The 130,754-nt window shown below is 48.0% G+C and overlaps 2 protein-coding genes across 3 annotated transcripts; one reads left to right on the top strand and one right to left on the bottom strand.

The window, feature by feature from the left end:
- The first annotated feature begins 15,067 nt into the window (after positions 1 to 15,067).
- Positions 15,068 to 34,844, top strand: USP35 (ubiquitin specific peptidase 35). 2 transcript variants are annotated; one of them, XM_026063928.1, is made up of 11 exons: positions 15,068 to 15,749; positions 16,885 to 17,020; positions 21,831 to 21,960; positions 23,525 to 23,626; positions 26,555 to 26,713; positions 27,155 to 27,348; positions 27,467 to 27,560; positions 29,749 to 29,855; positions 31,047 to 31,788; positions 31,837 to 32,268; positions 33,722 to 34,844. In XM_026063928.1, exons 1-11 carry the CDS (start codon positions 15,068 to 15,070, stop codon positions 33,890 to 33,892), a joined length of 2,949 nt encoding a protein of 982 aa, XP_025919713.1. In that variant the 3' UTR covers positions 33,893 to 34,844. The 2 variants fall into 2 exon arrangements, with proteins under 2 accessions (XP_025919713.1, XP_025919703.1); XM_026063918.1 differs by having other exon boundaries at positions 31,047 to 32,268.
- Positions 34,845 to 46,475: 11,631 nt separating this feature from the next.
- Positions 46,476 to 98,165, bottom strand: GAB2 (GRB2 associated binding protein 2). Its single transcript, XM_026063853.1, has 10 exons — positions 98,098 to 98,165; positions 95,601 to 95,901; positions 61,574 to 61,814; positions 56,269 to 56,855; positions 54,902 to 54,996; positions 53,388 to 53,670; positions 52,098 to 52,188; positions 50,094 to 50,196; positions 49,061 to 49,186; positions 46,476 to 47,207 (listed from the first exon to the last, which is right to left on the bottom strand). Exons 2-10 carry the CDS (start codon positions 95,860 to 95,862, stop codon positions 47,064 to 47,066), a joined length of 1,932 nt encoding a protein of 643 aa, XP_025919638.1. The 5' UTR covers positions 95,863 to 95,901; positions 98,098 to 98,165; the 3' UTR covers positions 46,476 to 47,063.
- Between the last annotated feature and the right edge of the window lie 32,589 nt (positions 98,166 to 130,754).

Here is a 130,754-nt window from a genome sequence, read left to right as displayed (position 1 = left end):
GGGGTGCTCGGGGATGGGGATGCAAGAGGGGTGGTCGGGGGCTGGGATGCAGGCAGGACACTTGCAGGGAGGGACGCAGGAGGGATGCTTGGTGGTTGGGGATCAGGATCTGGGAGGGGTGCTCAGGGGTCGGGATGCAGGAGGAATGCTCGGAGGGAGGGGTGCAGGAGGGGTTTCAGGATAAGGGATGCTCTGAGGGGTGATGCAGGAGGGATGGTTGGGCTTCGGGGTGCTCGGGGATTGGGGTGCGGGAGGGGTGTGTAGAGGTCGGGATGTAGCAGGGATGCTTGGGAGTTGGGATGCAGAAGGGAGGCTTGAAGGGAGGATGCAAGAGGGTGCTCAGGGTAAGGGATGCTCAAGGGTTGGGATGCAGGAGGTGTGCTCAGGGGAGGGATGCAGAAGGGATGCTTGGGGATCGGGGTGTTCAGGGATTAGGATTTAGGAGGGGTGCTTAGGGGTTGGGATGTAGGAGAGATACTTGGGGATCGGGATGCAGAAGGGATGCTCGAGGGAGGGATGCAGGGAGGGTTCGGGCTAAGGGATGCTTGAGGGTCGGGATGCAGATGGAAGGCTTGGAGGGAGGGATGCAGGAGGGGTGGTCAGGAGTCGGGATGCAGGAGAGATGCTTGGGGGTTGGGATGCAGAAGGGATGCTCAGGCTTGGGATGTGGGAAGGATGCTTGGGGATCGGGGGCTAGGGGATTGGGATTTAGGAGGGGTGCTAAGGGGTTGGGTTGTAGGAGAGATGCTTGAGGGATGGATGCTTGGGGCTGAGATGCAGAGGGGATGCTCGGGGATCAGGATGCAGGTGGGATGCTTTGGGATCGGGGTGCTCAGGGATTGGGATCTAGGAGGGGTGCTCATCGGCTGGAAGGCAGGAAAGATGCTCGAGGGAGGGATGCTTTGGGGCTGGGATGCTTGGGGATTGGATGCAGGGGGGATGCTTGGGGTTCAGGGTGCTTGGGGATCGGGATGCAGGAGGGGTGCTTGGGGGTCGGGATGCAGGGGGAATGCTTGGGGATCGGGGTGTTTGGGGATCAGGATGCAGGGGGGATGCTTGGGGACTGGGGTACTTAGTGATCGGGATGCAGGAGACATTCTCGAAGGCAGGGATGAGGCAGAGATGCTCAGAGTGAGGGATGCTTGGGGGTCAATGCAGGAGAGGTGTTTGGGAACTGGGATGCTTGGAGGGAGGGAGAGAGGCAGGAGGGGGGCTCAAGGGACAGGAGGCAGGAGGGATGCTTGGAGATCAGGATGCTGGATGAGTGGGAGTGTGTGCATTCCTCCAGCGCCTGCAGGACTCTGCAAACCCCAGTTTCTAAGGCAGCATCTTGCTCTGAGAAACTGGCCAAGCTGGGTTCAGGTTTTCCGCCAGGGAAGCTGACCCAGGGAGAGACGCCCAGGGATCCTCCCATCCCGTAGGCAACCCAAAGGCCTTAAAGTGAAGGTCAGATTCAGAACAGTCTGGCTCCAAATCTGTTCAGGTTAAATTTGCCCTGGCTTGGACTTTGGGGATATTGCTGAAGAATAAAAGCAGGGCTTGGCATCTCATATATTTGCCACTTTTGAAAGGTTCTCAAAATGCTTTGGGAACTTAATGCCTAAGAAAAAAAGGACGTAGCAAAGGGCTGGCTTTTCACCTGGGGAGGGGGTTCAAAATGCTTCGGACGGTTTGCGATGTAGTCAGTAAAGTTTGCCATGGTCTGAGATCGCCTTCCTGATTTCTGTGTTGGCCGATGCCAAGCCAAATATGTGTGGGATGAAGGGAAATTGAGGTCTAAAATGAGTGACGTATCCCATTGTTCCGAAGGCACTGTCAAAACACCGGAGATCTCTGCATCTCCAAGCGGTTAGGCAGCGTCGGATGAATCCCAGCCAGTGTCGGTTAGCGTCGGTTCTCGGTCTGGTATGCTTTGGTAAATAGCACTTGGTTTCTGATTGAGCTATATCCAGGGTTTTTGTTTCTATACGCAGATAAAAGCAGACAGAAATCAGAAGAAAGAAGAGTGATGTTTATGCTATAAATATCTCCGAGAAAGCAACAAGCCTTCCGGCGTAAACGTATTTACGGTCTCAGGGGATGATAATAGAAAGGACGTTGGTCTGAAGGTCAGAGCGGGATCCAGGCGCTCCTAGTATCAACCCCTGGGGCAGTAACGTAGCACAACCCTGGCTGAGACCTCTGGCCAAGGAGAAAAGCGGAAYGCTGCTGAGGAGCAAAAGGAAGATGTGCTCATCTGGGGGGGTGTGAGGAGGAGAGACCGTCCCGGGAAAACCTTGTCTAGTGCAGGCAGGACAAAACTTTTGGTCATCTCATGCCAAACATATTAAAGGAATTAAAAAGCAACTGGGATGGTTCATCGGCATTCGTGGCTGGTGCTGGTGTTAGCCATAAAGCCGGGGTTTGTCTCTGATGGCTTAACGATTAGAGCAGTTCTGCTTTACATGCCTTTCTTCGCCGCTGGTTTTCAAGGCGGCAGGGTATAGAAATTAACTTCCTCGTGCTTTGGTTTCTGCATCCACAGCAGCGAATGATGTCTGATGATATATGATATTCTAGCAAGGGTTTTGAGGAGCTTTGTTAGAAAATGATACTGATACATATTAGAGAGAGATGTACGACTGGAGGCAAGGAACTGAACTGGGAGGGGGAGTCTGTCCAGAGAAGGAAAGACGGTAAAATGTTAGGGCCTTGGGCTTTATTTGGCATCATTGCACTGATCGTTTTGACATCTAGCCAAAGCCTTTTTTCCTTTGATATCAAAGTTCCTGATAGCAAGAAACATAAAGGAGGAGATGAGGCTCCTAGGATTTGTGTGCACCAAGGCTTCAAAGAAATATGAGAGCAGATTAGCTGAGATAACTGTGTTCAGGTAGGGCAGTCAGYCTCACACTGTTGTCCACGAATCAAGGCCACGGTAAGTCACCTGCAGATGGCTGATAGATTTGTATTATGCAGTGAAAAGTATAAGTAGTATTTTRGAGAAAAGAGGAATAATGAAATGCACGGTATTGCACGAGGAAGGAGAAGGATTCATAGTGGTCTGCAAGTCTAAAATGTCAATGGATTTTCGTAAAGCTAGGGACTCCTGTATAGTAAATTTAGGCTGATTGCRATTAGGTATAATTTGGTTAGTTACTTTTTAGTTAGTATTTTGAGGTAGCTCAGAAAAGTGCGCAGGCCACGGGAGAGAAACRTGCTGTTCAGCGAGTGGAACTCCTGACGTAGAGAAAAGCCCTGCCAAATGCTGACGGACCAACTGGGTGATAATGCTAGAACAAATCCTTCATCTCTGCAGCGGCCAGAAAGCGGCCCAGCAGGGCAGATGGTCCTGTGGGCAGTGGGGACAACCTCCTGCTCCAGATCTGCTACTCCCCGGTGGCTAAAGCAGCATCTCCATCAACTCCTGGCTGTAGGGAGCAACTCAGGAGTTTCTGATTCAGTGCAGCAGAGGGCAGGAAGACACGGGAGAGCCTTACGAGCCCAAATTAATTAAAACTAGTGAGTAGGAGTCATGCAGCATAAGTGCAATCTGTCCCTGAAAAGTAGTTTAGGACGGGAAGTGAAGAATATGTTATCTCGTTGAAAATAGAAGGTGAATTTAGAAAGGCAGACTGTAATTACGTGAGAGAATTTGGCCAGGACTGTGCGCTGGCAATCTTTCCCTTTTATGGCTGCAGAGGGGTAGAGTCGCGCTTCTATTTCTTGCTGCAAGGGTTACTTGGCTGGATTTTTCTGCAATTATTAGCTCTCGGTTTCTGCTCGGATCTCCTAATAACGGACCTGATCCTCCGCTCTGCTGTGGCACTTTGTTTGGGTGCAGCTCCGCTAAATCTAGCGCTGCAAGTAAGCGCAGCAAGGCGGGGTATTGCAGTTAATACATCTGTGGGCACGGAGACTGAGACAAGAGTTGCGATATGTGTTCGGTTGCTGGGTCTGCCTCAACCTATTGTGTCTCCTTGAGCAAACGGCTTGAGCTAGATGTGCCTTGATAGACTAATACTGAAAAGGTATCAATGTTATCCCTTTTCTGCATTTACTCTTGAGTGAGATATACTCCTATGTGTATATTCCTAGTGGGTCCTATTTTGGTTGAAACCCGCAGGCATTATTACAGTGTAAATAATAAATAAGGGAGATTAAGACTTCAGATAATAATGAGAAACTGGATGTGAAATAATTAAGAAAGAAGAGAGAAGCAGCAGTTGTGTCATTGAAAGGACTAGAGAAAGGATCTGCAGCATGTCTGTGGAAGTGCTTGAGGTATATACAGAAGATCATTGAACTGGAATTGCATTGCTTACATTAATTAAGGTGACAATCAGAATAACTAGACTGCAGCCAAATTAAGAGTRTAACTGGACCTGTAAATTACTACAGATGATAGGGAGACAGAAGGAGATACAGCAGCATTGATGAGAACCRAGCAGTGGCTTTTATTTGATGATTTGTAGCTCTATAGGGAAATTCTAATTTCCTCACAGTTGTTCTGAGATTATTATTATTATTATTTTTTAGCCATTAAAAAAAAAGTAGGRATGTTATAAGAATGACTTTTTGTGACTGTCCAATACTGTCTGGTCAGGCTGCGTCTATTGGATGTGGTAAATCAGATGAGTCGCCTGCTGTTGTTTCCCCTCCTTGGCTGGATAAACAGGCAGGTACTTTGGACCAAATTTAAAATACCCTTTGCACTTACATTTTTCCCTTGCAAGAATGCATTAGGACACGCTCAAGTACTATGATGTTCCTGAAAAACAGATCTAGAAAAGTATGGGACCAACAGGGGCTGCTTCTTTTAAGAAGTTGTATACCGAGTCATGGGAAATTTTATACAAGGAAGACTGTTGTGCAGTATTTTGTGTTCTAGCAAGGTGCTGTGCACTCTCAGTTCCACCCTGCAGCAGCTCAGCATCTTGCAGGATTGAGCCCTAATTGCCTGGCTATCTGGAGTATGCAGCAAGAGTAACAGTAATGTCTTGGCTGACATAAAAGAAAGAATTTGAGCAGGAGTAAAGGACAATAAAAGGTGAGTCTTGTTTCTGTACTTCCAGACCTCCAGGGAATTCAGGGAAGTAGATCATGATTTCTTCTTTTTTTCTTTTTTTCTCTCTTTTTTTTTTTTTAATGAGAAGGACACCACTTTATTTATCAGTCTATCTTTATATAGTGGGATTTTTTTCCTTCACTAGTGATATTTATCAAACTATCGCATGAAGCAGTCTGGATGCCATTCTAGGAAATGTGCTGAGTTTATTACCAAGATTTCCTAAAGATAAGGGACATCTCAGATCTGTCTTTTCACAGCTCTGTAAGATCTGGGGTGTGGGAGCTGATACTCAATTCTGCAAAATGTACTAAGGAGCCTTTATTGGAAATCTGCTGCTGGCGGGGACAGTGGAATGAATTGATTTAAAAGTAATTGGATAGATTTCAATTGAAATGAATCCTTATTAAAGGAAAACCATAATCATAAGAGAAATATATTAAAAGGACACCTCTGATCAGTTCAGATTATTCAGGTTAGACTCAGAGCCCAAGGTGACTTTTCATCCTAAGGTCTTTTGTTTATTATTTGCACTTCGCTCAGTTTGGAGACTGAAGCCAAGCTGGTTGATGTCACTCTTTGCTTATGTGCCATTTCAGTCTGTGGTTATTAGAGCATGACTGCATATCTGTGACTTGCAGGGACGCATCTTATGGTAAGCAATGCCTGTTACAAATGTTGGTGACATACTTCATTTTCCTTGTGACTTTAGATGGAATTTAAGTTTGGAGCTAGGACTGTTCTCCTTTACAGTGGTCTTTTTATTTTAAGGGATAAAGCATGGGATAAAGCACAGTGAACCCCTGTGTGTATTTGTGAATGCAAGACTGAGATAYGTGGTATTGAATGCCATTAATGCTCACTGATCTCCCAGGTGGAATGGAGAGTGTCCTCAGGAACTTTTGTAGGTCTGAGCATATTACTGCATGACAAATGTGAGATTTGAAGAGAAACATCCCTCTTCCAAAGCACATCGTTTTTTCTAGCACATCTTCAAAAGATCCAGAAAGATGATCTGGGGAATTACAGTCTTGTCAGCCTCACTTTGGGAAAATCATGTAGCACATCCCCTTGGAAGCTGTTTTTGGGCACGTGAAAGAGAAGAAGGTGATTGGGAATAGCCAGGGTAGATCAAAAGTAAATCATGCTTGACCTACCTTATTGCCTTCAGTGATGGAATGATAGATCTGTGGAAGAGGGGAGAGTAGGGGATGTTGTCTACTTTGACTTTAGTAAGGCTTTTCATACAGTGTCCCACAGCATCCTTGTAGGAAAGATGGGATTTGTGGTCTAGATGGGTGCGCTACAAGAAAACTGGCTGGATTGTTGGGCCCAAAGAGCAATGGTTAGCGGTTTGTGCTCTATCTGGGAGCTAGTTACAAGTGGAGTTCCTCAGGGATCTATCCTGGGACCTCTCCTATTTAGTATCTTCATCAATGATGTGAAGGAGGAGATGAAGTACATCTCATCAAGTTTGTGGGTGAAACCAGACTTGGAGCAACAGTTGATATGCCTGAGGGTAGGGCTGTCATACAGGGGGAACCGGACAGGTTGGGGCTGACAAGAACCTCATGGAATTCAACAAGGACAAATGCAAAGTCCTGCACCTAGAATGGACTTACCTAGGATGTACTCACCCCTTGCATATGTAAAGGCTGGGGACCGACTGGCTGGAGAGCATCTCTGCTGAAAAGGGCCTGGATCCTGGAGAGCAGCAGGCTAAACACGAGCCAGCAGTGTGCCCTGGCAGTGAAGAAGGCCAAGAGCATCCTGGGCTGCATAAAGAGGAACAGAACCAATAGACAGAGGGGAAGTGTTTTTTCCCCTCATCGTTCATCGCTTGTCAGACAACATCTAGAAAAGTGTCCAGTTTCGGGCCCCCCCAGTACAAGAAAGACGTTGATCAGCAAGAGGAAGTTCAGCAGAGGGCCACCAAGATGGCCAGGGGCCTGGAGCACTTGCCCTGTGAGATGAGGCTGAGGGTATGGGGCTTGTTCAGCCTGGGGAAAAGAAGGCAAAGAGGGAACTTATAGCAGCCCCCCAGTGTCTATGAGGAGTTTATCAAGAAGGTGGAGCCAGGCTCTTCACAGCATTGCATAGCAGGAGAACGAGAGAAAACAGACATAAATTGAAACAAGAGCTTCYGGATGGGTATAAGGAAAAACTTCCCACTATGAGATAATTAAGCTGAAACAGCTTGCCCAGAGCATCTATGCAGTCTCCATCCTGGGACATTCTCAAGACCTGAATGGACAAAGCCCTGAGCAGCTTGAGTTGATTTCAGTGTTGACCCTAGTTTGTTCAGGGTTTGGACTAGAAACCTCCTGAGGCCCCTTCCCTCCTGATTCTGTGATTTTATCCATGTTACTTCTGCCATTTGGTCACCCAGGGAGCAGAACAGCTTTGCCATTTMATGGGATTTTTTTTCCCCACTGCAGAGCTCATTGTATGTACTTTCTCTTTTGGATGAGCCACATAACAGATGGAAATCTCAAAGCTGCTCTTTAACAATTAACACTTTGAACTTCTACAGCATCTTCCTGTGCTCCAGGAACTCAGGTCTCTTTGCAAGCAGGAATAAGCTTACCAGGGACCCCAAGTTGAAGTGACACCGACTAGCTTGGATTTATACTGCCAGGATTAGCCTCCTCCTTTTGGAGGCTATCTTGGAGAGAGGTAGGTGGAGTGGTTCAAACAGTCGGGAGGTGAACCAGTAGTTACTCAGTTCCCTTGGATGATCAGGGATCCCTAGACCTCTTGTGCTGATAGTAATGGAGACCCATTCATTGCATACAAATTTGCATCCTGTGCATGGGAGTTCAGACTAAAGCCATAGGCAGCACAAGTTGGGCATCCAGAATTTAACAACCTGAGAACCAGGAGCTGCTTTGCCCTAAAAATCTTGAATGCTCAGCATTTTTGCAAACTGGGCCTCCAGGTCTCCAAGAAAAAGAAGGGCCAACAGCAAACAGCCACCCGTGAAAAGGTTTTTATTTCTGTGACTTGTCCTGAAGCTCACAGAGCTTTGTGGCAGAGGCAGGGGCAGAATCTAGTTCTCCAGGGCAGCATTCAGCTGCCCAGGACTGAAACTGTCCTTCCCTCTCCTGCAKTTCCCTGGGTTATTTATGACAAATGAGACAGCGATCTCACAGACAACAGTCTCCYTCGTTGCAAACCCTGATTCATTCTCCAGGCAGGTTCTGGAAAAGATGTGATATGTGATCATTTAAAAAATATCTCTCTGAAAGCATCTGGAGCTGTGCTGAGACTGAATTAACCATCTTGCTTCCTAACCTTTTGCAACCTAAGTGCTCTTTTAATATTTTRAAATTGGAATGTGTATTATACATGCATCATACATGCATCCTTTTTAGAGTTTCCCTGGCTTCCGCAAAGCCCTGTTCAGTTAAGCCCTTGAGAACTGGAGTGGTGTTGTCTAAGCTGACAAAGGGAAGAACTGAGAAGTCAGCTAGGTGGGCTCCTGGCCAGAAACGCTGCTTTTTTTGAACTATTTTGTCTGGACTGGATCAACAGSCATCAGTGCCCTTTTCCTCCCTGGATTTCACAGCCTCTTGGTCGGTGCGTCATCCCTGCCATTTTGTTGTTTGTCTCTTCCAGCCATTCCTGCTCCGTCTTTGCCTCCTCTGCTCCCTGTGTCCTGTCTGAGAGCTGTCATCCTCCATCCTGGCTTTGTCTGGCCCTGGCTTGGACGTCAGCATGGCRTACCCTCATTCACAGTGCGAACCTGGGCTTGTTTATCCCCTCCTGCTAATTAATACCAGGGTAGTTAGCGAGGGGAGGGTCAGTCGCAAGGTCAACTCAGCAGGTTCTCCTTGCTCATCTTTAAGGTGCTTGTGTCAATATGCTCATGAGAAAGCTGGTCTCCCTCTGCAGTCACTAGATACTCTCCACTGGGGCTCGTCTGCCTCTGTCAGCTATCGAGGGAGCCTTGTTTCAGCCTTGTCCTTCTCCGCAGTACCTCAGACCAGTCCTAGCTGCACTCTGAACAGCAAGGCTGGGGTGACCCATCCTGTTCCCTTCTGGGATCAGCTTGAGAAATGATCAAGCCATTTTAGGAGCTGCAGCTTTCTCTCAAAGTTCAGCCTGAAGCACAGTCTTTGCATTGAAAATTTGGGTGAAGTCTGGCAAAGTTATAACCAGTTAAAGGTCCAGTCGCAGAGTGGACAGCACTGGGCAGCTATCAGCCCCCCAGAAGGGTGGCAAGGCTGCCTAGCACTGTGCGTATCAGTGGTCTGTGGACAACGGTGATTTGTGGGGTTAGGTTTAAAAGATCTGTAGCTGTTTTTTGACCAGCCTGCCTGTGCAGTGTTCCCACATCGCTGTGCCAGGCTCGGCATGGAGTGCTCCGGGGAAGTAACCACGTAAAGGCTAGACATAAGCGGACACAACGGCTCCTCCTGCCTCCTCCCTGTCCCTTATTTGTCTGCCAGATGTCCAGGGCAGCAGGGGCTCAGGCTGTGAAGCTGGAGAGAGGAGAGACACAGGGTACGGGCTCAGTGCCAGTCTCGCTCAGTATGGCCCAAGTGACCAGTGAGCTGCAGCTGGGACAACTGCTCCTTCCAATTTCCAGTCCTGCAAGTCTGGTCTGTTCTCTAAACCAGGTTTTAACCTTTACTGTCTCTCTGTCACTGTGGTACTTTCTATTTGACGTGAAAAGACACTACCTGTGAACTTATTTTATTCTGTCCTCTTACCTTGTCCTCATCTGTTACCAATCTAATGCAGGCTGGTCCCTTGAAAGTCCTCACTGTGTTTTAAATCCAATTAAAGCAATGTTAGCTCTGCCATGTCTTGGTTACCATGCAGGGARGGCAGGAATGGTGTTTGTAGGAGACAAATAAATCCAGCGTGTTAGCAGAGGACCATATGAGTCAGCAGATATGGGACRGAAAGGTCAGGATGGTGCCTGGAGAACCACTGCACTGTAGGCTGCTGTCATTGCCCGACAGGGCTTTGAGCATGTGTATATTGTGTTGTCTTCATCCTGTGAGACCACGGGGGAAGCAACGATGGGGAGAGGTAAGGTTTGGCTGAGTGGAAGGGCTTGCTAGCCAAGAAGCTGGGAGCCAGAATTTTATGTTTGTATTTGGCATGGGATTTTTCCCACCAGCAGGCAGCTCTGTACCCTTAGAGAAGATGCCCTCTCGCTCTGATACAGGCTCCAGGGATGGATTGGTCCCTGGATGGCATCCTCTGAGGTCCCTTCTGGATGTCATCTGTGAAAACCACAGGTCGGTGCAGAGAGGTAACCGTGATCATACATGTCTTCATCAGCAGGATTGGGAACGGTCACATCTGTTGGTCTGTGGCCTTTTTCCTTGGGGTGAGCAGCTTAGAGATGGAAATGATGTGTAATAACACCTAACTCTGCTCTTGCTGAGCTCTCTCCCACCGTACTTGGGGTATATATCATGCGTATTTTTTTCCTCAATACAACACTACATACTTGAGCATGGATGAATCTGTCCTACCTTAGGTAGTCAAGATGATACCTGTCTTCCTTTTCCCTCTCCCACGGATTGTTTCAGACTATAGACAGCAAGTGACAGTCTCCTACTATGTATTTGCGCAGCACCTAGCTTGGGGAGGACCTGTTGTGGGTGAGCCTTTATACGTTCATTCTCTGCAATAAGGTTTAAGAAATCCTGGCTGGCTGAGTTTATCACTCTTTATAAAGAGGTTTCTTGTTCAATAGTCCATCCAGCACGTGGCTATAAATGTGACATAAATGTTGTTCTGAGCTGTTCCAGGGAAATCCTCTTTTTTTTTTTTTTTTTCCCCCTTTTTTTCAGCAGTCTCTCTTCTAACCCTGGACTGCCGGCGAATTCGAGCAGTGACGAATGGCAAGCTTTGCCTGACTCTGCAGTCTCTCTCTCCCCTCTCGGTACGATGGTATAGCATACTAATGCGGCAGGTCCCTGGGGAGCAGCCAAGACTGCGTCACTCCCTCCAGGCAAGCCAGGGTGGTGGCAGCACGGTGTAAATGTCAAACACACACCCCCTGCCGCGTGCGAGACCGGGAGCCTGGGGAACCGGGGAAGGAAGGAGCCAAAGAACTGAAACGGAGGCAGAGCTGAATATTTATAGATACCCAAGCAGTTCTTTTCCCAGTAGTGGGGAAGGGATACATTTCTAAATGAGTTTATTGCTCACGGAGGAGATAAACATCCTTCCTCTCCAGATATCAGCGCGCAGMCTTGGTTGGTTGTTCGCATAGTGCTTCACTGGATTCAGGAGGACCAGACCACGAGTCAAGGCAGAATTTTTGCGACTGATCGTGGTTGTTCACATTCCAGACTTCTTTCGCTCATGTGATTCCCTATTTATGTGATGTGCTCTGACTTATCCTGCTTGCTCTGGTATCCCTGTTACATTTGCTGCATGCTTGGACAGCCTGGATATGCAAGCATCAAATTACTGGCTCTTCTTTTAAAGACTTTTTTCTTTCTTATCCATCTTTCTTTCTTATCCGTCTTTTATTTCACATTCCAGCAGGAATTCCACCTCCATCTCTTCCCTGTTATCACAGGTGTGATTTTTCTTCAAGGCTTTTAAGCTCTCGAGTGGCCCTCCTAGCGGGAGGGAGTGATGTCTCCTATAACCCCTACGCCTCCGTCAGCCTGAGACGCTCTCTTTTCATCTGAACCGCTTACACCGCCATCGCCCCTTGCTGCACGCGGGGGCAGACTGGCGCGGCCTCGCGTCGTGGGCGCAAGACTCCCAGCTCCTGCGAGGGAGGTTGCGTGTTCGCGCAGTCCTAGTGCGGTGCGGTGTTCTCCTTCCCTCTCCAAGGACCTCTGACCCTGTACCAGACAACCTTTTATCTGCTGACCAGATGGCTTTTGTGCGCTAAGCTCCGGGGGGGTGAACTAGCCACATCCCTGCGTGACAGCTAGGAGGGCCTTGCGACTCAGACGGGYTCCCCAAGGAGACTTAGCCCTGGGGCTGTGACCCAGCGCGCCTGACATTTCTSCCCGGTGCACGGCCTGACATGGCGCTCTCTGATCCTCCGGGGAACAGGAGACCCCAAAGTTCGCAGGGGAGCTCCTTGGCCTTGTGTGGGTTGGACCCAGGGTCCACATATTCGCCCCTGACTGGCTGAGAGCGGACATGGAGCTAGCAAAACACTTTACCCTCAGTGGGAGCCTCCTGGTCAGCCTCACAGGCAGCTGCAAATCTGTCGACTTCCACCCGCCTTGCCAGGCCCTTAGCAAGGACATCTGAGGGAGGAGAACAGGTGTTCGTCATGGACGGAGCTCCACAGCATGGTACCAAGAGAGCGTGTGGCTTCCCTCTGCTGGAGACCAGTCCTCACCAAACTGGGACACGACCTACCAGACTGTGTTAGGGGCAGGACTGGCAAGAGCCCTGGGAAGCGCGTGTCCCTTTGCGTACGTGGGATGCTGCACGTGCAAGGGAAAGGGGCAGAAGCCTTGTCCTATCACTGCGTCTCTGCCCTTTTAGGCTTTGGATCCTTTTAAGTAGGTGCTTCCCCTGCCTTATGTGCTATTGCCCAGAGAGAGGCTGCAGTCCCATGTCTGCTTCCCGGGGCTTTTCTCTTGTTCCCCGAATATGAAGACCATCATTGGAAACATCTTTGCCCCTGGAGGAGAATGGAGCCAGTAGACACCAATGGAACACCTCGACTCCACTGTCTGTCCCATACTTCCCCGCTGAGCCTCTCTGTGGGTCTGTGGGAGGCTGTCTCTTGTGGGGATTGGATTTTAGGAAATTTTAGGAGCACCATCTTGAGCTGCTGAAGCCCTGGATCTGAGGGAGCTCATCCCTTCTTCGGATCAAGTGTAAGGTTTTGGTTAGCTGTTTGCAAGACAAAAATACCCAAATACGTGATTAATCTGAAGAAGTTCTGTATTTTTATGCATTCATTTCAGTTTTGGGCCTTTAATCTCAGTTGAGCATCACCAGAGGACATTTTCTGCATCCATCCATGAATACCACCATGAAAAGGGCACAAGGATTGTCATTTTTATACTGGCCCCAGCAAGCTCTCCAGCTCTGCTTCTTTGGCTTCTCTTGCTGTGCTCATTCTTGTACTGTGCTGAGCTCTCACACAGGATGGCTCATCATCTCAGACCTCCGAGAACCAGAATGGACTTCCTGGCTTTCCACCCCTTCATCCTTGCAACTGGTAACAGCATTGCTCCTTCCATCTCCTCAATGTGTCATGTTGGGGCTCTCTTCTTTCCTTCAAATGTTCTACAGCTTCTTCTGTCATGTCTGTGTTCATATCAAACTCCATGAACATTGCAGTCTCCTACTCTAGTCCACCTGGCACTTGCTGGCATCCGCCCTGAGTCCATTCAAAATGCAGGTGACTCAAAATCAGTTTTCCCATGTCATTTCAACGTGGCTCCACTTTCTAGCCCCTGTCCCAACATGAGCCCTCTCCTTCTTTTCAATGCTTTCCATTAGTAGAGATGTGAGGGCATGATTTTGGTCAGTTTGGGGAAGAGACACATCAGAACCACACCATGGAGGCACCTGCTAAATCCTCCACTAGGACAGACTGAGGCTAGGAAGAGAGTTGGTGGACTCTGTGCAGAGAAGCGGCAGTGTTGATCTATCATGGAAGGTTTCTAAGCAAGAACAAAGAAATGCCACTGACTGTAAGCAGTGGGAGATGCTGGGTATGTAGTAAAGGGCATTTCTGGAACAGAGACAGTTTGTCTCTGTCAGCCCATGCCAGGCTTTAAAATTATGATCTCATAATTTAAAATTCATGAAATCATAGAATAATATAGATGGAAGGGACCTCCAGAAGTCATCTTGTCCAACATCCTGCTTGAATCACATCCAATTAGAACAGACTTCTGAGGGTCTTCTGCGGTCCAGTTTTTAATATCTCCAAGGACAGAGATTCTGCCTTTCCCACCCTGGGCCCCTGTTCCAGTGTCTGACCACTCTCATGGTAAAAAAGTTTTTCCCAATATTTAAACAGAACAAAGAGAGACTTCTAAGCACATTAGAAACTTTTGACCCTAGGGGCTAGAGCCTGGCAGTCCTCGCTGGAGGAAATGGCTCTGGTAGTTCTGGAGGCTTGTTCTGCAGAGCTCTCCAGGCCCTGGGTCTGGCAGAGATGGAGATGACTTCAGGGTACTCATGAAGCATCCTGATGCCACGTTCAGCTTGGCTTCCACCACAGCTCTGAACACACAGCTTTGGTGGCACTGGGCTTGTTCATGAGCCAAAGGGGCCAGGCATTACCCAGGGATTGCTTAGAAATTCATTGGAGCTCCAATCATTTCATTTCCTTATATCCATACATGCTTCCCTCTGGAAAATGACAGTATGTTATGAAGAGCTTGCTTTATACCATGTGGGGGAGGTCCTGGGCAGCAGGTTAAGCCAGTTAAATCTAAGTGTAAGCCATGTTAAGTCTAAGAATCATTGTCCCATCTCTTACAAAGCATCAAAATACATCTCTGTTGCCTGATCATCACTCTTTCCAGATTACATAGGACAGCAGCTCACACTGATGAGGAGGGGTGTTTAAGATGTGGACTTACAGACTATATCCTTTTTACTAAACTACACAGGTTGGGCTTGTTCTTTGTCCAAGGGCAAGTGTCCCTGTGTGGTCCACATCCATCAGGTTAAACTTTCATCTCCTCCCTTTCCCAGAACAAGACAGCCTCATCCATGCTGTCTTCTTTGACCAGACTGTGGCCTGGACTGGCCTTGCAGCTATGCCAGTTCATTGCCTGGAGAGTCCTAGTTTCCTAAACCATTCCAGGGAATCCAGTCTGGAGAGTCATGGGACTGGGTTTGAGCTCATACTTTTGCTCTGTTGTAAGGTCTGACTTATCGCTCTCCCAACAGCATCCTCTTTTCCCTGTCCTTCTCTCTGCCTTAACTCTGTGGTCCAATTGCTGTCAAGTGGGAAGCCCAGGTAGTCATCATCTCTGGGCTGTAAAGCACAACAGAGCCCACCTGAACTAACCTGGCACTCTTCCTCTCTTTCAGCACCTGCGAGCAGAGATGGATAAGATACTGGAAGCTGTGGTGATGTCTTCATACCCCAACAACGTGAAGCAAGGGCTTGTGAGGCGCGTCATTGAGGCAGCAAAGCAGCCCATGGACAGCGAACAATGCTGGTCCATGCTCGAGCTGTCAACCAAGCTTTATCTTACTGGGGACACCAAGTATAAAAGAGAGATCGGGAAAGAGGTTTTGGAGGTCTATGGCCACTACCACCCAGAGGAGTTTGAGGAGTTCTTCAATGTCCGCTTCCTATTGAGTCTCCTCCAGGAAGGCTATGGGCCTCTGGGAAAAAGAAGCCATTATGTACTAGATTATATCCAGTTAGGACTGCAGTTTGTCTTGGAAAGCCCATCAGCAAATAGCATTTTCAACTTACTGAGGATCGAAGTGCTCCGGAAAGTCTGCGAGAGGCCCAGCCCCAAACAGTGTGCTAAAATCAGTAAACTCTTAACCCAGCATCCTCAGTGCATTCCCACTGGCAAACACCAGATCTTGTTTTGCCAGCAGCTGATACGGTGCATCGGGCAGTTCCAGTGCATCTCCGAAGGGGAAGAGGACATAATGGAGTTTTTGGAGCAGGTGAACAAAGTGAGCGGTCTGCTGCAGAGGATCTGGAGGACTCAGACTTCAGCCATCCTGCCCTCTTTGAAGGAGCTGTTCACTATCATTTCATCGACAGGTAAAAAATAAATAACAGGCACAAATGTAAATGCTGGCTTTGATGAGGAAAGAAATAGGTTGACATTTTACATGGTCCTGACATGTCAGAGCTGCAATAATTCCATAAGCTATAATAAACTAGAGTTCTCTAACCCATATCAGAAATGCAGCCACTGCTGAAATATAATAAACAAGGGTCCCCAAACTGTCCAGGGTTTTAGGCTAAGAAGACAATATCCCTGCGAAACCAYGCAGAGTTTGCAAGCAGGAGTTATTAACTGTGCTGAAATATGTGCAGCACAGAAGTTTGTGTCCTCAGCACTTTTCCGCACCAGCTGGGCTTAATGCAAAGCATCCTTTTATCTGCAGTAGGGTTAGAGTAGGACTTGAAAGCATTTGGAAATGTCACTCTCTAATGGCTAACTTCCCTGGGCCTCTCAGCCTACTCCGTAGCTAAGGCTATACTTAGAAGCTAAGCACAAAGCTAAGGACTTACTTCTCACTGGATCTAGGGGTAGGAAGCCCTATGTTCCATGGCCAGTATTTCTCTGGAGGGTGGTTATATCTTAGGATGGAACAGAGGATGTTTATCTAAGTTTTAGGGCCTTCAGATTATTATAAAGGGTCTCAGAAGATTTTTAGAGGTACCAGTGCCGTAAAAGGCTGGACTCTCTGTAGGCAGGTGAGCTCCTGTTTCAGCTCTTCCTAACCCCATGAGGAGATGGGCRTTTCAGTGCCCTCTTTTTGAGAACCTCATCCTTTGGGTGTGCTCCAGGCAGGCAAATGTGCAGCCTCATCCCATTGCTATTATTTACAGTAGTCAGTATAAAGTGAGCACACAGAGGCAATTTGGGCAGGGGACCCAGGCAGCAATGTTCTTGTGTTTGTGATCCCTGCCTCCCTTTGCGCTGTGCATGACTTGATGCAACACCCTGTCTGCTATGACCCAACCTTGTTATGCGCCACACTGCGATTCTGGGAATTGTCCTCCTAGCACAGCTAAGTGTGGACTCCACATTGCACTGATCATTTGTGCTCTGCTCCATTAATGGAGCCAGAAATGATTCAGCTTTTAGAGCCGAGAAATGACCATATGTGCCTGGTTTCCCTGGYGACTAACATCTTTATTGCTGGCTCTTGTCCATATCTTACAGAGGAGCAGGAAGCACCATCAAATGCCTTGGCCAGCGTGGTCCAGTTTGTCCCTCTGGAGCTTATGGATGGTGTCATAAGAAACCTAACCAATGATGACAGCATCACTGACGTGCAAATGATGACAGCCATCAGTAGGTAGGAGAGACTGCATGAGTGAACATCCTGGGAAGGTTCTCACATCGTCTTTTTCAGTCCAGAGGAAAAGCTGCCCAAAAGCTGCATTCAATTCCCCATAGCAATTTTATCTCAGTACTGCAGTTGTGCAGCAAAAGCAAGTTTGGCTGGTGCTGTCTTGTGAAGTGTGGAGAAAAGGGAATTCCTAGACCCTTCCTTCCAATCCTTAGGGCCTAGAGAACTAGATTAAAGATGTTTTGTGTTATTTTATTTGTTTGGTTTAATTTGATTTCTTTTTTTCTTAGAAATGAATAGTGCTAGGGGATGCCGAACATAAGACATTTTAAAGAGGTTTGATTTTTTCCCAGAAACTGTTGAGGGCCTTTTCCTCACAAAATCTCCTTTAAAGAGTTTCAGGTGGATCCCCTGTCTCCCTTCAGAGGGACTTATCCTAAATGACCCGTCACAGCTAAAAATCTTGGCCTGTGCCAACTGCTGGGAGTTTCCCAGTGGAGAAGGAGGTATGCCCAACTGCTTAAATGATCCCACCTTGACCCTTGTCAGGTGAATGCGGTGCTGCCGGTCCAGATCTCAGTGCCATCCAGTGTTTATCCCTGCCCTCTGCGCAGGCAGAGTCAATAGAGACATCAAGGCATGATGAGGGGGTAGTGGATGAAATACTGTCTGACATGCTAGACTTAGTCCTCCCAGGGCCAGTGCCCTCTTTGGGATCAGCAGATCTTCCTTGCACAGCTGTGTCCAAGTCCTACAGCTCCTCTGTGCTCCAGGTGCCTTGGTCAGATTTGCTTAAGGATATCTTCATCCTATGCTTTCCTCGGAGGTCTCCTGTTTAAATGGGTGATGTTCACAGGTACTTAACCCAAGGGAGTGGGTCCTCCTTGCTCTCACTGTGAAAATCTCCTTTCTCCTCTTCCTATTCCAGGGTTTGTCTCCCTCACATAAGGTTACATGATGGATATGCATATAATTCTTCATGGGAACTTTATGCCTACAGGAAGGGTGCCTTCTCTTTCTGGAGAGAGCCATGGTTTTCCCAGAGTCCAGAGCAGCCCAAGATGAAGGATTATGTTGTCAGTTCAGTTTTTAACCTTCTTCATTTTTTTCCTCCTTCTGGGATGCGGTTCCCAGATGCTGCTGTAAGCTCCAGTCAATAAATTCACTAAGAACAGCAGTGCCTAAAAATAGCAGTTGCAAAATCAATTGCTTCATTCCTTTAAAAATTCTTTGTTACACAGAAAGATGAGTAAATGATTACTCAGTGTTAGCCAAACATTAAGCAGAGCCTGCAAAATGTAATTAAGTTCACTTAGGAGAAATGAGGAAGTTTTGGTGGAGTGTTTATGGCAGACATCTGTCCCAGAAAACTACATTAACGTGGGCCTTTTGTTGAATGCGTGCTCAATAAATCACAAATAAAAGAAAAATGCACAGGGGTAAACAGGGCCTCTCATCTTAGGATCCCTGACAAGCTGATTGCATACCGAAATTTCTTTCTCCAGAGTTCAAAGTTTGGGTTGGGGAGGCATTAGCAGGAGAGTAAACTGAAGCAGGGCGCAACTTTTGATTAAGCATTTAAGAGCAAACAGTGCTAATAAAAGCAAGCCTGGCACCTGCTGGTATAAGTGTACAGCACAAGCTGAAGGAACGTGTCTCTCTTGCCCATAAGGTGGATGCATTTCAGATAAGCTATATTTATGTGCATCCAGGACTTCAGAAGTGCTTGCTGATGTTCTTTTTTTCAGTGAATATCTGTTTCAAAGAGACAAGTTCTGGAAGTAAGGAGCATCTGCCTTCCCACAGAGACGCAGGCACCTGCTGTCTCTGGAAATCGGGACCTGACCTTTTAAAAGCTTAGCATGCAAAAATCAACGACTCCTTTGGAAAACTGGCTTGCAAAATGTTTGTGGATCTTTCAGTGTGGAAAGTGAATATAAAATATAACTGTTTCTACTGTAGCAACACAGGCAGCAAGTGGGCCAGGATTATAATTTAGCCACAAATGTCAGTAAACAATAGTTTATTGTGGCCTAGGTTATTTTATGCCTGTGTAAAAGAACATAGGGTAAAGAGGGGCCTCTGGATCCCTGAGTCCATCTTGCTGCTCTGCGTTGTCCTGCAGGCAACGACCTTGTGGACCCCTTTCATGAATGTTCAACTACAATCTTAAAAGCAGAAAGGGCTTTTGCTCTCACTGTTCTTCTTTCATAGCTGCTACAGGATTTGATTGCTTTAATGGCTAGGATCCCTCTTCTAATTGCCAGTCTATATTTRTCTCTGGCCATCTTATAGCTCATTTGATCTTATGTCAACATAAATAGCTGAATTAGGTCTTTTCCCTCCCTGGTGTTTATTCCTTCAACGTATACGCAGAGAGCAGACACATCCCCTCTCTGCATTCCTTTGACTAGCCTAAACAGACTATTTTAAGCTCTTGTAAGAGTTCTCCATTTCTCTGATCATCTCAACAGGTGTTTTCAACACCTGCTCCTGCTTCAATTCACTGTTTTTGGACATGGATAGTCAGATCTGTACTTTGGACATGGATAATGAGATTTGTACACAGTGTTCTAGATGAGGTTCATCCTGGCCTTAGACCATGGCATTAAAGGTCATTGTTTTGGTAGTGAAGATGCCTTTCCTACTGCACCCTAGCATGGTGCTTGCCTTCTTCGTGGCTACTGTCACACTGGGAACTTGTGGTCATCGTCGTCTCGCTAATCTTCTTCAAGCAGGTCAGTTCCCATCATGTAGCAGCCATTTTTGTTATTTGTTCCCCATCACCACTGCATGTGTTTTGAATGAATATATTTAATCCTGGTTCTGTATCTCTAATCCTCAAGGTCACGCAGTTCTTCCTTGTGATAGCCTGATCCTCCTCCTCTGTTGATGATGCCTCCCAGCTTCGCGTCATCACAAATTTCACAGCCATATTCCTGATATTTCTGTCAATGCCATTAGACCCTGAAGAACATTACTTGTAACATCCCTGCAGCCTGAGACTTCCTGTATTTCATTTCCAGCTCTCCTGGAAGCAGCTTCTTACCTAATTTGCCATTCTTTTGCTAAGCCAAATTTTCTGTTTTAACTAACTGCTCCCACATGCACGAATATGCATCAGGACCTTTGCTGGAACCCAGTGAGATATGATCTACTGCATGTCCTGGGACTAGAAACTCAGGCATCTTGACAAACCTAGTTTGGCACAGTATGCCTGTGGTAGACCTCTGTGGCATGGTACCCCTTCTTTCCAGGCATTCCCTCATTGCCTGTCTTCCTTATAGGAACTGTCTTGCTGTTCTTCAGGAATATGGCACCATGCCAAAGTTAACAGTCATTAAAAAAGTCATTAAAACACACTAGAATTGAATTTTACATTTCCAGTGTTTGCGTTTTCTGGGATGGAGGTTACTGACTCCACTTGACTGCAGTGCATGAGCTCTTCGTGTTTTGTTTTCATATCAGCTGTCATTGTTTCTGCTTCCATTCTCATACCCATTATCTGCCTTCTCTTTTGTCTCCCCGATCAATTCCTTCCTCTTGCTGAAAACTGAGGCCGAGGATGTGTTTAGCTTGGAAGTCACATCTAGAAGCCGTATCATATCTTTAATCGCCATCACATCCTGCACATGTAATGATTGCATGTCTGTCCTTATTCTCTTCTGAGGCAAATGGCTGCAGAAGCTTTTTTGACATTTACTTTACTATCTGACTCAGCTTGACTTTTGGCATTTCTCAGCATCCCAAAATATTCTGCCCTTTAAGTTTTCTTTACTGGCTAGCCTTTTTTTTCCCCAGGGCTTTGTAGACTTCACTTATCCCTGATCTTCTCCCTGTTGTGGTTATTCATCTCAGTTCCTTTTATATATTTTGCACAAGATACAGATTGATAAACAAAGGACACTGGTTGGTAAAGATAGCTGGACTGAGGTGGGAGACTAGAACGTGAAGGAGGACTGAGATGATACCTTCAAATCAAAGGTACTGAAGTGATCAGCGAAGTTTGACCCTTGGAGAGCCCAAACCTTAGTTACCTCCCATTTTTGTTTAACTTCCCACTTAAGTTAAAAAGAAACAACCTGTCATCACTCTGAGATTATTTTTAATGACTGTCTTTTCTATAAATTCAATGTTACTTGCAAAAAAAGGTATTAAATATTGTGACATCTTGTTGGTTGCATGGATATAGGTGAAGAAATTTGTTAGCTATAAAATTCAGTAATATCTGGCTGCTATCAGGGTTATCAGTATATATATATATATTTTAATATATATTTGGGAATAAATGTCTCCCATACAGAGAAGACAAAAATCGAAAACCTAGTGGTATTTTCTTGCCAGTAACAATCCAGGGATCATACCAGTATCGTGTTCTGTAACGGTAGCAATGCAGAGACCTTGATCCATAACTAACGCTAGGGGTCTAGAACAGACATCCATCACCACCCCATTAGACCTACCTTATCTTTCTTTAAAAACAGAAGTTCTCTTTTCATGGACTCCTCTGAAAGATATACTAGAAAGTCCACAAAGCAGTGCAATGGTATACCAGTGGTATGAGCTTGATTTCAAGTTGATTGAAGTTAATGGAAAAACTCCTTGTATGGATTTGGGGTCAGGTCCTCTCATCAGCCGCAAAATGCAGATGATACGGGGGTAATTCTATTTCAGGAAGTGTTGTGCTTTGAATAACGTATGAAATGCTTTGTGGGGAGGCCTGTCTCTTGCTTGTTTATTCCACTGACTGAGCATAGTTTGGCTTTCACAGTGTGTGCATTAAGTTATCACTTAAAGAGTTTGGATTTCATTTTAGGATGATTGACTGGGTGTCCTGGCCCCTGGGAAAGAACATAGACAAGTGGATCATTGCTCTGCTGAAGGGTTTGGCTGCAGTGAAAAAGTTCAGCATCTTGATCGAAGTTACTCTTTCGAAAATTGAAAAGGTCAGTAGGCTCTTTTAAGCACTGCTACAAGCAACAGAGTTCTCCTTGCATCTGGGTTGTCCTCTGCCTTGCTTTTCAACCAAATGAGGATGAGATGCGACTTGATATGAATAGAAAAAGTTGTGCTGTCCCAAGGAGTTTCGAAGGGACCATTGCTAATAGGCTGTTCCTGCTGCACACCATGCTAAAGCTGTACTGCTACATAGAGGGTGGTGGACTGATACCGGTTTTGCAGCTAGCATTTATGCCCTCCAGAAAGCCCCATTTTACATGTGTGTTATTCCTGCTAGAGGGAGCTGGGCACTGGGAGTCAACATGTTCCTTGCCTGAGTGTGTTGTCTAAGGATTTTGGTCAAGAGCCCAAGCTGAGGCTTTTTAGGGCTTAGTTTGCAGAGATGCTAATATCTTCAAGGTTAAGAAATAAAGCAAGCCAAGGACTCTCAGGCCAACCAAAAGTTTTCCTTTCCAAAACAGGGAGGTCTTGTACAGCCTGCCTTTGGGAAAGTGAAGCACATGCTCTCATTCAGTTGTGCCTGGATCAGTGCTGGTTGGCATGGGCAAAATACATGCCAGTGAGCATGTTAACAGTCTGCACAGTCACAGACCAGTTTTTAAGCCTATGCCCTGGCCTTGTTTCATTTACTATCACAGATAAATCCCCCATTCCCATTGCCATCTGCTGTTTTGGTGGTGAGTACTTGCCACTACCTGAAAGCCAGGAGACTAAGCACTCAGATTGGTGGCCACTTCAGATAACATTTTCTGTGCTCCTGTGTGCCTCCTTTTTCTTCTTTGTAAGATGGGGATAATATCTGGTTGAATATTGGTGGAAGTAGAAATGCAGAATATTATGAATAACTTAATTTGTCCCTGTGATGCCCTATGTGCATCAAGCAGTGGGACAGTAGCATAGAGTCTCCAGCTTTTTATTTATCTTTCCTTTCACTGTTAATGCTTAGGAAAGGGACACAGTCCTTAACGTTGTATGCGATTCTTGGAAGCTTTCAGAAGCATGATCTGGAAGGGTTAGTTGGCATTGCTGTAGGCATCTTATGCCATTTTCTGTGGAGTAGGACAAATTTTGTTACTTGTCCTCTGCTTTCTCTCTATTTGCCTGAAAGGTTGGAGAAAAAAAAAATCCAAATATCACAATAAAACAAAAGAGGCACCTTTTAGAAAATATAACATCCCTTTGTGCTTGCATGGCGTCTTCCATCGGAAAGTGTGAGAAGCAGTAGTGCTATGGCTATACTGATAGTCCGGAGATCAGCACCTTGTGCTAGACATTATGCAGGCCTGAAGCAGAGAGGATACCCTACATGGTATGTGTAGGGTGCACTGAGGCCATTCTCAGGACAGAAGAYATCTCTGGAGGCCTGGCTGCAGGCTGCGCTCCTGTTTGCTTCGATACCCAGGTGTAGAGAAACACCAGAAGATGTGGTAAATGAACGTGGGCCAGCCGAGGCCATCCAGTGCCTCTGTGTCCTGCTGTGCCATTCTTGTGCATGTCTCTGTGCCATCCTGCCTTCTTATTTGCCTTTTTTTTCTTTTTCTCCACCACTAGGTCTTCTCCAAGTTGCTGTACCCCATTGTGAGAGAGGGGGCTTTGTCCGTCCTGCAGTACATGCTGCTGAGTTTCCAGCACTCCCACGAAGCGTTCCACTTGGTAAGGCTGCATCCAGGACGCAGACCACTGTGTCACCCTGTGCGTGACTGTGCATGGTGAACGTGGGAGCTGGGAGGGAGCCTAAGGAGCTGAGATACCATGGAATCACTTTCCGTAGTCTGCTTCTTTTCACTGTGTGCAAACCCAGCCCGGTCTGTCAAACAGAGGTATGTCTCTTCTGGAATCTGTGCACTGTCTTCTGCAGCCCAAAAAGCTTTATGGGCAGTGCAGAGCYGGTGCTGAGATACAGAGGGAAGTCCTGAGTCTAAAAGGAGTTGGTTGCTGTGGTCCAAGCGACTGTGTGGGATAAGAGTGAGATGGAGAGTAGAAGTGAGGCTTTACTTTATTCTCCGATAATTCCTCCCATTTCTCTTGAGGCTTATCAGCCTGGTGGCTCATCTCCAGGGATAAATCAGTATGAAGCTGGTTGGGGCTTGGCTCTTCCTGATTTGCAATGTGTGCACTGTCCGGATTTACTGCGTGCAGGCTCCACTTTTTGCTGCAGTGCTCTGCTAACCGGAAGAGTGATTTCTGTGTGCAAGTGCCCACAGCCTTCACAGTCCTCTCTCAGCTTCAGAACYGGCCAGCCGAGGACACCGTTAGTGTGAATGTATGGCATGGCCTGTCAAGCCACACCGAAGGCTTTGTCAGAAACAGCTGTAGTGGTTTTGCAGTCATTTTAACCTGGCGTTTGCCAGCCCTGCAAATGAGATAGGTGGCTCCCCTCTTCCCCTGCTCTTGYTCTGGGACCGCTTGCTTCTCTCAACCCCTCTCCCTTGTGCCAAGCCATTTGTACGGCTATGTGGGAAACTGCGTCGTACAACGAATCCAGGTGAAACGTAACCTGGCAGAAAACCCCGGATGGTCGACATTGCCCGGCTTGGTCGRGGTCTGGCTCGCCGCTGAGCTGCACAATTGCGTTTGTCTGGCCAAGGAAAAGGGATGCGCAGGGGTGGCCTGGGGCAGGGCTGTGCTCACACAGGCTGGCTTAGGATGTAGTTTCACGCTCAGGTTAAGAAGATACAGCCCCATAATTATTTGTTGCCATCCTTTCGGCTGAGGTGTCGCAAATTTTGCCACTCTGACTTCGGGTGCGTTAGGYGAGCCTTTGCATTCAGAGCATCTCAGAGGGCTCAGCGGAGGAAAGGGAATATATTCCTAAGAAGGCCTTGCTGTTCCCTAAGCAAGTGCCTGACCCTCCCTTGGAGTCACCAGACCATTCCACATACGACTTCAAAGTGTTACCRATATCCCTTGACGCCAGTTACTACTTCTTGAAGTGATCGGGTATCTTTCCAAGGATTTCTCAACACCCGGGAATGACATTTAGAGATTGGATCAGAACACTTCCGATTCATGAATTCTCTGCTGTTAAAGGCCAAAAAAACAAAACAAGACATTTTAAGCAGCATTTGAATTTTCTCTTTTCATTTCCTCGGTGGTAATGCATATTTTATTTTGCTGTTGACACTGAGGCTGCTTCTTTCCAGTGTTGTCATTGGAATGCTGTAATTAAAAATCAGGGCTGCTTTCAGTGATTGAACCAATAAAAGAAATAATGGAAAATTACTCCTATTAGTGTTTGATTTTATACTTTATCATTAAAGCCTTTACATTTGGCTTTTCACCTAAAGTTCATGGAATAAACAGATAAGGCTGGAAAAAATCAAAAAGTGAGCCAACATTTTCAACTGATGTTTTTTTGTTCCTCAGCTGGAGACACTTTAGAAGAGCCTGATTTCTTGAGAAACTCTTCAGTTTCTAAAAATAGGACTGTTCCAACGGATTGTCTTCAGCTGGGCGTCCAAAATTTGAAACACTCCAAAAGTCATCCGTTGCTCTTGGCCTGAAGTTTCCATCACTGGCCTAGCAAGCACGAATTTCCTCCCACATTTTTTTAAAAACAGAGTGTAAGCCTGTCTTGCTGCTTATCTCTTTGTGTTTRCACTGGCACTTTGGAAGAGTTCTGAGAACTGTTCCTACCGCAGCTTAGCACAATATTGATTTATAAAATGTTACTGGGATTCATTTGCTTCCCCAACAAAACTTTCCATTTGGAAAGGAAATAGTTAAAATCAGCAATATTTTGAAGGAGAAAGAGAGAGAGAGAGAAAAAAAAAGAGAAAGAGGAAGAAAGGAGGGGAGGAAGGACCAGGAAATGACTATGGGAGAGATTCTGATATTTTATTCCAAACTTGCTCTCGTGTAAAATAACATAAAATATAAATATGAAAAATGTTGCAAGAATGCCCAGGGTMACCTTTCACTCAGTTTTAGCACATACACAAGTTTTGGAATAGTTTATTAATTCACTGCTGCTACAGGRTCAGCAGAGGGGGCCCGAGAGCAATTTATCATTTGCATTTGGGTTGTAAATTTAAAAAATTCTAGATTAAGGGTGACACTTAAAGCAAAACAATAAATGCACTATTTACATGCCTGCCACCACCCATCTGACCATGCCAATTGCAATTTCGTTTATGCAGTACAAAATAAAAYGTAGCACATCACATTACTCAAGATAGGGAATACGCTTCTTGTAGGTTAGTTTACCTACATTGGAGGTGTGAATCACTTTACTTGCTACTTAGCGTACAACACTCCTTTCCAGAGCRTGTGTGTGTTTTAGCAGAGATTAATCTGTACAAAGAATGAAAATCACAGCATGGCAAAGAACGAGCGCAAACCTGCATGTTCTTTGCAACATGAACCCTCTGAGGTCTATAACCCCAAATTTGCTCTACTAAAGTCAATGAAAGATTTGCTGAGTTGAGTTCAATGAATGAAGGATGAAGTCCTGCATGGGACTGAAGTGAACTCCTGCACTGTCCTTCCTGCCTGGGGGCGAATTTCATTCGCTTGCACGTGTGTTATAGCTCTGTGAGTAATTTGGAGCTGTATGTGACCRAGTGAACTTTCTTTTTCCAGCTGCTCCCTCACATTCCCAGGCTGGTGGCCTCTCTAAAGAAGGAGGACTCCAACTCTGCCACCAGCTCCCTGGAGCAGATGGCTGAGCTCATCCACTGTATGTTCTTCCGCTTCTCAGGATTTCCTGATCTCTACGAACCAGTCCTAGAAGCGGTTAAAGTAAGACAAGCACCTCTCGGCTACTTTTCCAAGCTATGTATTACATACAGAAGGGCATGTTAGTTTGCTGTTTAGCGCAGAGGSACTGTCTCACTGGTTGGGATGTCATAACTGAATACCTCAAGCTCTGGCAGAAGAAAGGGTTTAAAACTCTTGAGTTTGAGCCCCTTGTAAGCAAGTTGGCTGCRTTTTGGGTAGAGAGACTTACGGTGGGTCTGCAGAAGTCCCGATCATGACTGTGGGTTTTAGCTGTGATTTGAATGCCTCTAAACTACTAATACTTGCAGCTAAAGAGTTCCTCTCATAGATTCATGTGCACGTGAAGAGCAAGGGAAATGAGTTTAGCCATGAACACCTCTTGCAGAGGAGTTTTGCCATTGCCTGTTACTAATTCTTTGCATTGAAAGGTACTGATTTGTGACACAGATCTCTGTTTCCAAGGCTCTTCCGATTCCAAATGAAGACCGGATTAAGCATCTCTTGGGACAGAATGCTTGGACCTCCCAGAAGAATGAGCTGGCTTGCTTCTACCCACGCCTGGCTTCCAAATCTGAGACAGGAAAGATTGGGTTAATTAACTTGGGAAACACCTGCTACATGAACAGCATCATACAGTCTCTTTTCATGGCTTCAGAGTGAGTTTCCGCTCCCTCATTCCTACTCACGACTGCTTTTGGGTTGTTTGCCACACCGGTGTGGCTCTTGCCGGACTGATTTTCTGTCTTGTTTTGCATCTCTCRTTTTCTTTTACAGCTTTAGGCATTCGGTGTTGAATTTAACAGAGGGCAACTCCCAGCCCCTGATGACAAAGCTGCAGTGGCTCTTTGCGTTTTTGGAGCACAGTCAGGTAATTATTTCATGTTCTAGTTATTTGTTTGGACTGTCGGCTGCGGAAAGGCTCGTCTCCAAGTTACTTCCTGCCTACCCAAACGTGCTGATAAGGAGCTGTGGATCTTGGTGGATTTTTATAAAGGGACGAATTTTGTTTATATGAAAAGGGCAGATTTTGGGGGTGGGGGGGGCAAGTAAGTCCCAAACTCCTATCACACATGAAAGTGAGCTGCATTCACACCAGGCTTTGTACCTTCAATGTGTGACRTTCCTTGGTTTGACTGATGTAATAACTAATAATTTTGACAATGAAATCCATTTGTTAATAGTTTATGTATGTGGCTGACTGAAAAGCCTGTTGGTATAAAGGTTTCTGTTTCTTGCTGTGCAGCAAGGAAGAAGATTGGAACAGCTCAGTTGTCCCCTTGCTTCACAGCAAAGTGCAGGAAAATTATGTGGAATTGATGGAATTTGCCTTAAAAGTGGTTTTGTTAAAAGAAAAACAAAAAAAGCCCTTTAGATTCCAGATGCTTTGAATCTTCTGCATTTGAGGGAAGCTAAAGGATTCTGTAACCCATAATCAAATTAATTATGAATGAGCATTTAGCTGGTATGCGCAATGTCCATAATACACTATAGGAAGCAGCAAGGTTTTGCCTTTCAGAGCTCTGGGACCAAACTGCAGGCTTGTAGAGATGAAGTATGGTCATATCTAGCCCTTTTCTTGAAAATGTATCTTTCTGTCCCTAAAGAGACATGATTTTGAAAGTCAGTGACCAGTGAATGTTCCCTTGCTGTGAAACTGTTGTGCTCAGTCCCTCTGTTTTCTAAGCCTTGACTGACAGTGTTGGCTTGTTGCATTGTGGTGATATCTCATTTCAGGTGGCTTTGGAGTGAAAAAAAAAAAAAAAATAGAGAACCTGTTAAATATTGTATTTAGAGCCTACTTTTTAGCAGCAGCGTAGGGTGTGTGTGATCGTCAGATGAGCAAATACAGTAGTGTTTTATGCTTTCTCTCCCAAGATGCCTCTGTGCTTGGTGTCCAGGGTTGCGATCGGGGTGGGAGGAAAGGCAGGATGGGCTGTTACAAGTGGAAGCACCACCAAGGTTTGGTTTTGCACAGAACAACTTGCTTGTTATTGTGTAGCTTGTAGTCTGAAAACACCCCAGTCCCCTGGCTGCCCTGCCCAAGCCTCGAAAGCTTTCTTGCGGATGCACAGCTCAGTGTGGTCACTGCTTTCTGCCGTCTTCCTCCCGTGTTGAGCAGGTCCCTTCCGCTGGATTGAAATTCCTCATGTGTCCACTTACCATCTGTCCAGCCAAGGGTGTAAAATAATATTATGGATTGGATCAGTCATGCTGTTTTCCTAATATTCTAATAGTTTCCTAATAATATTCCAGTTATTTTTCTTCTTTGGGCAGTTTTAAAAGTCWTTTTTTTGCTGAAGATGTTTCTTTTTCCATGTTAGTTAGACAGCAGCTTCCTAAGGGCAGCGATTACATTATCTGGCAATGCAGATTACCTGCCTGCAGTGATCAGAATGATGAGTGGGAATTTAGTGTTTTTTTTGTTTTGTTTTTCTATAGAAGGATTTGGTGAGAGATATCCTGATCAAATTAAATGAAGCATCAAATTAAATTCAGGCTGAATTAAGTAGAAGTCTCTGGGCCAGGAAAATAAACCATTTAAAAACTGAAGGAAGAAATAAACATGAGGATATTTTATAGAAGTATTTATAAAATAATGGCCCGGTAAAAGTGGGTGAGCAGAAGCTCTTCTTCTCGTAATAATGGAGCAAAGGGATGTTCAGCAGAACTGAGAAGTGGGAAATTTGTCCTTCCAGTCGCAGTCCTGTTGTGCTGGTTTTGTTTAAGGGGAAGCCTGAGACAGAAGAAGGYGAAGTGAGAGCCTCATATGTGAGAGAAGGCATGAGGAGCTGGGAGCAGGGCATGGGTTTTCTGACCTTATTGCCTTCCATTAGCCAAAGAAGGCTTGTAGCAAACCAAGCAAGTCTTCCTGGGCTCTGGGATTAGCCCTTGTATGGGAAAAGAAGGGACCTGATCAGGGCTGTGGCATACGAGCGTGCCCTGCTCCCGGCGAAGCAGGTGGAAAGACCTCCTTCCTCCATCTCCATCCCCCCATGCCAAATGGGAACCCGGACCCCGGCTTAAACGCTTCTCTCCCTCTTCTCTTTTCCTGCCAGCGACCTGCMATCTCACCTGAAAGTTTCCTCTCTGCCTCCTGGCCGCCTTGGTTTACCCCTGGTGCTCAGCAGGATTGCTCAGAGTATCTGAAGTACCTGCTGGACCGGTACGTGGCAGGCGCCGYGATTTCATAGCCCCCGTGCGCACCCACAGCGACTGTGTTGGGGCAGGGACAGTCTCACCGCGCTGCCTCTGYGCTGCCCAGCCCAACGTTGCGCCAGGCTGTGAGCATAATATTTAACGATAACCGAAGTGCAGGTGGCTGTTCTCTTCCCGTGGCATCCCARTGTTATTTCTAGCAAGAACAGTGGAAGATGTTCAATGTCTAATGTTGTTGTTCCTGGTACTCAGCATTTCTGAGCTCTGTCTGGCACATGTTCTTTTTCRCACATCAAGTATGTTATACTAGCCCTGGGTACTGGAATGAATGACATTTCACCCAAAYGACTGGTATTTAGAAAGTGCAGTGGAGCCAGGAATAGCAGCCGAGACCCAGAGGAGTTCAAAGAATGGAGACTTGAATGCCTGGGGCTGAAAGGCAGTGAGACTTGTCCCAGAATCCTTAGTAAAATCCTCCTTATGCTGTCCAGTAGATAAGCTCAGGAAATCAGTTCAGCTTGAAAATTTCTGCCTTTGCTCTGAAGGCAAAGGGAGACGATTGGGCCAAGTTCAAAGAAAAGCCAGTTGCCTGTCTTTGAATGACAAACCATTTAGCCTTCTGCTTGAAATGTTGATTTTGCTTCTCTTGCCTAGAACGCCCAGATCTCCAGCATCCCAGTGATCCCCCTAGATGTGGGATCAATAGCACACAAAGACCTCTGATTCCAAAATCCTGCCCTCCCCACTCCCTACTTTCCACCTGCAGCAAACGTCCCCGCTGGCAGGACTCTCTCCGTCCGTCTGAATGTGGTGAGAGGTTGAAAGCCACCGTATAAAGGCTGAGGATGAAAAAGAGTCACTAGGGGCTTGATTCAGATGCTTAAGCGTAGACATGCAGAGCTGTTTGATGTGCCTGGGAGTGTCCCGCCTGGTCTGCAGCTGCTGCTCCCGAAAGGAATGAGGCTCCCGCAGGCTCTGTGCCATGTCTGCCAGCTGTGTGCAGATGTGCAGGGGTCTGGAGTGCTCTGCAGCACTTCAAATGGCACCAGGCACCTATGTATATGCGGCTTAACCTGAATTAAACCCCACGAGTGAAATTAGCTGGGGAATAGAAACTATACATTAAAACTGCTTCTTGGTGTTGTACTGGTGTATAATGAAATCTCTCTCTCTCTTCTTTTTTTTTCCTCTGCCAAAGATTACACGAAGAAGAAAAAACCGGAAAAAGGATCTACCAGAAACTCAAAGAATCCAGCTTGATGTCTCAGGCCATTGAACAGCATTATTTAAACAAGACATTAATTGAGAAGATGTTTGGAGGTAAAATGATGACAAAAATCCGCTGCTTGAAGTGTCTGAATGTCTCCTCTCGAGAAGAAGCCTTCACAGACCTGTCCCTGGCCTTCCCTCCACCAGACAGGCATGTGCTTAGCACAGGGAGCACATCTGTTTTACCAGTGGAAGAAATTGGTCCACAGTTTATTGAGCYTCCTGGAAACCCAAGCCAGATAATGGGATCTCCTAGGATCCAGAGGAAGCCTCATGAGTCTGGAGACCATGCAGCCCACCTGGTGCCGGTGGAAACACTGGGTTTCCGGGAGCCGGGAGACCAGGCAACTCCCTTAAGCAGCGATGCTGTTGGCATGGATTCAGCCAAAGACCCTCTCTTGGCTTTTGGGGAGCAGACGTGCGGTCCCAAGGACTCCAGATCTGTTCCAGATTTAATCAATTATTTCCTGTCCCCGGAGAGACTGACAGCAGAGAATAAATATCATTGTGAGAAATGTGCTTCCTTGCAGGATGCTGAGAAAGTGTCTGAGCTGACGGAGGGGCCACACTACCTCATCCTCACCCTGCTGCGGTTCTCCTTCGACCCAAGGACCATGAAGAGGAAGAAGATCTTGGATAACGTCTCCATTCCCTTGGTGCTGAAGCTGCCTGTTCTTATTACCCCAGAAGAAAGCGAGGATGTTTGCCAGCACAGGAAGGACAGAGCTGCACCGGGCAGYAGTTTTGTGTCTGTCATGTATGACCTCTGTAGTGTGGTGGTGCACTCAGGGATCTCCTCCGAGAGTGGCCACTATTATTGCTACTCCAGAGAGTGCAGTGACACCATCACCCATGGGCAGCCCCGGGATGGCGTACAGAAACCTGCCTCTGACAAGCAGTTGGACTTTGAAATCCAGTGGTACCTCTTCAATGACACCAGGGTTTCCTTCTCCTCTTTTGAATCGGTCAGCAACGTGACCTCTTTTTTCCCCAAAGACACTGCCTATGTCCTCTTCTACAGGCAGCGGCCAGGCAGGCAGAGCTGCCCGGTGCATGAAGCTGGGGCTGAGGCCAGCCGCCCGCATGGCGAACCCTCCCTCAATAAGGACTTGATGGAAGCCATTTCCAAAGATAACATCCTCTACTTGCAGGTAACTGCCTTTGCCATTTGCACCACGGCAGAAGGATGCATTCCTGCTGCTGACGAAATCAATAGCTGTGTTTCCACCGATCTCGGTGGCAGCAGGATCCAGTTCTGAGGATAAGTCCACATGTGCAGATACCCAAGTTAACTCAGAGCTATGTCAAGTACTGTACTCTCTACATGGCTTCCACGGCTATGTATATGGCTATGTCACGGCTTTCCCACCTCCTTCATCACCTAAGTGGGCCACCAGGCTGTGGCTTCCTGGCTGAGACTGCCAGGAAAGAGCAGGAGGGAATCTGAGTTGGAGTTTTTTAACCAGACTTTGCTACTGGGACCATCTACACCACATGTATCGCCTAGAGATGACGTGCTGTGTGGGAAAGTTTGGTCCCTGGGTAAATTTGTTCCTGTTGCCTAGCCTGATCAACTGGCAGCTCCCTGTGCAGTATAATGACATCTCTGCTGTCTTTCCCCAAGGTCAGGCCTGGCTTTTCTTTATGGCTGTGTTAAGTGAGGGAGAAGCAGCTACTTGATCTTGACTAACTAACAGAAACATGTTTTTTATGCTTCCAAAGCATGTCCTCAGCTGGAGAAGTTCACTGAAGTTGGCCAAAGATTTGCATCAAATTTGCTACTRGATGTCTAGGAAAGATGGGTGAGCTGGGAATAAAAATCAGGGCAGGTTTCATTAATAGGCTAAGTTTAAAGTTTTCCAAACAGCAGAAGTGTCCTGTAGGAAGTGAATCATTTGAAGGAAAGGCAGATGGGAGGGAATTTGAGGCATTTTCCTCCCCTTCCAGAGGTTGCTGCAGGCTGTGGAGGGTCAGTTGTTTGGTCACTTACTGTGGCGTGGAAGATGCGATGCTTTGATGCATCTCCCTGCCACTGTGTCTCCTCAGCTCCTGTTGCACGTCATGCTTGATGACAGTTCTAGAGAGGAGCACTCGGCTATCGGAGGAAAGCGCATACTTTATCTCAGTGCTCAGATAGATGTTAGAGATCTGGGCTGGACAATTGCTCCAAAACCTGTGAGTCCCTGGGGATCCTGCAGCCGTGCGTTTCAGTTTATGGATCCAAACTCTGCCCATTATTTATCACTAGCAGTTCCCCTCTCACCCTGAGCAAGGTTTGAGGATCGTGTTTGCCTTGCAGACAGAGTGTTCCTCTGTGATTGATCCCCTACCACTGAACTGTCCCAGCTGATACCCCAGATCTCCTAGTGAAACCTGCCCTTGGCCTTTCTGATCTGCCTCTCACCTTCCCGAATTTCTCGCCAGGACCTGATCTGAGGCACTGTGGTCTGATAAACCCAGAGTAATTTGTAGCAGGCTCCCACTGATGAAGAAACAGGCTCCTGGCTTCTCTCGCTGAAGGGAAGGTGGGAGCAGCTCTCTGTGCCATTTAGCTGCAGGTAACGGCAATGTCTTTGCTTTATTTCTCCCCCTTCCTTCTCCCAGGAGCAGGAAAAAGAAGCAAGGAACAGAGCTGCCTACATTTCCGCCTTGCCGAAATCCCCTCTGTGGTGGAGAGACTTTGACAGGGACAAGGATGACGACAGCTCATCGGGGGGCTGCAGCCCTGCTGCTGGGGGAGGAGGATCCGGCTCGTTTCACGGACTCGTCTTCTAGAGGTCAGGTTAAATCAAACACTCACGTCCACGTGTCTAACCCAGCTGCTGGGCTGACCTGAAGCCAGAGGCTCCTCTTTCTGACACCGGTGACAGCAAGCATCTCAGAGAAGGATTTGGCCTTGAATCTTTCCATGAAAAAGGACTCATGGGCTGATTCAGAGACCGTGTGGCTGGCTGGAGCTAAATGCTGGCGCCTGGAGGGTCCTACCGCTTTCTATGCACTTGATCTTAACGCCTTAAAGTAATACTAGTAGCTAAGCACCTACGGAGATGAGCAGCTGAAGACAGCTCAGAGAAGTGCCCTTCTGCTTAAGCGTAGCCTTGCCTTGCCTGCTGCGAACCATGCCACCAGCCTGGCGAGAGGATGGGGACAGACCCAGCGTAGCTCCGGGGCTTGAGACCTTCCACGCACACCCCATCTGCAGCCCAGGCTTTCCCGCAGCGCCGGCTCATTTTTGGGGTGCCTCTGCTTGTTTTTTTTGTTTTTTTTTAAATGTGTTTTTGAGAACCCATGTGGAGACGATGTAAAGGAGCTGCATTTTCTAAAAGAAGCTCAGCAGGCAGCGCGGCAAGGCAGGTTCGCCTGGGGGAGCGAGCCCGCGAGCCTGCTTCAATCAGAGCGAGCGTGAGCACATCAGCTAGAGGGGCTTTGGGCGGCGTTGCCAGTGCGGCTCTGCAAACCTCCGGAAAGAGGCTGAGGGGCCYGAACCCCTAAAGCCAAAAGAGACTGACCCTGGTCTCGTTGGGCTTTTTGTGCTTCATCAAGCCCCCGTTGTGTTACCCGTTTCCTACAGTGACCTCGCTAGTGACTTTGGACGCTATTAATGTGCACGGGGGCCCCAGACACACAGCCCTTTGTCCAGGCGTGTCTTTAGGCCTCGATTACCCTTTTTCTGCTACTGTCATTTCCTGGGCTTCTGGGCCAGATCTGTCGTTCAGAAATTGGGCTTTCTTTTGGGATACCTTGAGTAGAGCACCGAAAAATGGAGACCCCCCCCCAAAAAAAACCCCACTATCTGTTTTTTCAAATGCTGGTTTGCAAGGACAGTAACCCCAACTGGGTATATTATATAAACAAATATAAATACATAATATATAAACCAATGCATTATATAAACCAATATAAATGTTGGTTTGTAAGGACAGACRCTGATTTTGGTGGTGGGAGGCTGACCTTACCCCGGGGCGTGTGTCTGTATGAACGTAGCTCTCTCTAATGCTGTTCCCTAGCAGTTGTCCAAGCCTGCTCCTCACTCAYGCCTGTAGTAGAGATTTCTCTAGCTCAAGCAGCAGAGACTTGTGCCTTAGGTCCTGGGGTCAGGGCCTAATCCTGATGGGGTGTGGGGGGGGAATATTGCATTGCTGTGGAGTGAAAGGCAAAGCACAGAAATTGCTACCGTTGATGCAATGGGAGGTCTGCTAGAGAGGATACTTTCTGGCTTGGGATCTGATCTCTGGCGTATACTATAATAGTCTTTTATTGTCTTTCCTATATATAAATAAAGGAGATGATGAATTAATTCAACGTGGAGGCCTACGACATGCTTAGTGTCTCATACCGGTAGCTTTACAAAAGGGCTTCGGTCCTTGAATGCTGATGCTTGGGGGACACGAGACATTTCTGCGACCCTTTGGTTGTGGATGGCCTCCTGTCACCCATCCAGTGCCCACCACCCTGCTTTGGTGGTTCTCCAGCTCATTGCTTATCGCTAGCATAGCTTGAGTCGGGGCTGGATCCTGCTTGACCTACGGGGTCCGGCTGTGGGTGCGTGTCCCTTTGGCGGGAGCTTTTCCCCTGTCGCTGTACCTGCAGGGACTGGTTTCCCCTTGCCGGACGAGTGCTCCAACCCCTAAAATGTCGAATTTCTCAGGTCCTCCTGCCTTTGAATACCCTGTGGCCTGGCTGGCAGAGCCGCTGGCTGGACTACGTTTCCTTGTGCTTTAAACATAAATACAGCAGCATGAAAGAGAAGGGAAAATAAAACCCCAATCTGAAGATCTCATCCTCTATTTTATACACATGCATATAAAATATGAGACAAATTAAGAGCCTTCAAAACTGAAGAATTTTAGTTAAACTAAATTAGTTATGAACCATACTGCATTAAATTCAAATCTGAGTTACACTGGCAGATTGTAATCCCATTAAAGGGATTATGTATGTGAATAACGGAGGGTATCTATTGTATTTGCTGGAATTAARCTAGATTTAAAGCAGTGCTAATGGGAAATAAATATGGACCCAAAGCTGAAATTATACAAAAAGTACAGTATTTCCTGCTATTAACAATAATCTTTTATAAACCTCCTGTCCAAAGAGGTTTCCTAAAGCTTTCTTCTTCCTGAAGGTCACATTGMCTTCCTTCTTTGCATTACGGTGTCRCCTGGAGGCATTTACTGAGACCTGGTCCCAGCTGTGCTCGGTGCTGTACATTAAATTTGTGGGAGACTGTCTCTGCCTTGGTTGGCTCCTAATCTAGATAATCAAGACAGATAATCAAAGTAACAGGGAAACGTGGCCTAAATAAGTAAGACAACGTGGGATAGTGGAGTCTGTGCTTATTAGTTATTCCCTGGAGCTTGTGTCGTGGGAAGAGGAGGATAATTGGTCCCTCTCTGTTTTCTCCACRCCATTTGGGATTGCAAATTCCTCTGTCACAGTCTCCTTGCGACGCTGAAGGTCCCAGTTCATTATCGTCCCTCACGGAGAAGCTGTTGCTGTTGCTAAGCTCTTCCCCGAAAATATCTTTTCTTGTTCTACTCTAAGATTTTTGAGATGAGCTGACCCAAAACGCACGCAGGATTCAACACGGGATCGCAGCCTGGGTATTTTCAAGGGTGTAATTAGGTTGTCTGTTTTGGGCTCTGTTCATTTCCTATAATTCTTAGCWTTGGATTTCCCTTTTGGACTGAGCCCTGAGCCTGTGATTTCATAGTATTATCTACARTTGCTCCAAGATTTTTTCCCCCAAATAATTTCTACATATACATATAGATATAAAAAAAAAAAAAAAATGACTAATTTACTAAATATTTAATATACATTACTATTGGCATTAATATTCATATACTACATTAATAATACCACCATTATTAATACCAGCAATAATATCAATATACTATAACATTAGTAATACTATTAATATACTATATATTAGTATACTATTATGGTATTGCATTATTGTAATATAATAATATAGCTATATTATTAATATATATATTAATGTAAACTGCACACTGATCTATTGCATTTCGGTGCCTCAGATTTGACTAAAGACGGAGCAATGTGTGAATGCTTCCTAAGTGGCTGGCAATCCAGACTTCTCATTTCTTCTAAACTTGGTGTTGAACCGAAAAGAGAATTGCATGTTAAGCAGGGTGGACCTGCACCCCACTTCCTGACCACTGATGGCCTTCTATGAAAAAGGATTGCCTTTTTCCACTTTGTGTATGTGATCAGTTGCCAATATTTTTGTTTTAAGCTTGCTTGAAACTCCTTTGTTACAGAACTGTTCTGAATTTTGGCAAGGGATGTGACCTGTGAAATAGAGACGTGTGTGGCAACAGCCRGTCCTACACTGCTTTCCGCATTTATTGCGCAGAGGGTACAACCCAGATGTTACTTCTGTGATCAGCACTTCTTGTATTAATGGCAAATTTCTCACGCTATTGCTTTGGTGCTTCTTACATCCCCTCACGCTTTCCTTTGGGTTCAGTTAGGCTCAGCTGGCTACACTGGCATCGTCTGCAGCAGGGAATCAAACATACCCGGGACCGTTTGCTGGCACTGGGGCTAACCGATGTGGAGCATCCCATGCCCATACTGTGAAGCCTCTAAAGCAGGGCGGTAGCATCCACAYTGCCTGTTCGAAACGAGCCATGCCGGCTCCCAGTGGGAACCAGATTCGCAGTCAGCAAACATGGAGAAACCTCTCCTTTGAAATCAGAGCCAATTTCAAAAAGTCTGGAAAAAAGTCTTTAAAAAGCCGGTCTGGAAAGATTTTAGGGGCGGGCTCGGTGTCTCATTTTGCCCCTGCTCCATCCCAGATGTGACGCCGGGAGTTACCCTGAGGTGCCGAGGACTGAGGCTGTGTAGGGCAAACCCTGGGCTCATTCCCCCTTCTCACGTCAGGTGAGCAGCGACATCTGCACCCCGGGTCTTTTTGCTTGCAATAGCTGGCATTCCCACTGCAGTTTCTTTCCTCCGTTGGGCTCAGGATGCCAAGAGATATTCCCGGTTTCTTGGAGACCTCCAGCACCACCGRAATGTCACCAAGATGCCACTTGCTGCATGCTTTGCAGTTGTAATTATGTGTGGATCAGGGGGATGTGAAGTGCCCATCTCTCGGGAGGGGAAGGCATTTGGCAGCACCGAAATCTGGATTTACTGGGGAGGTAGGCGAYGCGGCAGGAGGAAGGCACAGGCTGAAGGGTCTGAAACACCCTTGGTGCTGGCTGGCGTAGTGAGGACTGCCCGGAGCCTGCAACGGGCTGTGTAGGTTCCCATGCTGTTTCTGAGCTGTGGGTGCATGTGCAAGATAATTATATTGCAGCAACACGCCCAAATCGCACCTGGTGTCAAAAGAAGACACGGCATTGGCAAATGTTGCCGCCAGCTCATTCTTGCCTCACCCTTCTCGGTAGAAGGATCTGACTGGGTTAGAGGAAGGGCTTACCTGGTGTCTGTGGCCAATGTACCTTCACCCACACAGCAGGACTTGTTCTGAGGTCATTTAATGAGGGACAGATGGACTGAAGAGAAAAGCACGCACAAAAGAGACAGCACACGAAAAAGARATTCAAGACGTCCAAAGGCTGGACAAGCAAAGCTTGAGACCATGCACTAACGTGACCACTCGAAACAGAGGGCGAAGAAAAGGGCCCTGATCCAGCAGTCCCTGCCAAGGCTTACACCAGCGAGCGTGTCAAGGCTCAGACCCTGTCTTCCTAGCCTTTCGTTTCCTGGTGAGGTCCTAGGAAGGTCTGAACCAGCAAATTAACCCAAGTCAGGGCATGGGGCTGGGCATGGGAAGCGCTGGTSTGTTCCCTGCATGGCTTTGACTTGGGCCAGCTCTTTTGGACAGTGCCTGGGCAGGAGGTCAGGACCAGGTATGTGCAAAGACCCTGTTGAACCCCACTGCCACTTGCCCTTGGGGTCAGCAAATACAGACCTGGTCTATTTAACTTACTAGCCTAGACAGAGCCAGCGTTACCTAAAAGGCTACCCCAAGCCTTGCAATATCTGCCCCAGTCTCACTGCCCAGGCAGGACACCTGGAGCTGAAGGAGGGGAGATACTTGGCAACACAACCTGGAAGATGCTCTGAATGCTTTAAAGGAGCCACATAACTCCACCGATCTGGAAATTAATACCCCTTTTCTCCCCCCTGAATCAATCTTTGGAGTCAGCAGTGAGAGAGGTCTTTTTTATTATTATTCTTTTATTTTCCCATTGCTTTTCCGCTGCATATACAGTACTTAAAAATGAGATCACCTTCACGTCAGGCAGGTACCATGTTTATTAACAGCAAAAAAAGTATTATCTAGGTTTCACTCAAGACCAATTTACAGGATAAATAATTGTTTCAAATTACTTAAAAAAACAACAAAACCCCAAAGAATAAATTAATAACTTAAGTGATTAGCTGTCCACAGTGATTTGAAAACTTAATAACCTTTCAAACAGTGACACCACAAGAAGACACGTACTGTACAGTTTGCCACAGATTACTCTTGTCCTTCCTTCTACAAATGGAGAAAAAACTTAAAAATACTCCTGTTTAAGAACAGTCATAGGCTTCAAAACACACAAAAATATCACTGCGAATAGACTGCCAGTGCGATGGCTTCAAAGCCAGGGCTCCGACTCCCCTCGCAGCCGTTGAAGAAACAAACGGATAAAGCTACCCTAATTCAGACGGGGTCGTTCCCACGCAGTGATCACTGAAGTCAACGGGGAGCTGTTGACTTCACCAAGGGCTGGGTTGAGTGGGATGTCCTACTCTAAAGGTTTGGTCCTAACCCTACGGGACTCATTGGCAGACTCCCTGTGGAGTCCACGGTCCTGCTCCCTTTCCCTGCATGGGACAGGCTTCGGCCACAACTTCAGAAGCGCTCTCGAAAGAGACATTGTATTTTTGGGGATGATACGGCAGCAGAACRTCAAAACTCTGCAAAAGGCTTTCCCCCTCACCCCCTCACTCGAGAGAAAATGCTTCCCACTTGGCAATTAAGGATGGGGGTTTTAATGAGTTGTGTAGAACAGGAGATTTCATGTCCTGTGTGATGGTGAGCCTGACAATGTTGCAGGGTGTCAGCACCACACGCTGCCCTGCTGCAGCGTGCAGACTCAAACCAGCTCTTTCCATCATTAGATGTTGACTGATTAAACCTCACAACACATTTGTGAGATGGGGAAACAAGTACTAAAAATCTTCATTTAACAAACCGGAGAGAAAGTCAGATACCAAGAGCTCAAATGAACCCTTTCCCTTCTGAAGATATAGTGTGGTGTCACCCAAAGAACCGCAATAAAAACAATGATTTCTTATCTCCTGGTCTGGGGGGACAGACCTCTCACATGTAGTCAACCCGTTGATGTAGAAATGCACCCGTTATCTCTTAGCAATGGCCACATAGAAAATTAAGAGCCCTCTGATGGGAAGCAAGTCMACAGAGAAGCTCTTTTAGCTCAAGAGATGGAGCCATGCAGCCCAGTTTCTGGTCCACAGGTTGCTGGTTGGTGTTGAAATCTGGACTTGATGCATGCAGGGAACATGCCAGGACAAGCTGGCTGTGGGCAGGCAGGGCGAGAGCTATAYCTCATGACACTTTGCTACATATCAAGTTTTCTCAAGAGAAGCCACTGAAGTAGCAACCCTATTAGTAAGTAATACRTCTCTAGGAGTTGTGAACAAGGAGATAAAATCTACTACATGGACAAAATCTGACTACACGGACGAGAAACAAAGGACAAGCTGGCAGAAGGATGAATTGCTCCAGTCCAAGAAAGAAATCGTTACCAAAAGGTGTAGATCTCTAACTGCATGAGCCTCATTAACAGTCGGGAGATCAATGCGTGAATGAGAGCAGGTTAGCACTTTCCGGGCAGTAATGCACTCTGCTCTGCCCTGGGGAGCTCTGAGAGAAAACACTAAGGCTTGGCATAAGGTCCCTCAAGAGAGGCCGTATTCAGCAGGCTGAATYGCTTGGGTATTCACACAGCAGTGACGACTCTCTGATGGCCAGCTGTTTCCTTTGGCCCCGTACCCCGGCTGGGGATCGGGTTAGGTTTTGCTCTTTGCCCTTCCCATTGCAAATGGGGCTTCTCCACAGGCATGCCGCAGCRGCACTGGGCTTACCCAGAAGCCATYCCTACAACATGATGTRAAGTGCAGCTTTTATGGAATAGCAACATCACAAGCTGGGAAAATACTGAAGCAACACCAAGTGTGACTTCAGTTTAACCATCCTCTTATTCGGCTGCCAGGCCAGAAGGATCAGCCGGGACCCAGGAGCTATTGGAACTTCTTTCTACTAAAGCCTAATGACACATGAGATGCTGGCATGGCTCTATCCCCCTCGTTTCCCAAGAAGACCTGCTTGTAGTGTTCAGCCTTGCAGAACCACTGGCCCCCAGGTGAAAAACCTGCAGCCCTGCAGCCTTGACAGCCAGCTCTTCCCTTATCAGTATGAACTTTGTCTGTGTGTCTCAGCAGGTTGCCAAAAGGAGCAAGCTTTTCATGGTAGGCTCAAGCGAGTGCAAACCCAGGGTGCTRGGACTTGTGCAGGGCTCCAGCGAGCCCTGGGTGATGTCTATCCTAACAAATTTAACAACCTTGATCTGTCCCCTGATCACCCTGGCCAGCCTCTCTCCTGCATGCCTTGGTCTGGGCCAACCAGCCCTCTCCCAGGTCCAAAGGATGGCCCCAGGGTGGATTAGGTCAATTTGCTGGGGGCAGATTTAGCCTTAGGTATGTGAGTCGTGCATTGCTGCTTGGCATCATAGCTGGAGAAGAGGTCCTGGCCCTGTTTATGAGGCTGACAGGACACTAGGAGGACCTCAGGAAGTCCCTAGTCTGACCTCCCGCTCAAAGCAGGGTCAGCGATGGAATCCGACCCCATTGCTCAGGGCTTGATCCAGTTGGGTCTTGCAAGCCTCCAAGGGTGGAGATGGCACAGCCTCTCTGGGCACCCTGTGCTTGGTCAAAACCGTGACCCTGTTGCACGCCAACCAGCCCAAGAGAGATGCAGAGGAGGGCACCCTCCAGCTTGCACAAAGAGCRGGGCTCAGCCCTCGCCCCCTTTGGCATTGATCTGACCACGCTCTTTGCCTGGGCTTTGGGTCCCCACCACTTTTCTCTGAGGGCTTCTCCTGCACAGCTACATATTGGGGCACACATCCTGGGGCTCCCTGACAGGACAGGAGTGCCACGGCCTTGGGTGCAGGGCTACCCCATCCGGRAGAGTCATGCAGGACCACCAGAAGCTGCATCACCCTGGGTAAGATCTAGGAGTGGACGGAACGCTCCCCTTAAGGCAGCTCAGGACCTTTAGCAATCAGAAGCTCCTCTCAACACAACTCACAAACCTTCTGTTTAAATCTGACTTGCAACTCATGCCAAGGACGGATTATGTGAAGACCAAGACTCAAACCTCACTGACTTGCTTTATCTCACCCTTGCTTTATCTCCTCCCAATCTCATGCTCCTGGATACGACCCTCTTCAGTGGCTTGTGGACCTGTGTCTTAAATCCATCCTGACTAGCCTCCCGCAACCCCAAGCCTTAGTCACCTTTTGGTGTTGGCTCCAGATTTGGCTCTGTCTGTCCGACACTCAGCTTTGCCTCTGAACAGTCCACTCACACACATATTTTCTTTCTCCTACTTCAGACTAAGCCCAAGTCTGTCATCCATTTATAGCAGGAAATTTATTTCCCACCAAACASTAAAATGGCAATTCTGAGCAAATTGATTACAAGGCAGCTCACACATTTCAAGAGCCAGAGTAGCTGGGAGCAATAGTCAGTCACTCACAACAAGGGACACACACTTTCGGAACCATACTGCCTTAAAAAGTGCCAGCTTTGAAAGAGGGGAAAGCTTTGTGCCTTGGCCCTGATACTTCGTAAGAGTAAATGCAAAGGTCAGGATGCTTGTCAGACATTCAGCCTTTGTCCATGAACACACACACACACACACACACGCACACACCCCTTTTCTTAAACGGGACAGTCCAGCTGAAGGACAGGCTTTGACGTATGGACTCAAGCCAGACCTTTTGCCTGCAATTCAGATGAATCATCTGCAATGTTCTCAGCTTCCTAAAATACCTATTTCTAACAAAAGAGTCAGTCTTACTTGAGCACCCAAGTATAGAGTGAATGTGATAAACTTAAYGCCTCCAGGACAAAGTTCTTGGCAGTCCGTGTAATTAAACCAGCTGCTTTTCAATATGGTTTAACGCTAAATACTTCACAAACATTAATCATCGGAGACTGGTGTAATCAGCTCAGCAACCAGCAGGAATGACTATTTCTACCGTAGCCATTGATTACTTGGCTGCTTTCGGGCTCAGGAAGGGTTAGCAGAGTTATGTCTATAGGGATGAGGCAGTGCAATGCACAGGGTGCATAGTTACTATTTGGTGTGTAGGGGCCACATGCTTGGTGCTCGGCAGGAAAAAAAAGAGGAAAAGGTCTGTTTCTGACCAACATGAAAGGGAAAACATAGACCTCACCACAACCAGCAGTTGCAAAGCACCTATTTTAGGGCTCCTTTGGACTGCTAAATGTAAAGGGCCAGTTACTGGGGATGCTCATGAAAGCAATCCTGACATTTGGACAGTTTGACATGGAAATCATCGAAAGTTTTCAGCTGGGGAAAAGAGATGTCCCATGCCTTGTGTCTGATGGTGTCTGTCCCGTGAACAAATGGGGACATTTGTGGGAAATGGAGGAAAAGGACTAGTTTCTCCAGTATCACGAAGGGCTCTCTAGTTCTCAGTTACCCCCTTGGACTGAATCTGGGAGTCGGTACTGCACGCAATCCCACAACCGAAGGACACCAGGTCACCAAACAGCATCCCACTTGTTATTTTGTCCATCAAGCCACAGTATCATCAGAAATAAACATTGCTGCGGCTTCCCCCTTGTCTCCCTGCTTTCAGGATACAGCAGGCAAATATTATTCTCAATTCCAGAGCTCTTCTCCTTTCMACCTTGCTCGTACAAAGGGGAAATGACTTTCTGATTGTGCCTCAAATTACTGGATATGTGTGTGAGGCATTGAGTCACAAGGGCAGAGAAAAAGGCTCAGTTTGAGCATAGGTTATCATTTGATTTCTCCAGGCTTTGAGTCTGGCTCAGGATATTTTTGCCTGGAGCTGGACTCAGTTTACTCTCTAGAATAATTGCATTGTTTTACCAAGAGAGACCCAAACGGCAGCGTAGGGTGCTATTCCCAAAATTACTGCTGCAATCCACACCAGAGGTGTGCTGCATTTCGGTGTGATATGAGGTGAGTAAATACATTCACTAGTACAGGCCAGTGAGCGTGCGCTGCAGCCCCTCTCCCCCCGACTTGATCTTCCTTTGTGTTCGTCATAATAGTCTGGAGGATTAAATAGGAAAATTGTCTTCCTGCTGAAGTCAAATTTGCTTTTCAGCAGGGACGGTGCTTTTGGTGGTGGTGTTGTGTTGCCCAGTGCCCTCTGTTAGGTGAATGTAAAACAGGTCGGTGGGCTCAGCTTTTCTTTCTGCTTATTCTCCCCGTTTCACAGGCACTCGTKTGATGCCAAGACCAGACAGTCTGTCCATGTCTTTTTAATGAGCTCACAGAATTTCATGGGATGCCTTACAGTGACTTCAGTGGGCTCTGGACCGGGCCCAATGTTTAGTCTCCCCTGAGATGCGGTGATGAAAGGGGCTATAGAAATACGAAGTACTGTACTCTGTTCTTCATTTTATTATCTCACTATGCAAGCGTGCAAGCCCTCAATGTGAGGCAAAGGCCCTTGCAGGCTGTAACACACTCCTTGACCTTCAGAAAGCATATGGCTGTGCTAAATCTTTCTCTTTTTTTTTTTTCCCCCTAGATGACTCTTATTTCTATCATGAGCGTTAGGATATTTGCTTTATTATTCCTGTAAAAGGCCAACATTGCAATGTATTAAAAGGTCATCAGAGTTTTTCCACTAATATCCTCCCCTTTCATGGTAAGGGAGAAGAAGATCTAAACTGGTGCTGGAAATTTGAGACTTAGTTTGCAAGGCAGCATCCAGCTCTAAAGGGACTGGCATCCTAGGTCCTTGTGGGTCATATCTGGATCTTTCCAAACTCAGGCCAAGATTAAAGAGATGTGTTAAAGCCTAAGTATCAATAATCAACATTTCTTGATGGTGTTGGCGAAACATCCAGCCAGTGGCATTGGGAGGGGTTCAACTTGAAGAAAGAATAGCTGGTCCAAGCTATTGAATAAATATTATTACCTAATCTTACTAATGTCTCTCGTTTGGCTCTCAGTTCGTGATCAGTCTGTTTATCCGTGTCCATGCTCACAGTCTGGCAATCATGCTGCTACATGACAATCATTAGTCCTTCCTGTTTTTATGAGATCATGAATTATTATCTCTGCAATAAGCTGCCTCTTCCTTCTCGACTCTCTGAGCCCAGCAGCTGCTCAGGGAGTGATCCCAAAGCCTGGATATGTCAAGCAAGCTGGGAGGGGGAACAGCAGGCTCCCATCATTAGCTGGAGCCCAGGGTCATTAACATCAGCAAGCCGCCTAGCTATGTCGAAGAAACGACAGAATTATTGCAATTAAAGACGGGGAGAAAACACCTAGTTCAGCCCTTTGCGCCAGCACAAACCACCTCTAGTGCAACATTAAAGCTTACGTGAAAACACCCAAGTGCCCGCTCTGTCTTGACCCTCCTGTACAGCCTCTCCCTGAGCCTAAGGCCTCACCACCGATTGACATCTCAGTTACTTCACTCCGTTCCTCCAAGAAACACCTCTTCGGTCCTCTTTCCCAAGTCCAACCTCTCCAGCACAGCATCTGCCTTCTCCAAACAGCCTCACAGCCCCACACCCCCTTCCTCTCGTTCATCCTCACGCCAGTCACAATACACAAGGGTCTCCAGAGCCTCTTCCTGCTCCTAGTAGTCAACCACAGAGCTTCTCATGATGGTCACAGATGCAGGACTCTCCCTCTACAGGCTTCTTTTGCTGCCACGAAGGGCAGAATTTGGTTCTTAGGGCCAGATTCATGGGCAATTGGCTTCAAACAGGCAGTGGTCAGAACTTAAATTCTGCAGCCAGAAGCTGATCTCTCCAACCCATTGTCTTTGAGAGATCTTGGAAAGCATCAGCGGAAGAAGAAGACACCCCAACAAACCTTCCTGTTTCATGTGTGCATGCGTGTGTGTGAGCATGTGATGATGTGTTTGCACATGTATGGCGGAGGGTGAGTTCTGGGCTTCAGAGCCAGCTCAGTTGGTGGCTTTGGACACTCTTCAAGCTCCTGACAGTTAACAACCACAACCATAAACACGGAGACTGTCCCACCAGGAGAAGAATAGCTCACAGACGTTTTGAACACATCATTATTTACAAGAAATGTGACAAGGAAAGTAAAGACATAGGAATAGTCCTTGCTCAGTTTTGGGATGGGGTAGGAGGGGTCAGAGTAGAGGGCAACCATATGGAGGGGGCATGGGAATCTGAGCTGGGGAACTGATGTCCTATGAGAGATGCTGCCAAACCTGCACGGCATGGTTTGGGGGTACAGTATGGAAGAAGACGGGGAGAGATGGTGCAGTGTTAGCACATACAAAGTGGCTTTAATAGCTGTAAGCAAAAGATGTGCAGGGCGAAATCTGGTATTGCTAAGTTAGAATTCCTGGATAGTGAAACCAGCAGCTAAAGCACAAACCTAGCCACTGAACGTAGTTGGTCTTTATCACTGGCAAACAGTATCTGCCAAGTCTTCCCCTGAAATTAAGTTTCATTTTGTCTTAAAGGAAAAAATAATGAAGACCCCCTCCCCTCTGCAGACAACAGTCTTAGAAACCAGCCCAAGCAGCACTGGCAACCCCGCACGGGACCCCAGCCTGGGAAAACTGCTTGGACGTTTGCCTGTCTAGATGCTCGTCCCGGGCTGCTGCTGGCACTACTGCTTCGTGCTCTTGGCGGGCTCTGAGGACTGCCGCACGTCAGTCCACTCCTGCATGGTGCTCTGCAGGGCCTGCGTCTTCTCCTTGTCCACTTGCACGTAATCAACCTTCTCGTCCGAGGCGACCGACGAGGTGGAGGGCTGTGGGCAGGAGAAACACAGCCACAGACTGGTCACACATTCAGCTCCCTCTCTTCCCTGCTCRTCACCCCGGGCCTCTGTCTTCTTCCCTGCAACCTTACCGTGGGTACAGCAAGGATACCTGCAGCTCCCATGCTTTCTTGAAGACTCAAGAGCTCTTCACCACCCTCCCTCGTTCTCAACGGGTCTTGGATAAAAGATTTCACCCTGCTCTGTGTCTTGTGCGTATGGGACTGGGGTGCAATAGGATGACAAAAGCTGTACCTGGTTTCTACCTGCTGAACTAACTCTGAAACGTGAATACTTGGTTGCAGTCGTGCTTTCTAACTGCTGATATTGCAGCACAGGATTGAGAGTCAAATCTGACTCATTTTCTTGCAAGTAAAGATCCTGTAGACACAAAAAAKTCCCAACTCCATCCCTCTTAGTTGCGTTGACTCTGTAGAGTTAAGGCACTAAATTATTTTTGTCCCCAAAACAACAGATACACCTTCAGGTTCACTCGGGAGACTGGCTGGGTGATGAGATTTCTTTTTTTTTGCCATGGTTTCCTGAGCCTGGAATTTTGTCTTTCTCTACAAGTATTTCAGAGGACATGCAGCAGCTGCAACTGGAGCCAACTGATGTTTTTTAATGGGCTAAAGCCATCTTTCCAGGGCAGGTTATTATTTAAATTGGTAATACYTGCAGAAATACTGCTGGGCAGAAAGAAACAATCAAGGGACTACTGTCAGATAATGAAAAGGGCTAACCAGTGGGGCAGTTTGCCTAGGGAACAAGGTGGTGTTTGAAAAAGTTGAGGCCAACTCGCAGATGATTCCCATAAAGGTTTAAAAAAACACCTTGTCYTTGTGCCATCCCCTGGCTCAAGAGCTGCTTTGCTTATGCACACATCAGCCAGTCACTCTTCTTCTTCCCCACCACGTGCTCAGGGTTGCACCTAGCTGGACCTGCCTCTGGTCCCCCCAGGCCACTCTTCCACCCCGGGTGTCTTCTTCATCTTAGCATGTGGCCTTGCTGGGGAGGTTGTGACATCTCCATCGTCTGAGACTTTTAAATCTTGTCTGTCATCTAGGGAGAGATGGTTTGCCTTGGACATGGAGGTGCCCTGAGGTCCTTTCTTGACCTGTTTTTCACGATTCGCTTTAAGGCCATGTTTTCCCCATGTTTGAACCTAATGAAAAGTTGCTGACAGCTGGGTCTGTAGGAGGATCCCCTTCCATGTTTCCGCATGATATTTGGAAGATGCATCCCATTCCCGACCCACCCGTTCCCGACAGCTCTTTCTTGCAATGGCTTGATCAGCTCAACAGAATCTGGCTTTTAAATAGGAACTTCACTTTTGGAAAGCAGTTTGTGCTTCTTCTGCCCAATTGGTGCCCTTTAAAAGCACCTGATCTGCAAGAGACAGATGCTCAGCATTTTCTAAATGAGCTCCTTGAAGTAGCTCATGTGGAAAACCCAAGCCAGGATTCTGAAGACTGCTGTTTTGAAGCTCTAGCAAAGAAAATTTCTTCTGATACTTCTTGAATGTCCTCTGATAGCTTTTGAATAAGGCCTAACACAAAATCTGCMATCTATAGCTTGATTTCTGTGTTCATCAGTACCCATGAAACCCCTCAAACATCCATGCTTTTGGTTATATCTCCAGCAAGGCTGACAGGCATGTAACAAAGASTCATCCTGACCTAGCATAAATATAGCAGATCCTCAGATAAAATTCATGCCTCCGAGGTTACCATGCCACTTACTAACCCTGCCCAGGGCTCTGGCCCATACTGTAGTCTCTGTGGATAAAAACCTCTAAAAAAACCCACATTATTTTTAATCAGAAGTTTAGAAATCCCCAGTACCTTTCTGTGTGGTCCTGGCGAGCTTGGCTGGAAGTCCAGGGCCAGATAATCCACACTCCCTGAACTCTTTTTAGGTGCTGGGCTGTTGGTGCCACTAGGAACAGGAGAAGCAGAAATGGGGTTTTGCTAGTGCAGGAAAGAGACAGGAGAGATAATGAGCATTAAAATGGGAAAGAGAAAAAAAAGTACCAACACAAATCTGGCAAAGAAATGCCTTGGTTGCACTTTCACCAGAGGTCCCAGCCTGGATCTGTCCTTACTTACCTCTTTGGTACCAGGTCCTCTCTGGGGCCAGGGTCTGCAAAACTCCTGGGGGACTGGACTCAGTGGGGTTGTGCATGCCCCGTGCTAACAAATCATATAAGTGCACACTCTTAACTTGATTCATTGGTGCAGTTCTGTTGCTTTTTTACAGATTTTGTTTGCATGCCTAACATCAGATGTAGGCTTAAGCATTTCACTGGAACCACACCTTAGTGAGGCCGGACTAGCGTTGGGATCCTCACAAATCACAGCTGTGCTACATGGCCCGCAGATTTCCTCTGCCCYGTTAGTTACACAACCTTAAAAATATGCTTCAAGTCAGCAGCTTTGTCGAAAGAGACAAAACCCCCTCCCTGTAACCAGTGCCACTCCCTGCTGCTGCTCTGATAGCCCCTGCCCTAGATGTAAACATGAGGTCAGCAGCTACTAGGGAAAAAAAAAGAAAAAAAAGAAAAAAACCCTACTTAAATCAGGAAAATACATTGTGAGAATCCGTAGAGGTTTTTATCACCTCTTAACTCCTGGCAAAGTAGGTAGTACATGTTCCTGCTCTCATATACAGTCAAAACCCCAATGRGATGTGTCATTTTAGGAACAAAAGCCACTGCTCTGTGTAAGGTTGTATGCTACATTCATCACTGTGCTATCTGAGCAATTTCAGTGCTTCCACAGTCAAGAGCTACGAATGTGTTTGCAGCACTGGGAAGAATATATGTCCCCCCAGGACTACATATATCTTCACTGGAGGCCCTCTGAGGAAGAGGCTTACCATTGCCACGTAATTCTCCTCGCTGTCTCCTGAGTCAGTGCTGGTGATGCTCTGCGAGGAGACAGGGCGGCAGTATTGCAAAGAGCTGGAGTTGAAAGTCTGGCTGTAACGAGAAGCGTGAATGTGTTAACTAATGGTTGCAGGTGTTATTTGTCCATTGCTGAGGAGGGATGGGAGAGGACAGCACCAGATGTCTCCACACATCACCGTGCTCAGATCTAGGCCCTGGGTCCTACTGAAGAAAAGCTGGTGGCAAAGACGGTCTCTCCAACCCAGCCTTCCCACTGTCCAGAGAAGCACTGGGTTTGGTCTTCTAAGTATTTTTCTGTCTAAGGCTTTTTAATAACACCTTGCTTGCTACATATCCTTTACTCTCCTGCTATCAGATACATAAATTCAGGCTCCATAAACTCTTTATCTCATAGGAAGTATTTAATTGTGTGGGATACAGAGCCAGCCCCTGTAGAGCTACACAGCAGGCTTCTCACCTCCATCCTAATCGCAGCTCCAGGCTTTGTTTACTGTGCAGTAGCCTATCTGATTTTTTTTTTTTTTTGTGGGAAAACAAAACCTCCAAGGCGTCKACTTGTTTTCAGTTGGCCAAATCTAATTATACAGAATAACATAATGTAATCAGTGTCTGGTATTAAAGCTTGTGTCTTAAAAAGCTATTTGTTGCCTTGCAGTAAAGGCAGGGTCATATGATTAGCTGATAAGGGAAAAATCCATTAGCTTCTACAGGGTCAGACGTCTTGTCAATCAAACCCTACTTTCTCTTTCCTGATGCAGTGATTTCAGCACACAGCCCTCATGCCCTGCAGTCAGTCTCCACACAATCCAATTTATTAGAAGAGTCATAACAGCCAAGCCTTGCTTCTTCCTTTTATTGGACAACATCAGACTATGAATTAGAAGCAGAACTGGAATTGTGTGAATCCTGTTATTTTTGGCGGAGAGACTTTGGTATGAAGTGCTTTGGTTTCATTTTGCAGACTTCCTCCAGGCTAAGCTTTGCTTTCAAGGCAATCAAAACAGAAATCAGTGAAACTCTGTGAGTGCGTAAACCCTGCATTTTTAGATTAAAGAGGGTTTTTTTTGCAAGAGGTGGTTGTGAAATTGCACACTGTGTCCTCAGTTCAGCTGATTCGGGCTCAATCAGATGCGTCATGAGTCTCTGCAGACCACAGATGCTGCGTCAAAGCTAGAAATCTGCGGGTGGTGTCAGATCCCAGAAATAGGAAATGTCTTCAAGTGATCTTAATTAGCTGCTCTGCCACTTGCTGGGCTTTCATGGGGAATCCTAACCTAAATTATTTTATCATGCTGCCACCAGCTATGGTGTGGGGAATATGACTCCAGCTCTTACTACACTTGACAGAGCTTGTGAGGGGTCCAAGACAGGAACCCTTCTGCATTGACAACATCTGACCCAAATCCAAAGCCTGACAATGATCTGGCCAGGGAAATCACCATGGTGTGGCAGAATATTCTAAGAAAGTATTGCAGTATAARTGCCCAGTTCTTATCCTCTTCCCAGATAGCTCCTGCTGGTTACTGATGGAGACAGGATCTTGGACAAACTGGACTTTCGGTCTGACCCAGTGAAGCTGTTCTTATGTTTGTATGTTCCTAATAYATGACCCAAATCTACAGCTCTTATTTCTAAAATTGACAAAACCCAAATCCTGGAATGAAAAGATCACCTAGCTTTTGGGAAAACTGAAGTCCACATCCAAACTTTGGGCTTAMTTCCAGTTTGAGTCAGGACGGCACATTAGAGATGTGTCCCTTTAACAGAAAAAGGTGGTGGACAGCAAGAAACCTCTGCAGAGAGCAGAGGCAGAAGGGCAGGTGGCATCACTGTGACGTTCAGRCAGAGATGTTTAACCCGTGGCAAAGGAGACACTGCAGCTACATGTAGACACCAGTGAGAATGGGACCCGGCTGGGTCACAGATCTGCCATCAGAGCAAAGCAAGCACCCATACCCCAACCAGGTACTCACGTAGGCCTGGACCAGGATTTAGTGACCGGCGATTTGAAGGGAAGCTCATCAATGACTGTGTTGTTCCTCAGGTCCAGAGGCGATGGCTTTGCTGAGAGAAAGATGACTTTGTTCAGAGGGAGGATGTTCCCTACAATTCAGCTCTCACAACTAGCACGAGAGGGGATGATTCCCAACAACATGCTGGTTGGGAATTCCCAATGGGTTTCCCATTCTGCTCTCAGGTTAATCAGGCCACCAACCCTCCTTGCTGCTGACGAGTATCCCCAGCCACAAGCCCTGCATTTGTTTATGCCAGGATTATGGGAAATGAGGCAACTTTTCCCTCTGATCCATGGCACACAGCCCCTCCTGCCAGCCCCCAAGGGTCCCCAGTGGATGGGTGGCCCCAAAAGGGGAACGTGCCTTCCAGGAAATGGAGATTTGCTAAAAATGCCCAAACAAAGAGCATAATAAGCCTGGCTCATCAGGGAACTCTGATGCCCTGTTGGACTGGGAAAAGCATCCCTCCACTCATGGCCAGCCAGAGCTATACAATACCAGCCTGCTGCTAGCACTGAGTAGTCTCTGGCCAGAACATTTCCCATGAGGATCTTAAAAAGGAAATCTGCAGTGTAATATGAAAGCTCTTCTAATCACGGTTAGTTCATTACGTGGAAGAAAACAGCACTGCTTTCTAGCCCCAGACCTCGCCTAGTGCTCTAATCTGGTTATGTTTTGACAGCCTGCAGGCAGCCAAATGGGAACCCTCCCTGCTCAGCATCTTTTTGGCTGTGGCCAAAATTCCCTCGATGGTCTGGGCGATGGTCAGAGGTGTGACTTGGAGGGTGTAGGCAAAACTCTGAGGGAAGAGCTGCCTAAAGTCAGCCAATAGGAAGCGCTAGGTGAAATTTAAGCCATCTGAATATGACCCAGAGATTTTAAGGCAGAACGTAGGGAGCAGTGGAGGCAAAGGGGGTGAGGTCCTGCCTGTGTTATGCACCTTCTGTAAAGGCCAGGAAGGATTTGAGGTAGACTGTTTAGTAAACACCATGAAAGCTGTATCTTCACCATAGTCCTCCTGAAATCAGAAGGTGGTGGGGAAGGGGAAGATCTGAATGTTTGACCATGCTGTGGTTAACAAATTACACCCCAAATAGGACTAGGCAGTGATGTGCATGCCTGAAGTCCCTAGAAGATACGCAAATACTGTTGCTCCATACAKTATGCACAATATGACAGATGTAGTCTGAAATAGCACGAGAACAGAAGGGTTCCTGGAAAGCTTTCCCCACAAACAACCATTCTTACCTTTCCGGTCGGGTTTAAGGTTGCGATTGACTGGTGGGGGCTGGATCTCACTCAACCGTCTGTGGCACTGTGCCATGGCTCCTCCTTTATGCACTGGGAGGGTGGTGGAGGACAACCCTACTAAGTCAAAGTGATGCGGCCCAGGGCTCATGGGGATGTAGAGATTTTGGGCATTGTCATTGGCTTTCTCCGTGTGAATCAGTGACGAGGAACCGGGGTTCATCGGGACGTAGTTGTCCTCAGAGTCTGCACTGTGGGAGCGGGCCACCACAGCCTTGGCTTGCTGGAGAACACGCARGAGGCAAGGAGTCAGGACATGCTGAGTGCATTAGACAGTGCTCGGTCCCATCCCAGTATAAATCCATCCCTGTTGTTGTCACTGAACACTAGTACTGGGGATCAGCCCGGCTCTGACCCAGGGCCTTACACGTACCTGAACTGGTGCTATTCAGGCTTTTCCCAGAACTAGCTGGGTTGATGGGACGGAGATAGCATTTTGAATGGTCACAACTCTCCCTGTTGCAGCCTGTCTGTACCTATCGCTACACCTCATCCCAGCACGGAAGGAAGGCACCATCTCTCCTCTCCCTTGCCAYGAGTTTTCACAGGCAGGGCCTCCCTTGTCCCTCCACAGCAGCCTCCTAATGTGCCACCAGCACTCTCAGAGAGGTAATTACTACTGCTGGGTCCCAGGGGCCAGCAATCCCTGCGCTAGCTCTACCTCTCCCGCTTCAGCACCTGTTTGCAACGCATTGAAACATCCTGAGTTCACAGAACGGTCTTAATCCCCCAGACTTGAGCCTCTTCTCATGAACAGAGCGTGATTTGCAGAAGCGATGTTAACCTGGAAAGTCATTTTTCCCTGGGTTTTGGCCATGACTAAAATGCAATATGAAAGCCTGCTTTAATRTCATTTCCAGCTCAGGAAGTCTTAGAAAGTGCACAAAAGAGTCTGTTCTGGCAACATTTCAAATTCAGCTCAACGGCATCCCAGGCTTACAGGAGGAAGCCAAACTCCTGGGCTTTTTTGGGTCAGAGCTCCAGGCAGATAACTCTGTGGAAGCATCCAAAGCAAAGCTCTGCATGTGGTGCCAGAAAGTTAGGGGGTTGTCCCTCCACCTCTGCCTTGCCGGTCACCACTGCAGAGACCACAGTGAGCTGAACAAGGAAGGCCCAGATCCACAGAGTTATTGAGGTACCAAAATCCCTTGTAGATGTGAGACCGAGGATTTGTCTGCCAGGAAAACTGCCTGTAGCAGATTCAGGCACAATAACTATTATGAAATGGTGCTTCCCTCATATTTGGGGTGCGTATTGTGGAGCAACTGTTGCACTTCAGATTGCACAAGGGAAAAAAAAAATCTCCCAATGGACAAGGTTTTAACTGAAATCAGTAATAAAATCATTCTTGACTCAGCTCTGTAGGACTGAACTCATTTGTCTCCTCTCTGAATCCAGAAGGCACAAATAGCCTATAGCCTATAGCGCTGCAGCTGATACCAAGGCCAACTTACCAGGTAGGAGTTGTACCCATCATTCATAGACTCAACCGACTGCACAGCACTGCTGCCACCGTGCTGGGGATATTCATATGTCTCGCAAGAAGAAGCTGCAACACAATCACAAACACACAATGTGTCCCAGCACAACTGCTAATAAATGTGGCCCCTGGAAACAGAATCTCATATCCATATAATATGAATACGCTACCTGTTCTTGCTGTTTGTAGCACACTGCGCTGGCAGGAAGACAGGGTTTCTAGCCCGCCACATTTCCTTTGACTTCCACCCCCTACCACACTCCCTCCCAATTACCCTCTCTCAGATGTGTCAACACAACTGCATGTGCAGTCATAGCCTGGTCCTAGCCAGGACCTAGCCTGGTTCTGTCAAAGCACTGAAAAATCCCAGAGCTGAAAACATCAGATAATGTATATCACAGAGACAAAATTGGGTTAAGGGAGAGATGGGGTGAGGATGGGTTGCTAAGCTCTTAGTCTGGTCTATCTGTTGCTAAACACTGGTCTCATCTCTGCCTAAATAATACATGTTGGTATTTAGGTAGGAGGAGATGGAAGAGATGCTTCGGAGAGCTGTATATATCATTTTTGGTATGTTGTCTCTCCTACTGTTCCTTCTAAGCTACCTTGCAACTGTCTCACCCACTTACTGCCTATGGAGAAATAGCAAGGGGTAACATAACGTAGCTATATGATGTGGATTAGAATGGACGATCTGGAGAGAAATTGCTCTGTCCTAGACTCTTTCTGTTCCCTGCAGAACTAGGCACAATGTTTGGAAAGGGCACACTCATCCATGTGTCCCTTTGGGGAACATGTCTGTGGTGGTCCTGGAGAAAAATGCTCTCCACGCATGGCCAACAGGAAGGACGGTTCTGCCAGCCTGGAGGCATCAGATCTCAGAGATGTGAAAAATTACTTTCCAGTCTGGTGAGCAAAATCGAGGCAGCTACAGGTTGAAGTGAGTTCTCAAAAAACCCTGAGTTATTAACTGAACTAAAACATACAAGCTAAAAATGGCAAAAGTCTGGGCCTCAGCAGCAAAATCTGGTGAAAGACCAATGGGGTCGGTGTGGGTGTAAGTGGGCTTGGGGTTTTGATTCAAGGCACAATACAGTCAAGAGCCAGCTGAGCGGCTGGGGTGTGCAGAGCACTGATGGATGTCTCTACAGGCCACAAGCCCATCTTGTAGAAAGAACTGGGCCAGATCCTCCTGGACCTGCAAGAGCTTCACTGTGTTCAAACCCATCATGCTGGCTTATGCCAACAGAAGCACTGGCCCTACAGAAATGGAGTTGTACTGTACCAGCCAATGTCACTAGCTGGTAGAAAGCCACCCCTCCTCTTCATCCCCAAATTTACCTCTGTGTAGCCTGCTGTTCTCCACCGCCGGTAGCGTGTTTCTCCTGGGAATGGTGGCTGCCATGGGGGCCAGCCCTAAGCTTTCGCTGACCTGGGGTCTCTGCGGTGGGCTGCCCCACCGCGGCTCCATCTGCCCGGGCTTTGGGGGCCGCGGGGGTGGCGCGGCGGGCGAGTCACTGGCAGCCACGGCCAGAGTATTGTGGTTCTTGTCCAGTGTAAATGTCCTGGGGATCTGATAGACGGAGAGAGGGGTGGAAGGGATGTCGTAGGAGTCTGTAGAGAGCTCCCCAAACTCCTTACATAGGGTGTTGTTGGGAGTCTTAAAGGTATAGACTTCCTCGTTATCCGTTTCGGAGCTTGTGAGGCTCGACTTGGTGTGGGTGTAGGAACCAAAGCTGCGTGGGAGGTCGTACGCACTGTCCCTGAACTCTGAGTTGTGCCGGCTGGGTTTTGGCAGGCTATAAAAGCCGTGGACCTGCCCGCTGACCCCGTTCATGCAGTGTCCGTTGCCCTGGGAGAGCTTCTGAACAGCTGTGTCGCTCCTCATGAAGAACGAGGACCTCGTGGCTTGGGAGAAACTGGCACTCCTAAGGAAGAAAGGGAGAAGGGGGCTTAGAAGTGTGGGAGAACCTGTCCTGGGCTTGCACCACGCACCTCAGCCTCAGCCAAGCTGGTGTCTGCCCCCGCAACTCTGCTGCATGGTCACAGACCAGACCCAGCTCTGTCCCCTCATTTGCAACCCTTCCAACCCATGTTGCCCACCCCTCCTCTTCAAATCCAGAGAGGATTTGAAGGCAGAAACCTGGGGGGGCTGGAAGGGAACAGTGAGGCTCRGACAGCCTGGGGTCGCAGGAGGAGCAGATTATGCCTTTTTTCTGGCTGAGAGGAACAGGTGATCATACCACCATGGCTGGTAGGACTGATGGGGAACACTGGTGATCAGCACAATTGCTTGGTGGCAGGTTGCTCTCTGCACCAAGTTACAGGTGAGCTAGCCCATTTTTCTGCTGCTCTCCAATAATTTAACGCCACTTGACTTCCTCACAGCACTACTCAAGACAGGGAAGGGATTCCTCCATGCAAACACGCTCATATAAACTGTCCACAGAATTAGTGGAGGGAGACAAGTGTGTCTAGAGCACATTTCATCTCATTCAGGAGGGCTGTAAAAAGGGCCAGATGAATCACACCACAGAATTGCTCGTTCCTCTCCAGGTGATTATAAATGGGGCTAAGTTTGAGGGGCTCTGGTGATGTCCTTGTTACCACTGCTGCCATTCAGTTCCCGCAGGTTTGCTATATGGCACCCTGTCAGGGCAACTGGAACATCTCAGACCCAGCCCTGACCTCACTGAACGTGCCAACAACCCATTTTGTACTGAAACACCTTCAAAATGCCTAAGCACCACCTATAACTTCAACCTCTTCCCAGAGGGAAGCCCATATCATGGGTGGGAGGTGTGCGCACAGAAAGCTTCATGGCTGAACTATGAACGAGCCTTTTATTCAGGCATAAATTGCTCCAAATAGGCAATTTTTGCATCAGGTGAGAACAAACCAAAGCTGTAAAGATCCGCCCCAACAGAGTGCATCATTGTCATCATCATGCCTCGGCCACCCAACAGCCAATGCAGGAAAGAGGCTCATTTTCACACCCTCCTTGTAAATTCATTTGAGAGAGACTTAAAAAAACCCTTATGGGGATTTTCAAAGTGTTCAGGGAATGTCGTGTTCATGCCCTCTTGCAGGGCAACAATCCACCTGCTCGGAGAGCTAGACGAGGTCACTCCTGAGCAGGTCGTGGGAAGACTGGAGGGAAAGACTCCACGCGAGCTGTCTACAAAGCTCACCAGCCTCTGCACTGTCTGATCTGGTCCCTTAGATATGGTCCTGCCTGGGCAATCCCCCCAAACTGGGGTGTTAGAAGGTCAGTAGCCAAGTGTCTCTTGGACCCTGTGACACTGCTCGTACATGACTCCTGTCTCAGGGATCGCCTTTCTGTTCCTCCTTGCTGCTGCCGGACTCGCTGAGCGTCCCTCACTGTTTGTTATTTGAGCCTTTGCGGCTGGTGGTGACAGAGACAATTTCCTTCCTTCGGCCCAGAGAGCTGTAGGAAGTCAGGGATGGGTAAAGACATGTTTTGTTTTTCTCTTCCTTTCATTGTGGCTCTGTTTAACTGCTTTTTGTCTGGTGGTTATGGGCCTGAGCTGTCGTCGCCACGTAGGCTGTAGGACGGGGTGTTTGAGGCACATTTTTGGTGTCTCAGGCTGGATGACTGCACGCCGCGCAGCCCAGAGGAGGTGAGCTACATAACCGGCAGCTCCTTTCCTCATCTGGGACCCAGGTTTTGCAGCACCTATCACCTCAGCCGCAGGGCGAGAGGAAATAGTCTCATGGTTTAATTCAGATTTACAAAACCTTTCAAGTTCCTTGGGGTGAGGGGGCAGTGTGGTCATTAGGTCCCTGCTTTGTTGATGATTCTTTGATTTGTATGGTGGTCATGCCAAGAGACACCAGCAAAGACCAAGGCCGCATTAGGCCAGGCACTCTGGAGACCTAGGTCCTCTAATGACTGCTCATTAGCCGTTGCTCCTCTGCTGTCAGTAGATCCCCTCCAAAGCCCTTTGGCAAAGCATGCATTTCATCTGCTGCTGCTGCCTGTTTTATCCCTCCTGATGCTATTGCATTCCTCTTAAAGCACTTAAACTCCACTTTTTTTGCAGAAGATCACAAGTTCTATGAGCTTTCTGGGTCCATAACCCCAGCAGAGGAAATTTTTCAAGTCAGAGGAATTTCCAATTGGCCATGCGAAATTTGGACTTTCGACTTTTAGCTCCTACTGCTTCAGTTCCCCCTCCATAAAGCAGCTCCACATCCTGCAAGATGTAAGGATATGTAGTAGCTGCCGGTGAAGTGCTGGGATAGGAAAGTGAGCAGCATTGGAGACAAGTGTAGGAGGAAGTGATGGCTCCATCTTCAGAGCAGGTTGGGACTGAGGTCTGGAAGTCATGGGGCCATTTCTAGCAGTGCTGCTGAATAAAATACGGCCAGGCTGCTTGCTCAGGGAGCTCTCTGAAACAGGGTCCCAAAGCTGTTACCCTGCAATGAAGATCTAATGCATATGCACCAAGAGGGCCAGTTCAGGATGAGCCGGCAGCTTTGGGCTGGATTCATTTGCTTGCACTGAGGTACAACTATGCGTGAGCCAGGCCTTTCAGGATCGCGTGCCGACAACCATAAAGGGAGCTTAGGTCCATTTAAATACCTCTACATAGACTCCTAAATGTAGGTGTCTTTATCTGGAGCTGAATCTTGCCCTGTATCAATCACAGATGGTGGGAAGAAATGAAATGCTTATTGGGGGGGTGTCACTTTTCCTTGGCTGGGAAGAGCTGGGAGATGCTGGTTTGCACGGCGCTGGCAGGGCTGATGCTGCGCAGGGACAGCGACACTGTTTCCTGGAGCCATCACGAGATGGCGCTCAGAAATAGGGCTTATTTGGGGGAAAAAGAACCCTGATGCCGCGATAGGACAAATGAATCCTCCCGGCCTTTGACGTTCAATCTGCCCGTGAGATATCTGGACTCTGGCAGGACCCAAAGTATCTCAAGGGTTAATTATTCAGCATCGCCTGCCAATTAGCTACTATTATCTTCGTTTTATGGATGAATAAAGTAAGACCTCCAGAGTAGCAAGGGGAGCAATTCGCAGCAACCGTGCAGCCTGGCTCCGCGCACTAACCATTGATCACTGCAATTATTTCTAGCTCAGTTGTGGATGCTGTCGTCGGCCAGTTTGTCTCTGCCCAAAGCCCGGGGAGCTGGTGAGGGGTGAGTCTGGTGCATGCCAAGCCCCGGCCTTTGCTCCGTCTTTCTGCGGGTCTTAGCTGCAGCCAGGGTGGGTTCGGGCAGCTGTTCGCTTACGAGAGGTGTCTAACAGCTGGAGCATCACAAAGCTTTTTTAAACACTGTTCCATTAACTCCATCTGAAGTTAATTTTCTCCCCTCTCCCCCCTTTTTTTTGGTAGTAAAAGGCAGCTGCAGCAGGAAAATTCAGCAGAGGCTCCAGCCCGGTCTCTGATATCCCACCAAGCCAGCTGGGCTCGGACTGCTTCTCCCTTGATTCCCTCCTCATGCTCCCGCAAGCCAAAACTCCTCAAGCCAAAACTCCTCACTATTTAAGGCAACTGGCTCGGTCTGGAGGTGGAGAGTTGCTGTTCACTCATAAATACCATGGGCTGCTGTGAAGCCGCGTGAGCACTGGACTTCGGTGGGTTTGCATGAATGCTGTCTGAAATGGCAGAAAGGTAGTGGCAAACCCACCTGCCTGTCCTCGCTGTTAGGTTTCCTTACGAGAGGATTAATGGTAGGAATTAGGGCCCTCTTTGCTGAAGAAGGAGTGGAAAGCCAGCGAGGAGAGGATTCCCCCGAGGGGAGAAATTCCTGGCTAGCGTTGCCAGCTCCAAGCTGTTTCTCCTCTGCAGCTCTTGGGCAGACAGTGGGTTATGGACACAGAATCATGAAGAAAAGGAAGGGCCCTTTAGATGTCACTTAGTCCTTCTCCTGCAGGCTCATCTCTCTGAGCAATCCCTGCCTGGCACTTATTGAAGGCACCTCAAGGGCCCCAGACACTCTTCTTCAACCCCCTTCCAAATGGGAATCTGTGTCCCATCACTTCTTGCCCTGCGAACATGGAGAACACTTTGTCCTTCACCTCCCTGCAACATTTGACGTAGCAGAGGCCTGTTATCACGCCTCCCCACCGCCCTCTCTCCTCCAGACCGCAAGAGTCTGGCAGCCCTTCCCCAGGGCATGAGGTCTTCTCCAGATGCATGGGGGCAGAGAGAGGCTCTGCAAACTGTCCATGAACTGTGGGCCCACACCGCAGACGAGATCCTCAGCAATGGTGGGGTGGAGGCCACCCTGCCAAGGCTGCTCTAAATTACACAGTGAGCCAAAGCGTGTTGCCAAAATCTCCAGGGGCTGGGAAACGGGGAGCTTGAAGCTGCCATTGCCCTCCTCTGCCTGCTCCGAAGCAGACACTATGCCTTGGCCCAAGTGCCATTTGTGTCAGCAGAGCAGGATTATAAGGTAATTTGGGCTGGGTGGGACCTTGGGAGGTCTCTTGTCTAGCCTCCTGCTCCAAGCAGGGTCAGCAATGAGCACACACCAGGTTGCTCATGGCTTTATGCGGTTGGGTCTTGAACACCTCCAAGGATGGAGTCAGGTTATGTTGTTTGTCCCCAGCTTCCCCCAGCCCTCCCTTGGCTGTCCTCCGAGATTTGCTCCCAGAAAGCTGAGAGTACCTTGCATTTTCTGATTTTCTACTCATGCACTGGTGCAGGAAAAGGTAGTCCTGAGGGGCACTGGCAGACAGGGTGGTCTGGATGTGGTTGGCCGGTGAGTCGAAGGTGAACAAGGTAGGCTGGCTGGAGTGGGACGGYGCTGAGGACTTGCGGTCTCGGAGCAGGTGGTGGTTGGAGCCGCTCAGCTCGGCCGGGGAGGAACGTGGAGCATGGTTCATGGAGGCGATGCTCCTCAGGGTATCTGTGTGGGGAAAAACACACCAGGTCATTTATGTACACCAGGTCACATCCAGCTTAGCAGCTTCAGCCACGTCTGGCCTGCCATTCTGCCAATGCTTGTGTGGCCCTAGGTACCCTGGGGGGTTAAGGACAGAACTGGGATGGCAATTCAAGCTGCTTGACACCACAGACAGGCTTCCTAGCCACTGGACCAGCCTGTCCCGACAGGCTAGCACAACTTGCTGGCTACTAGCCAAATTCCTCACATTTGCTAGCCTATGATATCGGCTGCGAATRACTAACAGAGCACAGAAACAGTGAAACTGCCCAGGACACCGTGGTCTGAGGCTCTCAAGTTTCTTCTCACTTCCAGAATGAGACCAAACCCCACCGGTAAACGGGCAAATCTGTGGTGTCCCCACTTAAATAATTACAAGATTTAAAGCCTCCAGGGCGATGCCCTTCCCAAGCTTGAATGAGGCACATCAAGACTGCACGTGTGGCTGTTGGTGTCCCACTGCAGGTCCTTGGTCTGCCCCAGGACACGTGCTGTACCGTGATGGAGAGTGAAGCAGATGTTCTGGGGACCTTCTCAGTGGGAGGTCTAACACCTTTGCCTGTGAGGCACCGGACTCAGTGACCCACGTAGCTCACATTCCTAGGATTTTCCTTCATTTTCCTCAGAAACGTTAGATTACATATGTGCTCAGGCATTTATGGAGATCTGTGGGGTTTGCTTATGGCTCTGAACATTGCAGTCAAAGAGAACCAGACCCCCCCCTGTCTGCAGCAAATGCAGCCACAGGTGCCAGCTGGGGAAATACTGAGGCATTTCATCATATTTAGGTTATTAGGTGACTGCAACCCTCTCAGCTTCCGCATCATGCTCAGCTCAGCCTCTACTGACATGATTTAGGTTGTCCTCTCCATATCTCTGTCTAAGGTCATCACTGCAACCATTTTACGGTGGATAAACTGAGGCACGGGGCAGGMATGTGGATGGGCACAATGGGCAGCAGAGACCAAAAAATATTCCCAGGTTCTTCAGTTCTCGACCAGTTTTGTGACTTCAAAAGACTTTCTGCTGTTTTCTGGTAGCAAAATGGGAGGCAGACGCAAGGTTTAACTTCCAGTCCCGTCTCCTGCCCACCGCCCTTGTTCAAGGAGCAATACACTTTAAAATATTAAATCCATTTCTACTCAGAGTATCCTAGAGGTCACGAATAATCACCCTGCTACTCCAGCTCTCTGATAAATGTACTCCAAGAATTTGAACGAGGAATGAATTTTTACAGCCAAGCTGTAAACCCCATTAAAAAAAAAAATCAAACTGCAGAATATATTGGAAAAGCTGATCCATCTCGGGCTCCAGAAGCTGCAGCGGTCTGTCTGCCATGCATGCACTCCCGATGTGGAGAAAACACTCATCATGTGGCACTGAAGTCACTCTTTTTCATAGCTGTGATTTTTAACTGATTTGCTGCTGATGGAAAATAAGTTAATAAAAAAAAAAAAACCTCACAAAAACTCACAACACAATTCAGCCCTTTTCCTGGAGTGATCTGGAGGACCGCAAAAAGGCGGTGTACCTACCTCCGCCTGATGCCTTGCTATATGTTTTTCTGGGGACACGCCATCTGAATTAAGAGTGATCCAACCAGCCAGGAGGGTGGTGGGAAGCAAATTAAATACAGCCTGGTTCACAGGAGCACGCCGCGGGACGAGGCTTTGCATTAAGATCAGCCTTGCAGAGGGAGAGTCTGAACTCAATTATGCTGGCAAAGAGCACGGAAACGAGAGCAGAATTTGTCCCAGCTTTCAAATAAGATTTTGATCACTCCACAACCCATTATCTGCCTCCAGGACCGTTGGTAAGTGCCTTCTAAACACTGCATTTGTTTAACCCTTCCTGAGAGATAAGGCTGGTGGGAAGATAAGGATAGCAGCACTTGCTCGAGTCGAAGCTTCCCGTGAGCCAGGACGCCATCCCCAGCGGTGACAGATATGCAGCGAAACGGTGCATGGAGCACTCTTTCCCTGGGTAAATCCACCCAGTTTTTGGCAATCACCGACCTAAGAATTTCTGACATGTTTCCCCTAACGTGATATCAGGTGCCTCCTCAAATTTGGTTTCAGAAAGTGGCCAATGCGCAAGATTTTTCATATTTTACAGACTTTTCAATCTCTCTATCAACTCCTTCTCTCAATACTCAAATCCTATGAGAAATTTTGGGCCTGACCCCCTCCCTGAATGCAGAAATGTAATCACGAACAGGCTCTAGCTCTCCGTCTCCGTGAAATGGCCGCTGTGCCTTAGACAAAGAGCTGCTCCGCATGGGGCGATTTTTCACYGGCTTCGAAATTGTGTCAAGATATAAAATCGATCTGTCTGCCGTTCTTTCCCTACCATTACATTTTTTCCCTGAGATACTGCAAACTTCTACTGAGACAGAGAAAGTACATTAATAAAAAACAAAGCGCGTGGCTTGACTCTATTGTTTGGTTTGCGCTGAACACAGGAAGGATCAATATTTAACATTGACATTAATGGTGTGGGATGAGAGTTTAAAACTCCAACTCCCGTCTTCTTTGCATGGTCATTAAAGATCCCTTGGTGCTTTTCATGGGAGTAAATGGCTGTCTCAGTGTCCTTGGACAAAACAGTTCCTTGACCCTCATTGTTATTAAATATTTATCCTATACTAGTGCAGACYGATCCTCACTGAAAAGGGAGCCCGGTGAGCTTCAGCAGTATAAATATAGCTGGCCTTGAGCCAACCAGCGTGGCAGAGACCACGTCCACATTGCTATCCAAAACAGCTTGGCCRTGTCCAAAGTGCCTACCAGGTACCCAGTCCTGCCACCTCCCAAATCCTGACTGGGAATTTCCCATGAAATTGGTCCTGGCCAAGACCCTTCCAAGGAGGGGAGGTCAAAAATTTAATAGTACCGAATGATGGCAGATCAATGCCATGTCGCTGTCCTGGAAGCATTTAGCTAACCAGCGCGAACGTCGCCTCTGTGGACGTCTCTGCTGTTAAGCAGAAGACRCTGGGGTGTGAGCTGGTTGTCCACACTGTTCGGTGGTTCTGGTCTACTCCCACTACAGCATCCTCCATATCAATGCCTGGGCTTGGTTTTGGGAACTGTTGCCCACAGGCAACACCTGGGGAAGTGGTCCGGATGAGATTGCACCACGTTGGGCTCCTTTTGTCCTGAGCTCTCCTCCACCACTATCCCTGCAAGCTTTGTGCTTCCAAAACCTGTCCACATGCTCCCCAGCTCTATCAAGCATGCTCTTTTCCTGGTGCAGCCAGTTTGTAGGTCCGTGCRTGGCTGCATGAGTGGTCCCACCACAGAGGGAACAGGAATGTGGCTCCTGCCTCCCCAGACAGCTGCTTTAAGTTGCACTATTACTTTGACAGCCCCAATGCAGCCATCAGAGTGTGTTTATGCTGCTAAATATAACAGGCCTGATCTCCGGTCTGGAGACCATGTGGCCTGGCCTGGCTCATGTCCACCGGCCTAAACTCTCTTCCCATRAAAACAGTGGGAAGATGCCCACAGGGAATTGCCCCTGACCAGTGCTACAGTCCCCTGGGCATTGCTTGGGAGGGTGTTGGGCAGCACAGGCCAAAATATGCCAGGGAGTTCACARTTACAGAGTTGGGATGATGGCGGGACCTGCATGACTGATGTACTAGTGCTGACATGGCTGAAGAGGAGAGCCAGGGCTTGGCCTGATGCCGGCCACCTCACAGATGCTTCTTGCCCCCTCTCTCTCTCACTGCTCTTGAGCTCCCTGCAGCATTGGACTCTGTGAGCTCCTGTTTGCTTTAGGAAATTACCCTTTGCACCAGCCTAGCTACTTGGGCAGCCATTTTACAACCCATCTCCATCCTCTGCTGTGCCACCCCATGCCATCCAAACGCTTCCGTGGAGGAGATGTTTCTTGCTGTAACCCTGGCCTGGCAGTGGTCTGCCTGCTGCACTGCAAATTAAGAATGCAATATTTGCAGAGTCCATGCTACCCACCAAATCCTGCACTGCCAGAAGACATACCCCTTTTTAAAAATCAGTTTGATTTGGGGAAGTTGGGAGCACAGCACAAAAGCAGCAGTCATTGAAAGCAGGATTAATTACTCTGTAGTTATCCCTGTTACTCCGAAAGCATAAAACAAGACAGGGGACGAAGGGGAGCAACGGGCAAACTCCAGTAAAAGCATGCTGCTTCCCCAGGGGAAGCCTCTCTATTGATGGCGGCATCGATTTTCAAAATGAATTCCCACTCCRCTTCCCACAGCGACCCGGACGCTGAGAGCATTAATGGGAGTGAATTCAGAACTCACTTACGCCATTAGGTTTGTGAGATGAACTCCATAATAGCAGGTGAGAGATAGATGGTTTCATTGGCCTGCGAGGGTATTGCAAGGGCTGGAAAGATAGATCCTACTGCTGCAGAAGAGAACTGCCAAGACTGTTCTTTATTTTATTTTGTTTTTTGGTTTTTTTTGCACTAGAGAAAAAAGGCCGCCTTGTGYGCCTGGGTCAGACATTGACAATGGGTCCTTCTGGTGGAGCGGAAAAGAAGACAGGACCGCAGTAAAGAAAATCAAGGCAGAAAAATTATCTTTGATGAGTACTAAGTGCTTAAGGAAAAGGCCAAGACATTTATGCTTTCATATGGGCCTGAAATGGAGAGAGGTTATCATTTGGGTGAGCCCCTACAGGGAGAATTACGAGCCCTGGGAAAGAGGCCTCACAAGACCTTGAAAGAGGTCATTTCAGTTCCCGTGCTGCAGCTCCYTGCTCTGAAGTGATGGGGATACAGGCTCCTTTCCTCTGCCCATGTGGGTCAGTTAGATAACAATCTTGTGGTGCTGCACAACTTGCACAGCATGGTGCTGGGCATGAACCCAGCGCACCCCCACTCCTAGCCACTCTGGGCATCGTTTCCATGTGGATCGTGGACCACAAGGACAGTCTGGCCAAGAGCAGCCAACACCCAGAAGAGCAACACTTCACCTTCCCCTGTGGTCCTCTGTCTTGGAGAGATGGGGGCTTGGGCATGTGTCCCCCACTGGTGGTCCTTGCACAGTTGGCAGTCGCAGATGTTAGGAGGCAAAATGCCTCTTTTGCCCTACACAGTCATCCGTCACTATCTCAGCAGGCTTGGTGCCCTCAAACACCTCAAAAGTCAGATGTGAGGGCCGTCAATAGATACCTTTTGCTTTYGTGCTATAAACCCATTTCTCCGGTGGGATGGGGCACTGCCCACATGTTTTCACAGACCCTTTGAATGGTAAAATGCACAAAAAAGTCGTAATTAAATCTCACTGAACATGTAGCCAATCTGCTCTTGGTGGACGGGGTGGCAGGGAGGGAGGCAGGCTGAGCAGTGTGGACATATGCCAGTTTGTGTCTCTTGGCCTTCGGGCCTAGGATAAGCCTGTGGCCCTCATTTATTTAACAGTGTAGATGTAGCCTCCAAATGCCTTGGCTTTAGGTTGAGATCTTGAGTTTATGTTGAGGGAATGCATCAAATAAAGCCAAGGAGGGATCAGATCCTGTTCCARTTCCTATTGCCATTCCCAGGGGGGCAGAGTTAAGGTTATGTGGCTGGGCCATRTGGGAAGTGTCATCTTAACCCCACATTTCCTGGACGGTCCTCCTCTGAGTTCTGGGAATTCAGCTCTCACGGTCTGGAAAAGGCAGTGCTGGACGCCTACAACTTAAACTTCATGTCAGCAGCACGGATTGCATGCAAATGTCTCCTTGGGTTCATGCTACAGATGTTGCACTGATCCCTGCAAGAAACGGAGCCAGATGCTCAGCTGGTGATTTGGTACAGCCCTGCAAAACACCATGTTGCAGTGCTGGCTTTTGTCAGCTGAAGGCTTGGCCCTCTGTAACCCAGGTTAAGATGTGCCTGTTTGGCCATATGTTGCAGCAAGGAAAAACCTAGTTGGGAATCCGTCCCTGAAACAAAAATATGCAACTAGAAGCATGGCCAGCAACGGTATTGACTAGGCTGGGAGCCAGGAATTTTTTATGAATGTTTTCGATCCCCAAAAGTGGCATTTCCCTCACTGCTGACAGCTCTCAAATTCCCTTGCTTAGAGTGCTTGACTATTGCTATGTACACATATTTTTACACAATGTTCCTGTGCTTATCTGAGTAAAATAATTACTCAGTCTCTTTTGGAAACTGTTGCTCAGAAAAGCCTTTTTAACCATAGCAGCTAACATGACGACAGCTTTGCCTGCCTTAAGTCAGAGGCTGCATCTAAAATTCCTTACACTCATGGACTTGAAAAAGTGCACCTGGAAAGGCTGCGATTCTTCATCACAGWTAAATCCCCCGGCTTCTGTGGACAGTTGCAGCAAAGGGGCCAGATGTGGTTTTCAGCCTGCCTTGAGCAGCGCGCAATTGCCCATGATTTGTACACAGCGCTGGCCCGTGCGGGGATTGATGCTGCAAGATAAAGCTCTGGCAAATAAGGCTAATAAATGCATTTTTGGATCTCTGTTCTGGAAGAAATAAGGGTCTGTGCTCTAGAAGAGCACACCGCACTAATCGATCCCACAGGTCATTAGTGATTCATCGTTTCAGCTTGTGTTTGTGCTTCAACCATATGATACCTGCCTGTGATGGGAAATGGCAAAGCCTGAGACCTCTCTGCTGACTTTGTGCCAGTTAAAACTTACAGCAAATGATTTTTTCATGAGGGAACAGTAGAAATCTGCTAGAAATAGTCCACTAAGAGGCAACAGGGGAGAGGAAGGCTCATGTGCAACCCTCTTTCCTATTTTTTGGAGCTGCGCCTTCATTTATTAGCAAAAGATGATAGGCAGTTTGGATCCCTAAATCCTGTCCCGCATACCTTAGGGTACCCTGGCTGCTTTGCACTGCTCAAGGGATACAACTGAAAGCAGATTTGGTTTCTCAAGTGGCACTTTGATCTCAAACGTAAGACTTGTCTCATATGCTATGGGCATCACGAATGAGTGAAAAGGCCACCTAAATCTCTGGGATGGAGACCGCGGAGGACAACCCTGCTCCTCGGACACCAGGAGGGCAGAGTTCCTCTCTGGCAGAGATGTGTCATAGGCTCGTGGGGCCATATGTGACGCTGGAGTGACTTCCCGGAGCAGTGAGGGATCCTGCCTGCATGTCTGCACCCACTGCCAGCGGCACATTTCTGCCGACTCTAGTGGAAATACACAGCAACGTCTATTCTTAAAAAAAAAAAAAAAAAAAGACAAAAAACCCTACCAAAACAAGGCACTTCACATGCTTCTCCTGGCATGGACAGAACAAACAACCAGCAGAACAAACAGCATGTCTGGTATATTAGCATGTGTGATGCATTGCCAGAAGTCCCTAGGATACTGTGAGGATGAGTGTGGCATAGGAGGAACGTTTATTTAACAAGCCTTCCCCATTCCTTCCCATTTGGGTGGCAAATGGACAATCTGTTGCGCAAAAGAGGGATAAATACCCTGCTTGAGCAGGGGGGTTGGACTAGATGATCTCCAGAGGTCCCTTCCAACCTCAACCATTCTGTGATTCTGTGAAATGCTCCTTGTCAATTTGAGGACACTTGGCAAGTCACCTTATAAATGTTTAATCCGATAGGTTAGTGGGAAAGCTAGCTTGAACCAGATACTTTTCCCTCTCCTGTTTCTTGCTGACAGGTTTTCCTTGTGGCCTTCTCTGTTTTCACCCCGCACGATCTCCGCTTGCATTTGGTGCCCTTCAGAGTTTTACTTAATGTGAAAATCCTTCACCCATCTCTGCACTTCTGGGAAGCGCTAAGACTGAGAAACCTATTGCATTGCTGTAATTTAAAACCCAACCCAATGGCTAGGCTGAAACTTGACCATTGAGTGGCCACGTGCCGCTCCAGAGAAACCCGAGGAAGTCATGGTCCCAAGTGGAGCACGGGGGCTCCTCAAAGGCACGGTGACCGCTGCTGTCGGCATTGGGACGTGCATTATCTGCTCCTCCCTGGTTTGCTCAGTCCCTGGTTTCCAGCGTGGAGACCAGCTCCGGCCCCTACTAGAATTTCAAAACTCGCACATAATCTATGCTGAAATACAACCCGTGACAGATAAATCACGCTGAGAGAGAGAGAAAATGAATCTTGTGAGATTTAAGCTCTTTTGTCAGCCAGTGAGTTTGATGGAAGAGAAATGTTTTCGACTCTTTGTGATGTGTGCARGTGATTATGCAGGGAAGGGGAGGGTAAGCTGCATGAAAGCACTTGGATATCGTGATATCCAGCATTGCAGTGCCCGAATTTTGGGTGTCAGACTGTGGAAGTGAACTCACAGGGCAGAGCTCAGCACCTGCACTTCCAAAATGGAGGAGAGGACCTGTATCCAGCATGGCTGTAGGTGGGAAACGGATGCTCTGAGGGACCCTCAGATCAGGTAGGACTGCTGGGCATGGGCAATGCCTCCTAACTGAGAGCCTAAGGGAGTTATTTCAGGAAATCTGTGCACTTTGGCATCTCGAGCACCTAGGATGGTCTTTGTGGGATGTCCAGCTCCTCCTCCTTGGCTCGAGCTTCCAAGTCTTGCCTGCTCCTGTTTTTGGGCCATGTTCCCCAGGTTCTGCCCTGGAGCACTTCACCTGCTGCCATCAGTGGGGACTAGGTGGACCAAGTTCTCAGGCAACGAAATTTGGATAAACTTTTTGCTCTATGCTATCAAGCCCTGGAAACAACATGTATCCTTTCCACTTCTGTCCATTGAAGAGGAGCTGAAGGGCAGGGAAAAAGAGATACTGGGCTTTGAAGACTTTCTTTTCTAGCCTATTTCTGTTGCTTATTTCCATGTGCTTTCTAAAAGCTGTACGAGGCCGGATGCTAGGTGCTGGACAGACTGGCTGGGGAGAGGAAGAGCATCCCCAATTTACAGACAGGGGCACAGATGCACAGAGAGGCTAAGGGCATGGTTTCTCTTACCYAGTTTCAACCATCTAAATGACATTTAGCCTGAGCTACTCACTCTACAGAAAATGGGAAGAAAAGGTGAAACACCTCAGTTATCTTAAGCATCTAACACAGGATGGGGAGAATTACCCTATAAAGGTCCCTGAGTCTCTCCCTCAGCCACAGAAGGTCCACCTCCAGGCTTGGGTGAGCTCCTTGAACATGAGGTAGCTGAAGTGGGATGCTGCAAGCCCTTCGAGGTCTGAGTACCTTCCTACGAGAAGCCCATAGCAGTGCTAAGAGGGGACCCTGGGATGCGAGAGCCTTGTCTGGGGTTGGAGCAGAGGCCATCCCGCAGGACCCCAGCCGGCAAGCCGAGCAGGTAGTCTCCATCTCTTTGGGCTGCATGTCGGCATCCCTCTCTGCATGGCATGTCACCACCTTTTTTCCTTCTCACAAGCTCGTTGCTTAATAAACAGATGGTGCTGCTCCACGTTGTTTCCGCTTGTGTTGTTCAGTTTGTGCGTTAGAGAGAAACCAGTTGATGGGAGAGGCAGAGAGAGTGAGACAAGGATCAGAGGAAATAAATAACATCCTCTATGCCCATTAGTGTCAGCGCTCTGCCTGTGTTTGTAAGAACAATTAAAAAAAATACAGAAACATGGGCACTTTCTCCAGCATTGCTAGCCTCAGAGGAGCATGGGAATCAGGAAAAAAAAATCACAGCACTGGAGAGCAAGAGAGAGAAAGAGAGAGATGAGGGAAAAGAGCCAAGTCAGATCATCCCGACCTCAAAGCATTATATATCTCAGTTATTTTAACAGAAATCAATTCTTTGAAGGACAAAGGGGGGAAAAGGGAGAGAGAGACTGCGACATAAAAGGCAGGGCTCTGCTCCTCCCAGAGTGGCCTTGTAGTTCACAGGAGATTTCCTCACCACATGTACACACACACACACAAACAYGAAGGCAGGCAAATGCAAACACGGCTGCTTTTCTAGTGTAAAAAGCACAGAGCGCCTTGGAAATGCAGGAAGGGAAGGGGGTCGGATACGCTGAGAGTTTCTTGTTTGCCATGACATGGGACGTTCATGGCACGTGGGCTCTGTCCTCCAGCAGGAGAAATGGGCACCAGCCTGATTCAGTCCTGGGACTGCATTAAAAGCTGAGTCAAGGCTAATTCTGCTCTCCCATAATGTCACGAATTTCCAGGATGCCAACCAAAAAGCGTGACGGGTGCGACTGTGCCGTGTTCAGCTCCTTGTGCCTGACTCCATCCACCACTGCTACCCTGGCGGGATTTGCACCCTTGGATGTGTCTCCACACCCCATATTGCCGCATGGGGCATGCAACACCTACCCTCATTGCTACAAACACCGCTTCAGGGGGATGCGATGCTCAAAAATTCACCCGCCGGTTTTGTCCCGCGAGCCTGGACTTTGCTCCAAAATCACATCCCTGCACTGGGAAATACCCTTTGGTGGCAGTGGCCCAGATACGTGTTAGTGAGGAGAGTGGCAGCAACCGGTTTATCAGCATGCCCTGTGTGCGGTGGTTACCCTTTAAAAAGAAAATCTGCCCCTCAGTCTGCGGAGCTCAACTTTTCATGTCAATATTTGGAAGACTCACATTTGGCCTAGAGAGCCTTTTCCCTTCGGATTGGGCTGCCTGGTCCACGTAGCCGTGTGCAYGTATTTATTTTTTCAATAATTGCTTCAGTGCTGAAGATAAAAGGAGAGAAACGTGATCCTGGTTTAGGAGCAATCTTGCRGTATCGCGCCTGGGTATGCACTTATCTCAGAGCCCTCACGGGCAGCAAYGAACTAAAGCTGGGAATAAAGAAAAATTGCAGGGCAGGCAGCGTGGGATGGGACAGGCTTCATTTACTCTGCAGAAACAACATCGTCTCCGACCCTCTGTTTCATGAATCATCATTTCTAAGATTACAGCAGCAATTTGATGAGGCAGGATAAAAAGAAAAAAAAAAGGCCAGAGCTGTTTAATCTGGAATAGAGGTAGAAAGCAGAGATAACAGTGCTCAGCTGTAACTATATAAAATAGAAAGTGGTCTCAAGGAGGGCACCATAACCTTTTCTAGGGTAGGTACCAGGTTGCAGACACGGACGAGGCAGTGCAGATCTACCAAATTAGCTACTTTCCGTCTGCAGGTGGCACGTGCAATTCCCGCTGGTGCCAGGGCCATCCCTAGCAGGGTTTGGGTGGAGGTGCAAGCAGCATGTGTAACCCACTGCTGCAAGTACGGCTGAATCAAATCATTAGGAAAAGCCATTGAAAGAGACAACACATCTATATGAGAAAACATTTTTTCCCTCCAGATATAGCCTTACTATGGCCCTAAACTGGCTTCTTCTTACTGTGCAAGATAAAGTTCAGGCATCCTGTTTTGAGAGACAGGATTGGTTATTGTAAGTTTTGGCTTTTTCAAGTGGAACTTGGCCCCTCAGACATCAGGCCAAAGCGGTCACGGCAGAGTGCCACCGCAAGAGCAACGGCACGACGTCGCCTCCATTCGGCACGGTGAAAGCCCAGGTGGRCTGTGCAAGAGAATTAACGCACTGTCTTTGCACTGAAACCAGGAAACGTTGTATAACCCTGCATCCATGCCAGGCTGGGCAGTTGCGCAGTTAAATCCCTTAATGACAGATGTCACCTCACCTTGTATGATAGGGACCAGGTTGTCTTTATCACCATGGTTTGGCCTTTTTGTTGAAAGTGTCTAAATTTGTCCTACATGTAGCTGGTGGCCTGCATGCAACTCTCYGTGATGCAAACAAGAAAGAGATGGATGATTTGAAGGAAGGTCTAGGAAACTTGACTTGGTTCCAAGTTGACCTTCCATCTTCCCTCTGATTCCCAGGAAAGCCTACGGTGGCGAGCAAGCCACTAGCTGGGAGAGGAATTAAGGGACTGTGGAGATATCTCATGAGGACAAAGCCCCTTGACATGCAACAGGGACCTTGCGCTGGGGCCCATGGGCTGTGCAAGGCAGGTAAGGAGCCGAGGCAGCATCGCCCAGACCTGCGCAGCTGCTCTCAGGAGCACGTCAAAGGGTGTGCAATGTATCGCTCTGGTGGCCCAGGTGGAGGGTCTCGGCTCCTTGGCTTTGGACATGGTCGCGGGGAGCTCAGGAATGAGATAAGAGGATTTTGCGGCAATGAGAGGAACACACAGCAAGCACAATGTGGGCGACTCGCCTTGCTTAAACAAATATCAGCGCACTTTTCACTTGCCGGCAGGCTGCTCAGCAGGGAAAAAGGGTGAATCACAGCCTAATCCCAGCCAGGACTTCCTCCGGCTACCTAATGGACCGCTTTAAATTTTATAGCCAGTTTTATGGAGACTGCAGCGTAGGTCTTTAATGCTCCAGGAGAGCAGAGGAAAACTTTCTCTATGAGGAAGTGTGAACCTGCTTTACTTATGCGTGATTTAGTACCATTTCTATTCAAGGGAGAACACAAGAGGCCCAAATATTTGCACTTTGTATTACAGAAGAACTGCCATTCTGGGCTCTTTACAGAAGTAATTTATTTCGATCTCTCCTTACCTTGGGGGGGAAATACTATAGCTCCCGGTTTGTAGGGGAATCAATAAAACAGCCGTACTGTGGAGGGACTGGTTCAAGATCACTCGGCAAACGAGTGATGGGGAAGTGGAGATGATCCTTGTCTCCCTTTTCAGATCTCTCTTCTCTTCCCTTTTGGGCAATCCCACCCATGCATGGGACCGGAGTCCAGCAGTCTGGACCTGTTTTTCTCTCCTCTAACTGTGCTTAACATTATTTTTTGCTCTTTGGGAGATATTTTAGCCAAGAGGCTTCTCCAGGGAGTTTGCTGCCTGCCAGTAAAGTGGCCCRGGGGTCAGTCAGAGCAAGGGTTAGTATGACAAGGGCACTTGGGAATGGACAACAGCAAAGGAGAGAGAAAGGACCTTTTGGACTGCAAGGCCAGCAAGTTTGGARGAAGCTGGCCAGGTCTGATCTCATGGGTGACCCTGGTTAGAGCAACAGATTGGACTAGAGACCTCCTGATGTCCCCTCCCGCCCAAATTATCCCATGATCTGGATGGGCAGGGAGCAGCACGCTGCAGCCAACGTGTGTCCTATATGGCTGGAGACTCAAAAAGATTCTTTTCTGCTTGTCTTTTCCTCCTAGGATTTCRTCTGTCATTTATCCAGTTGTTTTCCCTTGAAGTCTCCATGGAAGACTTGAGGCCTGGAAGCATCAYAACATCCAGAGAAACCCGACAAGTGAAACCAAATTCGCCATGGGGAGAATTTGTTTGCTGCTGAGGGGGTTTAGGACTCTTCCATCAAGAGTCCCAAAAGGGATGTGATCGCTCAGATATGTCAATTTTAGACGTGTCCATCTTCAGAGGCTGTAAGGGGGAAGTGCCCATTCCCTGAAAACCAAGCCATTCTGCAGGGGCCCCAGCTGGTACCCAGTAAAAGAGACAGTCCCAGTCCCCAGTGATTTAGGTCTTGTTTCTTTCTCATCTATACAGCTTTTACTGTCAGAGAAAGCATCTCTGTGAGAGTTTCACATGTAATTTTTTTTTTCAGTTAGGGGCTAAGGAAGTACCTAGTCCACATGCCAAATCCTCTAAAGAAGTACTGAAGGCAAAACTATTTCTATGATATTGAAGGTAAAAAGCAAGAAGAAAGCTCTCTTAGAGCAATTTGAAATTTGCCCTTCGTATTGTCTGCCTGACAGAGAGCACCTTGCACAACCGCTCTCTAGCCGGGCTCTGCAGGCACTGTTGCAATATCAGCACTCCTGCAAAAATGAAGACYGCTCAAACAGCCATCCTGGCTCTCTACCCATCATTAAGAGCAAGRTTCCAGCCTATTATGCAGTCTATTAACAACGCTTAGTGGAAGTAGAGAAAGACAAGGTCCCTTCCCTCGAGAAATTGCAAAGGATAAGGAAGAAACAGAGAAGTAAAGTCATGAAGGGCTACATTCAGCCCCTCTATTTCAGGTGCCCCACTTAAGTATTGCAGCTACTTCTCTGTGCTGCCTACAGAGGCTGCCACCCAGCAGATCTTGATGCGGGTGGTCTGAATAACCCTGCTCTTTCTTAACTGAGTAACCCAACAGTCACACCACCTCCACTGGCCACTTACACCAGGAAGCCTAAACACAGCCCAAAAGCGATTAGTCCAGCAGCAAGCCAATGACAAACCAGCTGTCCCTGTACACTGATCATTTTTCTGATCACGGCAACCCCAAACCTCCCTCCATCCCATTTCAGATCGCTTTCTTCAGTCTCCATTCCTGCGCATACCCTCTTTCCTTGCTGAGAACGTCCCCCAGTATTAATATTGCTATAGCAGCTGCCCTGTGAGCTGTCTTTTAAACATAGCTCTAGTTAGACTCTCAGGAAGCTACTTTCACTGCCATGAGGTTAAAAATGCCTGTGACCCCCAAAGCTTTATGCACACAGAGGTTCTTGCACTAGAAATCGTGAGTTCACTTTTACAGAGAAGGTCTTCAATGTTGGCTAAGACCTGGAGGCTTTTCCCTTCCTCTTTTTTTAAGATGCAACAATGGCAAAAATGACTTGGAATTTATTCTCCACACGTCATCATAATCAAATAATATGCTAATGCTATTAGCATGGGACCTTGCATCATAAATGACTTAGAATCATATTCTCTTTCAAAATACTGGAGTTTCATTTAAATTGGTCTCCACAGCAACGAGAAACAAACAGGAATAATGTTGGATGAAAATCTCCTTCACGCCTGAGAATGGCAAATGAGGAATTTCACATCAGGGCCTGAGAGGAGAGTAATGAATGCAGCTCAAGCTGTTGTCCAAACCCCAGCCCCACCACTAGGGGTGAGCTTGTGCCAGTCATCTTCCACCCAACCACTTCTCAGCCATGACTACACGGAAAAAWGGACCTGTGCAACCAGGAGGTCCCTCAGGACCTCAAAGCATCCTGACAAAAAAGGGGGTGAACACACATGAGGTCGTGCCTCTGCTCAGGAAGCCTAAGGAGGCTTTCTTGGTCCTCCTCCTCCCAGACACTTTCTAGATGGCCCCAGGGGAGATGCATTTGACAACTGACTTCATTCATGATAAATCAATTTTTATCTGTTAAACTCAAAACTGGCTATTTGTAAATGACCTGGGGGAATACAGCTCCTGGTCATGGGCCGGACTCCCTTATTTTGGGGCTGTACAAATACAGACCAGAAAGAGCATGTCTGCTTCTGGCATTCATCAGTTAAAACAGGAGACACTGCTCCTTYCTTTGTCTTATCTACTTAGCTTGCAAGCTCTCTGGGATGGGAACAGTCTTCCATGAGGACTCAGGATGGGAAGGAACTGCAGCATCCTCTGCCCAATGCACAACAGACAATCACATGGCTCCATCCCATTCAAAATTCTTTCAAAGATCATTTTAAGATGCGGTAATGCTTGCAATCCCATGACTGGAAAGCTGGCCTACAACCTCATTCTTCCGAGAGTTAGAAACCATCTCCAACTTGCTAGGAAAATGCCTTCCCAGCTGCCTTACAGCTGGTGGGTCTTGGGACAATACTGCTCCTTAGTGAGATAATTCCTCTCCCTCCCAGGTGTTGTCCCCACCGTGGATTTGTGAACAACACAGCCCCTTGCAGCTTTTGTTTCTGCTAGGCTAAGGGCCAAAGCAGTGTTACTTTCCTCTTGCAAGGCAAGTTCTCCATCCCTTCACTCATTGTCTCTGCACTTGTTTCTCTCTGTGGTCACCGTTACATCACCTAGCACAGTGGGAGCTTCATTTTGGTTGGGGCTTCTAGCCGTTTCCGTAATAAAATGAATATTAGCAACCCAGCCCACAAGAATGTCTTTGAAAGCAGTGACAGAAAGTGGGAGTTGCCTTGCTTGAGAACGGCTGAAAGTTCAGCCAATGAAAAGAAAACAGCCGCAACCAGTTTCTCAGCTCTGTTTGTAATTATCTGGGCTCCGGTGGGTGTCAAAACATCTGTACTGGTTTGGCAGGGATTGGGGAGCGCAGCCTGTGCCAAAGGCAAGAACTGGCGTGGGTTGAAAGCAAGACAGCAACACGTTAGCATGATATCGGTGCTCAGAAATGCGGGGCCGGCAGCCTCTCCCGCAAACCTTTACGGGACGGGTTAGGGTGAGCACCAGCCGTGCCCCCCAGCCYGGGGGCACAGCCTTTGTCACGGCTCCAGCTGTGACTGCAGCATCACATCTGCTGGGGCTGGGCTGGGATCCTCCTCTGGGACACCCCGAGAGCCCCCCAAAGAAGCCGTGAGGATAGTTAAAGGTGATGCTTCTCTTTGACCCCRGGGCCAAAGTATACCCCAGGTATGCCAAGCTGGGACCGTTTGCCCCATGCATAGTCCATCCCGAATCCTGTGAGGTTTAACATCCCACCTCAACTTTGGTCGCCATCAGTTCAGTTCCATGTTACCCTTTCTTGTTTCTTTGCCTGAACGTTTTCACCCTGATGATAGCATCAACAGGTCTTGCTGCAGCCCTGGAAAGAACGGGCCTTTCCCCTGCTATAATATGGCTTCTTTGATTCTCAGATGGGCAAGAAACCTCATCAGTTTGTCTTAAAGATGCTCAGCAGAGGCTGCCAAGGAGCTGGAGGATAATGGTGTGGTTGGTTTAAAAGGTCTATGGCTATCATGCTCTCATCCCCCAGTTCCTCCCGCTTATCTCTTATGCCATGGTGCTGTGGGCAGAGGACACCAGAATAGCATTCAAGAACCAGGCTGGCTCAAGGATTTGAGAGCCATCCAGGAGCAGCGACACTGCTGTGTGCTGGGAGTCCCTCCAGGGCAGGAGAGGTGCCATCCATCTCACCCTGGTGTCTGGTCTCAGATTTCTGCCTGGAAGTGCTTGTTTCTCCCCACTGACTACAGGGAGCCCAGGGAGAAGAGCTCGCGTGGGGACATCCACACTGGACATATCTCACCAGAGTGGTAAATCCTGTCCATCACGTACACGGCAAGAAGAGCACACATGAGAAAGGGATGCTCATCCCTACAGAGGGGAAAGATTTGAATGTGTCCTGGGCCTCAGCTGAGTATTTCTGCAGAGGGACAATATTTCTAACCAGCAGGGCAAATAACCAGAATGAATGTTGCTATTTGAACCTTGTGCATTAAAGCATGAGCTATTTTTTTTTAAACTTGCAGCAGCAGTGGAACAGGGGTTAGTGGGGAGACGCAGTGTAATACGGAGATCTGTCCTCAGGAGACTTGAGCAGGACAGATTTAGGATCTAAACCACTTGTCAGAATCTCCTTGAGAGAAACATTTTTGGACTTCAGCATTCCTCATCCTGTGACTCGGAAACAAAACATCCTCCGACATCTGAGTACCGAAGTAAATCCTCTCTCCTCTGGTGCTCGCTCTGACTCCCACATGAACAATCCCATGGGCTCTGCTTATTAAACAGATCCCTCCCTCCTCTTCCTCGTTCAAACACCGCTCACACTGGGTGGCAAAGCCTGTGGAGCAGCAGCCCATCCTCGTAACCCACAACAGACAGTATAAAGACCCTAATGGGCAGGTGGGCCTGTGAAATAAAGATCTGATCTGCCTCCTGCTCTACAACATGGACCGAACTTCGCCAGKATCAGGACAATTGGAGTCACTGCGAAGATGCAGCCCTTCCCGATGGACTTCACCAGATGGAGAGGGAGGAATTACTGCCATCTAGGTGGGCACGGAGAGGCCRAACGACTGGCCTACGGGTACGTGTGATGCCTAAGACACAGGGCTATTAGCACAAGGCTGAAGACCCCCCCCGGTATATGCCATGCTCCGTGTTACACAGCATGCATCATTATATTGATTATATTGTCATCCCTGTGACTGTGCCTGTCCTTGCACACACCACAGAAGGTAACAGCACGCCGTCCAAAAATTAATCTACTTCTCTGGTGCATCTCAGATGCCTCGTGTTTGGCCTAGAGCCAGCTGAAAATGTTTTGACACCTTCCAGCTGGAAAATGCCATTTAATCAAAACAGAAGCTTTCCAAGGGATCATTTGTAGCCCTAAACTGCAAGAAACCTTTATAGGATAAAAGTGAATTTTAAGAAAAGTTGAGCAGGTCAAAGTGTTTCATTTCATTCTCATTAGAGTGGATCTTTTTCTTTTGGAGTGGATCACTCTGCTTTGACCAAAATGGATCATCTTAATCATCCTACTGTTGGCTTTTGAAATATGAAAGTGCAATTCTGAGTGAAACTCTGATTTTCAGTAAATTGAATCCAATTCAGAATGAAAACGCATGAATCAAAATTGACACTGAAAATGGATGAAAGTGAACACACCAAATTTGTACCAGCTCTGAAGCGGGATTTGTGATGCACTCTCTTCTTGGCTCTGTTCGCTGCAAGGGCTGTGCTCASTCGACACGCTGCAGGGCAGCACCCGCTATGGAAGGGATCATTGCAGTAATAGTTACATGGAGATAACCACTAACGATGAGGAAAGTATACAAGTTCACTGCTTTGGCGTCACAGGCACAGTATGTATAATATTGTGTACCTTGACGTGTTCCTTCAGATAGCTGCATCCTCTGTTTCACATTGCTCAGGAAACAAACAAACAAAAAAAACCAGCTAGCGCAACACTAAGACTCCATATTTGATAACTTTTTCATATTTACAGGAATGGGATTTTTTTTCCCCCAAGTTACCTAGATGACCAAGATCCTAACTTGGTGTCCTGGGTATTTAGTAGCAGGAAAGGATCTGAGTTAGATCCGGTACTTGGTGTCTCTTTTATCCATATCACTGAGTCCTTCGCCCATAGGATGAAATATGGTTTGGTAACAAAAATGCAGCATACTGGAGCTATTTCTCTCCGCAGATGCTGGGAATAATAAGCCATGATATAACAGATTTTGGCTACAACCACAAGAATGTAGGAATTACCAGTACAGGATCAGAGCAGAAGCCAGTCTAGTCCAGCTTTCTGTCTCCAAACGCTTCAGAGAAAACYGAGGAGTTCACAGAGATCACTCATGCAATAATGCACCCATAGGAAAAACTGATTTGTGCCTCACTTCATCATTTATAATCCTTATTAAAGCAAATAGTTTAACTTATCTAATATAACTGTGGGCGTTCCTGCACTCATGGAAGTACTAATTCTTTAAGCCATTTTATCTGCAAACTGAACCACTCAATATTATACGGGTCTGCAAACACAGGGCCAGTCTTCCCTTCAAACTGCACTGCAAGGCACCAGAAAGCAGTGTGTGTTCCCATTACTGGGACATGTCGGTGGAGGTTTTACGGCAAGAGACACTGATTTTCTAGGGCCAGGACTAAGCAAACAGGTCATGAACCTATCTTCATAAAAACATCAGTGACAGACACAGGATAGGGTAGCCATTCCAGCAAACAACATGCCAAAGAAATTCAAACCATTTGCAAGCCCATACTCTGAGTTATTCTTAAAGATAAGAGAAATGATGAAATTGAATTTCCGGAACATTAAAAAAATTCCAGCAACAACACATGCCAGGCAGGAAATATAAAGACTGGATTAATAGGACCTCAAACCCTTTGAAGAGGCAAATGTTAATGCCAAGGAATAGATATAATGGTATTTAAAAACTGTAACAAAGCTCTAAAAATGTGAAGGAGCTCAAGTGAAAATCACAAATCACATTACTCCCTTCTTAGAATCACAAAACAAAGTTTGGGGATGAGGAAAAGCCATCTGAGTCAAGGCATTGGGACCAAGGTACTAATAAAATCCTCAACAATTGAAGAGATACCACGGTGCTCTCCAGGAAAGAAAAAGTCCGCTGCTCTAGGAGGAAAGTGTTTGAGACAAAGATCTGGAAGAGAGGAAGGCTGCATTTTGACCTAGAAGATTATGCATTGAGCAGATTTTCACCCTAACACTAATCATCAAAGAAACCATCAAATAGCAAAAATACTCATAATAAATTTTATGGATTTCAAGTGGGTATTTAAAAGACTTCATCRTGACTCACTTGAGAGCAATTTGAACTGTTACGGCAAGCCAGCAAAAATAATTAACATCATAAAGGCTTTATATCAAGGTTGAGACTGCACAGTCAAAATATATGCAGACTTGAGGGAATGGTTTACACAGATACCAACGTCAAACAAGGTGGTGCTTGGCAGGGCAGGTGATTTGCCATGAGATAAAGGTGCAGATGGAGACATGGGCAGCACAGTAACTATAACCTAAACTTTTACAAGAGATGAAGTATTTGCAAGTGACAGCTYTGCTGGTGCACAAGTCCATACCAGACTTTTACCCAACACTTCGAAAAGAGGATTCATTGTCCATTATGAAAAAATTAGCAAATACAATGAGTCACTCAACTCAAGCTTACTTCAAAAGCRATGGCATACAAGAACAGGGGCAGTTCATATATCTAGCAGTAACACAATGGAAGGCAATCATACCAAAAACTGGCAAAGATGACCTGCACTGGCAAGCATGGGATTCGGTCACATGCAGCTGAAAGACCAAATGATGAACTTTTTAGGTGAAATGTTATTTTCCATCTTAATAAACAAAAGTAAACGGTGGAAATCAATCAAAGGTGCAAACAAGTCAGACACATTCCTCAGCRTATGATAGAGAGCCAGGAGATAGAAAAGAGAACTGAATCCACAGCAAAGGCCGAGACATGCCAGAGAGCTTCATCATACTCTGAAGTCTGATATTTCTATGCAGTGTCAGTTCATAAAAAAAMCCACAGAATCACAGAATTGGTGAGGTTGGAAGGGACCTCCGGAGATCATCTAGTCCAATCCTCCTGCTCAAGCAGCGTCATCTAGAGCAGGTTGCCCAGGGCCATGTTCAGTTGGGTTTTGAACATCTCCAAGGATGAAGGCTCCACAGTCTCTCTGGGCAACCTGTGACAGTGTTCGACCTCCCTCAAAGCAAGAAATATTTTTCTTATGCTTAACTATAAGTACTTGCTTAATTCTCCCTGGCTTAAAATGAACATAAACATGGACTAGCAGTTAAGGTGCTCCTTGGATGCCTGTTGGAAAATGCAGTTCCCTCCTAGATCTGATTCCCAGAGCAGGAAGAAGCAGGCTGAGAACACAGGGGGAATGGGAGAGTTGAATGACATCTYCTTTTCCTCAACGGTCTCATTTTTCAGTGAGCTTTTCAGGAACTGTGGCCAAGTGTCCCATTTAAGTTCTTTAACAGCTTGCAAGGAGCAGGTACCACCACTGAGATATCTCTGGCAGCAAATAGCTACAGGCAGGAGCTGGCCAGAGCCACACTGCTCAGACTGTCATGGACAGATAGAGACCATGAAACAGAAAAAGAGGGCCCAGGGAGTGACTGGTGCTCCTTTTGGTACTCTGGGTATCCTAGATCTGGAGTCCTTTGAACACCGCAGGCTTTGCAGAGCAGAGCAGAGTGCTGGGGATCAAATGAACCAAACACGGTACGAGCAGCACATCCGGATACACTGCCCTCTGCAAAAGCCTGAGGTGCCTGTGAGGCGTCTGCGTGGCTGGGATATGAGCGTTTGAAGAAGCACATCGTAGCGAGGGCATCTTCTCAAAGGGCTACAGAAATTGCTGCTGCAGTAGAAGAAAAAATGCACCAACATGTCTATGCTACATCTAGATAAATTCCTTCAAGCGGAGGCTGCCTTTACGTTTGGTGCCTGTACAGTCCCTGGAATAGCACAAGGCTGGTTCCTTGGCTGTATCTGTACTGTGAGCATCCCCAAGGTTGCCTGAGAGATGTGCTCAGCCATTCTTGGAGGGAGCTGGGATATAGTGAGGGCACACACCTGGACATAGGATCCAGAAGTGCTCCTGCATTCCCCGGAGCAGGTGTAGCCCAAGTAATAAATTGTAACAGTTACAGCTCTGACACTTCACTACATTAAACAATGCAGAAATAGCTTTGAGAAGCATGCAGTAATTATAACCGAAGCATAGAAACCATCTAGGGAAGAAGTGTTATCTTTGCAGATAAAATCAGTGATAAATGCTACTGCATTCATAAATAAAAATCAGTCTGGAAACAAACACTAAATGGTGTCACGGAAAGTTCATAGCAATCTACAGCTTCACGGCTCCTTCCTGCTTGCTCCATGTGCATTCACTTGGAGGCTTTAAAGGCTTTAGAAAGCTTTCTCTTTACTCAGGCTTATTTTTAATTGGAATCATAAAGCAACACAAAACGGTAAACAAACAGGCATTGGGGTCTGGGAAATGAGAGTTTAAATCTGTCCTGGCTTTCATCTCATGTTTTACAAAGCAGAGCTCAGGAGTTTTAAAATATGGCTGGTATCAAAGGTTCAGAAGGAACAACATGAAATATATGGAGAGAAAAAAAGAGGAGATACATCAGCTTGGGGAGGGGGGGAAAGTAACCATGTAAAAAGCTACCCTTAATTATTAGACTCAGCGTTTGATGTGATTTTCTCCCCCATTCTCTGACTCGCTCACATGCACGCACAGGCTGCATTTCACACCTCTGCAATGAAAGGTAAGGCTGGAGCTTGGCCCTCGTGCCTCTCTCTGCCCTTCGGCAAAGGTGCTAACTAACCCATGCTGCCGGAGCTGGACATCTCCAGCCAACGCCTTTGGTGCAGGAAAGAGATTTGCGTTTGCCAGCTAGCAGTTTGGTGCGCTCTCATCTTACACCAGCATGTGAGTCAGAGAGAGGTGAATTTACTCCCTCTTTTCCCCTTTGAGATCTCACTCTGCTTCCACCATATTTCCAGGGTCAGGACCCTGCATGTGGGGTATCGCTTGCAGACCCACCTCCCCACGCGCCAGCGCTCCTGATGCCCTCGTTCCCATATGGTTTTGAAGACACCGGGGTGCAGCTCCATGATCCCCMAAACTGGGGAGAGCCGTGCCCTTGGCTCAGGGAGGAAGGGACCCACAGGGCACCAGCGAGCTCTGCCCCAGGGGAACTGCTCAGCACCCATCAAGGGGTGAAAGAGTCATGGCCACGTCAGCCACACGGAGACGAGGCACGCAGAAGGTTTCGGACAACCCTTCTTGGAAATATAAATGTAGGTGAATTTGACTGTGAGTTTCTTCCCAGCTGGCGGACACCCAAAATGCCTCCTTCCCTCCCTCCCTCCCTTGGTTTCGTTCAGACAGTGCTGCTGCTCCAGTCCATTGCTCCAAGCCTATCAGATGTTTTTGTTTTCAAAGGCTTTGCATGGTTTTGTTTTTTGATCTAATACTGATACCGTCTGCTGCACTCATTTTTCCACGGTCAATAAGTCATCTCAAAAATTCCTCAGCACCCATTAAACTAATGGGGCTGACCTGACATGCACAGGGCTTGTAGCAATAAAAGCCAATTATGGGACGAAGAATTATTTCAAATAGGTTTCTGATTCTGGGTACTTGGCCCAGGTGACAGTCCCTGGGCAGGGCTGAGAGACTCTTGAACGCAGCTTCCCAGCCTCTGCTAGGAAACCTGTGCTTGAAAGAAGTACTGGGAAATGCTTTTTGATGTCATGAAAACACTCTTGAACTTCATGTTTCTTCCTCCTCTCTGAGCTCAAATCTTAACTCTCAGTGTTTGCGCTGAACACACAGAGTCTGAAGCCCCAGTCCCAGCAAACCCAGTGGGACTTTTGCCAGAAAAGGGGAGGATTTTCCCCAGTAGGCCCAGTTCTCCAGCTCCATAGTCATCCTCAGAAGAGAGCAGTGGGACATCCTTGCTCTGGGTGCCTGCTAGGGAACAGTCAAGAAGGACTGCAGTATTTGGTTGTTGGTGTTTTCTGAAAGCTGAGCATAAATTTTCTTCCCTGCTGGTTGAAGTTTTTATTATTTGCTGCAGTTAAGAGAATTCTTTGTCGTAAACCTGGGTGCTCCCACAAATGGCCACATCCTCTGAAAGTTCATCTCAGTTCTGGGCCGTAATCATACCAAGAAGGGTACTGTTAGAGCGGAATCTCCTACCATGAATCTTCTGGGGTCTCTCCTGGGGTGGCAGAGTAGTTCCTGATAAGGGCTAGCAAACGCAAGGCCATCAGATTCTTTGGATTCTTCAAGCCCTCTATCAGCTCTCCAACATGTCCAGAGCCACAATAAAATGTTTAAATTCTAATACCCTAAAAATTCCTAAATTCCAAAATGTTAAATTCTGAAGGAAATGGTGATCCACCATTGCAGTCTGCAGATGTTCAGCTGCATGCATTAGACCCCTGAAACCAGAAGTTTGACTTTCTAATCATGTAGATACCTTAAGATTTTTTTCCCTTGCTTTCTGGTTTCTAAAGCCCTCTGTTACCCTGATTCAGTCTTTTCTCTGCACCCAAGTGGGGTAGAAATTTGCTTTTGTTTTTAAGGACAGTGACCATCACAACAGTGCTGTGTTGAATCTGGTCCTGCAGTGCTTCCGATAACACAGTATAGTAGCAGGAGCTGAATATAGCAAGAAGAGTGAGGCACGGAAGAATGGCAGGGGCTGATCCTCATGTGGTATAAATGAAATGATGACAAATGACACCATTTGAAGATCTGTCTCCAAATACCTTGACAGTCTTGACAGAAATCYGAGGATGGGTGAGATTCCTCTCAGCATAGCTTTAGGAAGCTACAAGGTGGATGCCTCAGCTAACTAGTCATGGTTCTCTGTAGAGTCAAAGGAAAGAAACCGGCATTTTCAGGGTGCAACCAATCCACCTCAGTTCACACATCTATTCAAGCMTGAGAAAAGATGCTTCTCAGATAGCCTCGTTTCTCTTCACAGACTTAAAAAGGACTGGTGGGTGATGGGCTTACATGGAGAGGTCTACATCTGAAGCTCCCCATCTGTATTAGGATAGGTAGTCCCCRCCACAGAGTCCTATTTGCAAAGGCTGCATGGATTTAATTAGAGATGATCCTAATTCTCAACAGCGAATCCAGACTTTCAGTATAATCTGAATTTGGACCTGGACATAAAGAAGGAAAATGTCAACTAATGACTATCACACAAGATTCAACTCAGAAAGCGTAACTTCTGTTCCAGGTTCTGCCTGGGTGGCCCCCAGGGAATTGTGGCCTGTCTCAGTGCCTCCTTCTCCTCATCTACAATAGCCCTGCAGTGACTGGAGGCCAGCTGCAAAACAGAGCAAAACGCCCGAGAATCAACCTGGGTTAATTGACTGATGTGTTTTTTGCTTCCAGGCAAATGTCTTATGAACAGAGTGGGGCTGGCTGAGCTCAGCGATGGAGAGTAGAGAGCTTTCACCCAACACCAGGCTGTTGGAGGGCCAAGCTGTTGGACTGTGCAGTGCACAGATTACAACCACCATGACGTGTCTGGCTGCCAACGGCACGTCCTGTCCAAACCCTTTCAGCTGGTTCCCTCTCCAAAATGCCAGAGGAATTTACATCAAGGTGAGCTCAGTAGAGTTCAGCAGAGACAGCAATCATTCTTCCATGTTTCTTTCTTCCAGGAAGCAAATTTCCTGGTTGTTAATCGCTTTCTGCTCATCTCCAAAGGAAAAGAGGGGAAAAAAAGGCAGCAGGCACTTAACCGCTCTCAAGCTGCTCCTTTGTGCCAAGACCACTCCATCTCCGGTATTGTTTACACTGAAATAAAAGCTGAACAGTGTCAGATCTTAAAATAACTTGCTGTTTGCAGCTCAGGAAAACCAGGGTCAGGGAAGTTTGAAACAAATTTAAAGAGGCAGTATAACTAAGGGATGACCTGGGACTCACAGATAAGGAGACATCTGCATGTGCCTGAAGTTTAGCTAAGTGCCTAGTCCAAAGCAAGCTGGGGTCACTAGAACTCACCCATCAATTCCAGTGCAGGCTGGGGCAGGCATAGGTCTGAAATGTGACATCTACTTTTGTCCCACCAGAGCAAATCTGCAACCAGAGATATTTCCCTTGTTAGGAAAGCTCAGCACACGTTAGAGAAGGATGAAGGAACTGATCCAAATATCCTTGAGATGTGCAACCAGTGGATCTAGATCTGAAATATGGTGTTTTAAAAGAAGGAGCTCCATGACCCTGAGTGCAGAAATTCTTTACTGGAACACGGAGGAAAAGGCTACATCTTTACAGGCCTTAGGATGCTGGGCCAGAGGAAGGGCTCAAGGCTCAGGAACTCCCTGCCCTGTCTCTGCAAGTCCACAGTGCCCCCCTAAGTTCCCCGTGACTTTGCCTTCCCAGCTCTGGCCACCTCCAAGTCTCAAACAGGGCAGGTATGACATGAGGGAAGGTTAACGAGACTTGGGTAGGTGGGATGCATAGAGAGAACCAAACCAGACTTGCTCCATCCACACTGCAGGTTGAGCTCAATTCATTCATAATCTTGCTGGGAGAAAGACTGGCCTCCAATTGAGATGATTTTCAAGTATGGCCCATATCAGCTGTTAAAGAGGAAGTCAAGGCCTATCCACATGAATGGTAAGAGTGGAAGAGTCAAGTTCTGGCCCAGCTTGAGGGACCAGTGCTCTGCGGGAGGTGTCTGGCTGCCTTCTCAGCTGCCCTTAGGTGGCAGTGCTGGCTGAAAATACCAAAATGCAGAGCATCAGCGACACAGGTGCTTTCACGGATACAAGGGACTCCACACACCTCACGCGCTGCCCAGAAAATCCATCTCCATTACTCAGCCCGTCCGCACCAATTGCATACTCCCCGACACAGTCACGGCTTGCAATTAGACAAGGGCACTACGTCGCAAGTGCTAGCATGAAAGGAAACAGGCGTGTGCCGGGCACAATAACAAGGAAGTACCTGGACCTTGCTGCGGTCATTAGTATTTCCCCTACACTTCAGTTCAGCCTGGCAACAGGAGACACGGCAGCAGCAGGAAAGCGAGGGCTCTCCTGGGGCCGTTTCCTTGTGTGGTCTCCCCAGAGCTCTGCTCTTGAATGCAGGGATTATGAGCACAGGTGACTTGAAGACATTCGTGGAAGGTGGTGTATGGCATGCAAAGGCCTCCCTCCACGCAGACCGCAGGTCAGCCTTCTCCTCTGGTTGCCTGATCTCCATCACTCACCTCCTTCAGGCATCCTGCTCCCTTTTTCTCTAGTCCTGCTACCTGCAGTCTCTTCCCTGAGCTCTTGGGCAGCTCCCATCCTCTGAAAGAGTCTTTGGAGGTAGCTTTGCTCTGTCTTTTCTTCAGCTCATCTGTAGCTCCCTTTGCTGATGTGCAGTGCAAAGCTCCCTGTGTGAAGTGCTGTACAAGCACTCATGCAAACCCGACCTCAGGGAACCGACAGTGCAAAAGACATAGTTAGCCTGACACCGGGACAAACACATTTTGGGGAATAAGAGAGGAGGGAGCAACAGCAGCCAAATGAGATCTGTGGCATGGGCTAGCAAGCCGTCTGGGTAAGTGGGTGGCATGGAAGAAATGCATGGGCTGGGGAGCAGTGGGCTAGTGACCCACGTGGGACCCACAGACCAGGCAGGTCAGATGGGTACTAAAGTGATAAATCTGTTCTGATGGGCTGGAAAGGGGTAACCAGTGGAGGGGATGGGGAGGCTGGGCAGTTTCATGCCAAAGATATCAGCAGCAGAGAGCTTGGGAACAGGTCCTAGGAACCACTGATGTGACAGGCTCTGCTGAATGGAAATGAACTGCCTCCTAAGCTGGAGAAACTCCTGTCAGCAGAGCAAGGATGCATCTGTCAGAGGTGTTTCAGCCTGGACCTCTTGCTGGCTACTGGAAAAATTTGAAAGACAGCACCTGGGAGCTCCCCGGCAGAGGGAACAGCTGAACACAGTCACGGAAGCGTCCACATGCACCGAGAGTTGCTGGCGTCTGGGGGATGAGCCGGCAAACTGCTGGTGCAAGCGACTTGGCTGACTTGAAGGAAGAAGGAGATTCCCCTCTCCTTTGGCCAGCTGGGAAATCATCAGCCCTTCAATCTTCCTCTTGCTGCTGGCGGTGCCAGCAGAAAGATGCTCAGGTCTCCATCAAACATTAATGCTCATCCCTGACTTGCATTCGTCAGGAGACAGTAAAAACATCGGGAGTGCGGGTGATTGATCTGGCCCGTGATTTAAAATGTCAGCACCGAGCCACAGAGATGGAGCAATAGGTATGCGACTCCGCAGAAAGCCTGGAGTGAGCCTCCAGCACGAGGCGGGCGGCAAAGCGCTCCCGTGCTGAGCACGTCCTTCTGCTCCTCTTCTGCCAAAGTTTCCGCCTTCAAACCCGGGCGCTACCGTGAGCCTCTGCTTTGGGAGAAGGACGCGGGTGAGTGAAAATCCATGGCCCTGAAATCAGCTGTACAACATGATCATGAAATAAAAGCGGGGATTGAAAAATATCACAACAATGCGTTTCTGGCTGGAGATGAACGTGCTCGTGCCGGGTGGGAGAGGCCACCACTGCCAAATTCAACCCATCAGGGCAAAAGCTGCATCTTATCACTTTTCCCACGCCCCACTCATCCTCTCCGAGGGATGGGAGCCTTCAGTTTGGAGTAAGGACATTTACGCATCCATTAACATATTACTACTGTTTCTGTTTTGATTTTTACTGCTGCACAAAAGGCCCAGCTGAGATCGTGACACTGTTTACTAGCACAAATCCACAGTAAGAGTGTTGGCAGATGAGCCCCGGAAAACCTGTGCCCCACAGAGAACATGGTCCAAAGAGATGGGAATAGAAAGAGCCTCAGGGAGGTACCAAGGTCACACAGTAAATCCAGGCAGAGCTCGGAGAGGTACCTACATCTCCTAAATAAGTAATCTGTGCACAGGACTGTTCCAAGGACATGCTCCTGTGCTCACTTGCCAGAAGGGATGCACATTTTTCCAAGAGAAATTAAATTATACACTCCCATAGCTTCATCTCTAAGTTGTATGGGAAATATAACATGGCTGAGTTTTTGTTGAAGCCTGTGTTGGCACCAGAAAGGGTTAATGGCACATGAAATATGTTTAGCAGGATTTTTTTTTCCCCAACAAACAAAGCATATGAGAAAATACAGTTCACAGCTGAGACCTGGCTGCCTGCCCACTAGGGCAGGGAAAATACAGATGGTTAGAAATATAACAAAATAATCATGAGCTTGTATTTCTTCATCAGTCCATGCTAAGGGTCCCTGGGAACCCTCTGAGCATGTAGCAAAAAGCAATGTTCAAACAAACTAGGGCAACTGGCCCTCACGAAGCAAGACCAGTGCTGGTGCAAGGCCAACACCAAGAAGAGGCCACCACCCAATGGAGACCAAAGATGATGTCTTTCTCCAGGCCACACCTTACAGGTATGCAGGTTCGTTAACACACACACATACACTTTCACACACCTACCTACCGTCAGTCCAGAAAGGGGGCAAAGTGAGCCTGACTCCCACCCTAAATTAAGCTCCAATCTTGAGCTGATAAGAGCAGGCAAAACTTGGTGGGTTGTTGCCTTTTGCCACATTCCTGGCCACCAGCTGGAGAAAGGACCATGGTTTGGATTAAAGAGAGTGTTGTAAGATCGGCTTCCCTCCACTCTTGCAAACAGAGTCTGGCAAATATCCTCATGTCAACAAGGCCTATATTGTATTTGAACTGATTGAAGTGCAACCAGTGCAAATTGCATGCGTGTGTAGACAAGTTGGCTGTAAAATCAGTACTGTGCAGTCTGGGCTTTTGTGGGTGAAGCCAGAAGCAAGTCTGCCTTCCTTGAGTCCTGTCAACTTACCCAAACCTACGGAGGAGATGAGATTCTGCAAGGCTCCTTTTTCTTTTTGCAAAATGTTAATTAGTTATCAAAGTAAATAGGTGTTAGCAGAAACAAAGAGCTTTACAGCAGTCTGAGTAAACAGCTTAGAGTGAATTTAATTTCCCCTTTCTAGGCAAATGTGATTTCCCTACTTCGTTGTTCTCCAATTATCTTCAGGCTGGGACACAGGATGAAGCTCCAGTGACTCTGGTGGGTGACTGCTCATTGGCTGTGCTGGGATAGCCAATGCTACCTGTGGCTTCACTTAAATTTGTCTCCCTGAGGTTGAAATGAGGTTCCTTTTGATGAACAAGATGCGTAATGCAGTCAGGGACTAACTATTACAGCAGTTCAGCTAAATGTAGCAACATGCTGAACTACCCTAAACTCCATCCTATTTCTTAATCCTTAGAGTCCTCCAGTCTAGACAGGACATGCATGTCTAATGTAAAAAACAAGCCTCATGCAACAGAAAATTTACAATCTCCCATCAAACTGCAAACACACCACAGAAAGAAGCATCAAAGGGCACAAATTCATTTTGCTCTTTTTTTTCAGGCCACCTTTGAAAACTGAGCCTAAGTGACATCTGTGCGGTATTTTGCTGGTTGCCTGGGTGGAGGGTTTGCTGCCACGCAGGACAGTTTTTATGGTACTTTTGATGTGTGCAGCCACTTTCAGTTTGTYTATTTTCTTGCTAGTTGTACTAAAAAGCAATTGAAACCCTGTGTTTTCTTCTCCTGTCCAGGGGAGCTGGTGAAACCTGCACAACGAACAAATGCTACAGTCACTCATTTCAGCCCAGAGAGCTTCTGCTCCAAGTACTTTCCCATTGATTACAGTCAAGGCCTTTGACAGCGTGCACAAATTAATGGCTGGGCCATTCTTCTGATCTCACATAACATTAAGGTAGTGGAGACCTGGATCTGCCCTCGTGCTGTAGGGACTGGTGACATGACCAAAGCCAAAAAGCTGTCACACCTGAACAGGTCTCTGCCTGCCACCTAGGCTACAGTGACAACCTGCGTGCGCTCTTAGCTGGCCCCAAATGGGAAGAAATATACTTGCATGGTAGTACAGACTACCATGAATGCAAGTGAATTTTTGCTCCACGACCGGTAGGCTAAAAGCAAACTCATGCTCAGTCGCTGTGGCTCCGCTGACACGGGGTAACCAATGAAGCAGCAGGTAATCCATCATATGATCACGGCTTTAGTAGATGTCTTTGCTGATGATGTAGCACATTCCCAGCTGGGATACTAATGATCCAGCCGGATACACCCTAGCTTTGGATCCAGACCCCAGGTATGCTTTCAGGTCAGCATAATATAGTCACGCACCCTACTTCCCTCAGAACAAGAACAACCAGAAAAATGTGTACAGTAGCTTCCCCGGCAGCTTCTGATCTCGTTCCGCCACACTGACTGTCTGCTGGGAGAGTGAGGTTAGTTAATTAATTGCTACAATTAGCATGGAGAGCTATTCCTGCCCATGATGATTACCTTTTCCTCCCCTTTTTGATGCATCCAAATTACTGACTCATTTATACAGAGACTGCAAATTCTCCAAGTCACAGACTGTACAGCACCAAGCACAGAAGAGGTTGAGGAAGAGGGGGCGAAGGTGTAAAATAGAAATGCCAGAAGGCCTGGGCTCTGTTTCTACCTGAGAACTGCCTTGTTCTCTGCAAATCCCTTATCCTCCCCTGCCCATCACCCCACGGCTGTGAGGAGTGGTGAGGGGGGAGTATGGTAGTTACAGAGCTGCAAATATTGCTATGACTGTTTCAATTCTCACTAGAGCTGATCCATCAGGAAGGATGTTATGGGATCATGTATGATAACATGGACAAGACTCCTAATACCCATCACACTGCAATGATCCTGCAAATTCTCTGCACAGCCTTGGGCCATGGGTCCTTCCCAACCCAACACAAACACTTTGGAAGATGGATGGAAGCCCAGAACGAGGACTGGGGCTGTCTCAGGTGTACTACAGTGGTCCCACATGCTGCCCCTACTTAGCAGTGATGCTGAAGAAAAGGTGCCTTCCAGAGGTGACTGTGGAGTTACCATTTTGCTGAGCACCAGAGTGAAGCACTAGCCCTGAATAATTCATGGGTGCTCTCTGATCTCTTTCTCCAGCATCTGGAGGCATCTGCTGTGTTTACTGTCGCAGACCATCGCAGGCCTTTTCTCAGCTGACTCAGAAAATTGTGCTTTGGCAGTCGGGTACTGTTTCAAGAGGGTACTTTCCCTACAGTGTTAATGAGCTGTGATTTTGTTACAAATAGGGATTTTTGTTCCTCTTTTGCTGATGTCACTTCATGGTCCTACAGGGAATAGAGTTTGGATCTCTGCAGCCTAACAAATCCTATGTTCCCTTTGGGACAAATATACTTGCAAGCGTGAGATTGTTTTTCCTTATGATGCCCTGGCTTATATTTCACTTAAGTCCAGTATTGATCCTGTTTTCTCTGGGCTGGGAGCTCATTTTACTAAATTGGAAGAAAAAGTTCCACCAGCTGAATGCAAGCAAAATGAAAAGTCCTGCAACAAAACAGCTCTTAAAAAGGTGTCTGCAATTTAGCTGACCCTTGATGATTGCGATACTGACATCGGAACTGGATGTAATTTATTTAGCCTGACCTTTGTCTGCAAGATTATGCTCACAGCATTATCAGGGATTCTTTATACCACTTGTACAGTCATTGCCAAGGTGACGTCCCGTTTAATGCGTCAATCGCTGAAGATTGAATTCGCGCTATTGTGATGCTTTGTTTGCTGTCCTGCCTGACAATCTTTTGGCAGGGTTTCAGCTTGTGCAGATTGCAGCTGCTCCACTATTGACCAAAACAAATTAAAGTTGGACATTATTATTGGGAGGTTTATGTAGCCGGCATCTGTGAGTCTTCCCTACACAGGACTGGGGTCTCCTTCCTGAAGGTGCTTTACTTGTCTTTGCTGTGGGAAGACCTTCTGGGGATGACATGGGAGAAAAGTAACAAAAGGAGAGGAGAGAAGGGGGAAACTCTGCAAGTTGAAAGGATGAACACAATAAAGTGTTTAAAAGAAAAAGAAGACTTTTAGTTTGCCACTGACCCTATCTTTTAGCCACATCATCTGGCAGCAGAAGCCAGGCACTATGGTTTGTGAAGGGAACCATGCCTCCTCTTCCGTTTAGCTGGTTTTACAGCTCCGGCTGCCAGCTGAACTCCTCAGACCCGACATTCATTACTATTACTGCAGGAAAGCCCTACAGCTGCACCACACGGCTGTGGATTAGATAGAGCTAGGAGTCCCACAGCTGATGTCAATGGTGACAGGACCAGCAGTCAACCACAGTGCTGCACTCCTGCCCTTGATCCTCTCAGCCCCATCCCATTCCAGCTGGGACTTAGGTGGCCCTTCAAGGTGCCCCTGTCTCAGCCTGAACAGCTCTGGGGAGCCTTTGCTGAGCTGTAGATGTCACCTGGTGACATTATTTCCAAGGAACATCCTTGTTCACCTGGAGAGGGGTAGGCAGTGCACATCTCCCCGCCCTGCCAGGGAAGCAGAGGCAGCTCACCATGACTCAACGCAGCAGCTTGCCAAAGCACAGCAGGTGTTGATGGTGGAGGACTACCAGTAGAACAGGTCACTCCAACTCTCCTGCTGTGCAAAACTACCCTGGCATCTACCTCTTCCCTTTCAGGAGTTTCTCAGTGGGTCCCATGAGCAGACATGGATACAGGTGGGGAGGAAGCGGTATATCCTTCACCCAAGAGYCTGCTGGCAGGGAACACAACCGCAGCAGGGGTGAAGGACCTAGTCCCAGTAATACTTCTTCCCTCCACCCCGCTTGAGAGATTGACACTGCTGAAAGAGGGGGATTTTCACTGCTGATTCTCACAGCTCATGAGGGGACTTCCATGGTGAGGACAAAGGCTGCAGTTAAAAAACAAACAAACAAACAAACAAACCCTACCAACTAATTTTAACAGACTCAGAGGCCTACAGTTATGGAAAAAGATGAAGTAGGTGGCTTGCATGGTCAACAGCTACTCCTCTTTGGATGTCAAAGGTAGGAAATCCTCCTGAAGGCTTTCCAGGGACTACTCCAGCATCACACCAGGCTGCAGCTCCCCTCCCTGATATCTGATCTGACAGAAGAGTCGAACCCACCAAGGAAGACCAACACGGGAGATGTTGTTGACTGCGGACATAGCTTTCACGGTACCTGTATTCTCCTCGGACTGGTTGAAGCCACAGATTTGGCATATGCTGCGAACCCACTTGTTCATGTCGTCCTCCGTCTCGGCCACCAGGTAGAAGGTCCTGTCACTCGTCTTGATGTCAAAGATATAGCTGTCTTGCAGCTCCTTCTTGTTGAAGGTCAGTCCTGCATCCACTTGCTCACAGAAGTTGAGGTTGATCACACGCAAGGGTTTCTTGGAGTGGTCATTTTTGTAGTATTCTAGGACATCAGGGTCACCACTCATCCGACCGCTGCGCAGGACAAACCAGCGTTTCTTCCATGCCTGAAACCAAGAAGAGCGAAAGCATGAACACATGGGGCTGCGCCCAGCCCATCTCAGTGCCTCCCATAGCTCAAGTCATGCAGGGCCAAGAAAGCACTAACACACACAAGGTGACACAAATAAACACAAAAACTTTCTGCCCAGGAAGGTCTAGGACACTGCTTGGTACGTCACAGCAAGAGGTGCACAGACCCAGATCAGTTTAGGAGTTTAGTACTCAAATCTCACTGATTATCCAGGAGAGTTAAGTACTGAAATACCGTTATGGCCTAAGGTTCATATGACTTCAAGAAGTGCTAGTCCTGAGGCTGAAGCTTAGAGAAACCCTGCTCCCATGGTAAAGCTCAGCTGCACCTCTCATGACCTGAATACCCTTTGCTCCTTGACGCGAGATAATTTCTGGGAAGGAATTACTGGCCATAGCTATGCTGAAACGCATTCCAGCAACTCACAGGAACCCAAGTTCTTTGGGTACAGCGTCCTAGGTATCCTGCCCTTCAGAGAACCCCTGAGAGCATTATAATGAGCAGTTACAGACACAGAGCACGTTGATCCTATCTCTGTTTAAATGCCAGTATAGAAGGGCTAATAAAGCCAATGGGAAACTGTTTTGGTTTTTTAAATATCAGGAATAATGCCAGGAAGACCCGTGGAGAATCCAGACTTCATTTGTTTTCAGCATCTTCTGCTCTTTGGTACGTAGGAAATTCCTTAGCAAAGAAAAGGTTATTGATTCTTAAGAGCTCTGCTGGCCAGTGGCCCTCCAGCCCTGCTTCACTAGGCAAAACCGCCCCTGTCGAGGCTGCCCCTGAGAATGGCCTCAGGGCTTTATGCTGTTTTAAGCAAACTGGAAAATAAATGTCACTCTCGAGCCCCGGCTGCTCCCTGCACCAGTGTTTAGCTGTCCCCCCTCTTCTCCTCCCCTGTGYGAACACCTGCTTTGCACAGAGGAACGAGCTGGCTGAGTGCAACCGCGTGGAGGGCTGTTTTGCACATCRGCTCTCCTCTGCCAAGCAGCACATGTGTTTGCGGAAAACGCCTTGGCCCAGCTGTTGATGGGGGAGAGCAGGAATTAATCTGCAACCTGAGCTGAAGTTTTCAGCGGCGTAAAACAAATGGGGCTTTTGAGGCTGTGAAGTTATCCCTAAGGCAAGCCAGCTCAGGAGATACCTTCTGGTTTGGTCCAACAGCTAAGTCAACATGGGGGTTTGAGCCGGGCCTTTCCAAGAAGGGTGACACAGAGGTTCGGTGCCCCAAAAGGAAATTTCAGGCCAACTGTGTGGATACCATGAATMGAGTGAAAGAGCCCCTTAGTGTTGCCCCATCCTCTTAGCCCRAGCAGCCCCAAATGCAGCTGGCAGCCCACAGCCCTCGGTGCAGGAGGCAGGAGTAGCTACAAAGATAAAGTGCTGCACGTTACAGCTTACATACTATATGGAGAATTGTGCCTATCTAAGGGATATCCATCCTGCAGGCTGGAGCTTACCCAGCTGGGAAGCTTTTGCGGCTGGCTCTGCACTGTCGTCGGACTCCCTGTGCCTGGGGGAGGGATTCAGAGGGCGAGGAAATCCCCTTTATAAGACCTTACAAAGGGCTGATCTCAGCTCCYGTGGCAGGAGGAAGGGAGGGATTCATCTAAGTGTAGCTTTTAAAAAAATTGTTCCCTGGTCTAAGTCATTTGTGCAAGCTCCTGTTGGAGGTGGGGGAGAGACACAGGTGCTTCTCAGGATTAGTTCAAGACCTGACACTATTTCGGGATCAAGAGAGGCTGGAGGTAGGGATTTGTGGCAAAGGGGGTCTCCAAATGCAAAGTCTGAGGTATTGGCTTGGTTCGGTAGCTTGCTAAGATCTCGTTAACTGCCTGGACCTTGGTCTAAAACATCTGCTTGTGTTGCACCAAGTAAATGGAGCACTGCAGCTGGAGACATGCCCATCGGGGGAGAGCTCCTAGGCAGCACCCATGGGGACATTATGGGGACACACGCCGTGCCCCAGTCACCCAGCTCAGCCCGTGGGACCTGAGGCAAGGAAGAGCACACCACAGGTTCCCCAATCTCCGGCTGCTGTTGTAAAAAACTTCCCGATGGTCTTCCYTGCCCTGAACAGGAGCTGGGACAGGAGAACATCAGAGCCTCTAACCAAACCGCTTCCCACATGTCCCAGTGTTTATGGTTCAGCCCAGGACTCCTTCGTCACCTTCAGACACAGCCAGGTTGTCACGTTTGTGGATACTTCCCCCGAACCATTTCTCTGGTCCTTGCTGCGATGTGAGGTCATGTCTGCTGATGGGAGCTGCCCTTCCATGGCCTGGATGAAAGCCAGAGTGAGCCCCTATCTAATATGAACTGGGAGCTTGACCTGCTTTGACCTTCTTGTGTGGTTTCTCACCTTCCGCTACTTGCGCTAAACCCATTTCCGCCAGCCATGCATGAAGGAGAACGACTGTGTTTGCGATAGATAAAACTTGGTGTTGAGCTTGCGGTACACTGAGAGCACAGCATGCAGTGATAATGGATCTGCTGGAGATAGCTCCGCGGTCCGGTGCCAAGTCAAGTAGAGTGGGTTTTGTTTAATTCCTGCGGTTCACATGTTTTTTTTTTTGAGGGGGGAGTTGTTGTTGAATAGAATGTCAGTTTTATCTATTAAAAACTGCAAGGAGCGAAAACAAACTCTCCAAAAACATTTATAATGGAAAATGAGAGGCCAGTGAACAACATGGGCTGGATACAGCCCACAGGGATCACCAGGGTGATGTGAAGTACTGCAGATACTCCTGAATTACATGACGCAGACCTCGGTTTGCACCAAGGATACAACAGGAGGGAAAATGATCCCCACCATCCTGCCCTGGCCATGAACAGATGTTTGTTTGATAAGATTTGCCTTAAAAAAAAAAAAAAAAAGCACCAGCTTTTGGGGTCATATGATTATGAGAGGTTGGGTCATGAGTAAGCACATGACTTCTATAACAAGGAACAGCTGACAGCCACAAACATCTTTAATAACATGAGAGAGCCAGCAAGGCGGACTGCGTACCGGGTACCTCTGTGACACTAGCCAGGAGGGGACGATGGGCCCCGTGAGGCTTCCCTGAAGTTCGGCTGATGCTGAGCTCCCACGTTGTTGGTGATGGGGCATGTGCTAGATCTCAGCAACCTAATCGCATTAGGATTCCAGGGCTGCCAGGACAACCCTGGTACARCAACATGAGAAACTCGGAGAGGTAAAATCAATCCGGCCTCGTATTTGCTTTGGCAGCTGGTGTGTTATCCCAGCCAAAGGAAACCGGGGCCACGAACCTCCACGTTTGGGTGCGTATTCCTAACAAAGATGTGCCCTTCGCAATGGACTGACATCAGCTCGCGTTTATCAGCACTGCCGTGGTAGCCCAGCTGARCTTGGTTGCGCACAAGAAGGTTTTGTCCATGCTATGTACACACTGGAAACAATTTACAGGAGCGCCCTTGCCTTGTATTTGTGGGGGTGCATTGTGCAAAATGACAGCAAATAGCCCCATAAGAGTGTAACTCCCCTCTTGCAGAGGATGTGGGATGAGTCTGTTGTGCAGTGCACTGGGAAATGCCTTTGTGTCTGCTGGTGCATCCAGAGTCAGACTTCCTGTTTTGGAAGTACACTCTCCTGTAACTTTAAGTAAGGAAGCTTCCTCTGTTATCAGTGGTCCAAGGCTCAGTACTTATGAGTCCATCCAGCACAGAGAGTGATGCACACTCGTAAGTGGGCTCACCTCATACCATTGGCTTGCTTTTTGGATAGTCCATCACAGTGTTCAGACTGGCTTTTGGAGAACTTGGTGGCTGAAATAAGGAAAAGAAGTCTCCACGATTGTTTCTCTGAATAATCCTACTTGCACTGCACTTCTCAAAGACTTAAAAATAGCCTTTGTTTGTGTATCTGAGATTTGTAACCTAATTAGCTTTGTGCTAATTCTCAAACTGGCTGCTGGTGCCAGGAAACCAAGTTCAGTGCAATCTTCCAAATGCACTGGAACAGCAAATTGTTCAGCAAGACGATGTGCAGGGCTGGCTTTCAGCTTTTGGTTTCATTGGGAAAACAATCACTAACTTCTCTTTGAAAYGGCTGTTCTTAGATGAAAGAAAATATGCACACTATGGAGCTGCACCCATCAGGGAGGAAAAAAACAATTTAACCAGGCACCAGTAATAATTTGCTAATCCATCTCCTGAAGCTGGACCAGCCAAATCATTGGAAAACAAACTCGTGAACATTTATTCTAGCTCCAGGTAGAAAATATTCCATTAGCTTCCTCCTATCAACGCCAAGCCATTTCTTTGAAGCCACTCTACACCCATGGACTAAGAAACAGGTATACGTCGGTGAGAGGTCTGGAAGAGAATCAAATCTTGGAATCACATGAACCACCACGTGAATGAAAACACATTCAGCACTGGTTCTTGTTACTTGGCTTGCTGCTTTTCAACCTTCAGGAGTCAAGCCTTCGAGTACTCCTTCATGGCTGAGAAGTTACATTAAAAAAAAAAAAATACAGTAACTAGGCTTCTAAATCTAGGACTTTCAGGGGAAAAACAGGATGAAATACTGCCAGAGAGGCCAACAATGCTACCACTGCTTCCTCTTTTATCACTGATACGAGACCCACAGCTTCTCTACCTCTCTTTGGTCTGTATGCTAGCAATGGAAAGCCCCAGGCATTTGGTATTTGGCAGAGAAAATGCTAACCCACACAGTCTGGTGTTAGTGGGTAAGTCCTAATATAAGCTTGTTGAAAGAGAACTACTCTATCCAGGCACAAATTTACTGGGAAGATAGGGAAACTGGACCACCAGACTGAATATTGTCAAGCAGCAGGATCCTAGGATGGGGGAACGGCTTCAGAGCTGTGCAACCTCCGCTGCAGGCAGCTGTCTCCGCCACCTGGGGCAGCCACCCTCTCTGCCTCTGCATGGTGCCTTTGCGGACCTCCCTGACGATAAGAGTTACTGCTGTTTTTCTAAAACAGTTTCTGACCCAGAAAAAAAACACTCATTGCAGCAGCCACAAAACTCTGCTGCCTCCTSTCCTGGTGCCTTTCAGATACATTGTGTTCCCACCAGCCAAAAGACGTTTTATTGGATTTCACTGCTGTAGTGAGAACTAATGCCACGTGTAATTGTCTCTGGAAGGAAAAATGAGGGCCGGACTGCTGTCTCATCAGAATGAAGGCTTTGTTGTATTAGATGTGCAGTCTGAAAACACGGGGATGACTCCCGCAGGACTTCATGGGCTTCAGCTCAGGTCCATGGTGTGGCACTTGGGCCAGAGGAAAGTTAGATTCCTTTATGCTCATTTCAGCCTCATTGAATCCCCATGGATCTTGAGGGCGAGCACTCCCACTCATGCTACAGCCAGATGTTCGGCAAACAGCTGTGCCAGATGAAGACTTTCTCCTTCCCCGGCTCTCCCTTCTGAAGACCACCTGTGGCTGAGCAGCTCTACAAGCTCAGTCAGGTGAGTTTAAACAGTCTAACTAGGTGATTTGAGGGAGCCTGTCTGAGTTTTCTTGGAGAGGATGAGGAAACCTTCGTCCCGTTCTTTCTGTCATTCGCTGTGTCTAGTACAAATGCCTTCAGCCAGCACAGCTGGATCCATTTACCACTTCATGTCAATGTAGCTGGACCAGCCCTTAAACTCAGTGCTTCTATCTTCTAAGATCAGTTTCTGAGCCAAAGAAATAAGCATTGACTTTTCTGGGTATTCACTCCCTTTTATAAGAGGATGGAAAGAAATAATAAAGAAATAACAAGAAACCTTATTAATTCTGAAGAGGTTTTCTCTCTTTCTGTGAATTTTAAACACCGAGGTCAGTAAGTGAGCGTATTTTAGTTCTTCTCCGTGAATATGCTACACCTCTGCTAGCAAATAAGGCAAAAGGCTCAGCCTGCGTTTGCTGGGCTGGGGCCGTGCCGGGAGCACCTCACTGCAGCAACAGAGCTTGCTCCAGTGCCATGCAGTGATTCACGGCATGCGATAAGAAACCTACAGTGCAGGAGGTTTGGCCTACCCACCTGGGCACTGGGCCGCCTGTTTCCCAGGGCTGGAGACACTTCCTCCTCCATTTCTCCCACTCAGATTTTTTGCCTCTGCCTATTCCTAGTTCTTCCCTGTTTTGGGCTTTTTTGAAGTCCCTCCCTCCCCCCACCTTGCTGTCAGTACGGTCTAGACAAGAGCCTGTACTACAGTTCCACGTGGCTTGAGCCAAGAGTTGTTTGCTTAACAGCTTTACGATGTAGAAAGGCCAATAGTTTAACAGCCATAAAATGGTGCCTGTGTGGCATAAATTTCCAGCTGTGTGGTCCTTTGTTCACATCAGGTTGTTTTGCTGTTAAATTACAGCTGCTAAAGGCCCTTAATATCATTGACAAATATTTTGACACTTGACAAGTACTTCTTTTTAAGTCTTTTCAAAAAAAAAAAAAAGTAAAAAACTCTCATGCTGCCAGCGCAATGTAGATTCTCTTTGGTCTCTGAGAATCAGGGCTGCTATTTAACTGTTACGAGAAGCTCCATCTGTGCCTATTAAAATCTCTTTCCTCCTCAATAGCACAATGGCAAGTTAATGCTCAGAAAATTGACCAGTTTCCAGCTGGATGATACCTGGAAGCTCATTGTTTTATGGCTTTAACAGCTCCTCAGCTAGCAGAAAACAAGGCACTGCTGCTGATTTTATGGGTCGAGTGCACTTAGCTGGGCCAAGGGTAACGTTCATGGCCAGGAAACCTACGCGCTGTGCACATCCAAGCAAGTGAGGAGGGATCTGCAAGCCCAAGGGAGAACTGATGGTCATGAGGAAGAAGGAGAGGGACCAAGGGAAGCTGAAGCAACATAGCAGCTCTGAAAGCAGTAGCCGGGATTAGCTGTTCCCTGCTGATGGGATCCCATTTCAGGGCTGGGACTCCTCAGCTTGCAATCGCAGCAGGAATGGCTTCCCAGTGCATCGGCCAAGACAGCTGTCCTTCTTCAAGGCAAAAGTGTGGGCGCACTTACAGCTCTGAGCCTCCATTCTTTGGCTCCAGTTGAGCACTGGAAGGGCAGGACGCTCCTAAATGGGATCGTGGCAGGAACGCACTTCAGGGTGCTTGTTTAAGACAGCACAGGCTCAGCCTGAGCCCAGTTGCTGGGAGTAAGAAAGCCAGGAAATCCCAACCAGCGAGGTGGTTGCTCTTGAATGACTGCCCTGCAGTCATGGGAGATCTTCTGACCACACCATAAATGCAGCCTCTCACATGCCCTGATATTGTCCTTAAGGACAAATGCTGCAATGGAGCTGATGGCATGGACACAGAGAGTTCAGATTGTCCTTTATACTAGATACAGGTATATAATATAGATTATATATATATTTATTTGGTGACACTGCACAGCCTGCTGCCTAAGTCAGTGCTGTCTGATCTGGCCTCGGGGCAGTGCCCATCACAGGTGAACGCACTGGAGCAGGTTGGGGGCAGCCTTGGTCTGCTCCCACTACGAGATTCAGGAAAACGCTCAGCAAGCCGCCAGCGCTGAGTGCTTCTCTGACGCCTGCGGGTTTGAATCTGGCTGCTGGGCCAAGCAGGGTGACTGGTGGGCACCTGCGGTGACTGATGGGCACCTGCGGTGACTAAGAGCTTACGCAGATGTGAGCGGCAGTTTCGGTGGTTTTTTTTCTGTGGCTGGACTTCTCGCCTGCCTCTGTCCCCAGATTTTCGAGCCAGCCACAAGATTTCCACCACTGGGAAGTCTCTCCCTTTTTCTCTTTCTCTCCCAGCCTCCACCTCTGTATCTAGGAGTGCAGCACACTGACAGCATGAAACAAATGCTCCAAAATCTGATTTGACACAAATCACAGGGCCTAATTCGAGCTGGCAGGTGGTACGCATGACCTAGACGTTACATTGGGCAAACTTCTCAAAGCAGGATCAAATCAGCAACTGAGCGAATCCAGCAGGAAACCCAGCAGAGGGGCAGCTAGGCACTCGTGTCCCAGACTTGCCCAGAGCCAGAAAAATGCAGGGCGCAGGACTGCGATGTCCCTGCGATGACTCGAGGGATGGTGAGGATGGTAATGTACACGTGCAACCTCCTGACCATCCCGACCTCTCTCTGCCCCCAGTTGGCACTCTGCAGGTTGACAGCGCTCAGGACAAACCCTGTCGTGCAACGGGTCGCACGCCCCATTAAGCACATTTGGCCACCGGCTCTTGGCACATTCGGCTTGGCAGGGAGGGAGCGGAGCACGTGCACACCCTGCCCTAGGAGTTCACACTCCAGCAGTACGCAAGAAGGACCGCAACACCTTCGCGAGGAAGAGGGAAGGGAAGCAGTGATGGTCCAGCAGGCTGGGAAAGGGGGGATGAGGAGGGGAGGCTGCAGTGCAGGAGGCTGCATGGAGGAAGAGGAAAGGTGAGTGGGAGTAGGAGGCGGTGAAAGCTGCTCCCAKCACCAAGAGTTGCTCCATGCATGGGCTCAGACACATTTCTTCCCTCTGAAATTTAGGTAACAGCACCCCTTCACCTTCACCAAAGCGGAGGACAGATGATGAAATCGGACTTTGAGCAAAAGTTGTCCCCATCTTCCTCCATATGTAGTTCTCTAGGCTGCCCCCAGCTAGCCCTCAGCAGGGAACAGCCCTTATCCTGGGGGTGAAACCCTCAGAGTGAAGAGCTGGGTGATGCACTGGGCAGTCCCCAGGGGACACTCACGGCAATCCCAAAATTCATTGCATATCTTCAGGTCATGGTGTGACTGACCCCAAAATCCTTGCAGCAAGGTTGGGGCCAGAGCCCAAGTTTCCCGGGAATCAAACCGAGGCCAGCAGCCTTCCTACATCATGGCAAACCCACCCCGGGTCCACCCCAGGGCAGGAGCTGGTCATCCCCGGGCCCTCCAGGGAGGGAACCGGAGCAATCGGCAGTGACGCTAGCGCACAAGTCCCTGCGACCTCTCAGTTAAACAAGGTCTGATCTTGTACCTCCAAAGCCAACAGGAGTTTTGCCATAGATATAATTGGGTTACCGAGTGTAGGAGACTCACTGCATTTGTGGCTCGGTATTTACATATTAATCACGCCCCCAGGGCCCGTGCCACCAAATCTATTAGTCTCAGTCATGTCACGTTAGCTTAACTTTTCTGAAGCTGACACAGGAATTTGCGTTAAGCCTCGGTGATGTTTGTGACTGTACAAGAGAGGCGGTGGGGGGTTTCCCTGGGGGCCAGGCCTTTTGTAACAGTCAGGAAAGAATTTTAAAGGCCTCATGACGACAACGGAGCAGGCAGAATATGACTTGTGCGGGGAAGCCTGAACTTTGGCTGCTGCCAACCTGCTGCGGCCGTTGGCCCCGTCCAGATCTGCAGGGCGATGAGATCAGTGTGGCCTTTCCTAAAGACAGAGGCTGCGAGGTCGGGTCATGATGTGCCGTACCTAGGAAGGTATCCTAGGAAAGGCAGGAATTGCTCCCAACTGGTTCCTCCAGCCGCGCAAAATCTGACCTCATGCGCAAAAACATCTTCCCCGGGCCCATCCCATGGGGTCCRAGTCTGGTCCTCCGGCTCCGGCAGGAGCTCAGCTGGCCCCACTCAAAGCGCTCTTTAACGCGAGCATGTGCCGTGACACTATCAGCTGGGCTTTTGTTCCTTTTTTTGCTCCGGTCCAGCTTGGCCAGCTCTGGAGAATCCGAGTTGAGCTCTTATCAGTGGCGTTATTGTTTTTGCCACTCGCAACAACAGCGCTGATTGTAGACAGGCTTCCTGCACTGGCCGGCGGCCGGGGCTGCGCTACCTCTGCGCTCCCGGGCCAATGGGTCCCTTGTTCCCAGAGCTCCGGCTGGGAGAAACCCATCCCTGCAGAAGGGGACCGGCACAAGACTAAGTCTCCCTTAAGCCCTCCTCTTTATAGGGAGTCACCATGCAAGGAAAGACTTCCCACTGCGGATGAAGACCATTGTGGCTACCTGGGGAGGATGCAAAACTTTTGCCCTAGACGTCTTGCGTTGGGAAGACGCCCGGGAAGCAGCGCTCCTGTCATGGCCTGAGCCGCTTTACTGATTGCAGCAGCACTGATCGCTATGGCGGACACCACAACAGGAGCATCCTAAAATAACCCAGCGGCCTGCTGGCCATCTACTGGTCTATGGTCATCTGCTATGGCCTGTGCTATCTGGCCCATGCTATCCATAAAGGAGGATTGTAGAATAACCTATACTGTGACCTATATAATAATGCCTTCTTCATCCATAGCAGTTGCTGTGTTCCTGGAGCCTTTTTATCTTATCTGAYGGCTAGAACGATGATGTTTTTATTATTCATGCGAGAAATGCTCTCCCCTCCCCGCATTAGCTCTAACTCAAAGGAACTGTGTGTTGGAAGAAGACAGATTTGTAAGGAGGAGTACACAGYGAGCACGGAAATCCCACACGTCTGCTCATGTAAATGTGACGCCAGCCAGCAGAGGCTGGCAAATTACCCTGTGCGCACAACTGCAGCACGGCGAGCAAGCCCGGCATAGCGAGTCTTAGTCACCGCTAACGCGATCTGGGCTCCAGCCGATGTCCTCGAGCAACGAGGGTAAACGGGAGCATTCAGAGTGCGAAGCCAGAAACCTCAGCTCTGCTCCCAGGTCTGGCACTAACCTGTCATGGGATCCCGGACAAGTTGCTTTCCCCTGTCTCCCTTCCTGTGGTTCGTCTGTCCCGTTTATTTTGAAGCCCGGCCTTTCAGACGCACTAAATTCCTACTCCGTTCGCAGCRCCGTGAGTCATCCCTCTGCCTCCCGCCTTCCCAAATCTACACTGCTCTTCTCCAAACAACATGCAAACACCTTGTCCTCGCCCGTCGCCTGTTTACAGCAGGGGCAACTTTCCATCCTCCCCAAATTTTGCTCGCAGCAGGTGGTGCTTATTTGCTTTCAGCTGTAATGGCTCAGCATCGCAGCGCGGGGAGGCATGGCGCAAAGGTGTCGCCTCCTGCCTTGCCTTACGAAGGAGGAACTGAGGTTGCACCAGAAATGCTTTGCAGATTGGGGCAGCAGGACGCTGCCCTTTGGCAACAACATAATTCACCGCCCCGAGGTTTTCTGCTCTGCAAAATTGCTACAAGCGTAGGGAAGGGTGCAAAAACCAATCTGGCATCGGCTTGCCGGAAGACTGACCTGTCTCCGACTGCAGCACCCTCTGCGTGACAGCCTAAGCGTGTGCCTGGGCTCRTTTCCCCCAAGGACCGCCTGCGAAAGAGGTGGGTGAGATTGCACCCGGCTGCCCCGTGTACTCCAACACTACCCCAGCAGGCTTGGCCCCCCTCCCCTCCGCAYGCTCTCCCACTGTATTTTGGGGTGCAACCACGTTCCCTCGGTTTTGTGTCACGCAAACACCGTGCTGGTGGGATGTGAGACAGCCCACACAACTCAGGCGCTCTGAACTGAGAAAGCACGCGTGAAATGATGATTATGCCTCTGAGGCAYGATACGGGGCCCGGACGAGGCAGGGGGCAATGTGTTATCCAGCATGGATACAGCTGAGCTGTCCTGGCGGGTGCTGACCCTAGGCAGTGCAGCCGTAAACCAGCCTGCGCCGCTTCACTTTGGAGACMGGGATTGGTCACATGGCTTTCTGTGATTTAGGAGGATAAACCTAACCTCACCTGCATTCCTCCACAGCCACCCCCGGGCTGCAGTCCCCAGCCTGGGTCACTCAGTGCTGCCGGTGGTGGCATCTCTGCTGCTCCTACACGAAGCCCTCTCCTTCATGCTCTGCTCCCTGMATAAAATATAGCATCGAACCAAGGGTTTGCTCCCCCCCTCCCATGACATGACTTGCGCTGCTGTAGGAGCAGCATCCCATGAGCCAGACCCATCCATCCAGGGCAGGAACCCATCCACCAGGACAACCCTCATCCCTCACAGATCCACTGACCACGGCTCAGACTCAACTGAGAGCAATTTAAGCACTGAGAATAAATGGGCTGCAACCCATTGGCCTGCTATTAGCCAAGCGCCTGCGCCAGGAGGCAAAACCAAACACTGGGGCCGAGCTGTGCTCCTGGGAGGGCCGGGGCCGCCGGCGTTGGTGCATTCCTGGTAAGCACCTCACCAGCTATTCCAGAGGGCAGCTTGCAATGGGATTGATTCACCTTGTGAAATGGCACGCTGCCACCTCCTCAGCTGATGGAAAATGGGCGTATTGCTGCCGAAGTGAAGGGAGTGCTGCGTGCTGGCAGCGGGCGGGAGACGCAGGCTTACGGCGCTGCAGAGTACCTGGCAGCGATTTACCCTTCGGCTTCATTAGAGGCTCATTTCAAGTCCACTGCACTTCCCTTTTCTCTCTGCGCCTCTTGCCCATGCCCCAGATCAAAAGCCTCTCTGCACTGATGCCCGATAACCACGTGTCTGCCGTGGCAGAGTTCACTCCAATTTTGTTAGCAGCTTTACTTCAGGGGAGGCTTGACTGACAGTGTTAATAACGGTGAGGTGCGAACGGCAAGATCCTTCAGTGCATAGGAGACCTTTCAGAGGTACAAGGAGGTTCCTCCTTGGCTCTCTGGGGAATTGGTGGAAGTAACCGTGATGGAAAACAAAACAAAACAAAACAAAACTGGTGCATAGCTCAAACAGTCAAACCAACATTTGCTCCTCAGTATTTCTCCCACTGTCTGAGACATAATCAGTCTTCAGAGCACACACTTAATTGCTATGCGTGAAATCCTCCCAAGTGCAGCGAGGCCAGCACAAGACTTCATGCACTGTGCATTGCTTATGTCTGACTTAAATAGTATTTTAAGGAGGGGAGCTGTGGGCAAGGATTGAAACCTATTCGAAACATCATGAGCTTCAAAACCAAGTCCTGCAATCACAGCTTTCGCTGCTGATGAGCAAAGAGGTTTGAATGGCTCATACCTAAAGCAATGGTGGTGTGCAGCAGAACCTCCCTCATTTGCATTGCCTGCAGGGTCCGCTAAGAACAGCCRTGTTTTGCAAATGAGAAGGGCAACAAAGAAGTGACACAATGTGGAAAACATTTCCCTAAATATTTATTTTACGGGAGTTCTCCTGTTGGAACAATTTCAACAGTTCAGCACTGTGCTGTCGATCTTAGGAAAATAAAGATGTCTTGGTGATGTGAGAACACTGATTAAGGTTGGGTTGAACAACAAAATACCACACAGAGAGATTGTACTTACACCTTCAGACAAGCTGTACCCATCTGAGAAAGAGAGACACTGGGGGAAGCCTGGGGAGGGCCAGGACTGCTGACCAGGAGTTAGCCGCTGGTGATGTTCAGGAGGGACAGGATCCCTCATCTCCTTTTGCTTCTCCATTGACAACACAAGGACATTCACCACCAAGCTGCTCGGGGCTGGAGCACAGGACGTACAAGAGAAGCTGAGAGCTGGGGTTGTGCAATAGGAGAGGACGAGGCCAAGGGGGATCTCATTGCTGTCTGCAATCACCTAACGGGAGGGTGGAGAGAAGGTGGAGCCCAGCTCTTCTCGGAGGTGGACAGTGACAGCATGAATGGCAGTGGAAAGTTCCCATTAGATATAAGGAAAAAATATTCACAATGAGAATAGTACCCCTTCCCCCCCAAAGCTGGGAGAAATCTCCATCTTTGGAGATATTCAAGACTTGCCTGGACAAGGCCATTAGCAGCAAGATTTAACTTCAGAGTTGGACCTAATTTCAAAGTTGGCCCTACTTTGAGTGCAAAGTTGGACTAGACATCTCCACACATCCCTTCCAACCTGAATTATCTCTGATTCTAGGTTATTTTTCTATAATTAAATACAGCTCTCAGTGAAGGACTGATACACATATTGAATTTGTTGTATGGAGACGTTACGAAACTCTGCTCATACCCTGAGTTCTGACCCAGAGCTGTGTTAGCAAGGGGCCCAGCTAACCCAGGTTTGCCCCTTGAGCAGGACTTGCTTGCTTGGAGAAGCACTGCAGGTACCACCGCTGATTTGGAGCAGGCTTCTGTCCGCCAAGCTCAGAAAGTGGGCAGCAGGAACCTATGTCTACCCAAAAAAGACCACGGAGGCTTTGCTGGGGATTCTGCCTCATGTATAGCCCATTGAGATGGACCTGCTGAGCACGAGCTGTCACCCTGGTGGCACAGCCATGTGTGCTGCACCACGAGCAGCCACGCGCACCTGGAGTGCACTCTTCTGCTCTGTAGAAGTCTGGTCCTAAGGGGCATCTCTGCTGCACACGTAGCATTTTATGTAATAAAGGGCAACATCAGCATGTTTTACTCTCCTTGAGTAAAGGAGCCTTTTCTGGGTAACTCCTTTTGCAGGAAGGTGCAAGGCGCCTTTGCAAATGGAAATGGGGAGAGAAGTGAGGGGTTCAGAAGACCCAGTCCAAGGGCAGGCAACAGCCCTGCCCCGGGGCAGGCTCATCCAGCCTGGCTGTAAATGATTCACGTGCAGGGGCCTCCACCGCTTCTGGGCTGCCGTGTCACGGACTTCATTATCTGCAAGTATTTCCGGGTATTCAGCCCTGTTCTTTATTTCCCTCTGTTATTTCTAGCCGAAATCGCTCTTTCCATCCCTCTTGCAACACACCCTTCCCTGGGGGATCTGAGAGGGACATGAAGGAATTACGGGCAGGATCGGGGCCCCCAGCCGAGTCAACCTTCACGGGGAGCCTGCAGCCCCGAGGGCCCTACAGGAATCTGCGGGGCACCCTGCGAAGGGGCGAGATTGCCTCTCGCCCCCTTCCATCAGCGCGAGAAAAACAGAACAACTAAAGGCAACGCTTCCTACAAAAGCAAAGCTACAAACGATATCGCAGGGGCCCCGATGGGCCGTTCAGAGACTCTCCATCCAACTGTTTAGGCTGGGTCTGATCCAAAAGTGAGGGCAGCTCAAGGAATTTTTCATCCTCGGCCTCAAGGACATATGAGTCTCTTGGGCAATGCCCGTCCAGGGAGAGCTTCCCAGCCCCTGCATCTACCTTGGCCACATCCTGACCCCAGTTTGGGGCAAGACCTGGGCTGGTTACCACTCCCATAGCCAGGCAGGCATGTCAAGAGAAGCATGCAGCTCTCAACGTGAGTAAGGGACTGAGCACCAAGCTGCATGTGTCCTCGTCCCCCTGCCATCCCTGGGATTACAGTGGGGCAGCGGGTGCTGGCTTGCCGTGCAGCTCTGCGGAGAGTGACGCGGACAAGCTGCTGAGACAACAGAACAGGATGTCCTAGCAGGCTAGTTTATTCCTTATTTGTACACTACATGTTGAGACTGGTGCTTCTCAAGTCCGTTTGCAAACACCAGCCATCACCATGGGTGATAAAGGTCTGGAACATTCAGTTCACCTGCAAGAGCTTTATTCAACACTACCAACACGAGGCTCAGCTCTCCTCTTCATCTAAGCAAGCACTGCTGTCCCAGAGCCTGCAGCAGCTTCGAGGCAGGAGTGGCTCCTTACATCCACATTCTGCCTTTATTTTGGAAAACATCCATCTCCTCTCTCCCTACTCAGTTTGATGGTCCGTGGGGAAGAGCTGCCCCCAGGCAAACCCTCCCAGGGTAATCCACCATGCACAACGCAAGCGCTCAAACCACGAGGGAGCAAGAAAGGAGTTTACTTTGCTTTTTGAACTTTGGGTTTCTGGAAGAAAAAGCAAACTGCTACGAGACTTTTTTCCCCCCCTGAGAATTTTGTATCAGGCACTGATAAGCGCTTTCCCGGTGGGATATGAGAACCAGTTGGCAGACGGGGGCCCATTACACAACCAGGGCTGGACATGGGAACGCCGCATGAACAAATTGCTCTGACCACAGCGCTTTGATAACTGAGACTGAGTTTTTCTAGCTTTCTGGGCACTCTGTGCTGTCACTGTCTCTTTTTCTCTGTAGCAAGCATTGGAGGGTGTGAGAGAGAGCAGGAGACTGCTGAAACAGCAAAACAAATCCCACAGTAGTGTGCAGAAAGCTGCCAGCGTCTCCCTCCCCTCCTCTGCCAGTTTGAGCCACCCCAAATCTCTACCCAAGAATAGATATGAACAATCTGCCCCCCAAAAGCCACATGCTGGATTGACAGGGCACAGTGGCACGGATCCTGCCCCAGACTCAGCGTGACTCTGCAGGCAGTGCTGAGGTCCCCAGCGAAGGTACATTGGCCTCTGCCCGCACAAAACTCGTTGCAGGGATGTCTCACCCTGTGAGCGCACACGGGCCGAGGTGTTAAGGTTAACCCTGCTCACCTCAGCCCATGTCCCCAGAGCACGGCAGGGAGGATTCAGCACCTCTGGAAGCGAGACCGTACGGGTCTTAATTTGGATCTTGGGAAATCCGGAAATGAGACCATAAGGATTTTAATTTAGATCTTGAGAAATCAAGGCCTGCTTTGGAAAATGTCAGCCCAAGGGATGTTCTTGTTGCTTCCAGCTAGACAGAAATGCCTGGCTTTTGGGCAGAAAAGCTTGTCTCCTACAGAAAGCACTAGGCTAGGACTCTGGAGGTCTGGGTTTTGGTTGCACATTATTTAAGTACTTTGGATGGGATGATAATTTCCTCATTCCTCCACTTGCCATGGAGATGGTAGTGTCCTATTTCCCTGGAGAGCAAGCAGGTGAAAACATGAACTCTCACAAGCCTCCAGCCCCCAAATGCTGCATGAACCTTGCCTTCCTCGCGCGAGGGATCTCATCTGGCCACACTCACCGCCCTGGGACGATGCTGAGGATGACCTGCTCCTGCTAACTTCACTGGGGTTATGTGCTGCAGTGGGACTGAGTGGGCTTCGGACCTGCGGCAGCTGTGCCAGCACATGGAGGGTTTCTCAGCCCAGCCACAGCCCAGGACAGCAGGGGTGCATGAGAAAAAGCACGTCCCTTCCCATCTCATCTCCTCTCCTTCCACCGGGTCTCTCTGCCGCTTTCCCATCCCATGCCACCCCTCTTGAACCCTCTGTAACATCCAGGAGGATATTTGGGAGATGATAAGGCTTGATTTGCTGGGCTTGGGCTTGGCTGAAAGCCAGTTTCCAGGCACTGTCAACCCACAGAGCATGGCTTTTCATTTTTTTTGTCCTACAGAGCATCTGCGAGCTCATGAAGGGAGGCAGGCATGGAGCGATGGGATTGTGCAAGAAACAGATTTCCCACCCAGTGAACACTTTCCAAATCCTGAACACTGCCTGTGTTTCAAAGCAGGACAAAACGACAATTTAAAACGCTGCTTTTGAACCAAGAAAAGAATTTGAAAAATTGGGTTTGGGTTCAAAACAAAAGAAATGCTTTTTGATCATCCTAAGATATTTTGCTTAGATTTTGACCATTAAAATAATATTCTAACCTATTTGCATTTCAGAATGAAGAATCATATCAAATTGTGGATTTTTTTTTTCCAGAAATGTCAATATAAAAATGTGTTGCACAATTTTTGAAAGCTTTGGAAATTTTACAAAAGAGATTTGTCAAAGTCGCCTACCTCTCCTAGAAAGCCTCAGTTTAAACAAATGTGAGCATAGCAGAGAAGAGCTGCTTTATTGGGAAGCTTGCGGCCACTTGGGCTGCTGAGCATCTGCCCTGGGCCAACAGCTCAGCACCGTCAGGCAGCACTGGTCCTCCGCTGTGCCAAGCCATGCGGGATGGACCTGGCACCAAAACCCTACACAGCTCTACGTGGTCCATCAGACTAACATAATTAACATGTGGCAGTGGCAGTTTCTAGCAGACAGCACACATATGGCTGAATAAGATAGCAAAGCATCAAGAAGTTTCTCACTGCATCCCCGCCCTCTAATGGACTGGTCTCCTGGTTTATCTGGCTGGTAACAGTACTTGGTGTTGGTTTGTCTTTCCAGGAATGATTTCCAATCTTAGAAAAAGCTTGTTAATTTTCAATGAGTTTTGTGTGCTGTTCTGTTGTCTTAGCCTGTAACTGCTCCAACTGGACAAACCTCTGCTTGGCCTCTTTCTACAAAAGTGAGATGATTTGACAAAACTGTACTTTTTGTGCGTTAGGAGAAGAGCATCATGGTGTGCAACCTCTTTTTCGAGGGAAAGATAGTCATGCCTCTGGGACATCAGTTGGGACCTGGATGGTGTGTGTTGCACCCCTGTCTGCCAAAACTTCCCACCTGACAGTCAAGAACTGGCTCAGGGTCCAGTTGTATAAAGTTTTGCAGAGCTTAATTTTTGCTCAGTGAAATGCATCCCTCATATCTCACCTTTTTTAACCCACCCCAACACACTCCCACAAACCCTCTGGAAAATAATGCCAGATCACTGGGAATGCTGTGGGAATTGGGTACCTTTATGTCTTTACAGAATTTGGACCTTAATCTTTTCCAGTCTTCATTCTTTTGTCAGTTAATCATTACCATGTTATCCCCAGCATAAGAAGCTATCTAAAATCTCGGCCACTTTGTGCCAGACATGGCACAGTGAGATACAGCATTAGCTCAGAGACGCCAGACTGGAAGAAAGAAGGCAGACGGATAATGAAAGGAATGAGCTAGCTGAGCCAGGGTTACCCGGGTCTGCGGTGGAGGTGAGGAAAGGACTTTGTCTTCTGGCTCTCAGGCCAATAAATTACTTTCTTGACCACTCTGGCTACAATCACGCTGCCTCCAGAGTCTTTCCTTACAGAGATTTCCCTTTCTTTATGTCTAGTGCTGATAAAGCTGTGATCAAGGCACACGTCTGCATGAGCCATTTGCTCAGAGCAATAATCATATTTTGACACAAATTCTCTGCTCATCTCCAGGTGGCTTATGCTGCTTCGGGTTCTTAAGTGGCTTTGGCACACCCAGACTGACTCCCTTTCAGAGGAAACAAAGCCATTCATCCCTGTCCAATCCACCAGGGTTATAGATATATATGTATAGGGCTACTATGGGTGGCACCACCAAGATGTCCTCTCGCTAGTATCAGACCCAAAGGAAACCCTCTGCTCCCCAAATACACAAGGCAGGAGGAGGTTCAACAGCTTCAGGCTACTGATCTGCTCTTTTAGAGACAAGCGAATTGTGGGTGGACACAATCTGATTTTCTGCCTACCAGCAGTGACATGAGCATCAGCCCAAAAGAAGGACTTCTGTGGCTGTGGTCACGTTTCAGGTGCAATTAATCTGATTATTGCAGCCTCAGTTCTCCTGTGCCACACCAAGAGCAGTGAGTCCACAGGAGGGACTGGGAAAAGGGGATGGCAGAAGAGTTTTCAGCTCAAATGACCCAAGCAGCTGCACAAAAGATGTATTTTTGACACGGCCCTTAGGCCACCAAGCTGCCTGCTCTGCTCTTCCAGCAGCACTTCATGAAGACCTGTAACAGAGGCAAATGAGAGTGGTTCAGAAACGACAGGGGAAAATAGGAAGCAAATCAGACTGAGCTTTAGGTGCCACGGAAATCAGTGGAAAACTCTCAGTGTTTTGGTTTGGGGCTGTATTTTTTCTTTTTTTAAATTCTTTTTTTGGTGCCAGTGACCCAGACTTCACGCCTTTTCACCATGGCAAAAGCCAGACTTTATCTGTCTCCATACAGATTATCTTTAATTAAAACCAAGTTTTCTGTGAACTGGTTAAGATTATTCTAACATGATTGAAGGAGCTGGAGCTCACACCAAACACAGGCCTTTTGCAAAGGCAACAATGACAACAGCAAATTCTTCAGTCTGCAGAGACTTGGCACAGACTTCACGTTTCAGAGCTGGTTACTTTTTTTGGAGGATATGGGGTGGATTAGAGAAAGAAATGGGAACACTTTCAGTCTGAAGAGTGAGCAAACGTCTTATGAGTGGGTCAGAGGCAACTATGCCCTTGTGAAGTGCTTGTTTACTAAGCTCCATAACTACAACAGCAATTCAGCAACCCCACTGAGAAAAGCCAAAGCTAGATGGGAAATTCCCAGACTCCTATGAAAACATATTTTAAAGGAGACACTTAGAAGAATCATGGTCTGCTTTTGAAAATCAGGTACCATCCCATCCCTTCCCATAAACAACATAGCTAGGAAAAGGTAGAAAGAGGTGAGATGTTTCTGAGCTATCTACAATCTACCCAAACTGTAAGGCTCTTTTTGCACAAGAGCAGCAACCAGTGCTAAACCAAGAGTTAATTAAGTACCATAAATAATGGTCGGCACCTGGAAGAACCAGACAGGCTTGGCTCAGACAAACCCACAGGCCCTAGCAAAGCCTCCTGTTTGCAGGGAAGCTGTGGCTTGAACTCAGTGCTGTGAGTCAGGAGGCCGGGTCTTTCTTCTCCTTTCTGTCAGCAAGTCATTCGTGGGCGCAGAAGCCAATGTCTGCCTGCCTCTGTGACTCGGTGGGCCTCCCGCTGCTGTCCCTGAGGAGTGTGTGAATGAGGGCATGCAAATGCATAAATGTGCATAGAAAGCACTAGAGGACATTTCAGAAGAAGGGGGAAAAAAAGCAGCCCTGTCGTGTCCATAAACTATGGGAAAATGGGGGAATTGGCCTGATCCATCTGGTGTTGAACTGACGGTCCTGGACAACACTCTTGCATCTCATGGCAGTTATCTGAGCAGCACAGCTGGCATTACAGTCTCTACAACTGGCAGTAAGGGGAACAACAAGGATAATCAAAGATCTGGAATGGCTTTTGTGTAAGGAACAGCTAAGCGAGATTAGACGTCTCAGTCTGCAAAAGAGATGACTGAGTGGAGAGAGGAGAGATATTTAGGAAACCATCAATGGCAGGGAGAAGGTGGTAGTGATTACCTGCTCAGTCTCTTCTAATACAAGAATGATGTGGCATCAAAGGAAGGTAGCAGGAGCTAGGTTCAGGGCAAACAAAAGCAGATTTTCCTCTGTGCAATGCAGAAATGACCTGTGGAACTCCTCACTGAAGGATGTTCTGGATGCTTCAAGTTTAGATGGCCTCAAGGGAACACTGAACAAGATCATGGAAAGGAAAGCCCCCAGGGACCCTAGGTGCCTGGGTGTCACATGTGGCAAGGTAAGTCCTGAGCTGAAAACTGTTGAAAACAGGGAAAATATTAGAAAGAGGAGATAGATAGTCTTCCCTAGACACCTGCTTGCTGACCACTGCACTAGAATACAACACTAGATAGACTTGAGTTTGACCCTTTATGGATGTTCATATGTACCAGGCTTGGAAGTAGCAAGGGAGGCAGCATTATCCAAACTGACCCCCTTGGAAGAGCCCAGCCATCACTGTTTCACATGCTACCATGTCTTTGCTCTGGGAAACATGGATGTGATCAGTATTTTGTCAAGACAGGGACCAAAGTATGCTGCACACTTAGCTTGCTGCATATGCCAGGCCTCAGTCTGAACAGCCATCGCACTGGACAGACAGCAGAAAGAACCATCCTGGAGATGGGCCATCAGCCATTTCACGAATGGATGCCTTGCTAGAGTCATAGTGGTGACTACAGGCATGGCTGCATGGCTATGGTTATCCATAGGCCTTCCCTCTAGGTAATGACACCTCCAATATAAGAAGAGCCCCTGGCTGATGCAGCATGAGGCTGTGGGGGCAAACAAATCAAATGGGGGCAAAAGAGAGAAACAGAGTCAAATGTCCTTCCGAGAAAGGCAACTCTATGAACACCAGCACTGATGGCACTCACTTACCCATGGGCTGGTTCCTCAAGGCTTTGTTGACTTTGGGACATCAGGTTTATTCCTGCAGCTTAAAAGGCGCCCTCCAGAGTGGATTCCTGGTGCTTAATGATATCTAAGTTCATGCTAAAGCCTTTCTTTAGTTAAAACAAGGTTTCTTTCCTCTTTCAGCTAGCCCTTATAGATGAAACTTGTAGAGACCTAATTATCGTGGCCTGCTGTCAGGCCCAACTGAAACCTGCTAAGGGATTCACAGGTTTCTAGGGGACACTCGCAGACAGCACAACCACGTTGAAGCACACGGGACGGATGCTGTGGGCTGCCTATCAGCCTCCTGGAGGCTGTCTGTCAGCCGGTGAGACTGGCTGCCCCGCTCGTGCCAAGCTGTCTACCCTTGATACCTCTCCCCAGCTACCATCTCATGGCAGCCAGCGTTATTTCTCCTGCAATGCCAGGACGGCACACTCTGTCAGTAAAATAAGGTGATTTGTTCTCAGGGAGGGAGGTTAAGTGAGGAACTACAGTTAACCACAGTCTCTGCTGGAGGATGTCTGGGCGCTTTGCACGTCTCAACAAACCAAGCTTCTCGGCACCACAGCAGGAAGGCATTACTGTTGAGTGTCCTCAAAAGATGGCAATCCGCAGGGGTTAAATGCCACAGAAGAACAGCTGGGGAAGCAAGAAATGGGGTGGAGAAGTCCTACCTCCCAGTCAAAGAACGCCACTTCCTAAATTCAGGTGTCAAGCTCTGACAAGGTCTCTCAAGTGGGAACAGAAGCCCTGGTAGACCCAGCCTCCATGGCAAGTTAGAAGAGCCGCAGGGTGACTTTCCCCAAGGAGGCGTGACAGAACAACTTGAATTTGGTGGTGACCTCTGGCTACTCTGCTTCCCTGAGAGTGGCTCCAACAGCCATGTCAGAAAGCAGGCTCTGTGATGCCTGAGATGTGTCCTCTCCTGGGTGGCTCAGGGTAGGGACCGTCCCTGGAGTGAGGAGTTCAGCTTGTTGATTGAAGGGGGAGGATAACTTGGGATGTTCTTGGTCAGCCCTAGACTTGACTCTGTGCGACATGAAGGTTGTCCAAATCTCACTGGCTTGTTGCACAGCCAAGTGCTGAACAGTCAGCTGAAATATGCAGACTCCTGGTTTCACTACATTTAGTGGTTCACTGCCCCTTTCTGTAGGAACAAATTTAATGTCTTCTGCTTTGATGTATATCTTTGCATTGTGTTGTATTCTAACTTACTTTGTTTAAATCAGCTTCGTTTGTCAAGTGACCCAGACTGCTCTGTCTGATGAATTTGTCCTCAACATTTACCCTTTGTGCCACTATCAGGTTCTCCCTGCAGGAGCCACTGGCTCTGCTTCACTGATAGATATGTTGAGGCCTAGTATTAATCCCCAAAACATGCCATGAAGAAAAGTCATATTTGAGTGTGACATCTTTCTGGGATCTGTCAAGTTTGAATGCACTTCTCACACATTCTGGGCTGGTCAGACTACCCTGTCTATCCTATATCTGATCTCCTGGGCTCTGATCTGATCTCTTGGGCTCCAGTGTTTGGCCCAGGATTGATGTTGGACTGATGGTCTTTGCTATCCAGAGAGTTTTTTTCTGAACACTTCTTCTGCCTTCTGGATTGCAATAACTCCCTTATTCAGGATCAACCCAATCTCTCTCTCCCCATACCTCCAAAGCTATGATCTTTCTTTCCCACACTTTGGTGAAGAGGCAAGGAGACTACTGCTTTCAGGACCTTCATGAACTTCCCTTCAAGAACTTTTCATACTGCTCTGGTCATCTCTTCCTCAAACACCAGATTTTCAAATCTCTCTGAGGGCCCTCAGTGACACAATACGATACCCCCTTCCTAAAATCAAAGGGAAGTGGCCATGGGGAGTTCTAGGCATGGCAGAAGGCTCGAGGAGAGGCAACCTCCAGAGACTGTCCACACATAATTTGACAGTGACCAAGGAAAATACTGGTTTTTCTCATAGGACAAAAGGGATCTTCTCCAGAAAGCAGCATCTCAAAGGCAGACAGCTTTGGTGTGATGGACACCGTGATGGCAGAGAACTGTCACTGTTATCAGGAACATCTGTCAACACAGTGGTGAGGTACTTTATTCATCAGGTGTCTGCTCTGGCCTTTGCCTTCTGTCAGCAAGTGAAGCTTGAGGAAGATGATACTTCAGAGCACAAAGTAGTCTAGCTTTGGCAACCCATGTGCATAACCCAGGCCATCAGGATTAACAGTGGCATTCAATGGGACCTATTCGGATTAGCTTTTTCTCCTTAAATTTAAATTATTCCTTCAAAAGTGGCTCCAGCCCAGACACTACTGCAGAAGACTGTAAGGGATGTTTTAGGACCCTTGGCTGGCCAGAAGTCCAGCTCCCAAACTTAAACTCATTAAATGAACAAGCAGTTCTAGGAACAGCAGACCTAATGAAGCTTGGTTTCCTCAGCTCTCAAGACCAAGCTGTTGGGGGGGATTCACTGGTGCCTAGCAAAGGATGAATTACAGTGTGACTTTCCTCTCAGAAGCAGGGGTCTCTCCTAGCTATCTGTTTTCATGACCTTGGAGAATTAAGTATTTTTGAGATCTCTGCCTTATGACAAATTTGGCTGAAACTGGTCAATAAGCCAAAAAGTAATGGGGATCAGAAAACTGCCAGCCAGTCAGGATCACACAGACACTTACCCTGCCACTGATCACACAGGCCTCATCTTCTTGGAAACCAAACTGCAATCACAGCTCGAAGCCAACATGCTGGACCCCCTGGGGCAGCAGGGCTCAGAGGTGTGGGCAGGAAGGGTGGATGCTATCCCAACATCACCACCAAGCCAGAGCAACTCTTCGGTCTGCCTGATAATGTGTCTTGAAAAGCCTTTAACAATATTTGTGTCAGCTGGTAACTCTATCAGCCCGGCAGCCCCCATGCACATCAGCGGAGGATGTGGCCCACCACGTCTTTCTCTGCTGGAATCCCAACTGGCCACTGACCCAGCTGTTGACCCTGTCAATAGCTGAAAAGCATTTCCAAAGCAGTGGACCTCTCTCCTTTCATGTATTATTAAAAACCTCGTTGGTTAATTTATTAGGGTACTTTGTGTCGGAAAAATGACCTCTTTGTTGACCCACTTAAACATGCTCCACTCAAACACAAAACTGTCAGACGCACTAAGGCAAGAGCAAGGGAAGTTGCGCGCAGACTGATGTCCTTTGTCCCAGCAAGACAGCTCAAGGATGGAAGTGCTGGGACTCCCTGGCACAAGAGCAAAGGGACTAGACACAAGCCTTCACATACAAAAACACAATGGAAACATTCAGCTGATATGCCAAATGGACAGAAACGGAGACTTGTGGGTTCTCCTTCCTGCACAGCACTGATCCCCTCCCCAAACGTACAACTTTAGGAAGAAATCCTGAGTCTGCCTGACCACGGTTCCCGTATAAATACAAAAGGAAAACATTGCCTGCCATGTAATGAAGTGGGATAGGTGGAAAATGAGCCAGTCTGCACATGTGCACCCAGGAATTGTGGCACTGATGAGAGACAGCAAGGGCACAGCCTGGACTTCCTGAAGCTGAAGACATCTAGACCTGCATGTGGACAACCCCCCTCTTCTGCTCCTGGGTTTCACTAGATTTGCTCCACAACAATCCCTGATTCAAACAAACAGATATGTGCTATGGAGCAGGGCACCCTGGAGAGAAATGGGGTAGGCCAGACTGACAGCATAAACACCACTCTGCACCAAAAGTACCTGTGTAGGTGAAATGAATGGAATTGGCTGTCATTAGCCCTTGTTTTTCCATTAGTGTCATAAAGATAAGGCTGCTCTCCCACCATAAAGAAAGGCTGTAAAGTGCTCAGACTCTACTGGATTCTTAGGCTATTAGAGAGGACACAAAAGCTTGATTTGCTTCATCACTGAGAAAGTGTCTGAAAAGTGCAGTAAGGACAAAAGGAAGCTGCAAGATGCCTTCATAACACGGATTATTGAGAGCCCCATCCTGTGCATTGCTCATTTCCCTGACTATCACACCGGGCACCAAGTTCATGTGTGAGAGTATTTTAAAGTCCAAATGCTTTGTGCTGGTTAAGGCTTGTTCTCACATGATGCTCTTTACCTCAAGCAAATGCACTGCCAATTAACTTTGATACTAAGTATGTATATAAAGAAAGGCTCATGAGGACACCTAAACAGTGTGCTGAATTTCTCCCCTCAGGAGAAGACCCAAAGTGAGACCTTACAGATTGATACGAAATGCATTAACTCCTGCTTATTCTTAGCTTTACAAAGCTCTTATATCATGGATTTTAGGTAAGATAAAATACATAAAAAGGAATTTACAGAATAAACTAGAACATAAAGCTGAACACAGGATTTGGAGGTAGGAATTTGTGAGATATGATACCAGATCTGACATTAGTCTGTCAAAGGCTTGGAGAAAGGAGCTTTGCCTTTGTATCTCAGTTTTCCAAGCACCAAATCAGGACCCAGCCTCAGATGGATGTTACAAAAAATGACTGATGTCTGCAAAAATACTTTGGGGGTGGAAAGTGTGGTTATAGGATGGGTGGGGAATAATTTTCCTGCCTGAAACAGTTTCATGCATCAAGAGGTAGAAAACTGTGTGGGAATCTGAACCTGCAGCAAAGAGGGGTGGAAAGGGCAGTAACTGATGAGTTTTATTGCAGCATGTGTTAATCATTCCTCTAAAACAGGGGCTGGGATGGGGGTGGAGGAACTGGCAACTGGCAGGGGAACGGCTGGTGGAAAAGGTGCTTTTGAGATGTATTTATAATGCTAAAGCACATCTGGGATCAATCTGAGAATGGGAAAACAGTGTCTGGCCTAGGAAGGCCAGAAGGAAATGTTCTTCATGGATAACTTTCATTAAGGATCTAACCTGGTGAGCCAAGTGCAGCCTTCGGAGGTGTTCTTCAAGTGACCTGGGGTCATGGACCAGTGCAGATGCTTTCTGAAGGGAGCTACGAGTTTTCCTGGGCGATTTCTTCCGAGGCTGTGTGTGGACTGCTCTTCATGGATGAAAATGGAGAGGTACTGGTAGAGCTTTCAAAGGGAGCCCTTGTCCTCAAAAAGTTTGGTGTTGCAGGCTGGACTTGCCATCAGGGGGCTTTGGTAGGCACTCAGCGCTGCTCCACAGTGCCAGAGAGTTGGAGCATATGTCTGGGGATGAGCTAAAAGGATGTTTTCCCCTCTGCTTTGGGACCCCCTCACCTCCTTCCTAGCATTTCTGCATTCATGACATTTCGTGTCTATCTGATCCCACTTGCATGTCTTTTATACCAGTACAACTCTCCTGATTTCAGTGCAATTATTCCTGGCTCACATTAGGACTGGGTGGAGAACTGGGGTGTGGAACAGCACACAAGTATCCAGACATGTTGTGATAAGAGATTGCACCTACATGCGCTGGGTTAAGATATTCACTGTATTTTCTCACAGGACCTGTGGATTAGTAAGCCTTTGCAAACTCCTTTGGTGCCAGTCATCTTTAGAAGCAAATGCTACGAATCACTAAAATAAGGGAACTTTATGACCATGCTGGAGGATGCACAGGGTATGTGGCTTTCCTGCCCTGAATTGCCTAGGCTGTTGGCTTAGGGGAAGACAGAGTCTGCACTAAAATACCCCCAGATTCCTCGGTCCGTTGTTATTTCCAGCAGATCAAGCCGATCTGACAGTTTTGTGCATCTCCGTGCATCCTGCAGCTGCAGCCGGGATGACCGCTCCCCCCCGCAGTGGTGCTGCATGCAGCTCGCCTGGTGCCCGGCGTGTCTGCAAGGCAGCTGCGAGACAGGGTTTCTCCGGCTGGGCCACCGCTCGCACTGACTCAGCAGCGCTCACGTTGCTGTGCTGACTCACCCGGCCCCATCCAGCAAGAGCAAACCGCCGAGGGAGGTGGCCCGTCTGGGTTTTGTTTGCAGGACCAAGGTTACGCACACGGCACAGAGAAGCGGGGCGGGGGCGGGAGGGAGGGTGGCCGAGGACGCTGCGACACCTCCGGCTGCACCTCTGGCCACTGCTGTTCAGAAAGCTGGTGTGCTTCCTCCTTTACCCTTGCTGCAGTGTTTCTGGGAGTGGAATCAACCTGTTTTACCCAAACTGATTTAAGGGAGGAAGCCACACGGGGAGCAGGATGGTTGAGAGGACATTCCAGGGACTAAAATGCGGTTGGCAAATCTTCACCCATGCAGCTCCAAATCCTCCCTTCTCTTCCTGGCTGGTCCTACCCTGAGCCTGAGGCTGGAGAACAAGGATGCAGTATCTCTGGCGACACTGTTAGAGAGGCACCCCCAAGACCGTTCCTGGATATAACACAGCTCACCAATGCCTCAGCAGCCTGAGGAGAGCACATTAAATTTCAGGAGCTTGCCTGAACCCTGTCCTCTCAGAGGTCTGTCCAGGACAGAATCACAGAATCACAGAACAGTTTAGGTTGGAAGGGACTTCTGGAGATCATCTAGTCCAACCTCCTTGCTCAAGCAGGGTCACGTAAAGCACATTGCCCAGGACCCTATCCAGATGGCTTTTGAATATCTTTGAATATTTTTGAATATCTCCAAGGATGGAGACTCCATAACCTCTCTCCTCAACCATGTGGAAGAGGAAGGAAGGAAGAACAAGTGGGGCAATATACCCCAGGCTCTGTCATCAGAGGGAAGCCAATCCTTATTACTTTACCTCCTAAAGTACAGGTGGTCCTAGCCTTTGCTTTGGCTATGGGCTTTCTGAAACCACCACATGTCCCTGCGCTCTCTGAGAGATGTGACGGAGAGATGCACCAGGCTGCTGGCACTGCAGCTCCTGCAGCCTCACTGCAAGGCCACCACTCTCCGCGAGGTGCGTGTCCCAGGGCCATCTGGCTTGGCAGGGTGTGGGAGGCTGAACTGCGACTTGTGGGTGCTGAGCATTGTGCTCCCCACCGGGACTGGAAGGAGCCTGGCCCAGCACTGTCTGAGGGGTGGGAAAAACAGGAGGTTTGTGTTGACTCTATGAGCACCCTTTTCAAGCACTGAATGCTCAAGTGGTTTCTGCAGCTGAGTAAATAGGTTAGAAGCGAAACCCATTTTAGATCCTTGCCCTGTCTACACACAGCCATCTCGTCCTCCCACCAGTGAGGATGAGCAATGAGAACCCTGCTGGGATCTCCACCCAGAGCAAACACAAAGAGAATGGCTTTTCTTCCCATCAAGGGCGTGTGTGCGGGGGTGGGCTCCACGTGAAACCCAGACGCATTTGAACTGCCACTATCGGCGTCCAGGGATGCAGAGGAAAGGAACTGGCCTCTTAATGAAACCAGTAAGGAAGTCCTACGCAAAGACAAGAACTGCCTTACTTGCCTGAATTTCCTCAGCCAGCAAGAACGGGCAAGAGATTAGAGCAGCTGATGGTGCGGGAAAATGAAGGCTGGGAAGACGGCAATGCTCAGTTCCCATCTCCACTTATGAGAAGAAAGAATGGAAGAGCTCAGGGAAGGCTGGTTAGGCAGAGACTCATTGACCTGCATGGAGCATTTCTGGAGAGCAGCAGTGGGGCCTCGATTAGATGGATTTCCTAGTTCAGCCAATGTTTGGGGGCCACCTCCGTTCTGCACTTACTGAAACAAGACAAAGGAGGTGTCTAGACCCGAGGAAAGCAAGGCTGCTTCTCAGCGTGGATGCCAGGTTAATATGCTACCTTGACTTTCTATCCAGTGTTCCACTTTCAGTGAGGATGGCACCCCCATGCACCATGCCACACTCCCAGGAAAATGTCGATAAACTGGAAGAAATTCAGAGAAGAGCAAAGCAAAATATTCTTATGGAGACAGAGAGAGTAACTTTCTGAGCTAATGTATTTAGCTTGGCTTAACAGCAGCTTAGCAGGGATGCAGCAACTCAACTGTGTGCAAATATTTGAAGGGTGTAAACACCAAGGACAGAGGGAAATCGCTGAGGGGGCTTTACAGGGTGGGATGAGGAGTAAATGGGGTGAAGGCAAGCCCAGAGGAACAGACTATAAGGAATTGTTACCTTGGCATATACTAGCACAGTCAGCCAAATGGGATGTTAAACCTTGCTACAAGACCCTTGTCACTAGTGGGAACTCAGGCGTGGGGCTCTGCAGAAGGGGGATAAAAAGCTGCTTGGGGTGCGAGCGTGGGCCCACACTCCAGCGAGTGTCATCTGCCCCGGTCTGACCAGGGTCATATTTAGTGTCCTCAACAAGCTGTGCAAGAGCAAGTGTGCTGTTGTACAGGTATCCTGGGCCTGGATCTCCCTAAATTCGGTGTGGATGCCCTGAGCCTGGGCTGGAGCCAGGCTAAGAGTCAGCACTGCCAACAGCGAGTGTATGGGCCATCCTTCAGCCCTTACAAGCAGACAGAGCTTCTCAGTCTCCTCACTGGAGGCCTCCTCTTGCCCCTTTTAAAATTAGACAGACAAAGCAGTCCACAGTTGGCTGGAGAGAACAATCTTCCTTTGGCAGGCTGGTCTAAATGAACTATTTCTATCAGGCATCTCCGCTCGAAAGGAAGCCAAGGCACTTTGCAAACTAGTGACAAACTGAAGCCTGGAGACCTGGTTGTTTTCAGTCCCTTAGCGAGAACGCATTGCTTTTCTGAGCAGCTCAAGCCCCACGGTTCCCATCCTAGAAACCTGTAAGTCAACAGCACCATAGCTTGGAGATGAGGGCTGCGCACCTGGAGTCCCATCAGCCACTTGGCCCCTAGTTATTGCCCAATAGGAAATTTCTGACCCACTACAGTTGCCAGCCTGGGCTTAGGTCTCTCCATGTACAATTTACACTAGTCCCCCGAGCCTCAAGGCTGCTCTGTAGGTCTCCGTAGTGTGAGTTGTGGCATTGAGAGACTCGTAAAACCACACCGAACCCTTACGTTGGGTTTCCCTGATGTGTACGTGAACAAAGAGAAGGTTTGTAGATATTTCTGCAGTTCTAAGCTTGTGAGGGCAGGGTCTCTCCGCTCTGGTATCTAACACCATCCAGCCCTGTTCCCGGCCGGTCTTCATGCAACTTATAACAATCACAACATTCAGACACCTACATCCTGTTTTTCTCTTCTATCACTAACAACTTCAAATTTAAGGGATAGGAACGAGGACATTTTTTATCTGAAACCCTCTTAGCAATAGAAAGACAAATGTGGCATGAAATATTTTGCTAATCTGTGTCAATTCTGCAAACATACTTACTCAGAGAAAACATCCTTTAGAAAGCCCCAACCCTGAAACAATTCTTTTTTAGCATTTCAGAACTATTCTTGGATTTTCAGTTTGAAGTAATTTTACTTTCAAATTGGAAGGGTTAAAACAATAGTTCCAAATCAAAATATTTAATTTACAGTCAAATAAAATATTTATTCAGTTTTAAAGTGAAGTTTTCCTCTAGTTCTGCTGGAGGGTATTACTGAACCCCCGTAAAACATGTTATCCACTTCTGTCTGGTAGGGTGACTGAAAACTGTTTTGACTCCCTGTTGTGATGTCACTAAACCCCAAACAAGAAGGATATAACCCAGCAGGCATCAAAAAATTGCTTACGGAAGGGAAGGTTCAAATTCAGAGTTGCTGCCTATCTATAAATAGTCCGTAGAACTAAAATACATTCCACTTTGGCTGGAAATGCCTTTGGCCACATAGTCATAAACACTCCTGCCTTTTATAGTCGAACCAAATATTTGGTTTCTATAGTTATTACAGCGAGTACCCAGTGGTCTTTATTTTTAATCTGCATCATGTTTGCTTGAATAGCAGGCCAGCGGTTTGCGGGGACCGCGGCAGAGTCTGGACCACAGGTGCATTATTAAAAATAAACCTGCAAACAGCGAGAAAAGCTCTCTCCGAAGCATCCCGTACAGGCAAACGCAAGGAGGTTTGATTGTAAACAGCACTGGGCTTTTAGGTGCTGCAGTAAGTGCGCTGAAAGCAAAAAAAAAGGCTGAGGAACCGGCGACTGCTAATATAATAACGAGGCTCTGCCCTGCTAATCTGATGTTCTCAAAGCACTCCGCAAGCATAAATCATCCTCCCCGTGGGGCAGGCTGGGCCTTGCTGCCCCTCATGCGTACACGGGGAGATTCGGCGATGGCTCCGATGACACCCGGTGACTCAGCTGCAGGCAGCTAGAAAGACGTTGCAAGGACTTCAAGGGCCATGCACCCGGGCTCCTCCTTGCCACCGCCACCGTGGTGCCCTCGGCGCTCCCCACAGAAAAAAGACTGGACCTGCTGGTGCGGGGTGCAATCAGCTCCCGCTCCAAGGGGAAAGTCTGATTTGCTTTATACATACGAGGAGAGTCGTAGCAGTCTCCCAATAATTTGCCTTCAAAGGGGCCTGTTTATCTTTCTGGAAGCAATGCACACGAAAGCCCTATTACTCAGCACTTAATAAATCAAACACTGGTCCGCTGGTATTATTGATGGAAGGAAAAGGAAATTAAAGGTGACCTGCTTGGCTTTAAGATCACAGGATATTTCCCCATCCATTTACAATAATTTAAGCCAGTTAAATTCTGCCCATAAGGACTAAACACATTTCAATTATCTTTGTGTCCCACCTTGAAGAAGTTCCCAGGGTGGGTGATTATGCTTCCTAACGGGCGCCTGGAGGCTACGATAAAGACCCGCTTTCTCTGGCCTTCCAAGCAGCGAGCCTGCCAACACCGCCCTGGGTGCAGACGGTGCTTTCTCTGGAAAATGCCTTTGGTTTCGTACGCCACTTGGTTGCCACAGATCTTCCACCTAATAGATCTTAATTTACTATCAGGCCAGACACAGACAGGAAATCATCATGCCAAGAGTATGACTGGGCAGGAGGAGTGAAAGGTAAATCATTCCCTGCAATCTCAGTTCCTCAGTTTTCTTCGGTCAGGAAAGTACCTGTCCCTGCTGCTCGTGCCAAGGATAGAGGGCTCTTCTCACCCAGGGACTCTGCCTATCAGACCACAGAGAGAATAAAACAGGCAATAAATCATCAGGGACAACATTTCATTATTAGGGATCTTTGTTAGCCATCTACGGCTAGTAATGTTGGCTGATGCCAGCCGTAAATGCAATCCCCAGTGCCACTTGCTATATAGTCTTCAGGAGGGAGAAGCAAGTCACATTTATTTACGCGTGACACACTCATGCACACGTTCCCAGGGGCTGAGATGGGCTGACATACGACGATGTGCCAGACTACGTATCAGACTGTGTAAATCAGCTGCAGGCCAAAGCCATTCCATCCTGGGACTTCCAAATATCCATTTCAGCTGCTCTATATATCTACATAAAGCCAAAGGAAAGCCCTATCTGGCAAAAAGAAACTGCAAATCACAGGGATTTATTACAAACTGATAACAAGAAGGAGAATCTTTTAAACTGCCCCAAAGGGGAAGGTTTCAGTGTGACTCATGCAGTCGTGACCTCTTGCTCTCTGGGGGCAAAAGGGTCTTGAATTATCCCAGGCCAGAGCTGTCTGCACAGGGCTGAATGTGAAAAATGGGCAATTATGGAGGGGAGTAGTGTAGGAGTGATCACTCACACTCCTGGGCAAAGAGAGGAGGCATTTCGCAGCAGGTTTAGAAGATGGTACGACACCCAGCTTGCAGGGGAGGACCGCAAGTCGTATGAGCAGGTCAGCTCACGATAGAGGAGGAGTCACTGCTCGCTCCTGCTTAAATTCATCCAGAAGTGAACACGAACGTCCAAGGCGACATCAAAAACCCTTTCCCCAGCTTGGCTGAAACAGCCTTTTCTTACAGCTTTTCACACAGACCTCACAGCCCTGTCCTGAGGGCAGAGTTCAACCATCGTTTTTCGCTCAGTAAAAGCAACTGAAGAAGTCCCATCATGCCCATGTTCCCACAGACCTGGCTGTTAGCTCTTGCTCCCATCCCGGTTAAAGCCAGAGAGAGGTTGCGGAGAGGCAGAATTGCTAGAAGAAAAGTATAGCCAAGCTGCAGGTAGGTTGAGTGTCTGCCAAAGGGTCACCTCTCCAAAGGAGCTGTGGGAAGGCTCCCTCGGTGCATACATTTGTCTGATGCCCAGAGCTGGGATTTCCAGATTAGAGCTGGTTCCAGGAAGGATTTCCACTCTCAGCAGTTATTTCTTCCTTAAATGGTCAAATGTGGTGCTGCAAAATTGCTATTCTAAAAGGCAGAAGTAGCCCAAGTTTCACTGTCTCAGACTCACCCGAGTGAATTTGCAGGCCTGGAGAAGAGCATCCGCGCTCCCTGAGTCACTGCATAGACACCATCGTTCCAAGAGAGCTTTCTCCCCCTTCCTCTGAACTTGCATGGCATGATATTGTTAACAAGATCTCTCGGAGGACTTTACAGCCTCTTCAGACCTCTGAATGGCAATGCATTTGCCTCGGAAGCTAACAAGGTTTCAACACTTCGCTCCTCACTGTTTTGCTACCTTAAAACTGCAACAAGGTGCATCTTTTAGTTCTTGAGTTCCTCCCTCCTCCCCCTATGGGCATTAAAATTCCTTGCACTTGCTGCATCACTGATTTCAAAACACGTGGTTGCTTTGGAATATTGATATTCCTGTATTTACCGGCAGAGATCTCTTAGCAGCATGGCACAGGTCTACAGTAAATTGCTTTCATTATTTAATTACATCCTTGGATTCCAGATGCATTTAAAAGCAGTAGCAAGTAAGACAAACACCACAAATCTGCATTGAACAAGCGCTGCTATCTCGGAGCTGAACCTCTCGCTCCATCCCTGGCTCTGCCCATGCAACTCACCACGGCTGCGGGCAAAACCAAGGCAGCATGTCATTTGGATAGGAGCATCTTGTGCCTGAGCTGAAAGCATTCTTCACATATCAATGTGAAGAATTAAAAGAATATTAATCCCCTCAGCCCATAACACTGTAACTGCTCTGAACACACTGAGTGTGTAGTCTTGCAACACATTGGCTTCAGTTCCAAAAAAGCTGCTTCCATGTCCTCAGCAATCACCCTATCTTCACTCTCCATCCTGGGCTACAATCCTGTCCTCCCTCTCCGCCTCCTTGCTTTAGGAGGGTTTTTTGGGAGGGTGTTTTTACAGCTTGATTCCACAAGCCCAGGTGGTGGAGGCAGAAAGCTGTTCTGCATGCAAACAAGGGAGAAAGTTGGAGACAACTTCGACTAGCGCTGGATGCAAAAGCCCTTCGTGTAACCGCATGTGGGGGCACAAACAGGTTGTGTTAGCCCAGCAGTCACGAGGGGTACGGGGAACCCAAGTTCAGCTGTCTTAGAAGTAATTCTTATTTAGAAGT

The sequence above is a fragment of the Apteryx rowi genome, unplaced genomic scaffold (assembly GCF_003343035.1).
Source record: "Apteryx rowi isolate R43461 unplaced genomic scaffold, aptRow1 scaffold_101, whole genome shotgun sequence".
NCBI lineage: Eukaryota > Metazoa > Chordata > Aves > Apterygiformes > Apterygidae > Apteryx > Apteryx rowi.
The sequence above is the reverse complement of the archived record's forward strand: the minus strand, read 5'-3'. Positions and strand labels throughout refer to the sequence as shown.